The 121,896-nt window shown below is 36.2% G+C and overlaps 12 protein-coding genes across 21 annotated transcripts; 7 read left to right on the top strand and 5 right to left on the bottom strand.

Annotated features, from left to right (window-relative positions):
• The first annotated feature begins 23,370 nt into the window (after positions 1-23,370).
• Positions 23,371-31,746, top strand: LOC122015038 (probable 1-acylglycerol-3-phosphate O-acyltransferase). Its single transcript, XM_042571676.1, has 9 exons — positions 23,371-23,882; positions 24,761-24,997; positions 26,108-26,154; positions 28,490-28,608; positions 28,683-28,843; positions 29,944-30,053; positions 30,147-30,246; positions 31,189-31,315; positions 31,397-31,746. The coding sequence occupies exons 1-9, from the start codon at positions 23,731-23,733 to the stop codon at positions 31,523-31,525; spliced, it is 1,182 nt and encodes a 393-aa protein (XP_042427610.1). The 5' UTR covers positions 23,371-23,730; the 3' UTR covers positions 31,526-31,746.
• A 15,007-nt stretch (positions 31,747-46,753) lies between these two features.
• Positions 46,754-54,198, top strand: LOC122017197 (protein DECREASED SIZE EXCLUSION LIMIT 1-like). 9 transcript variants are annotated; one of them, XM_042574744.1, is made up of 14 exons: positions 46,754-46,982; positions 47,078-47,140; positions 47,224-47,292; positions 47,394-47,450; positions 47,596-47,822; positions 49,860-49,918; positions 50,020-50,113; positions 50,385-50,451; positions 50,732-50,814; positions 50,971-51,062; positions 51,850-51,956; positions 52,550-52,613; positions 53,568-53,766; positions 53,841-54,198. In XM_042574744.1, the coding sequence occupies exons 1-13, from the start codon at positions 46,849-46,851 to the stop codon at positions 53,664-53,666; spliced, it is 1,215 nt and encodes a 404-aa protein (XP_042430678.1). In that variant the 5' UTR covers positions 46,754-46,848; the 3' UTR covers positions 53,667-53,766; positions 53,841-54,198. The 9 variants fall into 9 exon arrangements, with proteins under 9 accessions (XP_042430678.1, XP_042430679.1, XP_042430681.1 ...); XM_042574745.1 differs by having other exon boundaries at positions 53,855-54,198; XM_042574747.1 differs by having other exon boundaries at positions 53,866-54,198.
• A 1,097-nt stretch (positions 54,199-55,295) lies between these two features.
• Positions 55,296-60,560, bottom strand: LOC122015687 (probable sodium/metabolite cotransporter BASS5, chloroplastic). Its single transcript, XM_042572703.1, has 8 exons — positions 60,205-60,560; positions 60,008-60,108; positions 59,598-59,728; positions 57,314-57,507; positions 56,989-57,241; positions 56,420-56,673; positions 56,028-56,110; positions 55,296-55,866 (listed from the first exon to the last, which is right to left on the bottom strand). Exons 1-8 carry the CDS (start codon positions 60,341-60,343, stop codon positions 55,768-55,770), a joined length of 1,254 nt encoding a protein of 417 aa, XP_042428637.1. The 5' UTR covers positions 60,344-60,560; the 3' UTR covers positions 55,296-55,767.
• Positions 60,561-64,372: 3,812 nt separating this feature from the next.
• LOC122017363 (cell division control protein 2 homolog) lies at positions 64,373-70,464 on the bottom strand. Its single transcript, XM_042574956.1, has 9 exons — positions 70,328-70,464; positions 69,936-69,968; positions 69,676-69,860; positions 68,211-68,331; positions 67,210-67,383; positions 66,762-66,925; positions 66,574-66,661; positions 65,069-65,122; positions 64,373-64,644 (listed from the first exon to the last, which is right to left on the bottom strand). Exons 2-9 carry the CDS (start codon positions 69,942-69,944, stop codon positions 64,555-64,557), a joined length of 885 nt encoding a protein of 294 aa, XP_042430890.1. The 5' UTR covers positions 69,945-69,968; positions 70,328-70,464; the 3' UTR covers positions 64,373-64,554.
• Positions 70,465-73,314: 2,850 nt separating this feature from the next.
• Positions 73,315-74,760, top strand: LOC122013496 (beta-glucosidase 32-like). The gene is made up of 6 exons (XM_042569773.1): positions 73,315-73,450; positions 73,528-73,691; positions 73,754-73,890; positions 73,985-74,229; positions 74,337-74,359; positions 74,662-74,760. Exons 1-6 carry the CDS (start codon positions 73,315-73,317, stop codon positions 74,758-74,760), a joined length of 804 nt encoding a protein of 267 aa, XP_042425707.1.
• A 1,266-nt stretch (positions 74,761-76,026) lies between these two features.
• Positions 76,027-76,721, bottom strand: LOC122017367 (heavy metal-associated isoprenylated plant protein 2-like). Its single transcript, XM_042574963.1, has 2 exons — positions 76,589-76,721; positions 76,027-76,490 (listed from the first exon to the last, which is right to left on the bottom strand). The coding sequence occupies exons 1-2, from the start codon at positions 76,598-76,600 to the stop codon at positions 76,146-76,148; spliced, it is 357 nt and encodes a 118-aa protein (XP_042430897.1). The 5' UTR covers positions 76,601-76,721; the 3' UTR covers positions 76,027-76,145.
• A 6,032-nt stretch (positions 76,722-82,753) lies between these two features.
• On the bottom strand, positions 82,754-84,171 carry LOC122016173. The gene is made up of 2 exons (XM_042573399.1): positions 83,479-84,171; positions 82,754-83,315 (listed from the first exon to the last, which is right to left on the bottom strand). Exons 1-2 carry the CDS (start codon positions 84,080-84,082, stop codon positions 83,230-83,232), a joined length of 690 nt encoding a protein of 229 aa, XP_042429333.1. The 5' UTR covers positions 84,083-84,171; the 3' UTR covers positions 82,754-83,229.
• A 15,714-nt stretch (positions 84,172-99,885) lies between these two features.
• LOC122015592 (CBL-interacting protein kinase 1-like) lies at positions 99,886-103,153 on the top strand. Its single transcript, XM_042572566.1, has 13 exons — positions 99,886-100,221; positions 100,321-100,383; positions 100,828-100,899; positions 100,970-101,077; positions 101,163-101,243; positions 101,355-101,408; positions 101,498-101,623; positions 101,698-101,907; positions 102,002-102,106; positions 102,209-102,325; positions 102,407-102,478; positions 102,567-102,641; positions 102,724-103,153. Exons 1-13 carry the CDS (start codon positions 100,042-100,044, stop codon positions 102,847-102,849), a joined length of 1,389 nt encoding a protein of 462 aa, XP_042428500.1. The 5' UTR covers positions 99,886-100,041; the 3' UTR covers positions 102,850-103,153.
• A 1,268-nt stretch (positions 103,154-104,421) lies between these two features.
• Positions 104,422-105,584, top strand: LOC122017341 (transcription factor TIP2-like). The gene is made up of 3 exons (XM_042574927.1): positions 104,422-104,881; positions 104,976-105,389; positions 105,481-105,584. The coding sequence occupies exons 1-3, from the start codon at positions 104,462-104,464 to the stop codon at positions 105,550-105,552; spliced, it is 906 nt and encodes a 301-aa protein (XP_042430861.1). The 5' UTR covers positions 104,422-104,461; the 3' UTR covers positions 105,553-105,584.
• A 919-nt stretch (positions 105,585-106,503) lies between these two features.
• Positions 106,504-107,290, top strand: LOC122017342 (ubiquitin-40S ribosomal protein S27a-like). Its single transcript, XM_042574928.1, has one exon. The coding sequence runs from the start codon at positions 106,614-106,616 to the stop codon at positions 107,085-107,087; it is 474 nt and encodes a 157-aa protein (XP_042430862.1). The 5' UTR covers positions 106,504-106,613; the 3' UTR covers positions 107,088-107,290.
• Positions 107,291-109,140: 1,850 nt separating this feature from the next.
• LOC122017340 (YTH domain-containing protein ECT4-like) lies at positions 109,141-115,544 on the bottom strand. Of its 2 annotated transcripts, none has more exons than XM_042574925.1 (8): positions 115,297-115,544; positions 114,636-114,698; positions 113,827-113,974; positions 113,669-113,742; positions 113,075-113,581; positions 112,200-112,745; positions 111,909-112,121; positions 109,141-110,586 (listed from the first exon to the last, which is right to left on the bottom strand). In XM_042574925.1, the coding sequence occupies exons 2-8, from the start codon at positions 114,675-114,677 to the stop codon at positions 109,504-109,506; spliced, it is 2,613 nt and encodes an 870-aa protein (XP_042430859.1). In that variant the 5' UTR covers positions 114,678-114,698; positions 115,297-115,544; the 3' UTR covers positions 109,141-109,503. The 2 variants fall into 2 exon arrangements, with proteins under 2 accessions (XP_042430859.1, XP_042430860.1); XM_042574926.1 differs by having other exon boundaries at positions 113,669-113,727; positions 115,297-115,543.
• A 4,060-nt stretch (positions 115,545-119,604) lies between these two features.
• LOC122017883 (WAT1-related protein At1g09380-like) lies at positions 119,605-121,465 on the top strand. The gene is made up of 7 exons (XM_042575595.1): positions 119,605-119,783; positions 119,916-119,978; positions 120,234-120,350; positions 120,438-120,693; positions 120,765-120,923; positions 121,018-121,169; positions 121,240-121,465. Exons 1-7 carry the CDS (start codon positions 119,605-119,607, stop codon positions 121,436-121,438), a joined length of 1,125 nt encoding a protein of 374 aa, XP_042431529.1. The 3' UTR covers positions 121,439-121,465.
• Positions 121,466-121,896: the final 431 nt, after the last annotated feature.

Here is a 121,896-nt window from a genome sequence, read left to right on the forward strand (position 1 = left end):
GACAAAGGGGGGGCCTTTCATTTTTTCCCTCCAAAACAGTTTTTGAAAAATACATCGTCATCTCTTCACCATTGTTTAGTATTGACAAAATATTACATTTTCAAACTTTTGAAATAATATTTTTTCAAATATTTTATTAATATTTTAATAATATTTTAATAATATTTTATTAATATTTTATTATTTTTTTCAAAAATAATGAAATATTATTTTTTCCAGCACTACTAATCCAAGACCAAGTCTTGGGATTTTTTGTCTGTTTCTCTGTGTGCAAGAATAATGCCTCTTCAAGAAGGATGGAACCCGAACAAACCACCACCGTACGATCAAGATTTCAACTACTGGAGGCGAAGAATGGAATGTTTCTTAGGAAGTCTAAACTTTGATTATTGGCTGATATTGAGAAAACTCTCTCAGAACTCAGATATAAACACAAATGTAAGTAAAATTATTTGTAATGTTTTACCTAACAATGTTTTATGTAGACTAGAAAAGTACAAAGATGCACATGAGCTTTGGACCCAGTTGATTAAATTTCACGAGGAGCCGATGGAACTCAAGGATCAAGTAAAAATCGAATCCGAACTCGGGTCAGATCCAATCGAAAAGCCTACTGAATTAAGGGATGCGGTTAAGGTGAGTAATATTTACCAAAATACCCCTGCTAATAATAGTTTAACGAATATATAATTTGGATATTTATGAAAATATTTGTGAAAATAGTGTAGCTGGCAATATTTGCAAAATTACCCCTAGGATATTTTCTGATAAAATAAATCTAATTAATTTAGAAAATTTAGAAAATCTGAAAATAATTAATAACCCTAAAAATTCAAATCTAAACCTAAACAAATCTGAAAGTTCAAATAATAACGATGATAAGGTCAATATTAATCTAGACACAATTAATAAATTGTTTAATAATCTAGACAATGTTAATCTAAAAAATCCTATCCAAACCCAAGACAATTTAATTAACAAAAAATTAAATTTTAATGATAAGAATAGTCTAATAAATTTCACTAATTATATCAACTTAGAAGACAAAGAAAATATAAAGATAAAATCAAACACTTTGATAAAATCAAAACTAAATTTAACAAAATTAAAATTAAATGTTAAAAATAACATATTAGACAAAGATAATCTGAAAAACTTAGGGGCGTTTGGTTAAATGATGGGAATGACTATGGATATGGGTTTGATAGTAGGGTGGAATGGGAATAGGAATGGAAATGAAACCCATCAAGTTATATGAGTTTGGTGATTCCCATAAATCTAGTAATCATTCTCAAAATGTCATTCTCAAACCCACAATCCAAACATTATTTTTCACTATCATTCCATTTCCTCATTCCCAAACTCATCAACCGAACAATTAATAAAAGGTTAAAAGATAAACCTTTAAGGAAATATAATTCAAACACTTTAATTAATTCAAATTTAAAAATTAGTTAAAATTTAAACATTAACACTAATCTATTAAATAAAGATAATTCAATTAACTTAATAAAATTAAAAGAAAATTTAAATATTAAATACACTCTATTAAAGAAAGATAATTTGACCAATTTAATTAATTCAAAATTAAAAACTTAAATCTAAATTACAAATTAAACATTAAATTTTAGCCAAAACTTAACTATAATAAACCCAGAACTAAAAATTAAATTAACGGGCAATAATTCAGGGGGAGGCTCCAGAATAGATTGTACCTCCAAAACTAACCTACCCGACAGGGTAACTATGACTAGTTAAAAAGGATTTAAGTTTAACTTGAAAAATGGTACCGATGAAGTTTTGGATGATAGTACGTTAGGGAAGCTTAGTCTATGCATGTCTAGGAAGATATGACTTCGACCTAGTACATTTGGCTAAGTGGAACTGACCGAAGCTACCCTTTATGGATCCTAACCAGTTAGACCAAGGTTTTGTACTAAGTCGAGTTGATAGGACTATTTGGAAAACCTCGAAAGGATGGTTACTTTAATGATGTCCGAGTGACTCACCATAGCCCAGAAATTTATCCAAAGAACGCCTATTTGTTGAACCCAAAGCTAAACCTGAATCTAACACAACTTAAAAACAAATCCTAAAATTGAACATAATTCATCTCACAAACTTATAGGATTCCCTGATTGAAAACATAAATCGGGTGAGATGACAAAAAACCTAAAATGAAATGAAATTAATTAAAATTAAATTAATTAAATTTAAATTAATTAAAATTAAATTAAATTAATTAAAATTAAATAAAATTAAATTAATTAAATTAATTAAATTAATTAAAAACAAATTAAATTTTAATTAAATTAATTAAATTAAATTTAAATTAAATTTAAATTAAATTTATTAAATTTAATTAATTAAAAACAAATTAATTAAAATTAAATTAATTAAAATTAAATTAAATTAAATCAAATTACAATTAAAATTAATTTTTTTAACTTAAAAATTTTATTGAACTTAATTTAAAAAAACAAAAACTTTTTAAAATCATCTTAAAAACTCTTTTTAAAATTATTTAAAAAATTATTTTGAAAATTATTTTGAAAATTATTTTAAAAACTATTTTAAAAATCATTTTAAAAAATCATTTCAAAAATTATTTTGAAAACTATTTTTAAAACTATTTTAAAATCATTTAAAAATTATTTTAAAAACCATTTTATAAAATCATTTAAAAAAAAATTCTTTAAAAACTATTTTAAAAATTCTTGAAAAATTATTTTAAAAACTATTTAAAAAAAATCTTTAAAAACTATTTTAAAATTCTTTAAAAACTATTTTAAAAATTATTTTAAAACTATTTTAAAAATTCTAGAAAAATTATTTAAAAAACTATTTTTAAAAAAAAAAATCTTTAAAAACTATTTTAAAATTTCTTTAAAAACTATTTTAAAAATTCTTTAAAAACTATTTTAAAAATTCTTGAAAAATTATTTTAAAAAGTATTTTAAAAACTATTTTAAAAAATAAATCTTTAAAAACTATTTTAAAATTCTTTAAAAACTATTTTAAAAAATCTATAAAAACTATTTTTTTGTAGGAAACATATTATATATTTGCCTCTGACTAACCTTGTCTTGCAGGAGAAGGAATCTCTGGAGAAAGGTGGTCCTGGTGCCCGGAGGGGATCCGGGCGCCCGGGAGGCAACTTCTATCCTGATCGCGTCGTCGTCACGTGAATCTCGCTGGTTGGACCTGCCACGTCTCACCAGGGCACCCGGAAGGGATCCGGGGCGCCCCGAGCCTCATATAAAAGGAGGGTTAGAGGTGGAGCCTAAGAACAACAACTGACAAGAAGATCTTCTACTGCTTGTTCTGCTGCTCTGCGCTCTTGCGACACTAATGAAGCTCCGACAATGCACTTTTTCCTTTTCGATTTATTCCTTTGTCGGTATTGCTTTTTCTTTCATCAGCATTTCAGCATTTAGTTTGTAATAATTTTGGAACTGCTAGTGATTGCCCACCGAAAGCACTCAACGAGTGCGGGCCTTGGAGTAGGAGTCGACACAGGTTCCGAACCAAGTAAAATTGGTCTGCGTTAGCATTGCTTACTTTTTCCATTGCGCTCAACTCTTTTTGAAAGAATTTTTCGTAATCGATATTCACCCCCTCTATCGAAACATCACGATCAAACAGATATTATATCATCCAGGTCCCCAACCCAATCTGCATCTGAATAACCTTTCAGACTCATATTTGATCCTCAGAAACAGAGACAATAATCTATTGTCGCATTCAGATATCTGAATATCTTTTTTATTGCCTTCTAGTGACTCGGTCCTGGATTTGATTGGAAGCGACTGACTAGCCAACAACATACCTGATATCAAGACATGAACACAACATAGCGTATATTAAACTACTAATAACACTGACATATGATTTTTTTATTCATTTCAACTATTTCCTCTTAGGATACATACTCTTACTCAAAATAGTACCTTTCACAATAGGTGTATACTCTATATTGCAATTAAACATGTCAAATGATGTAATATCTTATTTATATAAGACTATTGTGACAGATCTAAAAGTCTTTTAGGATGATCTCTAATGATCTTCACCCTTAAGATGTACTCAGCTTTTCCTATATTCGTTATATCAAATTGTGATGACAGACACTTCTTAACTTCATTCACATGCCTAATGTCATTACTAGCTATCAGTATATCATCAACATATAATAATAAAATGACATACTTTCTTTTTTCCCTTTTTAGGAAAACACAATGATCCTCATTGATCATCTTAATACTATAAGATAAAATGACTTCGTTAAATCTTATGTTCTATTGTCTTGATACTTGCTTTATCCCATATATTAACTTTTAAGTCTATATACTTTCTTCTCTTAGCCTTCAGTAATGAAACCTTTTGGCTGAACCATATAAATTTTCTCGTCAAGTTTACCATTAAGGAAAGTGGTTTTTACATCCATTTGATGTAATTCTAAGTTATAATGTGCTACAAAGGCCAAAATAACTTATATTGATATCAATTTTACTACGGGAGAAAATGTCTCTTCAAAGTCAATACTCTCCATTTGGATATATCCTTTAATAACTAAACGAGCTTTGTATCTGTTAATCGATCCATCAGTTTTCCTCTTTATCTTGAGAATCCACTTATTTCCAATAGCCTTTCGGCCCGGAGGAAGATCGACTAAGTCCCAAATATAATTTTAAATCATAGACTTCATTTCTTTAACCATTGAAGTTTTCCACTTTTCTCTAACTCTGTATCCCAATGTTTCCTCAATGGATTGAGGTTCGTCATCATCAACTGGAAATATTATCAATGTCTCATTGTCAATATCAAATCTCTTCTTAGGTTTGATTTTACGAACACTTCTTCGTAAGTTAGGTTGTTGAGAAGTCAACTCATGACTTGGCATATCAATCTCACTTGATTGACTAGACTCAGACATCCTTTTTGACACCTCTCTTATTGATAATATCTCATCCTCCTCAAATAGAGGAATATTTTTATCAATATTATTTTTAGTTGGGAACTCTGTTTCTAGAAAAGTCTCATCTCTAGAATTTATTTCGAAATGGTTCCATCTTGTTGTTCACCTATGAAAACATAACCTTCGGAGGCTTCTTGATATCTAATAAAGATACATTTTTTACCCATAGGTCTCAGTTTTCCATACTTGTGAAAACTATCATCAGCATAAGCAGCTAACCCTCAGGATCTCAAATTACTTAAATCTGATTTTTTTCCCCCTATCTAACGTTCATATGTGGTAGTTGGAACTGATTTTGAAGGTACTTTGTTAAGTATATAGATCGTAGTTAATAATGCATCTCCCTAATAGGAAATAGGCAAATTAGCATGTGTCATCATAGATCTAACCATTTAAGAAAAGTTTTATTTCTTCTTTCAGCTACCCTATTTTACTGTGGAGTTCCAGGGATTGCCAGCTGTCTAATAATCTCTATATCATTACATATTGTCTTAAACATATCAGACAAATATTCTCCTCCATGGTCAGTGCTTAAAGTCTTAACTTTACGTTCTATTTGATTCTCAACTTCGTTCATATAACGAATGAAGCAATTCAATGTTTCAGATTTATGAGAAATCAAATATACATGATCGAAATGAGAGAAATCATCAATAAATGTAATGAAATAGGAAGCTCCATGTCTAGCCTTCATATTCATTGGACACAAATATCCTAATGAATTAACTACAATGGTGATTTAGCTCTAATAACCTTACCAAATAGTTTTCTAGTTGCTTTTCCAGAAAGACAATGCTCACATATACAAGTGAATCTTAGCCTGAGTGTCCAATAGACTCTCTCTAGCCAACTGATTCATACGTTCTTGTCATATGTGTCATAATCCAGCATGTCAAACCTCATCAGTTATATTTGCATCACTAGTTAGAGCAATGTTTGAAAAACAACCTTCAATAGTAGAATTGACATATGATTCTAACCATAAAATCATTTGTTAAAAAACTATATTCGATTAACACAGAGTCAATTTTAAGTTCAATACATCGGCTGTAAAAACTAATACAGTACCCTAAATCAAGAAGACACGTAATGGAAACAAGATTTCGTCGAATTTCAGGAGCATACAGGACATCATGTAGAAATAAAACACTACCACCATGAAGGTTGAGTTTGCAAGTGTCGACTCCTTTGACTTCAACTCTTGCATTATTTCCTACATAGATCCATTTGTTGCCAGCTAGTATCCGACGGTACTCTATAAATGTAACTCTCTCCCACGTTACATGATTGGTTGCTCCCGAATCTATAATCCACAAAGGTTAAGAATTAGCTAATAATACCGAACTAGCAACAAAATGCTCAAGAAAAGAAGACACACTTAGATTTACCTTTTTCTACTCAGTGCACTCCCGAGCGAAGTGACTATTCTTGCTGCAGTTAAAATAAGTCAACTTGTTTTTAGGTTTCTTTCCTATCTTCTTGATTAAGCCCTGTCCTACAGTAGCAGCTTCTTTCTTCTTTCCCTTCCCTTTCTTGAACTATTTCTTTTTCATGGATTCAGATGCTCCAACAGAACTGACAGCTACATTGACTAATCCAGAAATCCTTACAGATTCAACTCTCTCCGCCTCTAATTCTATATGGCGTGAGACATCAATGAAAATCTTGATACTCTATGAGTTAAGGTCTGCTTCACGGTCTCCCGAGAATCTAGAAGGGAACGAATAGCTGCTTGAACTGTTGTTCATCGGTCAACTCATGACCATCAGTTTTAAGCTCCTGAATCATGTTCAACATCTCTCTGAAGTGTTGGACCATTGATATATTCGGACACTTCTTGTAAATCTCAAACTTGATCGTCAACTATTGAAGCTTGCTCAAACTTACTCCACTATATTTTTTTTAAGGGCTACCTAGACTACATGAGTCATAATATATGACTCATACTCGAAAGTTAGGTCGTCTACTATTGAACTAATCAATATGTCCTTTGCAGTGGAGTCTTTTTTCTTCCATGTCTTATAGGTATCAAAATCTGGTTTGTTTTGTGCAGTGGGACCATCTATAGGTTATATCATAACCTGATTTACCGCCTCCAGAACTTCTTGTTCCTCAAGTACATACTGTATCTTGAGGTGACATATCTTATAGTAATTCCCATTAAGTTTTTCACCCTTGTTGAGTTCAGCTATAATGTTTTTTGTTGCCATAATCTATCATAAATAAATATATTATTTAGTATTGAATGTAATTCATATGCATACAATTTATGATTGACTCAATATTAATTTGAGTTGGTTTACAAAATCAAGCGATAATCATATTTTCACTCATCATTCATATGACTAATCAAATCAGTATTGATCAATATTATTATACACATCTCAACTAATGAACTAATCATTATTTATTAGACTTATAATGAACAAATCAAAGAGTATCATATATCATGTGAGTAAACAACATAAACAAACATATGAATGAATATATTATTAATATAAATATGTTGCATATTGTTAACATATAAAGACTAACATGAACGAAATGGACTAATATTGTTCATACATAACGACAATAACAGAACTCTAATAAACTAGATAGGCTACCACCACTCCCACTAGGACAAATACTAGTGCAGTGGCCAATATAACCCCCTTCAACCTGAACTCATTTGGGGTAATCACAAGTGGGATAACTTCAGGATTCTCTAACAGATCCACAATTGGATCATCTTCTCGATCGTCCTCGATCATTTCCAGGTCCTTTTCGAACTCTTCAGGATCCTCTTTAGCTATATGGTGAAGTAGGTCATCACACAATTCTAAATATGTGACGCGTGCTTCATGACGCTCCCATATATTGTCTACTATGACCTTAGGATACTTTGACAATGAAAGCATCAAAGCACAGATCCTATGACTGTCCAGGACTAGAAACTCTTCTCGCTCAAGTTTCCAAAATAGGTCATCAAGCCGTCTAACATGTTCATAGACTCCATAAGCAGAATTATTCTCTATCTCCTATATTTCCTTCCTAAGTTGGCTCTGCCGCACTTCGCGACGAGTTAATGTGGTAATCGTTTGTGCCATCTAAAAAATTGAAATTAAGTATGTTAGTACAAAACCGACTAACCAATAGTACAAAACCGGCTTAATTAAATGTATACATGTATAGAACCAACATAATAAATCAAGAAAAATAAATCTTCTCGATTTTCAGGAGTCTAAGTCTATTGACCTATCGGATCGGTCGATCGGGAATCCAGATCCTAAGAATGATCCATTGTCCTCGTTAGAACTAATATAATTGGATAGAGATTTTCTGTACTTATGTTATGTTATTGTTCGATCTAAGTTCATTTCAGTCAATTTCAGACTTATTGATCAAACTCTGATCCGTTTGATCAAATCAATGCCCATTGGATTAAGTCTGATTCATTATAACAAATCTAATCATTTGATCAAATTTGATCTAATTAAACATTCCAAATTGATTCCGATTTGAATCAAACTAGTTCGATTAAATTAACTAATAATTTAAATAAAATCAAGATCTAATGGTCTGTGCATCATTCTGGTTCAAACCCACTTTGCTAGAACCAGATGGGGGTCAAAGGAAATTTTAACTTTTTGTTCAGGATTTTTTTTATGAACACTTAATGCCATGTCATAAAAAACAAAATCCGTTTTTTATATGCATTTAACATGCAAACAAAAAACGTTATTGTGTTTTTTAACAATTCAAATCTTCTGTCCCTAAATTTTTATGTCCTCGTGTCCCCTGTCGATTGGACAGACCAGATTACATCTCAAGACATCATGGTATCTTTAAGATGTATACAGTATCCTCGTGATGTGCAAGGTATCTTTGAGATATAATCTGATCCGTCCGATCGACAACGGGACAGAAAAATTTGGGGACAGAGGATTTGAACTCGTTTTTTAATGGTTTATTAAAATCAAATTTTTTTCTCAGAACTTGACTCTCCTTCGTCCGTTTTCTTCACCGCACACTACCCACTTTACTTCAACTGCGCAACGATAGTCACCGACTCTGCCAGCCTCTTACCGATCTCCTGGAAAGGTTGTTGGTCCTTTTCGGCACCAGACTCCGATTGCTCTTGGCCCGACGAGGTCGCCGGCGCATGCTCACGCAGAAAATGTAAGAGGTTGCCAAAGACTCGTCGCCGACCACAGGTTCATCGTTGGCCAGCCAGGATGCCTCCGGAATGCCATCGTCGGCATATGCCCAAGTCCCGAGCCCGGCTCTAGTGGGAAATTGTGACATTGGCACTTTTTTTCAACCTGGCGCAGTGCGTTGCCGGTGCTAACGTCGACGAGCGATGCTTACCAACGACCCTGTCGTCGGAGAGCGACGCTTAAGAGCGACGACCCTGTTACTGGTCTCCCTGTGGCCCTACAGTCGACATCCTACTACCGTGATGTAGTCGTCGGCGCTTGTCTGCTACAACACATTAGTCGTGCAAACGATGACGAGAAATCACGACTAGGTTCTGATAACAATGAAGGAATTATAATTGAAATTTATTGTAGGAAATAATAAATTATATCTTGTTGCGGCAAAATTCGAAGAAGAGAAAATTACTGGATGGAGGAAGTTGTCTTGCCATCTACGAGAAGGTTGACTAACACTTCTCGACGATTGCACAAATCAAATCCCGCAGTCTTGGATATTCTTCTTCCTCTCTTTCTTCCACACCTCCTTCTTTATGAATTATCCTTAGACGTACCTTTTATATAAGAATTATCTCAAAGGTAAAAGAGATTTTTTTTTCCTGAAGAGTAGTGGATAATATGGGCTTCCTCATATTCCCATTTCCTTTTATTATAGTTTTGTTGATATGATGTTAATATTAATATATTTTTATTGAATGAGATTAAGTTGGATATAAAAATAAAATTATTAGTATAGAATATATCTAATTATTTTTAATCGGCATGAGGATTGATATTCTATTGGATGAATATAAAGATGAAGGATATAAAATCCAGTCCTGACCCATTATTATTTCCAATTCCTACCGAGAAGGGGTCTTGCGGTAATTAAGAAGCTCCTTCGTCTCGACTTTACATTTTCTTGATATTTTTCTCGGCTTCTTGTTGTTTTTGGATTGTGTTATAGCTGGCTTGTTGTTGTTTTCATTTCTGGTTTGGTTTTCGAAATTTGATTCTAAATTTTTGTTGTGAAATGTTATGTTATATACGCAAGCACCTAATATAATTTTTGAAAAAAAAATTAAAAAAAAATTATTTAGCTTAAATACTAAAATTTAAACTCTAAACTCTAAGATTTAAAAAAATTTAAAAAGTAATTATATTAGGTACTCACTATATACACATGTTTTTTTTTAATTTCTTTGTTTATTTTTTAACTTACGGTTAAGTTATTTAGAATTTTGATTTTAGAGTTTAGAAGTTGAATTATAGTATTAATAAAAAATAATTTCAAATTTAGAAAATATTTTAGGTGTGCATGAAGTGTGTAGTATATATATACTGGGCGACTTATCATGAGCGGCATCCAACATGGATGGTCTGGCACGATCAAAACTGATTTCTTTTTTTTATTTAGCTCTCTCATCTACAAGTAATTTTCTCTCTCTCCTGTATGCACATTGATGCTAGTTTCTATAAATCAAATCAACACAAACATGAAAATTAGCACTAACACGTTGGTGTTAATTTGTATAAACAAATAATACAACGTGTTGATTTGTATAAACAAATAATACGTTGGTGTTAGACTTTAAAGATCAACACCAACAGTGGTGCAAATATGTGCAAATCAGCATCACGTTGATACTGATTTACGCAAATCAACATCACATTGGTGCTCGTCTTTAAAGATTAGCCCCCAATAATGGTGCGAATTAACGTAAATCAACACCATGTTGGTGCTAGTTTGTGCAAATCAATACCACGTTAGTGCTGATTTTAAAGATCAGCACCAATAGTGGTGCAAATTAGTGCAAATCAACACCAACATGGTGTTGGTTTGCGCAAATCAGCACCAACAATGGTACAAACCAGCATAATGTTGGTGTTGATCTTTAAAGATTTATACCAACAGTGGTGCATGTTGATGCAATTGACTTCTAAGGTTTTAATGCCCGACAAATATATTTAAATGAGCTTGATCAAGAGAAGTTCTAGTCGCGGCTAGGCAAGGGTGAGAAGTCAACTGAGTGACTAGTCCTAACTACGGTTAGGGAAGGGAAGTCCTAGTTATGACTAGGCAAGGGAAATCTCGGTAGATCGTAGAAGCCAGGTGGATTTGATAGATCTGGAGGATTTGATATCGAATCCCTGTTAGGCCAATCCAATGCTGAGTCATGATGAGTGAAGCCAGGTGGAGAAAACCTTAGGGGGAGGCAACCTTAGGTCCTGGTGAATGAAGCAGGTGGAGAAAATCCTAGAGGGAGATAACTCTAGGTTCTGGTGAGTGAAGCTGGATGGAGAAAATCTTAGGGGGAGGTAATCTTAGGTAACAAAAAGTCTTGGAGGAGTGAACGCTAAGCAAGGTTGATCGGATGGTTTTCGGTCGACCGAACCAGTGGATCTCGATAATTCTAAGTTTAGTTTTACCATATGGTTATGTATTACTATTATTGCTATTGACTAATGTAGTATTGCAGAAAAAGTCTTAGTGGATCAGGGATTAAACACTGAGCAGAGAAAAATCAAACAGGTCTGGAGGACCAATGTTTAGCAGGTAAGTTGAGGTATAAAACTAGAGGAGCGACAGTGAGGTCATGTTTCAGAAAATAATAAACCCTAGGCCGCTGATCTAACTGAAGAAACCGGGAAAGTTTTCAAGTTGAGATTAAGGCAATTCTACTGTCAAATACTACTCATGCATCTTACTATTCATATATTATTGTCTTAATTTTATTTTACAGGGATACATTGCTTAGCTCTGTTTTGCAGGAACCAGCCTGATCGGTCGACCGAACCCAGAGTCAACTGAACAAGATCGACTCATACTAGAATTCAGACCAGAGCAGAATAGAATTCAATCAAAGGCTGATCGATCGACAGAACCAGATGATCGGTCGACGAAACCATGATGGCATGGCAGAGATCATATCAAGTCGAAGAAAAGAAAGAAGCCAGGCTGATCGGTCGACTAAACACAGGGATCGATCGACCGAACGATCACTATATTAATGAAGGATTAATGGCGTATCTTGGCGAACAAGGAAACTACACTATTTGGTTGACCGAACAAGGTGATTGGTCGACTGAACCATTAAAGATCATAAATTCCCGAAGATCGGATTTCAGCGAAGAAGGAAAGCAAAGAGTTCAGTTGACCGATAGGAGGTTCGGTCGACCGAACGGATCAGTCGACCAAAGAGTTTATCAGTCAACCGAACCGTGCTTATAAAAGGAGAGCTCGAGGTCCGAGATAGTAACTAAGTATTCTGTTCATCTCTGTGCAAAGTATCTGTTCGTGCTACTGCTCTGCTTCTCATCTTCAAGCAAACTACTCCATCAAGAAGTGTTGACCGAGCTTCATCTTCTATTCTTGTCGGTATATTTATTTAAGTTTGCATTGTATTTAACTTGAAAGAAGATAGTAGTTTGTTACTATCTTCTACTTGCATTTGTACGCATTGTTTCTTTCCAAAGATTTCGAAAAGAAGAATCATAGTGGATTGCCCAATAGTTGATCAAGGATTGCGAGTCTTAGAGTATGAGTCGATGTAGGCTCCGAACCAAGTAACCAACTTATGTCATCTGTATTATTTTTGTTTTATTCTATGCTGTTTATTCTGATTTGTTTTACAAGTAAAAGAAAAGTTTTTAAATAGCGATATTCACCCCCCCCCCCCTCTATCGCTCCTTTTCGATCCTTCAATTGGTATCAGAGCCTAGTAGCTCTTAAATTATTTAACTGTTTTCAAGTAATTTTAAAAACTTTTTTTTTCTTTAAAAGTGTTTTCTTTAATTAAGTAATATTTTTTATCTCGTACTGCTAATCCCAAGATGAAAGTCTTAGAAATTTATTTTCTATCTTTTTCTTGCAAGAATATCGACATTCTATCAAAAAGGTAGAAGCATCTATGAACCTCCACCATATAATCAAGTCTATTTCAATTCCTAGAGGCGAATGATAGAATATTTCTTAGGAAGCAATAATTTCGATAGCTAGATTACACTGAAACAACCATCTCGAAACTCAGAAGCAAACACAAAGGTAATGAATATATTAATAAATATTTTGCCTAATGAAATTTTGTGTTAATTAGAAAATTACAAGAATGCATTCAAGTTGTGGACCAAAGTGATCGAGCTTCATGAGACTCCATCGAGGCTAGAAGATCAAGGCAAAAGTGAGCTCGAATCCAAGTCCAAATTCGGAGAGTTATTCTCGGAGTCAGACTCAGAAGAGCATGACCAAATCAACTTCATGGCACTAATAGCTGTGGAGGAGGCTGATGGATCCGAACTCGAGTCAGAACAAGTGTCCAAGCCTGAATTCTAGATGACAATGGTCAAGGGAGAGAATACTAATGAGGATTCAAAAGGTAATATTATAAATTCAAAATTTAAGTATCACATAACATGTTTTAAGTGTAGTGAAAAAAGGTATTACAAAAGTAAATATCAAAAGAACCGATCTGCACTACCGGAGGCAAAGGAAGAACCGATGCCCGGAGTCCGGAAAAGGAAGGACCACGTCGATTGCTTCAAATGTAAATGAATGGGTCATTACAAATTTTAATGTCCGGAAAGAAAACTCAAAGATTCAGAGGGAGCAATTAAGGTAAATAAATTTAAATTATATGAAAATTTGTATGCTTTATATTTCTCTTATTTAGACTGTACTATGAATTTAAAAATACATGAAAAATCCTACATTAACATTACTTAATAAAAATAACTTAATTAATAAAAAATTAATTAATTCAAATGTAACTAAACTTGATAAAATTAACCCAACCCTTAATTTATTTGATAAAACATAGATCTAAATATATCCAACTTACATTTAAGTTTGGATAATAAAAATCTAAAAATAACTAAGAATAAATAAAATTTAGTTAATAATTCAGGAAATAAAAATAAAGATTTAATAAAAATTAATTATTTAAACTTTAAAAACAATAATTTAGAAAATAAATTTTCAACTAATAAAAATTAAAATTTTACCTTAAGATTAAATGACAAAGAAAATAATTTTTTTTAATTTAAAAATTCAAAGCTAAGAAAATTAGAAAAACAAAATAATTTCTTGAAAAATAAAACTAATAAACTAGAAAATATTTTAACAATCTTATCAACTCATATAATATAGATCTAGGTTACAAATCAAAGCCAAATCTAAAATAAAACTTCCATAAACATAATTATAATCATGTACGTACCCTTTAATGATAAAACTAATCAATAATAATAATAATAATAATAATAATAAAACAACAACAACAACAATAATAATACTACAACAACAATAATAAATAATATGATTTGTTTGAATTGATTGACTTGTCATGATCATGCATACTTGTCTGTTATATACCATGTCATGCATTCTCTCCTTATGTTGTTAATTTAGAATGGTTAGTTATAAAAGATTTACCAAACCCTAACAACATAGTAACGGAATAGATTAGGATGATAGTATATAAAGGAAGCTTTATCGAAGGCATGTCTAGGCTGAATCTTGAATATTTTACCTGGTGCATTAGATTTAGTGGATCTGACCAAAGCTATTCCAGTCAAACATGGGCTAGTTAGACCAAAACCTAGTATTAAGTTTTTTGGGAGACTATTTTGGAAAGTATTAATAAAGTGGTCCACCGTTGATACACAAGAAGGTCATATGCCTCGTCACTAACTAAAAACTTATCCTTAGGAAGGTTGCTTGATTAAACCAAAGTTAAGTTTGAATCTAGCATGCGTTGAACAACTTTTTCAAATTTTTTAATAATTTAAACCTAATTAACTTAATTTAAACTTAGTTGAAGTAATTAAACAAGTTAAACTTTAAATCAAAATTAATTAAATTAATTAAAATTTAATTAAAACTAAAATAAATTAAAACATAAAACTTAAATTAATTAAACATTAACTTAATTAGAACTTAAATAAAGGCAAACTAAATCAATTTTAAATTCAAACTAATTTAATTATTAACTATTAATTAATCAATTAATCTAATTAAACTTAATCAATTAATAAACTATATTAATCAACTTAATGAATTCAATATCAATAATTAATCTAAAATTAACAATTATTTAATCTCAAGGAAATTTCAACTAAAATAATCACATTGCTTAATTAAATCTAATACTGATTAATTAATCAAAAGTATAAACCTTAATTCAAAACACAATTAAAAGTTAATTCATAATGAATGAATCAATAAATAATATAAAAACTAAATTAAAATTTGAATAAAATTTAATTCAAAATTAATAAATATTTTTTTAATACCTTAAACAAATTAAATCTAATTTAAATTAAAATTAATTACAACTTAAAGTCAAATGAAAACTTAATTAAAAACAAAAAATTTAAATTTAAACTTAAATTAAAGTAATTAAAACTAAATTAAATATAAATTATTAATCAATCGCTAAATAATTTTAACTTAATTAAATTAATAATTAAACTTTAAAATTTAATACATATAATTAACTCTTAATGAATCTCAATTGAAATCTAAACTTTAATTAATAATATTAATAAACATTTTTTTCTAAATTAATAAAATTAATTGGAACAAATTCAAAATACAATCCTAAATCCTTAACTCTAAATACAAGTAATTCATAATAAAACTCAATTTTCGACTTAACTTCATAATTTGAAAACTTAATTAATTAATCATAATCTTTAACTAATTTAACTTAATACACATGATTGACCTTTAATGAATTTCAACTTTTATCAACAAATAAAGTATTTTAACCTTAAGCAAAATTAAATTAATTATTAATCTAAAAATCATCCTATATAAATTTACTATAATAATTAAAATTAATTTACAACTAATTCTTAAACCAATTAATAATCATTAAATTATAAATCAACTTAATTAACTTTAAAGTAATTCTTAATTAATTAACTATCTTTAACAATTAACTTTAAAATTTCTAAACTAAACATAAGTTAATAAATTAATAAACAATAATAATTTGGTTAATTCACAAAATAATAATGTTACCATTAATTTAATATTAATTTAAAATAATCCAAGTTCAATTTAAACTCAATTCAAATTACAACTCGAAATCAATAAAGTTATCTCACACAACTATAGGATTACCATATTTGAAAATTTAGAATGGGTGAGATGTTAAAGTCAATTAACAATATTTTTGAAAAAGTTTTTACAAACTTATAAATCTATTTTCAAAATTTTGATTGATGATTTATTGAGTGTATTATATAAAAATTATTATTGATCATCACCAAAGTCTTTAGATTTTTAAGTTAACCATGACCCTTAGATACGTATAGAAATATCTTCCTTATGAGTTATGAGTAACAAGGATATCCAAAAGAGTATCTGGTTAAGGGGGAGAGACTATATTGAAAGACATATTTTAAAAAGAGTTTCAAAATGAAATATTTTTAAAAATATATTTTCAAAAAGGACTTGAAAAATTTTGAATTCAAGCATTCTCTTTTAAAAATATTTTCTTGAAAATCATACTTTAGAAAATATAAACCTAATTATTCAAAATAATTAATAATTTTAAAAAAATAAATTTATAAAATAATCGAATAGAATTTCTAAATTTAATTGATTCTATAGATTAATTCAATTTAATTTAACTTGAAGTCCATATGTTAAATAGGTTTTTGACTTGTATTCATTTGAATAAACTTAGTGAAAACCCATAAGTTGCCCATAATAAGGTAAATTCAATTAAAAATTTTATTTAATATTTAGTGAGTTAATTGAATTGTAAAAAAAATTGGTAGAAACGTAGATGCGGTGGAAAATCTCCTTAAATTTAATTAAAAATTTTATTTAATATTTAGTGAGTTAATTGAATTGTAAAAACAAAATGGTAGAAACCCAGAACAGTGGAAAATCTACTTCTTATCTATCCTTTGACGAGAAAAAAAAAATCATAATATCAGTTAATTATTTTTCAAGATGATTTGTTCCATGAAAATTTTTTTATCGATAAATTAAAAATTATATACGGTGGTCAGTCCAGAAGTCTATAGTATGGTATCATAATAAGACATTCAGATTATCATCTAAACAACTATAATTTGATCCTCAATTATAATGTATTTATAAAAAAATTTATTTCAAATGATGGGTGCAACTAAAGGATATTGGACTTTTAAACTAACCGTCACATGTACTTTCTAATTTATTTTGATCACCAATAAAAACTTTTTATATGATCAGACTGATTAATTATTCTAGAACAATCAATGATACTAACTCAAATTATAATTTTTTTTCTTGAACAAGAAAATGAATTAAGGTGGCGTTTAGTTCTCTCATAGGAATCAGAATGGGAATGAGTATCATAGTATTGTGGAATGAGAATGAATATGAGTTTGGGTATCATTCTTAAAAATAATGTTTGGTTAGTTGAATATTTTCAATCGGAATGAACCTAAATTTTCTTTTTTATCCTTAGAGGAAAATAAGAGAAAAAAATAGATGGAAGAGAAAGTTGAATGTGAGAGAAACATATGATGAGAGAGAATGATAAGAGAGAAAGTGTGATGAGAGAGAAAGTCTGATGGGAAAAAAAAAGAGAAGGAAAATGTGATAAGAGAAAATGAGGAGAGAGAGTCATAAGAGAGATTGAGAAGAGAAAAAAAATATGATGAGAGAGAAAGAGTAATGGAAAAAATAAAGAGAGAGAAAGTGTGATGAGAGAAAATAAGAGATCGAGGAGAGAAAGTATGATGAGAAAATGTAATGAGAGAAAAAGTGTGATGGAAAAATGAAGAGAGGGAAAGTGTGATGAGAGAAAATGAGGAGAGAGTGTGTGATGGAAGAGAATAAAGAGAGAGAAAGTGTGATGAGAGAAAATATATAGAGAAGGTATGGTAAGAGAGATTGAGGAGAGAGAAAGCATGATGAGAGAGAAAGTATGATGAAAAAATGAGGAAAAAATGAAGAGAGAGAAAATAATGAAAGAGTGTGTGTGTGTGATGAGAGAGAATACAGAGAGGAAATAGTAGAGAATGTGTGATGATAGAGAATGAGGAGAGAAAATATGTTGAAAGAGAAAGTGTGATGATAAAATGAGGAGAGAGAAAGTATGATGAAAGAAAACAAGGAGAGAGAGTAAATAAAAGAAAATTTGAACAAATATATTAAAGAAATTTTCGTCCAAAATTTAATTCTTATTCTCATTCCCTCAAAATCCAAGAGAGAAGATGAATTTCATCAACATCCAAATTTTTAAATTTCATTCTAAAATTTTAATTTTATTCTCATTAATCAAATATAAAAAAATTTAAGAATGAATCTATTTTCTTATTTCTAAACCTCTAAATTAAACGTTACCTAAAACTTATCAGATTAATTAAAAGCAGGCTGTAAGAATGTTCGCTCTTTACAGAAAGATTCGGGAAAAGACTCGATTTAGTCCTAAATGTTGTGCTTAATACCCGGTTCAGTCCCAAACATTTTGAAGGGGCCAAATTAGTCCTAAACGTTACTATTTTTTGACCAAATCAGTTCTTCCGTCATTTTTGGGGTTAAATTAGACGGAAATGTGCACGTGACTTGCACAAGCCACAAGTCTCATAATCTAAAACCCAATTCCATGACTTAATCTCCATTTCTCCAGTTTCACTCGTGGAGCCCTAAATCTCATTTTCTTTTCCCCCAAAATCCAGTTGATGAACTCCAGCCTTCACGTGTTGGAAGGAAGTCCACAATGGTTTTGAACTACTGTGCCACCTTCATATGACGAAGTGCATGCTCTATGTGGATGAACCTTGGTTCGAACAAGCAAAGGTAAATATTTTTAGAGATATAATAGTTTTTCTGTTATCTTTTCTAGACTAGTAATGGTTAGAAGAAATATATCTGATTTTATAACTATTTTAACATGGTTTAATTTAATAAGTTATTTTGTAAAGAAATTTGTTGTCGTTCCTTCTCCCGGAACCTTCTGGGAACTCCTACACTAGTTCCCCGATTTGATCAAGAAATCAATATAAAAAAAATAAAATCAAAATCATTGTGACCAGTAGCTGATGGCTTCTCTGTTTATCAAACTATACAGATATATATTTCAAAGCATCTTCACAAAGCTGCAATTTAGGTAATGTTGATAAACTATAATTTATTACTTAATATTGTTCCAGCCAATATATATTCAACAAAGCTAGAAATATATAATATATAAACTCATAAAAATGCATCTAACTTCCCATAAAAGGGTGATATAGAAATATCAAAAGGTTAATATTATTTTTCATGTTGATTGCCTTTCATGCAATAGAAAGTATCTGGAGACTTCAAGTGAATATTAAATGAGTTTTTCTATTGTAAAGGACTAAAATTAGGAATACAATTTTTTTATTGGGGTGTTTCGTTCGTGTTTAGAGAGGGAATAAAAAAAATTGTGTACGAGTATTTGAAGCATAATTTACTTCAAAATTTTGATTTGATTTTATTTGTTATCAGGGTTGGAAGCAATTGGCTATCTATCTATCTAATGGCTAGAAGAAGTAAATTCTCACTCGAATTCACTCCAAATTATGGTAACTTTTTTGTTTATTTTTTGCACTAACGCACATTTATATTTGATACTTATTATATCATATATTTTTTGTTGAATAATTTTTTTTCATAGGATTAATTGAAGAACCCGATTGTGTTACAATTAAATTGTATTACAATGGAAGTTTGAAATCAAGTGGTACACAGGATGAATACATTGGTGGAAGTGTTGAATACTTTGACTTCGTTGATCTTGAAAAGTTTGGAATGATTGAGTTGTGGGGATTTGCAGAGGATCTTGGGCTTAAAGACAAAGATTCTATTAAGTTTTGGCACAAAGTTGGAGGAAGATTTATAAATGGGAGATGTTTGGAAAGCGATTTAGATGTGTTGAATATTAAAAGTAATATTCCGAGAAACTACGAGGTTGAAATTTATATAGTACACTTGGATGCTTCGAGAAGCGACCTTGGAGGCATCACAAACGTTAGCCATTGTCAGATAGATGGAACAAATGATGAAGATGACAATGTATTTTACGATAGTGAGTATGATTTTTCAGAAGATGATAGGATGTTTGATAAGTTTGTGGACCATGACGTACAATCTCATAAAGGGAAACATGTTTTTGATGAGAGGGAAATTATAGATAACTTGTCACATAGTTTGCAGGAAGATGACATTTGTGCAGATAGTGAGGGTTTGGAGAGTCATAATGATTCTAATGAGGAGGATGAAGTTAAAAATTATCCCCAATTTGATTCGAAGAAGGAATCTGAAGATCCAAAATTAAGCCTTGGTTTGATTTTCAGCTCAAAAAAAGAAGCTAAATTTGCGATCCAAACTTATAATATCAAAAAGGGAAAGGCAATCAAGTTCACAAAGAATGATAATATTCGGTTGTGGGCTAATTGCAAACAAGATGATTGCCCATGGATGATTCACGTTGCCAAGATGAGTAACGATAGTTGTTGGCAAGTGAGAACTTTATCTGGGACGCACAATAATTGCTTTTGGGATTATACCAACAAGTCCATAAACTCAACTTGGTTAGCGAAGCAGTTTGTGAAAAGATTTGCCACAAATCCTAAATTGGGAACCAAGGAGTTTAGGAAGGAGGTTTGTACGATGCTGAAGGCCAACATTTCGAGGAAAGTGGCTTACTTAGCCAAGAGGAAGGCACTACAGTTGGTTCAAGGGACTGCCGAGGAGCAATTTAGTAGAATAAGGAATTATTGTGCTGAGTTGAAAAGATCCGATGAAGGGGCCACAGTCGTTTTGAAGTTGATAGAGAATGACCAAGGTCCAAGGTTCCAAAGATTGTATGTTTGTTTTTCAGCGTGTAAGCAAGGATTTAAGGATGCTTGTCGGCCTATCATTGGTATTGACGGATGCTTCTTAAAAGAAAAACATGGTGGGCAGTTGTTATCGGCTGTAGGGATAGACCCAAACAACAACATATTTCCGATATGCTATGCATTGGTTGAGCGTGAGACGAAGGATAGTTGGACATGGTTTCTACGGCTCTTAGATTCTGACATTGGTTTTGTTAATCAACATGCATGGACTTTTATGTCAGATAAGCAAAAGGGGTTGATCTCTGCAATTGAATTTTTGTTTCCTGATGCAGAACATAGATTGTGTGTTAGACACTTACATAGCAACATGAAACATGATGGATTTAAGAGTCTAGCAGTTAAGATTGCTTTATGGGCTGCGGCAAAGGCAACTAGGATTGAAGATTTTCGACAGCGAATGGAGGAGCTCAAGAATATTGACCACAATGCATATGAATGGCTGGCAAAGAAGCCTGAAGATCAGTGGTCAAAGTCACATTTCAGCACCATTCCAAAATCTGACATCTTGTTGAATAATATGTGTGAAAGCTTCAATAGTTGTATACTGGATGCTAGGGATAAGCCTATCATTGAGATGTTTGAGTCAATACGAAATCTTTTGATGAATAGATTTTTGTTGAATCGAGAGAAGGCTGAGAAATGGAAGAGCCAAATTTGTCCCAAGATTAGAGATCTGTTGGCGAAGATAAGTATGGATGCTGCTGCTTATTCCCCCATGAAATCAGATGAGATGCACTACCAGATAACGAGGTCAGATGATCATCTTGATCAACATTCAGTTGACTTATCGACTAGGACTTGCAGTTGTAGAAAATGGGATTTGACAGGAATTCCTTGCAAGCACGCTGTATGCGCAATTTGGTGCAAAAAAGATAATCCAGAGGCATATGTCCATCACTGTTACTTGACCGACACATATCGAAGGTGTTATGCATTGCCAATAATGCCTGTCAATGGACCAAATTTGTGGCCTGCTTGTGACTTGCCCCCACCTTTACCTCCCTTTTACAAAGAAAAAATTGGAAGGCCGACAAAACTACGAAGAAGGGAACCAGATGAACCTCCTACATCTTCTCAAAAAAATGCAACTTCTCAAAAAAATACAGCAGCTCAAAATAATAAATTGAAAGGCGCAAAAAGATGCAACAAATGCAGGATCTGTGGTGGATCAGGACATAATCAAAGGACTTGCAAGGGAAATAATGATGTCCACCAATGGGGAGCAATGCCGCAAGAAGACAACTCACAACAAAGCAATGCTTTACCAGACGAAGCTCCAACGGATCTCAGAGACAATACATTGGCACCCAGCAAAAAGGAAAAACTACAGGTAATCTCAAATCAAAGCAAATCTATTACTTTTTTTTTATGCTTTCTTATATTTATTTGTATATATTCTTTTGTAATTACACAGGTGAGAAGACCACGTCAAGTTGGGGTGTGTATTCAAGGGAGCTCATACTCAATATCCTCTATAAATGTAAGTTGCTTTAATTCTTTGATACTAGTTTTAATAGTTGTATAAATTATCAAATCAGTTTTTCATGTTTTCTAATTAATTATTCTATCTTAACAATTATAGGTTAACCAGTCAATTAATATTCACAAACCTGCTTTTGTGAAAGACGGAACTAGCTTCACAACAATCTCGAGACTGAGATCTTACACAGATGCTCGATATAGAATGAGACCATCATTGTCTTCACCAGTAAATTCTGTCTTGAAGCCTAGCTCATCTCAAGGATCTATAAGCAAGATATAATTTTATTTTCATGTAATAGTCTTTTGGGTGTTTTATCGTGACTTTCAATGTTACTTATCCATGGTTTGATCATGTAGTGGTGCTATTATATGTATAGATAACCAGTCAATCTCATAATCAATTGGATGTGTATTTGGGATTGATGTGGTTTTTGTATGATGATTCTGATAACATTTTGAACATGCATATTATTTAAAATAATTCCAAGTTCAAATAGTGGATATAATTGAAAGAGATTCCGAATTGTATGGAATAGATTCTAAAAGTTTATTTAAACTGCTATAGATGGTATGGAATAGATTCTAAAAGTTTATTTAAAAATGCTATAGATGGTATGAAATACAATCATGGAATTGGATTTTAGATTAAGAAATTTGTGGCTTGTGCAAGTCACGTGCACATTTTCCGTCTAATTTAACCCCCAAAATAACGGAAGAACTGATTTGGTCAAAAAAACAATAACGTTTAGGACTAATTTAACCCTTTCAAAATGTTTGGGACTGAACCAGGCATTAAACATAACATTTAGGACTAAATCATGTCTTTTCCCGAAAGATTCAACGCCGCGATGTTTGAAGGCATCCGCCTACACACTTCGCGGAAGGCGATCGAGGTGCTCGCTCGAACATTTCTCCAGAACCTGGTAAACCTTTGACCAGAAAAAAAAAGGGAGTACCATGACGCGGGTCCACGTTTTGCTCCCGCCCGCCTACTCCTCGTCGTCTAAATCGCGGGCATCACACTAGTAAACATTGTATTTATAATCGCCGTATCGGTTTTATTTCGCCCATTTGATTTACTTGTAAAAGGGGAATCGGCGATCGCGCAAGAAGTCTTCCATCTATTCCAAAAGTTGAAATTCCTGCCTCGAGGAAGCGGCGTTCCAAGGAAGGAATTAAGGGCGCCATCGGACGAGCCGGGGCTCTGGGGCGGCAGCGAGAATGGACGAGGAGATCGGCAGAGCTGCTGCGGTGGAGTCTTCTTCGTCGACAGCGGCGTCAAAGAGGTGCGCGTGGAAGTCGAAGCTCAGCTGGATCCCGACCTCCACCGATCTCATCGTCGGCGCCGAGAAGCGTCTGTTGTCTCTCGTCAAGTGAGAATTCTACCCGTCTTCCTTTGTTTATTTTGGGGACGGAGGAGATCTTTGTCCCTGTCTCTATCCATTATCCATTCTGTATTTCTGTGGAGGGTGTGATTTTTTCGCTTGGCGTCCCTGTCTTCTTTGGACTAATTTGTTTGATAATTACTCACTTGCAATTTTGGAGGTAAATCAAATTTGAATCCTCACAGCTTCGTCTTCGTAACATAGGATGCAATCGCCTACGGAACTTTCTGCTGTGTTTGCTTTACGGAAGCAGGAGGTGAAAGAAAGCAAAAGAAATAAAATCATTACGTATTTACTTGGAATGAAATATAGAAGAGGAAACAAATTGGTTCCATTCAAGGGGAAATGGAATTTAAGCATCTAATAAACACAAATTAGTAACATAATTTCTTTCCTTTCAATTCTGTTTAAGTAAACGAATTCAAATAAAATAAATAATAAAATTCATTTAATCCACATAAAGCATCGGCATCAAGAATATATTGTCTGAAATTAAAATATTGCAATTGTTCAATCAGCAAGATACTATTCCTCATTTTAATACAGTCAGAGATTTCCATAAACAGAAATTGTTAAAGAGAAGTTCATTCAGATAGCCAAGCCTTGAGATAATAAGATTAAACTATTTAGATGTCTGATAGTAAGAAAGTAACATTACTATGATGTTGAATATGCTAGTAGTGTCCGCTGTAGGTTCAAATAACACTAGCAGACTTTATTTCATATTGGGTTTGACCAGAAGACCGGACATTATTTGCCTTCCTCTTATCAGAGAGAGAAGTTTATAGAGAGCCCCAACATTTGTGTCATGTCTTGTATAGATTGAGTAAACCTTTGTTTATTTCTAAACTCTTTGCCTTTTCCAGGACAAGTTATGTGCATGAGCAGGTCAATATCGGCCCTGGACCACCAGGTTCAAAAGTCAGATGGTTCAGATCTTCTAGTGATCAGCCAAGGTTTATTAATACAATAACATTTGATAGCAAAGAGGATGCTCCCACGCTTGTTATGGTGCATGGATATGCTGCTTCTCAAGGATTTTTCTTTAGAAACTTTGATGCACTTGCTGCTCATTTTCGAGTGATTGCCATCGATCAACTTGGGTAATCGAATTTAACTACATTATCTTTATGTTTCTTTCATTTCCTGCTTCAGCTATAGATATTTTTTAATTTACTCCCATGGACTAAATATATTTAATTTGATCTCATAGTTGTTTAAGCATTTTAAAAATATGTCTAAAATTCACAATATATTTATTAGCATTAGAATGTTTTCCTTATTTTGAGTGCCCATAAACATTCAAATAGCCAAGAGCTTATAGTTCATAACTAGATTCTACTTTTCTCACTTCAAGTGAATAACTCACCCCTTTGATCTTCTTGATGCTGTTAATCCTAACTCAACCACCATGATTACAAGCCCTCTCTGGCCATTTTATTCTTGGAATATGCTTTGGCTTGTGAATTTATGTGTTTGTAATTGACTATTTTTAATCTGTTACAAATTGCTTATAGTGTGCTGAACATTTCGTTTGCACCTATAACAGCATATGATGGCTGTTATTTTCCTCAAGAACTAGGTTAAAGTGAGAGATGAGATCAAATGAGTTTTATTGTGTTTTGGTATTTCCTTTTACTAGGATTTGACTTTAAAAAAAAAAATAACAAGTACACACATTTATACCTTGCTTCTTGATCTTTTGAAAATCTGATTTAAGTTTCAGAGTTACTTTTGTAGAGCTGGTGGCCATTTACTTCAAATATTATTATCTTGCCTTTGATAATTTATTACTTGAAGAAAAGGGCTACACAAGATACTGTTATCCAAGAGCAGAACCTGAATTACTAGCCATACTTCAATAACCTAATTTTCATATTAGTCACAATCATGTTAAAAGTATTTCCTGGAAATAGATCTCAAAGGCATACTTTTTTAGAGTCCTCAAAGTTCACTGTATTGGAGCTCACTATCACGATAAATATTCTTGTTGATAACTTGAATAGGTTCTTGAAGTTTTGTCTCAGGTGTACTGTGCCTTTACATTTTTCGCAATAGTAGTGTGTACCCTTAGAAATTTGCTGAATATCTATTTCCATGTTGCTAATTTTGTTCCATTATACTTTCTGTTTCTTAGATATTATAATGATCTGGAATTGATTGTTGTTTTTTATTTGTGTTTTTTTACTCATCTTTCTGTTCTTTCTTTCCAGTTGGGGTGCATCAAGTCGACCGGACTTTGATTGTAAAAGCACAGAAGGTTGGTGAAGGCCCCTTCCCTGTCAAAACTCAGTCTGTTTCGGATAAAAAAAACTGTTGTTGGGTTCTTCTTGGAGGAATAAATCATTGGAAGTTTATTTAAAGCTAACTTATGTCAGGATTTTTTTTCTTCTAGAAAAGAGATAATTACGGTAGAAGAAACTCCTACCATTGTCTAATATATATAGTTAATAGCGAGTTCACAACATGTACCTGGTAATGATGCCAGCATACAACTACCATGAAACTATCTAATACTGGACAAAAACAGCATAGGCTAACTAGAATAACTAGTGACAGTAACTAGGTACTTGACCTGGTTACTACTCAATCTAGCATCTAAGAAGTAACCATAAGAAGTACAGGTAGAGATGCAATATAAGCCATGACTACTGTAGACAGCTTTGCCTGAAAGAAACACACAAAACATTGAGTTCTATCCGGTCCTGCTTCAGTAAATATAAAGTAGCCTTCGTCTGGTGGTCATCTTTTTTTTCCTGTTAGTGTGTTTTTCGAGGTTGTGTGTATTGATCCATCCATAGACAGATGGGAATTCTCGACCATGCAATCTGAAAATTATATTGTTTCAATGTGTCCAAGTTGACCACATCCGTTCTTATGCCAAGGTAGTAGTAAACGTTTTTGCTGCCTTGCTCTCCTCTCCTTCAAACACTTAATCAACCTTTTTCATTGGGATATTGGGCTTCTACAAGACAGAATCAACCAGCCTTAGTAAATTAGATTTAGTATGAATCCTGTCCCTGTTCACTAGCCAACTGAAAATTTTGGCTTTCTTTTGAACAAAATTCCATGAATTTGTTAAAGCTGGTTAGGTTATGGGGCCGTAGATAAGAAAGTTAGTCATTGTTTTAACAGAAAAGATACGTTTTGTGCTGCATCGCCATAAAGCTGAACCTTGGACATCTTTTTGTATTTGATGCCTGTTGATATGAATATATAATCTGCTGAACTCTGCACTGTATCTATTGAACTGCCATATCTGTTGTATTAATATAGGTTAGTCACCTTGCAGTATCGTATTTCCTAACCATCTGTCCAGCCATAGGTTAGTTGACATCCCCAACTATTTCTTGATACCCAACAGAATCGGGTCCAATACTGTCCCACTAGCAATCTGAGACATTATATTAACTGCAGCAATTTAATGGCTTGAACATGTTTGCCTTCTATAACTTCACCTCAAAATTCGAAGTAAAAGCACTGATGGGATTGTTTACTCTAAATGGGTAACCTAGGCACATTCAAAAGAGTCATTTTATGGATCAAGATTATGAATCATCAGCTAAGAATATGTTTTCTTCAATCATCAGTAACTTCATTATTTTCCTCAGTTTGTCAGGAAATTCTTATAAACATGTTTCCATGTCGAATGCTGGTGAATAAACTTGACATAGGGACTGAAGAATGGTGTCTTTCTACTTAATTTTTTCTTTCACATGGAAAGATCTAATAGCACAATCATCCTGCAATTAAAGTAAACCAGTGATTAAAAAAATATTACCTAGTTACATGTTTATTAAATTTACTGGGGCCAAGCAATTGGAATTAAGAACTTTTGTTGTTTTTGATGATGCTGTACATGTTTTTCAAATTTCTTGCTTAGTGCTAAGGACTTGTAAAATGAGACCTCATTGTTCTTCTGCATCTCTAAAACTGCAGATAAACACTACAATCTTGTATTTTATTTTATTCCATTGGAATCCATTGCCATCACTCTAAATTTTCATCCAAGTTATAATTTCTCTTCTTATTTGTTATATGGTTTTACCCTCTTAATATAACATTGGGCCTGCCATTTTCTCTTGGAAGCGGGAAAGCTATGTACAGGTTTAGATTTGGTATTGAAAATCACATGAATCATTTCATGTCTTGGTTGTGATTTTTAATCATGTGAATCATTTGATTCTTGGTGTTGTTTTTTTTTTCCTCATGCTGTCTACATCATTGTTTTGCTTATGAATTGTGACACAGTCGGCTGGGTTGTCTCTTTTGCAAAATGCTTTATTGGTTTAACTTTCTGCTAAAAACTCTTTCAACATTCTTATGCCATATGAGCATGAAAGAAAAGATCATTCCAAATATTCTAACAGATGATATTTCATATATGTTCTGCATCTAATAACTAGTGTCAATATTGTCCCAACCTTGTTCATCTTTTCCTTCTTGGTCGTCTGTTTGCATTTGGTGCTGTACAAACTTGCATTTGGTAATATATTCAATATTTTTTTCTAGATAAATAAGTTTTAGTTGATTATAATATGATTTTCAAGATATTTTTATTTAAATAAGCCATCATCACTTCTTCAATTTTACAGAGACTGAAGCATGGTTCATTGATTCTTTTGAGGCATGGCGTAAAGCCAAAAATCTTGACAAGTTCATTTTGCTTGGACATTCTTTTGGAGGCTATGTTGCAGCAAAGTATGCTCTGAAGGTAATGCTTTACAGATTAACTACCTCCTATGTACTTTTGTAAAATGATTATTCATGCATATTTTTTTTTTCCAGCATCCTGAACATGTTCAACATCTGATTTTGGTTGGCCCTGCTGGCTTTTCATCAGAGTCGGAACATATGCCAGAGGAGCTGGCCAAATTTAGAGCTTCTTGGAAAGGGGCCTTTGTAAATCATCTTTGGGAATCCAATGTGACTCCTCAAAAGTTCATTAGGTAGAACTATTTTATTGGAAAATTTTATGTTCTTTTGCAAAAATATCCTTTGTTTGTCTTTCCATAAATATACCTCTTGCATGCTCGTTCCTTGTATTTTGTCTGCCTCTCTCTCTGTATATATGTTCTAGAAGCATTCTTTTTAGGTCAATGATTATTTATTATTTTTCCTCAGCGTTCCTTTAGATGTTATCCATGGATAAAATCACAAGTGTACTGACACATATTTGTGTTTCAAGTCTACTCACAACATAATGAGAGAATTTTTCAAGGGCAACTAAGGTCTGTATGTCCTTGTCAAACAGAGCAACAATATATATAAAATGCACAATATTAAATGAAAATCTATGGCCTTAGAAATCCAAAACAATCATGATAACATGGTTATCGAGCTCAACATGAGCTACAGGGCAATTCTACACTCCCTTCTAATGTTAATGGATCTTAACATTACTTACCTCCTTTTGATACATTAGACTGAACTGTCTATTGATAATATGTGCTTGATGGCTACTGTTGGTCAAATCTTCTACTTGTTCACTTGTTCATTAGAGCATCATATCATTTTAATTTTTCAATGTTCAATCATGCAGCAAACACACTTTTATATAGTACTTTATTCTTGTAATGTTCGGCCCAGGTTTGTTGTTACATGGTTCATCATTTTTTTATTCTTGTAATGTTTCCTTTGAATTACATCTTAGTATCAACCAATTTTATATGGCATCCTATTGTTCATGATACCAACTATTGTTGATCGTATTCACTTTTTTATGCATGAACTTGGATTGCTATCTGAATACTATAAAAGAGGTTGTTTTACCTTGATTACTATTTTAATTACTACCGCTAGAAATATGACTCATCTCATCCTAAGCAAATCCATCTTTCTTATTGATCTTCCTGATTAGTCACCATTGGGTTTCCTAAAATAACAACATTACATGTTATCCATCTAGATTTTAACACTACTATCACTTGTAGTTATGATTGCGGATTTTTTAACACTGTTGAGTTATTCAAAGTTATGTCCTGTAGTTAGTTAAATTATTACTGATGGTATGTATTTTAAGGGTCTTACATATCTACAATGTGTACAGAGGATTAGGTCCGTGGGGCCCAAATCTGGTCCAAAGATATACAAGTGCTAGATTTGGCTCATATTCGGCTGGCGAGGAATTAACCAAGGAGGAATCCAAATTGTTGACTGGTATGTAGACAGTTATTCAATCAAAAAGGTTTTACAAATTGATCCTTTGCTTGCATTATTCTCGGTTGGAATTATTTTTGTTTGCTTTTGAAGATTATGTGTACCATACTTTAGCTGCTAAGGCAAGTGGAGAATTGTGTTTAAAGTATATATTTTCCTTTGGAGCATTTGCTAGGAAGCCTCTTCTTGAAAGGTCAGTATTGAATTATTTACTCCTTTTTCCAATTTTGATAAACTTGTAAGTCAACCATTCTCTAACTTCTCAACCGCCCGAAGCTTTTGAGTATGGTTTTAAAATTAATCCAATAGCTGCCAGAACAGCAATAGTGGGGTTGATAATGTTATTGTTAAAGTTATACCTTCATTCTATTTGAGATGGGTAAAATTTGACTCCTTTTGTATTTATTTTGTTTTGTTTTGTTTTGTTTTTTCATTTTAATCATTCTTTGGTGCTCGTGCTTCCATCTAAAAGTATTGACCAAGATAATTCTATTCTGCCGAAGTTGCAGGCCTTTTCTGCATCAGTTACTATAACATAATTGTAGTTATTTACATGAAAACATGCCAAGATGTTCCAAAAATACCCACCATGAATAACGATATTGCATCCATCTACATCTTTCAAATGCACAATACTGCAGAGCAAAACAAACTAAGATGTTGATTTGAAAAAAATTGAAGCAAATAGTGTTTGCATGTTGGCCTATCTCCTCCATTCCTGGTGAATTCAAATTATGTGGATCCGCTGAAAAATAAAGAATTTTTTGGTCACAAAATGCAAATCAGGTTCTTCTGCTCTGTAGACTTCAGTCATCTTTCCATTTGGTATGGTTGTTTTACCTATCAGAGTAGAATATTTCACTAATAACCCTTTTTATTTTTTATTTTCTGTCATATGTTGATGTATTTTCATAAATAGGTGCCTCACAAACTGAGATAAACTAAATTAGCTTTGGTAAAGGACCTAATTGAATGAGAAGCTAATGGGTGGTAGAAGGGTAGAAGTGAATGTGTTTTTCACCCAGGTTTTCGAATCAACATGTACCTTCATAACTTTGATTCTCCTTATAAACAAGTGTTGAAATAAAAGATAAGACTGTTGCATGTTTGAGGAATGCGTCATTGTTGAATGCAGTGCCTCCGATTGGAAAGTTCCTACCACCACCTTCATTTATGGCTATCAAGATTGGATGGACTATCAAGGTGCACAACAAGTTCGAGAAGGCATGAAAGTGCCTTGTGAAATCATAAGGGCTCCTCAGGTATTTATCTCTCATTCTTCCACACACAGGCACTTTTCATCTTGCAACTTTTTTTTTAAAATGGTGGTTAATGTAATGCAGGCGGGACATTTCGTATTCATCGACAATCCTTCTGGATTTCATTCGGCAGTTGTCTATGCTTGTCGGAAAATTCTTTCCCCGGGTCATGGAGATGCCATGCGTTTTCCTTATGACTTGTCGTCTGCATAGCTTGAAATGCACGTCTTACAGTGTGCAAGACATGCACAAGGAATTGCGCAGTCAGAAAAAGGTGAATCGCATTCTTGGTGGCATATTTAAAGTGTTGTAAACTAGTAATACCTCATCTTCTGTATCTATTCATCCGACTATTAGAAATGGTTAATGTAGCAAACCAAGAGGCCGTTAAGTTGGATTATTTGTCTAATAAATTGCTTTGGTGTGGGTAGAAATTAAGAAGAGGAAAAAATTAGTCATATTATTGATTCAAAAACATAAGGTTAGAAATATAGAGTATAAAGCCTCACGTTAAGAAACTCTAAATAGAAAAAGGAAAAAGATTAAATTAACCTAAAATGTATAAACAAATAAATATATATAATCTAATATCCTCTTCAAACTCATGATGTTTCAGTTAGAATCATTAAGATTTTGTCGGACAAAAAATGAAGACATGAAGTGGAATACGTTTTGATAAATATATCAGTAATATGTAGTTTTAAAGGAATGAAAGGTAATGTGATGGTATTAATCTGAAGATGATGACGAGTAATGTGACAATCAATTTTAATATGTTTCCTCCGCTAATAAAAACTTAAATTGTGGAGTTGGTTAATGAAGAGAGATGCCTATATCCGCAAGCAACCAATGCAACTAAACTATCTCACAAGTAGTTGAGGTCATAGTACGGTATTCAGCTTCTGTGGAAGATTTTCTTACTCTTCTAAGAAATGAGAGAATCACCAAGAAAAATGCAGAAGTCAGTGGTAGATTTGCGATCCGTATGATTACCAGTCCAATCAGCATCAGAGTTTGCATGCAAGTCCAGAGATGAAGTAGAAGGAAATAAAAGACTTTGAAATTAAGTATCTGAAGATACCTGAGAATATGAAGAATAATAACCCAATGAATTATAGTTGATGCAACGATAAATTGACTAACCACATGAATAACATACGCAATATGTAGACAAGTTACGGTTGTAGGACCGTTGGGCCGGCTAGAAGGGTTGGTAAAATAACCTGTCAATTAAAAACAGACAACCCTTTCTCGAACGATTAAGCTAACACTTGTAAAATGAATTAAGCAGATAAATAAAAGCATAAAAGAAAAGACGAGGCACCAGATGTTTACTTGGTTACAACCGATGTGGTTGTTAATCCAAGGAAGATTAAGCTCAAAAACTCCTTCAGGCGAAGAAGTCTCTTACAGCGTTTAGGCACAGAAAACAGAAGCTTAACTACAACTAAAGCATACAAGTGTTTGGAAATAGAATGATCGTGATTGTTGAAAAGCTTCTGGACCAAGACTATATTTATAGCCTTGGTCGGGGTGCCTAGAAGGGTTCCGGGCGCCCTGGGGGGATAAAATTTATCCCCCAACGGTTGGATCGAGTTAAAGCTCGATCCTATGAAAAAGTCACTTCCGGGCGCCAGGAAGGGTTCCGGGCGCCCCGGACAGTTCCGGGCGCCCCGGAGCCAAAAGTCAACCCAATTGACTTTTGGTCCGTGCTCTCTTCTCCGGTTCAGCTCGTCTCTGGTCCGGGTCTTTCTGCTCCGGCTCCGCTTGCTTGGGTGATCTCTGACATCCGGAATAGGGCTCACCCGAACCCATCTTCCGGTCTTCTCGAGCGTGCTTCCCTCCGGCTTCTCGTCCCTCGGAATTGCCGCGTGTCCCTTCTCGTCCACCAGCGTACTCATCCGCAGACTTCGTCCCTCGGTCGCACCCCGTGCCGACCTTCGCGCTAGCTGCGTCTCTTGCTCCCCGAGCAATCTTCCGCTCCGGCTTTCGTACCTCGGAACCACCGCGCGCACTTCCTTCTCGTCCGCCGGTGTACTCTTCCGCAGCACCTCGTCCCTCGGACGCACAGCGTGCCGTCCTTCTCGCTAGCTGCGTCTTCCGCTCGAGTACCTGTGTTCCTAAGCTCCTGCACACTTAGACACAAGGTTAAATACACACAGGACCTAACTTAACTTGTTGATCACACCAAAACAACCTTGGGGTTCCAACAATCTCCCCCTTTTTGGTGTGATCAACCCAAGTTAAGCTAGGGAAAAAATAGACATAAAACATAAACTAACTTATATTGCAATTAAGTGCAATAAGATAGAAAAAATTAAATTTCAACAGAAAATTTTAATTTTCAATTTTCTCTACCTCCCCCTAGACTTATACTTCTTCTTCTCCCCCTTTGATCACAATAAAATGGGGTTTAAAATTCTAAGGGTTTAAAGACTTAGAAAATTTTGAAAAGTTATCTGTTAAAATATTTCTAAGTCAACAATAGCTTTTTGAAAAGTTTCTAAGTTAAAAAAAACTTTCTAAGCCCAAAAGACTTTTATGCAAGAAAATTTAAACATTTTTAAAAAAATTCTATGCATTTATTTATTTATTTATTTAGTTCTTAATTCTATTTATCAGAAAGTTTTAAATTTTCATTTTAACTTATCATAATTTCTTAAATCAATCTTTTTTAGATTTAATGCCACAAAGATTATACATGCAGAAATTTGTATCATGTTAATTTCTATTATTTTTTGAATTTCAATTTCACAGAAATATTCAAATGGCATAGATTTTAACTTGATAAAATTTTTTGACAATATAAAAAATTCTTTCGACAATGTGCAAAATTCGTTTGAAGGAATATTTTATAACTTGCAAGAATTTTTTAACAATAAGAGTTTGCAGGAATCTATTAATAATAGATTTCTTAATCTGAAAATTTTGTTTGATGAATCAATTTCTAATTCACAAAACATTTTCAGTAAAGTAATTTGTAATTCAAAATTTTTAGATCCGGAAAAAGTTTTCGATAATATTTCTAAGTTGCATAATTCTTTCGTAAAAATATTTTGTAATTTGCAACAATTATTCGACCGAAGATTTTCTAATCCGAAAAGTTCTTTCGATAATTCAAATTTTGGTTCGCAAAAATCTTCAGGTAATTTGATTAATTAAATCAGTTGTTCAGAGGGTAGAGGTCATACCTTACTTACCTCGTCGGTCGTTGGTTCTCCCCCTTTATCGATCTCGGGATGTACTTCGGCTGTTGGGGTTGTCTTGGTAATTTCTTCCATCTCGGATTCTTCTGATGACGGCTCGATGTCTATTGAGGAGACAACTTCAACCGGTTCTTCGTAGAGCATTAAGAACTTTTCCCAAAGTTCTTTCGCGCTTTTGTACTCTCCGACTCTGTCGAAATCTTTAGTTGGTATTGCGCTTAGAATGTGAAACTCTGCCCGAGCATTCGCCATGGACTCTTCACGTTGCTTCTCGTTCCAGAGGCGTATGCCGATTTTCTCTCCGTTCGTGTCTTTCGGTGCTTCATAACCTGTTTTCATTATTAGAGAAATACCAATATCAGAGTTAAGAAATACCTTCATTTGTTGCTTCCATGAAGAAAGCTCCCCCTCGAATGCTGGTGGGTAATCGCTAGCTCTGGTCATTGTTGCTTCAGATGGCGGTTAGTCCTTCTAAGGCGTCTCGGCTCTGATACCATTTGTAGGACCGTTGGGCCGACTAGAAGGGTTGGTAAAATAACCTGTCAATTAAAAACAGACAACCCTTCCTCGAACGATTAAGCTAACACTTGTAAAATGAATTAAGCAGATAAATAAAAGCATAAAAGAAAAGACGAGGCACCAGATGTTTACTTGGTTACAACCGATGTGGTTGTTAATCCAAGGAAGATTAAGCTCAAAAACTCCTTCATGCGGAGAAGCCTCTTACAACGTTTAGGCACAGAAAACAGAAGCTTAACTACAACTAAAGCATACAAGTGTTTGGAAATAGAATGATCGTGATTGTTGAAAAGCTTCTGGACCAAGGCTATATTTATAGTCTTGGTCGGGGCGCCTGGAAGGGTTCTGGGCGCCCTAGGGGGGATAAAATTTATCCCCCAACGGTTGGATCGAGTCAAAGCTCGATCCTGTGAAAAAGTCACTTCCGGGTTGGATCGAGTCAAAGCTCGATCCTGTGAAAAAGTCACTTCTGGGCGCCCGGAGCCAAAAGTCAACCCAATTGACTTTTGGTCCGTGCTCTCTTCTCCGGTTCAGCTCGCCTCTGGTCCGGGTCTTTCTGCTCCGGCTCCGCTTGCTTGGGTGATCTCTGACATCGGAATAGGGCTCACCCGAACCCATCTTCCGGTCTTCTCGAGCGTGCTTCCCTCCGGCTTCTCGTCCCTCGGAATTGTCGCGTGTCCCTTCTCGTCCACCAGCGTACTCATCCGCAGACTTCGTCCCTCGGTCGCACGCACCCTGTGCCGACCTTCGCGCTAGCTGCATCTCTTGCTCCCCGAGCAATCTTCCGCTCCAGCTTTCATACCTCGGAACCACCGCGCGCACTTCCTTCTAGTCCGCCGGTGTACTCTTCCGCAGCACCTCATCCCTTGGACGCACAGCGTGCCGTCCTTCTCGCTAGCTGCGTCTTCCGCTCGAGTACCTGTGTTTCTAAGCTCCTGCACACTTAGACACAAGGTTAAATACACACAGGACCTAACTTAACTTGTTGATCACACCAAAACAACCTTGGGGTTCCAACAACGGTGAGATAAACCAAGCTTTTAACAATAGTTCGGTACAAACTAGGATCTGCAAAGGTGAAACATTAGACGAAGAATATCAAGCATTAGTCTCAATAGGAGTATCAATTATTCTATTATGAATAAGACGAGCACACTCAAACAGATCAGATATATACTTTGATTGGGATAAAAGATAACCTTTTGGGAGAATAGGCGACCTCAATGCTCAGAAAGTAGCGTAGTACACCCAAGTCTTTCATAGTAAAATAATGAGTCAACTCAGAGTTTAAGGAAGCAATTTCATCCGAATCATCACTGGTAATAATTATGTCATTAACTTATAATAATAAAAGAATATGACCTGCATTCATACATCTGACAAACAATGTTGAATTATGATTACTAAGATGAAAACCAAGCGAATTAATCATTGTAGAAAACTTCTCATACCAAGCATCAGGTGCTTGTTTAAGACTATAAAGTGCTTTACGAAGCTTGCAAACTTCATTGGGTTGGTGTGAAATACTAGAAGGAGGTGTCATATAAATTGCTTCATGAAGATTACATTTAGAACTGCATTCTTGACATCCATATTAGATATTCTCTATCGACAAATAGAAGCAAGAACAATAAGAGTACAAACAGTCGTCATTTTTACAACATGAGCAAATATTTCCTCATAATTCATGTCATACTCCTAAGAATAACCTTTAGCAACAAAACGTGCTTCAGATTTAATTTTGATCTTATATACCCAATGAGAACCAATAGTGTATTTTTCTGGTAGCAATGATACCAAATCCTATGTATGAGTTTGATGTAGAGCAATTAGTATTGGGGGATCTTGTGTGGCCGATTAGAAGGGAGGTTGGATAGACGACACCCCCAACTTGATTGCTTCCTATGTATTCGTTAGTTGCGCAGCGGAATAATATAAGAACAAATACAAATACAAATATAAACAAGAAAGCTAATCTAAAGACAATAAGGAAATGCAATCCACTAACACGTTTGTTTACGTGATTCAGAGATAACTTACTCCTACTCCATGGTTGTCCGTAAGGTGGATGATCCTGTGATCCTTCGGTAGATCAAGCCCCGAAACTCCAACTAGCACGAACTCCTTCTTGGTGGAGTAAACCTCGCACAACCTTAATCAATACAACGCACACCAATCACAACTTCAAGGTAGACTACTAATAGTGGTTAACGACCTCTATTTCGTCAACCTTAATCAAACTTCCAAGCCTTGGTTATATAGGCCACAGGTTGGAAAACTCCGCCTACTCGTCGACTGGTGAAAGTGTCAGTCGACTGCCCTCTGTGGAGATTCGACCATTACAACCCAACGGCTCGATACCAGTCGATTGGTGAAATTACTGCTCCACACTGGCCGAGAGAACAGAGGTATTCTGTCGACTGCCCAGTCGATTGTACTAGTCAACTGCCCAGTCGATTGTACTAGTCGACTGCCCAGTCGATTGTACTAGTCGATTGCTATTTCCATCAGTCGACTGGTACCCCGTCTCTTAGCACTTGGACCCTCACCCTTACGACTCACTTGACGCTTCTTTGCAGTCTTGACCTCTTGCCTTTAAGCCTACTTCCTTTGGTTCTCGTCCCTCGGATGCACCCAAGCTCATGACTCGTCCCAATACCATCCTTCGCGTATGCCTTGAAGTTGCTTCCCTTGGTCCTTGTCCTTGCTGCATTGTCCACGATCCCTTATATGCTCCATCCTTCACCGGACCCGAAACCATCAACCTGAGTCATATGTATATCCTACAAAACTGCACAACTCAAATATACATATCAAATGCACGGGTGAACTTAACTTAAATCCATTGTCCAAATACCAAAACACATAGTCGCATGGACCATTAAGATTGCTCCAACAATCCCCCTCTTTTTGATGTTTGACAATATGTTTAAGTTAGGAAAAACATAATAGCAAAACAATATACTAAAAACAATGGACTTACGTTGCCAAGGGTACACACTTGGACTTATACCGCCGAATGGACTTACGTTGCTAAAGTTACACACTTAGACTTACCGCCGAATGGACTTATGTTGCCAAGGATACACACTTGGAATTACATCACCGAATGAACTTACGTTGCTAAGGCTACACACTTGGACTTATACCGCCGAATGGACTTACGTTGCCAAGGCTACACACTTGAACTTACACTACTGAAACAAAAATGCAAACATGCATGAAACCTATCCCAAGGCTCCCCCTACACCTATGCTCCCCATTGAGTTAGGAATTTCGTGCAAAGACATTTAAGGTTTTCCCAACTAAACCTTACTTCTCCCTCTTTACCTAATATCAAAAAACTCCAACAATATCTCAATTGTCGGAAATTTGATCACCAAACTGACTCTAAACTCATATATTTATCCCCCATGGATCCCATACATCTAAACGAGTTGACCCAGTCAAAATCTAGTGCTGAAAATAATTTCAGACTAGTATTAGTCGACTGCCAAAATCATCAGTCGATTGCTCTTATTGAAACAAACCTACAAAACCATTCTGTGCTCGATAAACACTGTCATCAGTCGACTGGTAACTGTACCAGTCGATTGACACACTTTTCCAGCCCATTTCAACATTTCTAACCCAATTTCATAAATGCACCAGAAGTTCCATAGACATCCAAAAATCTCCAAATTTTATGGAGATGTCTGTTTTACTTATGTCTACTTGGGAAAAAAATACATTCAAAAATTTATCTATCACCAATCTCAAGATTGACACAAAATCCAAAACTAACTAAATGGTTCAATTGAACCTTGACCTAAAGTACTAGTTTTGGCTTCCTCTTGATGTATTTGCCCATACTAAACCACAATGCATCCCTATCATTGGTTTATATGACATCTATATATCCAAAACCAATTATCATGTAATATGACCCCGAATGTCATATTTCTTGCATGAAACACATCTCCAATTGTACAAATTTCCTAAGGTTGAGACTCAAATCCGTCTCCAAACCTCTTTGCACATTCCATGACCCAATCTAGACTCCCAAGTAAAATCCACTTGAGATCTATTGGCCATGAGTCCCAATTTGACTCTTTGAGCTCCCCCTAAAGCTCTTAGCCTTAGCCACCTCCTTAGGTGACTCATCCACAATTGCTAGGCCACATCGGTGCACCTCCAGTGACACTTAGCCTACAAACCTAACCTTTTTAACCTTGGACACCTTGCCCTTAGTTAATTTCTTTTTACCATTAAATGACTTTCCCTTGCCATTTATTGACTTCTCTTTGCTATAATCATATGCAACCCTAGCATAAGATTTTCTCTTAGCCTTGGAGACACTAGATCGGTATCCCAAACCCGATCTATCATTGTTGGGTCTTTGGCTACCCAACACCATACTTAACCCTCTAGATCCACTGTGAATCTAAGATCCACTGTGAATCTAGTTAGAGTTTTCTCCAAACTATCAAGCTTTGCCTTCAAAGCTTGATTTTCCCTTTCTACGTTCCTAAACCTAGAGTCAACATGTCCACCATGGACATTCCTAGACCTACCCTTCCTAGGCATGGGCCTCCCTTTCTTGGGATTTTTGCCTAAGTTCACTTTAGGTCTACCATTTCTAAAGTTATCATGAATGAGTCTCCTAGGGTTATGATCTACATTGACCCTATTTCTATCATGATATCTAAAGCCAAAATTTTGCATGGGTAAATAATGAAAATTGAAAATTATTCCTAGCATATATGGGAGTATAAGAATTTAAATTTGAATTACACTTTAAATTGGGGTATACCTCTCTTACCCTTGAAACTCCCCCTCGACTCGAGCTCCTCTTCTTCTTTTCCCATTTCTTCAAATGCTCCAACTTCTTGAGCTCTCCCTTATTGGGGCACTTGGTGTGGTAGTGACCCTTCTCTCTACACGTGAAATACACAATGCGCATTTTCCTTCTTTGAGCTTCTTCATTCCTACAACCCTTATTAGTATTCAAATTAACTTGAATGAGTTTAGGAGTTACTTTCTTGAGCAAGGGACATCTACTCTGGTAATGTCTCTTCTCATTGCAACCGAAGCACACAATGTGATCCTTTGACTTGTCTTCGGTAGAGATGCTCACTAGGTTAACTACTTCCAAGACCTTTTCTTCATCCGTCTTGGCTTCTTCTTCAACCTTTGAGGATGTTTCCTCATCCACACTTGCGGATGACATTTCTTCATCCTTCTCCTCCTCAGAAGTTGAACACATGTCATCTTCCGGTTGCTCCTCTTTTTGAGCAACTTCATTCCTTTCTTCGGATTTCTCCTCTTCGTGTGTAGGTATAAGTTCTTCACCTAAAACCATCTTTACCTTGCTCCACAACTCGTGGGCGTTCTTGTATTCACCTACACGACTTATCACGTTAGAAGATAAAATATCTACCAAAATTGATATTACCTTTGAGTTTGCCTCCGATCGTGAGGTTTGTTCTTCCGTCCAATGTCATGGTCGGAGTCTCTTCCCTTTCTTGTCTCTTGGAACTTCGAATGACTCCTTGATTACCATCATTGTGTCCCAAATTCGTGTCGAAGAAGACTTCCATCTTTATTATCCAAAATGTGATGTCCCCTAGGCTTCCTCCTTCAAACTTTGGAAGTGCTATCAAGTTGGCCATCTTTTGCTTCCTTGGCAGTTAGTCCAATGGAGAGAAACCTTGCTCTGATACTACTTCTTGGGGGATCTTGTGTGGTCGTCTAGAAGGGGGGTTGGATAGACGGCACCCCCAACTCGATTGTTTCCTACGTATTCGTTAGTTACGCAGCGGAATAATACAAGAACAAATACAAATACGAATACAAATATAAACAAGAAAGCTAATCTAAAAATAATAAGGAAATGTAAACCGCTAACACATTTGTTTACGTGGTTTGGAGATAACTTGCTCCTGCTGCTCCACGACTATTTTTAAAGTGGATGATCTGTGTGATCCTTCGATGGATCAAGTCCCGGAACTCCGGCTAGCACAAACTCCTTCTCGGTGGAGTAAACCTCGCAAAACCTTGATCAATACACTGCACACCAATCACAGCTTCAAGGTAAACTACTAATAGGGGTTTGTTGGTGCAATCGACCTATGCTTGATCGGTATGTTCATGGTTTTGATGTGTGTATCAAAGAGTTTAAGTTAGGCTTTCATATGTGTTTGATATGTGTGTTTGGGTCTTGCAGGACTTAGTGAAACACACATGAGAAGCTTGGTGTAGCAAGCTTGGGAAGCTCATCCTAAGGCTCAGATCCTTGAGTCGGTGAAGGATGGTGTGGAAGACATCCGAGGGACCGTCGGACGAGGAGCAACGGAGTGGAGCCGAGGAAAGCGGACTTCAAGGCAACGTGAAGGATGTCACGGAGAGGAGCCGCGGGCTCGGGTGCATCTGAGGGACGAAGGTCGAGGAAGAGGACTTCAAGGGCGACTCCGGAAAGGATGAGTGTGAGCGTGTAACAAGGTGCAGTCCAGTCGGTTGCAACTTTTAGCAGTCAACTGCACCAGTCGACTGGCAGCGAACAGAAGCATTCTGTTCGCTCAGTCGGCAGCGACCAGTCGACTGCTAAACTAGCAATCGACTAGTAAATAACCGTTGGCCAACCGTTGGTGCTACGAAGTAGTCGTTGGCTACCTCCAACGGTAGCACCAGTCGACTGATGGTTTTGCCAGTCGACTGGTGTCGAGATGAGTTGATATGATGATCAACTCTCTCCTCTTATTTATAGGAAGCTTTGGGGCTTGAAGGATGTTACTCATGCTTGCTGAATAACTCCTTAGCAATTGTCCAAAGCTTCCAAGTCTACTCTCTTCCTCCCAAAACCTAAACTTCATCATTGTAAAGAGGAAGAGATCCTTTGTGAGAGGTTTGCTCCACCGAGAAGGAGAAAGCTCTAGCCGGAGATTGTCGGGGATTGATCCACCGAAGGATCAAGGGTTCGTCCACCTCAAGGACATGTCGTGGAGTAGGAGCAAGCAATCTCCGAACCATGTTACATAGAGCTTGTTAGTGATTTGGTATTCTTTCTTTATTGTTTTCATTAGTTACTAGTTAGTTGTATTTCCACTTGCGCACTAACTTGTAGGAGAAAAAACGCGATTTGGGGGTGACCTAGCTTTCCAACCCCCTTCTAGCCGATCACCGATCCCCCATAAGTGGTATCAGAGCCAGGTTGCTTTTCAACGGACTAATCACCAAGAAGAGCAATTCATCAAAATGGCTTGTTCAAGCATTCATCCACCCAAATTCGAAGAAAATTTCTCTTGGTGGAAAAAATTGATGGAGGTATTCTTCGATACCGACTTCGACATTATGCTAATCATGAGAAGTGATTTTGAAGTGCCCAAGGATGATCGCAATAAGACAATCGACATAACAAGATGAACCAAGAGGCAAAAGGAAGAGCATTTAGCAAACTCCAAAGCAATGCATCAACTACTAAATGTTCTTCCCCAACAAGAAGTGACTAGGATTGGAAACTACACAAGCGCCAAGGACTTGTGGGAAAAACTAGTGGAGCTTCATGAAGGGGCTTCGGAAGCAAAATTGGCGAAGAGAAACCTTCTCCGATCTCAACCCAATAACATCAAGTTTGAGAAAGGAGAAAAGGTATCAATGTTACACTCTAGAATTAAGGAAATTATTAATGGACTAACAAGTGTAGGTGAAACACTCTCAAATCAAGACATGATGATGAAAGCCTTCAATGCTTTCCCAAGAACTATAACTTAGAGCTCAATTGTAGATTCGTTCTACATCTCGAGGGGTTTAGAAAAATCTTCTCTAGATGAATTCTTCTCAACAATGGAGCTTCACGAAACTAGAATTGAAGGGTTAGATGAAGAAAGATCAAGAGGAGTAGCCCTTGTGGCAAACAAGGAAAAGGTGAAGAAGAAGAAAGCTACATCTCCATCATCTTCCGACTCCGAAGAATCAAGCGCCTCAATGGGACGATACCAGTCGACTGGTGAAAGTGTCAGTCGACTGTCCTCTGTGGAGATTTGACCGTTACAATCCAACGGCTCGATACCAGTCGACTGGTGAAAGTACCAGTCGATTGCTCCACATTGTCCACGATCCCTCGGATGCTCCATCCTTCACCAGACCCGAAGCCATCAACCTGAGTTATATATATATCCTACAAATCTGTACAACTCAAATGCACATATCAAATATAAGGGTGAACATAACTTAAATCTTTTGCCCAAACACCAAAACACATGGTCGCACGGACCATTGGGATTGCTCCAATAGTTAGTTCCTCAGTCATAACATTCTACCAAAGTGGAGTACGAACAACTTCTTTATAAGATACAAGCTTACAAAGACAATGAACATATACAATAAATGAAGCAAAAAAAATGAGAATAATAACAGTAAGTAAAATCTAGTAGTTTAGTAGACTTATGAACACGAGTAGACTGATGACGGTAGAGAGAATGATCATTCACAACCTCAAGAGATGATTAGGTAGTGGCAGAAGGAGAAACATGTAGAGCGAATATCTCGGGAACCAAAGTACTAGATTCAGTTGAGCTACCGGCAGGAGCTGTAGGTGAAACTTCCTTAGTGTCGATATTGAAAGGATCAATGCAAAACAAATTTGACTTTGTCATATTATGCGAACTAGTAGGAATAAAAAGAATCGAATATATTCAATAAATACAACAGAGATATATAATTTTTGACTAACGGGATCAAAACAATGATGTCCTTTTTGGTTAACACCATAATCCAAAAAGACGCAAAGAGTGAACTAAGGGGCTAACTTATTACACTCGACATGTAGATGAAGGACAAAATAAGTACAACAAAAAACACACAAAGAGGAATAGACAAAAGCATCCTCATACAATTTTTTAAAAGGTGACAAGCTTGAATTGTGTGAGATTAGAATTCTATTAATCACGTGAGCGACGGTAAGAATTGCTTTCCCCTAAAAGATACTAGGAACACTGGCAGACAATAAAAATAAACGGGTTGTTTCAACAAGATGTTTACGTTCAGTCACACTATTCTGTTCAGAAGTATCTGTACACGAGGTTTGATGAATAGTACTATCAGAAGCAAGTAAATATAAAAAATGATTCAAAGTGTATTCACCCCCAATCACAATAAAAATACTTTATGACATTAGAATGTTGAGTTTTCAAAAGAGTTCTAAAGTTGTTGAAAATGGTAATATAATTAGATAAGTGTTTCATAAGATAAACCTAAGAGTAGCGAGTGCAATTATCAATAAATAAAATATAATATATTGACCCCTTTTTGTAGGAATAGGAGAGAGTTTCCACACATCAGAATAGATAAGATCTGAAAGACTTTTAGAAAATGTTAAGATAGTAAATTTGGCCAGTTTACAATCACTACAATAAAAAATATCAGAACTTTTTAAAGGTTTTAATACTCCTGTAGAAGCTAAAAACTACAAATGAAGCGCTAAAACATAACCTAAACGAGTGTCACAAATAAACAGAAGATGAACGACTTAGACGAAAATATGATAAATCTACACTCAAAGCTACAACTTCTTGTACTTTGAGTTGATCCAAAACATAAAGTCCTTATTGCCTACGACCTATCCCAATCAGCCTCTAAGATCGCAGGTCTTGAATATAACAATTGAATGAAGAAAAAAGAGACTAGGTGTCTAGACTCACATAATTAACTAACAGAAACAAGATTTAAAGTAAGATTCGGAATATAATAAACGTCAGTAAGAGATAAACAAGATATAACAATTGAACCAATACCTATTAATGACATAGGAGTACCATCAACAGTCACAATATATATAGATGAACTGGGAGAAAAAGAAACAAAAGATGATAAATTAGATGTCATATGATGGGAGGTACCAGAGTCTAAAATCTACAAAGATGAAGATATAGTTGAAATACCAAACGATGATAAATCTATATGAGAGGAAGCTGACATGGCAGAGGAATATGAAGCAAGAAACTGTTGAAATTGTTCTAACATATACATATCATATTTTCATAAAGTATTTGTACGACCAGGCTTGGTGGCATAACTAATAATACTCAGAATAATTAAACTGTATGAATACCTTGACATGAATAATGACCAGGCATGATGACAATCTGTGAAAATTGGTATCAGGATGACCTATGGCCATACAAAAAAACCAAGGCAAAAAAGGACATCGGCATAGAAATCGACAGCACAAGGTGTCCGTGCTGAAATCAGCAGAAAAATATCTCGGTGTCGAAATTGACAACACAGTGCGTCGATGGCAAAATTGGCAGAAAAGGATGTCAATATTAAAATCAACAGAAAAAGATATTGATGTCAAAATCGACAACAACAATAAAAGAAAGTAATAACTAGGGCGATAGAAAAATTAAGTCAAAAGAAAGAAAATCTTATTATGATACTGTATAAAAGTTTTATTAAATTTAAAAAAATATTAGAAATACAAACTATAAATATATATAATATAATATAATCTAATTCGCTCTTGCTCAGAACATGTATCGGCATTAATTTATTTTAAGATCCACAAGGGATTGTTCAGAATATGATCCTAAACAGCTTGTATATAAAAATTAAGTTCCGTAGTTTAATATTGAATTGAGATGAGATAGATCCATCGACAAAATAGTTAATGTATCCATTATGACCTTTTATAATGCCCACACACATGTCCATGTGACTTACTAGGTGTTCTTTATCACTATCATTTGGAGTACAATATGTCTAGTAAATAGAATGAAATGGAGTTGAATTAATTTTTTTCGAACAAATTGAATTGATCGATTTTTTTTAAAAAATGATAAAATATCGATTAATTTGATTAAAAAACATATTAATTAATTTTTTTTAAAAAAATATTCTTTTAAAATAAAATTTGGGTTCGGTTTTAAAAATAGGATCTAAAATTTCAATTTAATTAAAAATTTTGATTAATTCAGTCTAATTGAATAAAATATTTTAAAATCAAACCAAATTAATTATTTTTAAAAAAAAAACTAAATTTTTGAATAAACCAAATTAAATTTTAAAATTCGTTCGATTTATTTTATTTAATTGAATTTTTACTCACCTCTTTTCTCTGCTATCACCTTAAATTAGGTAAAGTTAACTTCATCCTAAAATAAATTTGAGTGTCGAACCAATTTTATATTACATCTATTAGGAACAATCTCTATGTAATATATAGATCTTATTTTGATATTTTAGGTGTTTAAATTTTATCCAATTAATTCAAAGTATATTCTAATTTAAAATATTATATAAAATGTTTTTTTAATAGTTTAGATGTCTTGATTTTACCTGATTAAAGGTAGATCATATTGTCTCTTAATTTATTTAACAGATAAATTTAAAATATAATTTATGTATATTGAGATTGTCTTTATTTAAATTTGAATTTGAATTTTCTTATTTGTTTCTAAATGTTTATAAGCGTGTGAATGATTCGACGCTATTTTTTTCCGTTTTTCTTTTACTTTTCCTATTTTTCTTATGAAAATGCCCTTTACTATATTTGATCCTCTTATCTTGTATAATTATCCCTCCAAGTATAGTAATCTTTACTATATATTTTCTTTGCCTTGTGATTTTTAAATTTTTTTTTTTTTTTTTTTTTTGACGTTTCATCCGACTAAAATGATAAAAATTAATTAAAAAAACATAGCCTAGAAAGGTCACCTCAATTAAAGTCCTTTTTGATTCGGTCGGACCTCACCATTTCAAACTTCCCACGACTGCGATCGGTGGTTTATAGTCGGTTCTAGTCACTTCTTCCGTGTCCTTCGCCGGCAGCGCACCATGAGTCTCGTCAGCGCAAGAGGGGACGGCGGCAGACCGCGACCTCCGCCCGATCCGGTTGTGGTTCTGCGAGGTCACGGCGCTCAAGTCATGGATGCCTGTTTCCACTCTTCGCGGTCGCTTCTCTTCACCGGGTAGTCTACCGTCTTTTCTTTGCTCCGTTTTTAAATCCTCATCTCTTCTCCGAAGGACGACGACCTATTCAACCCTAAGGTTCGTTCATTTTCAGTGCCGCCGATGGGGAGCTGCGAATTTGGGATACCGTGCAGCATCGGACGCTCTCCTCTACCTGGTAAAGCGTCTCTCTCTCGCGTTGATGTCATATGACCATCTTTTATGAAATTTCGCCATCTTGGTTCACTTTGAGGGTTCTAGGGCTCACGGCGGAGCGGCAGGCGTCTACAGTGTTGCTACTAGCCCTTGTATCGAGGATAAAGTTGTGAGGTACCTCTCATTATTTTGGTCTTATGACTCTTTCGTTCTCTAGTAATCTATCTGCACCGATTGGTGAAAGGGACTTATGAACCGTTCTCTATCCTACGTAGTCAGGGAAGAGATGGGATGTGCAAATGCTGGCAGGTTGAGGAATCTGGTCTCTCCAGGTCATTGTTACTATCGCTTAATTCCTTGTTCTTATTTTCCTTGGACTATTCAGTTTGTCCTCATGTTCAAAGCTTAATCCTCGTGCAACGTTTTGGAGCTGGTTGGATACAGGATTTCATACTGATAGAGGCATTATGTTCGCAGGGACCCTTTGGTTGCCTTTAGGACCAATACATATCACTTCTGCAAACTTTCTTTGGTGAAATCCTCTGCACCCGTGAAATTAGTGGGGCAAACTGATCAAACAGATTGCAAATCTGCTTGTTCCACTATAGGATACGAAGATCAGAATGGCAATCATGACTTGGAGAAGAGATATAGAGTGTCCCCAGAACACCATCCTGCTGAGACATCTTCAACCCCAATTGAAGGTTTGCTGCCTTTTAGTTGATGTCCTATTCTTCAGAGATTTAATTCCCATGTCTCCTAGCACATTGTTTTATTTAAGGCCAAAAGGAAGAGGAACCAGATACAGAAAAAAAAAAAATGTAGAAATCAAATTGAAAAGTTTATATATATTCAAGGTTCTAAAATTCGCTAAGCGCTAGTCGTGCACCATATCAATGCCTAGTGCCTAGGCTACTTAGGCGGAAACTAGGCACCGTTAGGCGAATTTCACGGTATCAATATAAATTACATAATAACATAATAACACCAAATTTAAAATGAGTTCAAAATTACACAACTAATAAATATCACAAATTTATTCTACATCTTCTCCATAATTTTCAACAACTTGTTCTTCATCGGACACAAACTCAATATTATTATTGTGATCCTCTTCTTCTTTGGATGCAAAATCAGTTCCGTGAAGTTCTCTCACTCTAGAGCTTCTTTGGAGTTGTCTTATAAAATGACGTTTCTAAAGAATGAGGCTTTGGCCAACCTTCAATTTAATCGCTTCCAAGTCACTTAGTTGAGGAAAGATCATATAATAAATTTTTCTTCAAATCAATTTCTCTAGCATTTTAACTCTCTGATTTCTCATAAATGTGGGCTTCTTCATTTGCTCTGATTTCTCCAGCGCTGGTTACCCAGTGTGATGAAGATGAAGTTTGGTGCTCACCACTAGGGCAAGCCAATAAATTAACTTTCTTGTTGGACCAAAGTTTAGGGCTTATAAAACTTAAGCCTAATACAAAAAAAAAGTTACATTTATATTTTTTTTTAATTGATGAAATTTAAGTGAAAGGTTTTAGGCTTAATAAAGTAATGATGGAATATATGAAATTTAAGTTTAGCAATATTAAACATAATGAGATAATTGTTAAGATAGGAGATGACGATTTGTCTGAAACTGAGAGCTTTAAGTATTTAAGATCATTTTTGCAAAACGATGGAGAATTGAGAGAGATTTCTTACATATAATTCAAGCAGGATAATTGAAATGGAAGAGGACATCAAGTGTTTTATGTGGTCGTAAAGTATCTTGAGAAGTTGTACAAAATGGCGGTTAGACTTGTCATGTTATATGGTGTTGAATGTTGGATTATGACTTGAGCACATGAGTAGAAGATGAGAGTTGTAGGAATGAGGATGTTAAGGTGGATTTATGGACATGCATGGATGGACAAGATAAAAAATGAGAGTATTAGAGAGAAAGTCAGAGTTACATTTAGTCAGGAAAAACTAAGATAGTTTGGAAGACAACCAATAAATGTTCCAGGTGATGTGAAACTATGGCAAATATACACATGTGAAACTATGACAAATATACACATCAAACAAGGAAGAGGAATACCAAAAAAGACTTGGTTAGCAACAATAAACTCAAAATAGACTTGGTTAGCAACAATAAACTCAAAATGAAGAATTTACTTTTCTTATCTTTGTTATAAAAGAGGATATTTTATGCATATCGACTGAAATCTAGGCCTATGTGCATGTTGATTAATTGTTAACTTTTGGAGTAAGATTGTCAGTTTTGCATATTCAAATTGTGCCTCAAAGGGTATTATTCTCCTCGAATTCCATTTTTTGTTGGATACTCAGGCTGTTTTCCTTGTAGTTCATTCCATATTTGTTGTTCTATTTTGTGTTATCTCATGCATAGAGTTCAGTAGAAGGGTACAGTTCATATAATTGATTTCAATTAGTGGGGCTAACATGATAACGATCATAATATTTTGTGGTTTCATGTGCCTTTATTCCAGCACTTGACTATGGCGATCTATTAAAATTAAATGTGCCCCTAGTTAGAATGTATACACAAGTCAAAATTGGATTAAAGTTTTACTAGTAAATATTTTTTGACACAAATCTATGTTTCAATTAGAGGTCAATGCTGCATTACCAGTGGAGTGCAATAGTCTGTTACATTTGCATGAATAGTACTATGATTTTCTCTATTCCCCACCCTTCACCCCTACTCCACGAGAATGTGTTACTTATGCCATCTATATGTTTAGGTTCTAACACAACTAGAGGACCAATGTTGATGGCTATAGCTGGTGAAGAATCTTATCAGGTAATTTTCCAGGCTATTTCAAGTTTCATACTTAGCATCTTATTATTGTAATTTATTTTTGGCTTGTCTACATCTTTCCAAATATGTATCTGTATATATAGGTTGAGATCTGGGACCTTCATAATGCAGAGCGGTTGATGTGCTTGCCCCAGACATTTGATGACATTTCCACAGGGCATCCAATAAAACAAAGAGGTATGCAATGATTCTGGAAGTTTCTGCAAGAAGAAGCTTTCATATGCCTTTTGAGTTTCTTTTTGCCCTTTAAATGATTGATTGCAGTATCAAATTTTCAAATCATTTGCCAGGTCTATAGCTTTAAATTTTATTTTCATTTGATACCACAATGTTGTCATGCTAGAAGGCTATTTATTTCATGCAATATCTTTTCTAATCTTTTTTTTTCTTGCAAAATTTTCAGTCATATTATTTAACTGAGATTTGTTGATTTATTGGATCACCTTAGGAATGTGTATGGCTGTCCAAGCTTTCTCATCACTGGAGTCGCAAGGGCACTTAAATATTTTGTCTGGGTGAGTGTTTGTATCTTCTTCTTCTTTTCTTTTATTTTTGTTGCCAGGAATGAACAGGCTGTTGTATTATCCTGACAGACCTCAGCTGTGTGGAAACATTTTATTTCACTATGCATAAATATGTCTAAATGCTTTCCAATTGATCCATCCTGCACATTCAGCCTACTCATTAAATACAAACCACACACAGAATAATTTTGTCAAACATCAAAAGGTCCTGAGGAAGTATCACTGATGCTTCTAATAAAAAAAAATTAATGATTTTTTTCCCTTGTCACAGTTATGAGGATGGAAGCATGCTTTGGTGGGATATACGGAAGCCTAGGTCTCCGTTATCTTCTGTAAAATTTCATTCAGATGCAGGTTAGTAATCACCTTTCGCTTGAATGAATCTTGCAATCCATTAGTATTTTTTTATTGTCGAGAGACAAAAACTGCAACCTGCATTCTATTTTGAGTAGCATTTCTATATATTAAAATTTTTGGAAGACCATTCTGACTCTTTTTTATTTTTTTTAGTTCTATCTCTTGCAACTGATGGCTCATGCAATGGTGGCATATCTGGAGGTGCTGATAACCAAGTGATCTTATTCAGCCTTGATCATCAAAAGGTGTATGTTGCATTTGATACTGTTACTTGTTTCTCCGTATTTGTATCCCTCCTTGTTATGATATTGGAAACTTGGTGATCAACCAACTGTATTGATTTGGATTACCTTGGAGGTTTGTTTCATACTGCATTATCGAGCATGAGTTTAAATCAAATGGTATTTGCCTTCTAAGTCATCTTTACTCATTGTAATATTAGAATGACATATGGATAAGCTTAGAAAATAATATATGGCTGACCTGTTATGTTCTAACCATATCTGTGTAGGTGGTATAGATGGAGCATTTACCTCATATTCTCTTTATCCGTCCATCTAAACTTATCTATTGTATCAAAATTTGAAAACTTATTCACTATTTTCCCTTATATTCAGACGTGTGTGTTCATCTTCTGGGACCATCCTGCTATATTTCCTACGTTTCTCCTTAATCAATAACCAGGTTATGGCATTACAGTTTACTAGGTCAGGTCAAGGCACAAAAATTGATTCATATTTCAGGCTTCTGAACTTCATTTAACTTTCTTTAATTTATCAGTATTAATTTGTAATGAAGTGCACTACTGTTGTGGCATCCATTTAAATTTTATGCTGCAGCAGAGCTAATCTTCCTGCCATTTCATGGTGCAATAGAGACATGTTACTATGTCACTCTCAACTTTCTCTAGCTCTTCTATGATACACTGGTTTGAGATTGAGCGACCTCTTTACAATCTGAACTTTTCTACTACCTTTAAACTAATGGTGGATTTAATTGTTCCTCAACAAGTTGTTTTTCTTTTCTATCCAGAGTACCTGTACTATTAAGAAAGAATTAACTGTTGATCGTCCAGGAACAGCAGACACTGCAATACGAGCAGACAGTAAAATTGCAGCAACAGCCGGGTGGGATCACAGGTTAGCTGGTATCCTTGTTCTCCAAAATTATTCCTATGTTTTTTTTCAAAAAAAATATTGATACTCTCGTGAAGGTCTTGTTGAGCAGTTAGAAAACAATATATACAAAGAATTAGTATAGCAAAAATGCTGATTTTACAAATGAAATCACCTACTATTGTTGAAGAGCAATTAGGCATAGCTTCAACAAATGACAAAATGCAAGAAAATAGGTTAAGATGGTGCAAAATCTTACAAATGGAATCGATCAAAAGTTCAGTGGTGGAATAAAATGTAGCTTATTCCAAATAGACAGGATTTAGCTTTTGTTGCATGTTCATGAAGCATCATAAATTATGATAATTTACCTTCCTTAGTACTAGTGTGCAAAGGAGAAAATGAATTCTTAAATAATCAGCATAATTGAAATCACATGAAGCTGTACATGTCCCTTCAGAATGACTGTCAAGGTTGCCAAACTACCTGTAAATAGTTAAAATATGTCAATTCTGCTGTATTCTTAATTTTCATCACACTATATTTGCAATTCCCTTAATTTTTTCAGATTTTTTTGCACACTATGGTGCTTTATTATATGTTTTTTCATAATGCAGAGTGCGCGTGTATAATTACCGCAAAGGGAACACTTTAGCAATACTCAAGTATCACACTGGTTTGGTATGGCGAAACATTATTCCGTTATCTCGTACTTTATCTACTGTTAAGGTCATCTATTTCTTTTCATAATTTTTGCACTTTTTAACTTTGCTTGTGAATGGCTGACTCATCAAGTATTATTAGTTTCTCTCCCAATTATATGCCATTTTGTTTATTATTAAAGCTAAGAGCATACTGACTGATCATATAAACATTTATACTGGTATTCAAAAGGAGACAAAATAATACCAGTATATAGATCATATCAATCTTTGTATGCATGATATAAAACATAGTAGTATTGCTATGCTTAAGTTATTATATGAAAGGAATCAATTTGATCGTCTGTAGGATTTTGGGCTCCTGTTTTGTGCTTTTGATCTTTTTCCAACTACAATCTTGGAGGAAAAAAAAAACAAAGACTGTTTGCAAAAAAAAAAAAAAAAGGTTCCTGACATAGTTTCCATTGTTCCCGAAGTGTAATGCAGTTACATTTTCATCTGACTGCAAGCTGATGGCATCCTGCTCAGAAGACTCCACCGTTGCACTATGGAATATTTATCCTCCTCAACCTTAATGGGAAATGTCTCTGTCCCATCCAGTCCACTCTCCATTCCTCAACCTTGAGGATTGACCAAGTTGAAAAATCATGGGCCTTAGGGCATACTGACTGATCATATAAACATTTATGCTGGTATTCAAAAGGAGACAAAATAATACCAGTACATAGATCATATCAATCTTTGTATGCATGATATAAAACATAGTAGTATTGCTATGCTTAAGTTATTATATGAAAGGAATCAATTTGATCGTCTGAAGGATTTTGGGCTCCTGTTTTGTGCTTTTGATCTTTTTCCAACTACAAACGTAAATTCATCATTTCTTTTTGCAACACAATCTTTGAGGAAAAAAAAACACAATACTGTTTGCAAACAAAAAAAGTTCCTGATATAGTTTCCATTGTTCCCGAAGTGTAATGCAGTTACATTTTCACCTGACTGCAAGCTGATGGCATCCTGCTCAGAAGACTCCACCGCTGCACTATGGAATATTTATCCTCCTCGACCTTAATGGGAAATGTCTCTGTCCATCCAGTCCACTCTCCATTCCTCAACCTTGAGGATTGAGAAGTTGAAAAATCATGGGCCTTAGGGCAGTCCCATCTAAGTAGGTAATTCCGTGCCCACTATTCCAAGGACATTTTAATAATTGTAACCATCTGATTTACAAATTTGTTATGCTTAGGTTTTCTTCGCAAGTTGCTGCTCAGAAGTGTAGATATGCATTGCATGCTACCTGATGGAAGCCGTGAATGCATATTATCTGATGCCAACTCGAACTCTTGTGATTCATGCTTTGCTTAATCTCAAGTTTTAAAATTGCATGCGAACTGGGGTGGTCTTCGTAGAGCATGATCTTTGGATTGTAAGAGGTTGTAAATGGCCTAATCAAATCATTAGCGGTCGTTGATTGAGACTTTCATTTTGCTAACGAATGCCTTTGTAATTTTTGTAGTACTTTTTCTTTAGTGTTTTGAAACTGATATTCCTTATTGTTGAATGCCAATGCAATTACTTCGAATGAAAGGATAGTACAATAATTAGTTGTAGAGATTGACATGGAATAAACTAAGAATACATTTTTTTTTTTATGCTTTGGTTGATGAAATAAATAGATATTTCATTTGCTTAAATAGATTATTCCATTCTTCTTAATAAATTCACTTTTTGACTTGCAAGTCCCATTCGACTTTGTCCACCCAGATAGTTTATTTCTTTTGTCTAATTTATTTTGTTATTGAACAAGAATGGATACTTTTGAAATAATAAAATAGATAAAGAACATTTTAAATATAACAAATAATTATTCTTTAATATGTGAATTAATAATTTAATTTTATTATTTCAAATGAAATATAAATACTTAATATAAAGAAATTAATAAGCTGAAAATAGTTGATTATATGAAGTAAACTCATCATTAGGATACCACAAAAACCAAAATAATCATAATTACATGGAAACCGTTGATTTGGTAGCCTAGAAACACTGCACTAAATTAATCTCACAAGGTGGGCTTAGAATTTTAGGTATTCATATTCAAATTTATATCTATTGTGTTCACGATAGTGAAACATCATCAATTTTCGAGATTATGGCATCATGATAAAATATTTAAATTATCATCCAAACATCTGTGGTTCGATTCTCAACTATGATATATTTATAAAAAAAAATCCTCCAAATGAAAGACGTAACTAAAATGTTAGACTTCTGGATTGAAGTTTCAGTTGGAGAGATTTATTTAAGTTGACAAAAGGTGACTGTGCTGACCTCCAACACCTCCGTCAATTCATTCCAAGGTTAACACGGAGAAGGTAAATTGTAGTTGACTATCCTAAAATTTGAATCCCAGACTTCAAGTTAGTAGCACCTTATATACTAACCATTAGAGCTAAATTTATTCAAAAATAGAGACTTTGTTGTCATTAATACTAAAGTTGAAGTTCGAAATAGCTAAGACATTTTATCTTGGCAGGACAGGTGGTACACTAACTCTTCGTTGCAGCTAGACTAGGCATTAATGTTGCTTTCCACTAGGATATTGCCATTTTTTGGAAGTTAAAGATATCTTTATTAAGTTTATTTTTTTGTCATGAAAGATTAGTTAGTTAAGTAGATTTTGGATGAAATCTACTGCTGTACGACGTAACTAACTTATTTCTATTAATATGATTAGTATCATACAAGAGTCACTAGCTCTCTTATTAGACAGCCTTATTTCTAAAAGAAGAAAAGGTAATGTAACAGTTGCACAACACCCATGGTTGCAACACTAACACAGATTTCCTTGCTATCGCTAAAATACCTCTCTCAATTTCATCGACAGCTGGAACAAATTCAACAATTGTACACTAGTGTCTATCTACACTTGTTTGGGTCTTGCTGCAATGCTCACTCCAGTAGCTTAAGATGGAACATGTCGAAAATTTAGAAACAGTAGGTGGCGAAGAACACAAGCTTGAGGTGAATGAGTAAACCAATTTCAATCCAAGTGTATAAAATGATTACGAGCCCAGAGATTGATTGCATCCAAACCTCTGGGTTGCTTTTTTCCAGTTTCATAATCTTAGAGACAGCCTCCAACAAGATATGCACAGGGTCTTCATGTTTTATTCTACATCAAGTGCACTATCAGGATTCGAATGTTGCTGCTTTCTCTTGGACCATATCATTACAAGCGCAAAACCCATCAACGACATCAAGACAACCTGCATCGAAACATAAACAGAATCACCAAATTTGCTTGGAATTTTCATCTATGATTTGCTTATTGTATATTTGTTCTGTTATTTTCAAATTTGAATACGTGTAATTTATGATCTCAGTGTCACAGTACTGTGATTTGAAGATAGGATAAGAAACTACTCACAGAGATGGCTGGAGGCACGCCCACAAGAGGGTCTTTGAAGAACTTGTTCGCGAGTGCAAGGGCAAGAAGACTACTTTGCATCCCTAGATTAAAAAGGTAGATTAATGCTTAATTACACTTGGACCTCTTGCCATTTTAGTTACAATTTTTTACCTAATCAAATCACTACTTTGATTTTACAGGATAACATTAGGGTAAATTCAATTATAACTCTGACCATGCTGCAGCAAGATGATTGAATCAAAAGTTAGCAGAAAATACATATTACAATATTGTCTCTAAACTAGAGATATTATTTCCACAGTTCAGAGGTACTACGCAATTTTACAACCTAGACAAGGACCAAGTGAGATTTACCAAGAAACACATAATTCAAAGAAATGTTGGTTTACCTGTCTCAAAAGATATGGTTCTTTGAAGTGATTTTACATCTTCTGACCTATGGAATAACATACCAGCTAAACCATAACCAGCAATAAATGCTGATGCATGGAATGCAAACAAGAGCAGCACCAAAGATACTCCAAAAGGGGAAATAATAGCCTTCATGTTTATTGCCAACGGTGAGCCAACACAGAGAGCAGTCACCAACACCGACAATGGAGGAAGAAATGGCTGTATTGCAGCACAGATCCTCGGAAGAAACCTTAATAGAGTCATGGGACAAATGTAGAAACAAGATTAACTCTCAACTTATGAATAAAAATGAAAAAAAGCTAGTCAAAGAAGGAATCCAAATTCATGAATCATCTTCAACTAACAAACTTTTCACCATTTCTTATTTCATCATATGAATGCAATTTGCATGGATTGCTCTATGACATGATTTCTTTCCACCATTATTTACAGTCATGAATAACCCCTATACTACCAAAACCAGAAGAAGAAAAATTATCCAACGTTACAACAAGACTTTATAGTCGAGATGAATACGAAAAGCTGATTTAGAAGGCAGGGAAACCTGTTTAAAAGAAGACCAGCAGCAATAGGCGCAACTACAATCTGCATGATGCTGGACATCATTCCTTTAACATCCACAGGCAACTTCTGGCCAATAAGCAATAAAGATAAAGTTGGTGTAACAAGGACTGCTGTGGCTGTTGATAATGATGTCATGACAATGCTTAATGGGGCCATTGGTGGATCTGTCAGGAAAGTTGCGTAGTTTGAAAGTTGTGCACCACTAACACATGACACCAACATAATTCCGGCACCTGATTGAGAAGCAAAGTGGATAAGTGTTTTTAAGAATTTACGAGTAAACACTGAATATATACATTTGCCACCTAAAGGATTAGGGAGATTGAAAATAGAAACTGCAATGATGCCAAATAAGTATCCAAGAAGAGGCTTAATGATGAATTGCCCGACATATCCAGCTGCTATTGCATCTGGTTTCTTAAATGCTTCCACAAAATCTTTGGGACTGGAATTCACCCCAACTGCAAACATCAGAAAACCAAGTGCAGGTGCATAGTACCTGGACAACAATGAAAACAACCTCAGCGTAATTATAAAAAGTTCATGGTTAATGATATTGGTATATGACCAAGCTGAGTACAAGAAGTAACAAATTTTGTAACAACCAAAATTAAAGTTGTCATGCATAATAAGATTCCTGCAAATGTTAAGTGATCTAGGTAATTCATTCTTCTGTGCAATCTAGAGTTTTGTTATGAAACCCAAATTTGAATAATAAAAATGATGGGAGTCGAACATAATAAAAAGTAGTGGTCTGCAATATTATTAAAAATAGTTTTGTGGATAAGGATTATAAATTGATAAATATGGTGGTCACTGGTCTAGTCTACTGGATATATTTAGTCTTGAACATCATTTTCTCTCATCATGTCCCTATTGATTGATCTGTGATTTTACTTTGCTTTGTCGGTCTGCCACCTTGTGGGACTACAAATTTATTGTATTGGAAGCTCTCTGCCTTCGGTACGTTTTGAGTCTAGGCTGCCTACAATGTCCTTAACATACCATTGTGTGTTCTGACCTGGGCTTTGACTATTTGGAATGTAAAATTCCTTTGAATTTCTGCATTTTCTATTGGTTTTTATGTCACATCAGGCATCCATCCAATACATTCTTGTAGGCACATTATGGCTTTGCAATCTCTGTAGGTTGCTCTCTTTTTGACTCTTAAATGATAAAGTAGAGCACCATTTTGGGGTTTGCACTCTTTCTTTCCAGATCTATGTACAGTTTCCACTTAGCCTCTGACATTTTAAAGGCCTAGATTTATAATCATTGCAGCTTAAGAGCATCATCCTTGCATTTTGCTTTGAATGGAGTTTGATCATCTTCCATGGCCCATCTATATTCTCTTCAGATTTGTCGGCTTGCTCCAATGGCTTCTCTCATCAGCTGCTGCAAGCTTCAAGTGAGTTTTTTTCCCATCTATCTTTAGTGATTTTTCTTTGTTCTTAATCTTTGGGCTTTTTCTTATTTCATTTTATCTTTGTACCCGTTTTCGAAATGGAATTTATTTTGGTTTCAGCCATTATCACCCACCCCCCTGAAAACTTAAATAATTTTTTAACTTTCGCCATAGCCACTCATATTCTAAATTGTTAATGCAAGGTGACAAGCAAAAACATATGTTAATATTGGTATATAAAATCAAGAGTCCTTGTGTGATCATGTAATTCTATTAACTAAGATTTCATGTAGTAATCCTATTGGTGGTTTCATTAATCATAGTCCCTTGGAGATTATCATGAAATATCAAGCTTAAAACTTTCTGGAAATTTCTATTCCACAACAAGCTAGAACTAATGAAGAAATTGAATCCTAAGTAAATTCCTCTGCAACTTGTGATACATGGTTTGCAGAAACATCAATTTAAGCATCATCCAGTTAAATAATATTATGACAGGTATCAACAAGAACCCTAAATGAATTCTTACCTTAAAATTTGATCTTGAATCAGATATTGGCAGGTAATAATTCCATCAACACGAGGATCTGACACCATATATGGCCACGAGCTAGACATTCACTAAACTTTTTATACAGAAGCTTATTAAAACTTCATTCATCTTCACAACTTATAAGACAGATCAATCATTTTGTTGGCATCAACCTAGTCCTAAAGATATTAAGATGAGTTGAACCTACAAACTAGGTTGATCTGGTATCACTAGATGTTTTACTGAAAGTAGGAAAATTTCTCATCATTGGGATATAAGCCATCACAAGTTCATGTAGCACACTCTTATTCAACTTCAAAATGATCACTTAAGATAATAATCTGACAAACTTCTATCTTGTATTTTATTTGTAATCTTCATATGTTTTACCCAGCAATTGGTGGTTCTTTAAAATTTGAAATTGTGTAACAAATACTGATCCATGTTCAACAAAAAGAAACAATAAAATTATTCTATAACATTGGTCTAAATTTACATGAAGATGAAAGACATGCAGCACAAGTTAGTCACTCTTTAACCATCTAAACATCTCACTGAATCAAAGATTAGATTTTTAAACGACTATTCCTTACAGAAGAGAGCCGGCAATGTGGTAATATGCATACAGTTCTTATGTGCGAATATACATGACCTGTTTGTAAACCATGTGAAAGATGGTGGATAAATAAGCGCCAACACTGTACTTCCGAGTACGATGTGAGGGATAATGGAATTTGCTCCCTTGAGGATCTCCAATATGCTAGTTTCATTTCTTTGAACTGCCTGAGAGAAAAAAAGCAGCAAGGTAATCTACCAAAGAATAGTTTATTGCAAGAAAATGTAAAAGAGGAAAACAATCAGCATGAAGATCTTCTCTCGAGTTGATTGGGTAGATTTAGCTGATTATTAGAAAAGTATGAATATTCCGCTAATCAATTCAAAATTGCATCTTTTTAAAATCTCATATTGACAAGAGGCGATGGACACAACAAACTACTTGTGCATCAAGTCCGAAACCTGCATCGTTGTAAATTCATAGTAAACTGGAATCTAACTATAAACCTGTGACAGCACGAATCTATCTTCAGTTATTGGTTCGGACTCAAAAGAATCAGCCGCCTTAACCAAAATGCGTCTTTCCAATAAAGTTCGATCGGCTTTCGCTGTCAAATCCATAAGAGTGGGGTATTCAAATCAACATCAAGAACAAGGAAAAGAAAAAAAAATATGAAAGGAACAATAAAAGATGAAGAACGTACCGCTATTAAAATTAAAAGGCCACGAACGGCATGAGACAGAACCAAATCCTATAATCGACGGATGAAGCAGAGGTCGGTGGCGAGCATAAACAGCTTGGAGACGCACAGGGGTCTTCAAGCCGAGCGCTGCGGGATTCATCTCAATACGGTTTATGCAACAACGACTTGGGGGAAAGGAAAGTGGTCCTTGATCTTGACTTCAATTAACCGGATCTGGAAGCCGAGGCCATGGCAGCGAGCGGCTAGGAGATCGATAACCGCCGTTGGAAGAATGCCGATGAGTCGATGGATGAGTTGAAATCTACAGTTGGGGAAAGCATTCGATACGTTCCGACTGAGAAGACTGGTGAACTCGGTCTACGGTTACTCTCTTTTGTTTTTTATAGCATTTTTGTCAATTTTTTTAATAGGCAATTTATCGAATCGAAATATTCAAAAAAAAAAAAAAGTGTATGTAAATATCAAATTTAATAATAGATGCATTTTTTTGACCTAAAATATTTATCCATTATTCTTGCTTCTCTCAAACATTACTGATAAATCATGGAAAATGAATAGTATATGACAAATTTAATTATTGATTTGGTTTGGAGTTATAGAGGAATATTTTAGAGAACAAGTGAGTCTTTTCATACATATCAAAATTAAATATGCATGGTGAGTATTTAAATTTGATAAATTGATCCTTTTATAAATTTTTAATCATATAGTTAATATTTTTATAAAATTAATACACTAAGTTGTGTTTGGTTATCGGGAATGTAATCTAAGTTTGTAATGTATTAAACTTTCTAATGTAATGTAATATAATTAAGATTATATTATTATATTTGGTAAAAGACTTGTATGTAATCTTTTGATTACATGTTTTTTTATTTGGTGTACATTATTTTTTATAAGGAATATAATTTGTATTATTATAAAATGATAAAAATATTTTATGACTTCTGTCGATGGCAACAGTTGGAGTTGATGGCGGACGACAACGGCAAGCAACGGTGGTAGTGGACGGTGGTAGTGGTATTGACAATTGGTTGGTACAGGAAATGGACTAGAGTTATATTTGACATTTAAATTTTAATTAAATATTAAGTTTGGAATGTAATCTGGATTACGTGTTATTGACCTTATAGTTCATATTACAAAAAATTATTATCTTTTGTAATACAAATTACATTACATTATAATTTTAAAATTGTACCAAATAAAATAATTAATATTATAATGTAATCTTCATTACATTACAATACTGATTACTCACCAAACTTAGTCTAAAGACTTACCAAATATAAAAAAATAATACCTGATTTTTAAAATTTGTTCTCAACTTAAAAAATAAAATAGTTTCTTCTTTTTCAAAGAAAGACTATGGAGTGGAGTAAGTTGCCAGCGGATTTTATTAGCGAGGACGATTGACTAAATAGATTTAAAAGGATTTGGTAAAGAAGAGGTAGGGGATACTTTATTACAACTTGAAATAGATTATTTCAAAATTTTCAACATCAAAACTTCACCAATTTCTTAATTGTTTTCATAATTCAGGTGTTCGAGATAGTACATCAAGACTAATATTTGTAGGTAGATGATCTTTATTTGTATGATCATAATTTCATATTGTTATGATAAAACTCCCATCATCCAATTAATCTCATGGAAACTAGATAAGTCGCAGTGTATGCATTCCAAAGCTAAAGCTGTTTGGAATTCCTAAAAGTAAGCTCACAAAGAATATTACCACAGCATATGCCACCCCGAGGCCAAGCCTCACTGTCAGTGCCCATTCTTGCACCTTCTTTAGAAAGGAAAAGAGAGAGAGAGAGAGAGAGAGAGAGAGAGATATGATCGAGAAAGCATATATCATAATGCCTCCTTCAGGTAGCTTTCTGCTAGTTCTTAATTCATTACTTAACCAAAGTAGAAGATGTACATTAGCACAGTTCTGATGCACTGCTTTTGATCATGCAATTAAGCAAGAGAATCTGAAGAAAATCAAATGGGCATCAGGAGGAAAGGAAGAAAAAAAGGAGTGCATGTTGTAGGTTGAGGAATCTATACTTGTACTGTATTTGAATATCTCCATGGTATAATCTTTCTGGTGCTTGGCATATGCCATATATTTCTTCTTTGCTAGTTAGTTCTTTCAACCATTCAAGAACTTGCCTTATAAAAGGACCCTGCAAGTGAGGAGAGTGGCAAAGCAAGGCAGAGACAGCTGAGTGAGGCAGTCTTAGGGCCTCCTCTCCCTTGGCAGGCTACGAGGGACTCAAGTTAAATGCATGCATATTGCATGGTTTAATAATTACTAGTGAAATTTAGTGGCCTGCCAAAGGAGAGTTGCCCTGTGACTGCCTGCAGCTTATTTTTAATTACAGCAAAAGCAATGGATCCTGCAAAATGCAAATATTACATCATGAATAAATACAGGTTAGGCTTTAATTACTTCCAGTGAACTATGTACTAATTCTTAAACTGATTAAAGTTTGTTGTCTCCAATATGGAGCCTTTTAGTTTTTTTTTATTTAGATCTTGAAAAGAAAGATACAATTGGATATATAGTTTTTGTTGGTTGAGTAAAAGGCATGGGCTTGTGGGTGATCATAGTCTTTCCCTTATTATTTCTGATTCCTGCGATGTGCTTGTCAGTGTTCTGAGAATGATTATTATGTATAGTGATTGTTTGTGGTCGACCATGTTCAAGTTAAAGAATAAGGTTAATTAGATCTTCCTTTTTTTCTATGATGTTTTTGGTCTGTGGAAAGGTTGGACAGTATTTATTGTTGGAAGTAAATGCAAGTTTGAGAAGATTTTTTTCCTCCCATATGTTTGGTTTGAACAATGAAATAAAGGACCAAATTAGAAATGACAATGTATAGCCATCCTTTAGTTTTGATCATGAAAGGAATATATATTTAATTTGAACTTTCTTATTTAATTTATTAAAAATATTATAAGTAATATATAAAAAATAACTTTTTACACTGATATAATATCCCTATCTAGATAATATGATAGAATAATTAATTCACTACTAGTATTTTTTTATCCATGGTTCAACTCTTACGCTCATGCATCATTTGATAGTTTAAGTTCAATTATTACTTCATCACACAATAAAATTGATGAGTTTGAAAAAAAGGAGAGATGTTTAAAATATATAGTTTGCAAATTGACATTACATTTGTATTTTTCGTTATGTTCCTAATTTATGATTGTTAAAATATTTTTTAATTAATATTTGTTTGCAAAATTATTCTTTTTTATAAAAGAGAAAGGGAGAACAAACAAATATTCACCCTTCTATAGAGATAGCACTTCTAAAAAAAGTCTATAAATAGGAGGCTGTAAATGTGAAAGATAAAGGTAAAAAAAAAACGTGCAACGTAGTATAGACATACGAGACAGATGACTAGCTAATTAGTGTTAGCAAAGAGTAAATTTTCTGTGGTTTCCTTTAAGCTTCCAATGAAATGCTAAACATTGATGAGTGGTGCTTCAATAGACGATCAGAAGCTCAAGCCAAGAGTAATGTGCCACTACGTTTATCAACCATGGTGTAGTTAAAAATGAGCTCATTCGAAGCCTCCAAATAAAATGCAACCATGCTTGGAATGCAAGTGTTAAACACAATAGGAACAAATCATCTACTTCAACTAGTGTCAAGTGATGCCAAAATATGACAACCCTGGTTGAAACAAGCAAAGGAAATCTCCTTATCGAGCCATAGCCGAGTCAGAATCAAAAAGTTAATATAAGTCTTGCTCCTTATCGTGAGTGTATTACAAGCCATGTGAAGAGATGGACTTTCTTTGAGGAAAAAAATAATTTCAGATAACAATCTAGCGCTCAGGGATTGGTCAATACGTATCTCTCACAAGACACACACAGCAATCTCTTTTTCTAATAACCACGACCTTTTTACAAAATCCTAATCAGCAAGTTTTCCAAGGAAATTGGTCTGAGATCTTTTAAAGGCAATCACTGCTTACCATGAGAAATTCAACATAGAAATCGTTGGGACTACACTTTTCAATTTTCCCATCAAGAGCATAAATCTTTCTTGAAGAAGGAACAATAAGCAAGATTGAAGCAGCTATTATAGGGATCAAGCAAATAATGACTAATCTAACTTGATGCATGGGATGAAGAGTGGAACATAGTAGAGCAGAAATAATTTGTAAATGCCTCTATCATTGCGTCCATTCAAAACATAAAAGTAAGAATCTTTTAATGACAGAGTTGAGACACAAAACAAATCTAAAAAGGAAATAATTTCACTCGTGAAGAAAATCCAAGAGTTGGACCTCATAATATGCACCAATACAGATCATATACAATAGAATGAAAACTTGTTTATAACTCTTCATCAAGATCTTTAAAGTATTCATGTTCGAGAGCTTTACGAGCACTGATTCTTTGGCTGGGATCCAAGCAGAGCATTTTCTGCACATAGCAGAGTGCGGAGTTAGATGCATAATGATTAAACATGCAACCATATATGCAGAAGGACAGGTTGTGAAAGAGGTATATATGAGTTAGATAAAGAACTGAAGAGTGGTCTTATTTGTTCTGATGATGTTGATGATTGTGAAGCAAATAAAAATGTCTAATAATAAGCCTCATGTTGTTGCTCTTGTTGCCCACCATCCTTTCCTCTCCTGGTTATCCATCAAGCAAACTCAGCCATAGAGTCAACTTTGGAAGCAAAGCTCCTACATTGGTTATCTTAGTTTTCATTTCCTCTCTTATTCCAATTACATTTTTTTCGTGAGTTTCAACTTATTTAATCAGCAAGTAATTATATATAGACTGATTTTTGTTATGTCATAGGAAAATATTGCAGTAATGAATGCATTGAAAATCTCACCAAGAGAAGATCAACTCCAGCTGCTTCAAGAGTGGGCACAACTTTTGCCAAATCCTACATTATGAATGTAGCATTATGACTTGTTAGAAATCTTTTCTCTGAAATTTTGTGAAATCATTAAATTGCTTAAATGGACAGGTGCAATGCAAATAAGCTGATAAACAAAGCAAATGCATTTTTACTTGTTCGAAATGATTTTAAATTTTGTGAAATTATTAAATTGCCTTGTATGGACAAGTGCAATGCAAATAAACCGATAAATAAAGCAAATGCATTATGACTTGTTGGAAATCTTTTTACTGAAATTTTGTGAAACTATTAATTTGCCTTATACAAACAGGTGCAGTGCAAATAAATTGATAAAGAAACAAAATGCAATGCAAGTTGAAATTTGTACTAATTGAAACTGATGGTTAATCAAATTTCATGATAATTTAGAGCTGCAAGTTGATGTATCATGTAACAATCAGTTTGGATGATTTAGTATCAATACAATATATATATTATTATTAGTTTTTGAAAAAAAATGTGATTTACAATTAGTTGAACATTCTATTTATTCCTTCATATTTGTGTCATCTTATGTAACTTTCAGTTGTCTCCAAATTTTTCATTTGATAAATGGGTAGAATCATGGCATGTCTACACATGTGTATCACAGTATCCTTTGAGATTTGCTCTGTAATTCATGTGGTATGTAATGTTTCCAATGATATCATGTTGTAAACCAATTTGGGATCAATTTCAAGTTAAATGTTATTATCTAAAATTGAAATTTGATTTCAAATTTTGAATTTAGAGCCTAAATCCTAAAATATTTTTATTTTTAGTTAATTTTAAATTTCAAATGAATTATATAAATAATGATATTTCATTTAATGCAGTTTACTGCTGAGAGAACTATATATTTTTCCCACGACATCTATGAATAGAGTACTCATTCTCCCAAGGAACCATTATTGATCACAACAAAAAGAGGATTAAGAGTTCATTTCAAACTTCTGGTAGGTTTTTCTCCATCTACCCTAAGCAGTGCACATTTTGTTAGAGTCTTTATATCTATGTTTTCTCATTTTCTATATGGTATTCATGAAACCTTGGCCTTTCACGGATTGCTTGTTGGCATGAAATGATCTTCTAGGTATACCTTATTGATATGAAACAACATTATTGAGGGTTTTAAGGCTTTAGATTACTTATATTGAAATGGTGTTAGCATGAGATGTGAGAGGTTGAATTTAAATATTTACTCTTATGATGGATTTCGTAAGAAATTTTATACACAGTATCATTCTTATTGTTAGTTTGTGTGTAGCATATTATCCAATAAATTGTCAGCCCTAGAAAAATTCATACGTAGAGAAGTAGACCATGCAATGGAGATAAATAAATATTTCTTGAACTCACCAAAATGCAAACACAACGTTGCATCTGCATTATTCATATGATTGTTTACTAGTATAAATGATCAAATAAGAAATTTAATTTGAATATAGTCTTCAGACCTTAGGACGCCACTTGGGGAAGGATGATAAGAAATCGGGTAATGAAGTAACTCCTGGCCAATTTCCCTCATCCGGAGTGCCCACAACCCTTCAAAGATGACATGGTACGTGAAATTGTATGAGGATACTGGATTGGTAAAAGGCACGAGACAAAATCATTAAAACACTAGTGATAAGTATTTATGAACCTGAAAATCTTCATCAATTGATCAATCTCTGAATCTCCAGGAAACAGTGCTTTATGATTCACCATTTCTGCAAAGATACAACCTACTGACCAAACATCAACTGGAGTAGAGTAGCAGTGAGCACCAAGGAGGATTTCTGGAGCTCTATACCACAAGGTCACAACCTGAAACAGAAACATGTAATCACACATCAAATTCAAATGTGAGTATTCTCTTTCACAGAGAAATGTTATGTTTTTATGTGCTAAACAAAGTGCCTTAACAATGAAAAGAAATAATTATTCAGCATTATTGCATTTGTATAATGTTTGAACTTTCTCATAAACTTCCAATTTGAAATATTTCCTACACAATATTTTTAACCATTCTCTGAGCTAACAATTACAAACTTCAATTATTTGTTAATGAAACTGAATCTGCAAAAAGCAAATAGCCTCAAATAAGCTACCTCATGGGTTAATGTCCGAACAGGAATTCCAAATGCCCTTGCCAACCCAAAATCTGCAAGCTTTAGGACATTTGTATGTCGATCAACCAACAAATTTTGGGGTTTTAAATCTCGGTGAAGAACCCTATGAGAATGGCAGTATGCTGTAGCACATAAAATTTGGTAGAGGAACAGCTACAAAATAAGGACAAAGAATTGCTTATCAGTAAGGAATATTAGTATACGACAATAGCCATTGAGGAGATTTTGTAAGTACACAATCAAATAACCAACAGGAGTCGTATCCTTCAAACATCCCTCTTTGTAATTTGATTGATCTTGTGAAAATACAAGGGATGCAAGCACAATATAATGCCTGTGACACAAAATGGATCTCTTGATACTTAGGCTGGGCTTACTTGGTTGGAAAGATAAAAGAGAGGGAAAGATTCACAAAATTACAAATGGAGCTCTGTCATTTAGGCATGCTTTGAGTCACTTTTCCTCATGCTCCTTACCCTCCTATCTTTCTATCCAAGTTAACTCACCCTTAAGATTACCTGAGAAGGCTTCATTTAACAATCTGAGATTAAAGGAAGGAGGTGACCTAACAATGTAGGACTTAGGTTATGCCCCCTCAACCCTAAATAGCTAATGCCTGAGGTGTGACTCCGATTCTCAAGAGGGGTTCGCTTGATAATGTTGAACTAAAGGGAGGAGAAATATCAAAGGACTATTGCAACTAGAGTTGAAAGCAGATTAACAAACCATATCCAGAAGTGATTGATAGTAAAATTAATTAATTTTTCGCTATCACAAGTATCTCACTGAAAAGCATGAAATGTGAAAGAGACAAGTGACTCTAATACAATACACAACTTAACTAGCAAAAAAGATGAATGCATTAAATTGAACCATGAAGCAATGGTTGGGTTATCACTTCTATTGAGTACTAGTGAAAGATTCTCATTCACAAAATGAATAAATAATGGTGAGAAATACAAAGGGAGTAAGGATGTCACTTTTATTATACGTGTATCTTTAGAAAGTCCTGGACAAGAATCCATGTGCTTCTTCAAGTCCAAGTCCAAATGCTCAAAAACAAGGTACAATTTATTCCCATTGTGAATGACATCATGTAACCTGGTACCGGAAATGAGATGAGTTCCCAAATGGCCTTGCACAGTCGCATAATAAAGGGGGGAAATACTAGCTTTTTATAGAACAGTGTAAAAACAACATATATATATAGATTTCATGTTATTTTGACTATAAATCCATTCCAGAACCAAAGCAAAAAAAAGAAAATACAGAGTATTATCACTATGCTTGATCCATTTAACTTTCATGAGTCATGCATTGTTTCACATAACAAACTTGATGCAAGAAGCAGCTACATTTTGCCCCTTTTGGCTTAATCGCAATTATAGATTACATAACCTAATAATGCATGTACATCTTTCATGAGTAAAGATGTTGAAGTTGCGGCAAAACTTTATTTATACAGATATGAGATGTACTTAAAAGTTGTCTTTCCTTGAGATACTAGATTTCAGTTAGCTTTCTCTTCATTTGAATTGGCTAAACTTTCAATAGTTAAACTCGAGTCAAATTTCAACTATCAAATTTATTTCAAATTCCAGTCCTGTTTGCATACTTTTGTTGTAGGAAGCAATTGAAAGAAAACAAATTGAATTGGAGTTTACTATTTCCATATAACCAAATAACTAAAATCTCCTTATGCTCCTTAGGATACTATATTTCATTGAGCTTCTTTTCATCTAAATTTGAAGGTTTAAAAAATTCTGAAACACTTAATTAGTGATTGGTGGGTCAATGCTTCCCCAACCTAACTTGATTGTTATTCTAATGTCAATCCTACCATACATTTTGATGACGTGTGTCATATGTGATTTGCCTATTGACCTAATCACATGCTGACTTGATCTCAGCTATGCAAGTGACTTGGTATTTACTCATTTGGTAATGAGATGTAGAAATGCTGACAACATGATCTCTCTGTCTACATAATCTTGTAATAGTATATTTCACATATAAGTAGGGGTGTAACATAGTCAAGCAAAGCCAAGCATGACTTTTGTTAAGCTTGATTATTTACTTATCAAGCTGATTCAAACTTGTTTATAAAAAATCATATCAAGCCAAGCTCGAACTTTTTACAAGCTCAACTAGAGATATTGTTGTTCATATAATTTAATTAAAATATTAATTTAATAAATCAAATGTAAATTATTTTTTATTAATATATTATAGAAATTTAAAATTATACAATGATAGAGTATTATACTTGTTTCATATATTTGAATAATAAATAAATAAGATTTTAGACAAATTAATACTTATATTCTCCCATCAACGATTGAATAGTGCTTTATGATGTAAAATATTTAAAGAGATTGGCCAATGGTGTATGTCCTATTCGAATCAAGTTTGCGTTTAGAGTCAGAATTATAAGTCGGAAACAACCTGACAATGTTGCTATGCTCCATCTCCTTTAACAATGAGATCTCTCTAATGGCAGTGCTAGGAACCCCTTCATCTTCCTGCTCCAGACGAATCTTCTTAAGGGCAATCACCTTATTAGTTAGACGGTCCCGAGCCTTGTAAACAACTCCGTAAGTACCTTCACCAATCTTCTCGACCTTTTCATACTGAGATGAAAATTTCCACCGCATCACCGACGAAATAATTACAAATTGAGAAAACGACAAGAAGTGATTTCTTACCTGGTCCATGACAAGCGGAAATCACGGAGTGATCTGAGCATAAAAAAGTAAAAAACCAGTTAATCAAGAAATCAAACAAATCTGTACAATAATCCAAAAAATAATAATCCTTCAAGGATAAACAAAATAGAAGTAACCCTCATTCTGTCTGAATAAAAACTCAGAGGGAGGACGCCATCAACAAAACCAAATGCGGCGACCATAAGCAAGTATTCTAATCGGCGAAGAGCGATAACTTGATAAGCAGCACGTATTAAAAAAAACACGGAACATCGAGTGAAACACGATCTATTGCGGAGGATCGCTCCCAAAGTAGTAGCACAAATCGGAAATGTTGATGGGAACGAGAAGAGATGAATAGATCAGACATGAAAGGAGAATGAACTACTAACCGTATGGCAATGGAGAGAGCAGGACGAGGTGGTGGTCCGGCGAAGGCGACAGCAGAGAGCGACTAAGCGCGCGTGTGAGAGAGAAGGATTTTTAGTCTCCTCGCTGTCAAAAGGAATAAGGGAGCTTCACTCTGGTAATAAATCCTACCAAACTTTTTGCCTTCTGATGAAACGGTGGGGCCATTGCAATTAATTCAATGATAAAAAGGTAGAAATTCTGGGTGCCGTTAAACTTACCGTGAGATCATTTTTTATAACAATTACTAAGGATTAGTTGGCTTTCAAGGTTTGAAGGCGCCGGTCAAATTTTGGTCCCAAGGAGTAGGAATTACAGGTCCAGAAGCCGTGTACCCACACTGCACCGACTTAGTAGTGGTCGCCAATGCCCGCCAAGATGCAGATGTTTGTGTGAGCCCAGCCGAGGAAGTTTTTTTTATTTTGTTAGGTGATGTGGTAACTGGTTGGGTAGTTTGTCATGCAGTGTGTAACTATTTTTGCTTGTTTAGCTAGCAGCAGCAACTCGAATAAACGTTGTCTTAGGAACCCAAGTTGCTACCGTCTCTCTGATTGAAGTGATAACGAAACTGAAATGGGTCCACATGCTGTGTGAACCAAAAATGACTGTTTTCAGTAGGACTATAAATAAATCCAATCGAATTGAATTTTGAGATCTTCAAATTTATTTAATAAGATAACTAAATTCAGTCGAATTAAATTTAAAATAAATTAAATTTTTAAAATGAATATTTAAAATTGACTTAATTTTTTTTTTTTTTTTTTTTTTTATGAATTTGAGCTTGTTTAAAATTTGACTTGAGTTTGGTTCATTTAGATGTTATCAAGCTCTCAATTCAAGCTTAGCTTGAGTTTGGTTCGAACTTGGTTCGTTTAGATATTATCAAGCTCTCAATTCAAGTTTGTGTGATTGTTTGAAATTTTTAATATTTGATTGATTATTTAACTTGATAATTTAAATTTATTTATTTTTTTATTTTATTTTATTATTTATTTTACAGTGAAAAGAATTTTATTAATGAATATGGTTTGTGAATATTGTTCATGAACGTTGTTCACGAACATTGTTCACGAACGTTGTTCGCGAACGTTAACGAGTTGAACACATATGTGTTCAAGCTTGTTTGTTTAGCTTAACGAGTTGTTCAAACTTATTTGTTTAATTAATCTTATGTATATTGAACAAACATAAACAAACTCTTATCAAGTCGAACACTAAATTTGTTCAAGAATGTTTGATTTATTTACAGCCTAATTTCATACCATAAACTCAAAAAATCACTCTGTAATCAGATGAGATAAAATTTTATCTTGGCAAAATTAGAAATTAGAATTTTCGATTCCTTAAAACAGACATTTTCCTTTCGCTATCTTTTCTTCTGTTGTTGGTTGGACTTCCCCACGTCATTAATGGCGCCACCGCACAAGTGGCATCAGTAAAACACGTCCATAAAGAGGTCGCCATCGTAGAACACAGCGAAAGATATGGAGAGGCACTACAACAGGTAGTGGTATGTGGTGGTGCCTTGGGCACTACTGAAACTGGTAGTCATAGCAGCGACGACAGAGATTATTTCCCCGCCGACTTTAGATTTGGTGTCGGTAGCTCCGCTTATCAGGTGACCATTTTGCTCTCGCCAAATCTCTGTTTATTCCTCGACTCTCTTAAATTGATCTTTGTTTCGCCTCTGTTACTTTTGCTGACAAAATAGTTGAAGCTTACATGAAACTAACATGTGCCATGTTTGCAGATGGCAGAGGGTCTGTTAATTCAGAAGGGGTGCAGTACTATAACAATTTGAACGATGAGCTCAAGAAATATTGCACAATTAGAATGATAAATCACGCCTCAAACATTTTGCACTCACTATTTTCTCAAACTATGCTTGGCCTGCAGGAATTGAGTCTCATGTCACTCTTCTTCACTTTGACCTTTCCCAAGTTATGGAAGATGAATATTCAGGGGTCTTGAGCCCAAACATTGTGTAAATTTCTACAATTTCATTTTCATTTGCATCTCTTTGAATAGTGCCTGAGATGGTGCTGATACGGTGTGTAAATAAAGGGCCGATAAGATCAGAAAGTCAATAGTTAAGAGAACATGGTAGTCAGTACTTAAGAGGACGTGAGGGTGAACAGTCGAGGGAAGATGAGAGTTAGGCCTCTTCGCGTCACCAGCTGTATAATTTCCGGTCAGTCACAAGCAGACGAGTCTACGAGTCTAAGCCCTAACACAAGGGTTAGATTAGTTCCTGGCCTACCCCCTACTAATCGGATCTCCCCAGCTCAGGCTTTACATATGGCCCTGACACCTTTATTGGACAACCTCCGACCGACAGTCAAGTCATGAAGGCGGGGTCCTTGGGCACAGTCTCAGATGAGCCCCGGCCAATTCAGCATAGCTCATCCTCTTCATCAAGGCTTAGTCTTTGCGGCACATTTGAGCAATCATCCCGAGCTATCTACAGTTTAACCCGAGCAGGGCGGATAACACTAAGCGACAATAGTGTCAGAGAATAGTAATTTCCTATCAGATAATAACTGCGATAAGTCAGGAAATATTCCAATGTTCTGTCACACACTGAGAGTGAAACCTTCCTCCTACCAATGGGAGGTTGTCGGACGTTCTCCCTCACCCGACATGCCCTAACATCCGACATTCTCTGGCAACGATCAGACTCAAAAGGCAGGCAAAGTTGTATAAAAAGGAGATCCTCTTCATTGGCTAGATACGTGCACATCCGCACGCATCTTCGATAGTTTTTTTTCCTTCCTTCATCACTGTTTTTCCGAGAAAAAATGATCTAACTTAAGCATCGAATGACCTGCGCCGAAGATCTTTTTCCTAGTTTTTTGTCTCAAACACTCCGGGTGCTTATCTGAGTGTGTGTAGGGCCTAAATACCACCGATTTTGTTACTACAAACCCTTGGTTCCACATGAAGGCTCGCTTTTTTGACGTACATACACACGATGCGTCAAAGTCACCTCTCTGTCAATACTGACAGCATCTTCGTCGGCCTTCGTCTAACTCAAATTTCAAGCAGGATCAGTGCTCATTCTTATGCAGAGAGGACTTCACTGCTTATGCTGATGTATGCTTCAAAGAGTATGGGGACAGAGTGAAATACTGGACAACTATCAATGAACCAAACGTTTACTCCATCTTTGGCTATGATCTTGCAGTATTTCCACCAAACCATTGCTCTGCTTCCTTGTCCTCCTTCTATGAACTCAACTGCAGCAAAGGGAATTCATCTGTTAAGCCATATGTGGCTGCTCAGAACCTTTTGCTTTGTCATGCATCAGCTCAGCCTCCCTGTACAGAAAGAAATACAAAGAAATGCCAGGTCTCAACATTAGCTCTCTTTTTCGTTGAATGCTCTTAATATTAGAATGTTATCTGAACTAGGGTTCAATTCTTGTGCCAAAGCCAAAACAAAGAGGTTGTATTGGAATTACCTTATTTGCTTTCTGGTATGAGCCATTCACAGCACTATCAGAAGATAAAGCAGCAGCTAAGAGAGCATTGGATTTCCTAATAGGCTGGTGAGTAACAAAACAATAAACTGAAGGTATATATCTTTTCTGCGCTCAATCTAGGCATACAGAGATTGTGGAACCTGCATTGGTTTCTCCTCAGCTCGGTGGCAGGTTCGTTGATTGTATGGTCCATGGAAGGTTCCCCGTCGGTGAAGCGGAAGCTTGTCGTTCCGCTTGTCGGATCTCGATTACCATCCTTCAAATCAGAAGAGTCAGTTATGTTGAGAGGATCTTTTGATTTCATTGGACTTGATCACTATCAAATGATTTTTGTGCAAGCAACAACTAGTATCCCTGATGACAATTTGCGAGAGTGGTACACTGGCATGTCGGTCAGTTTATCATGTAAGTTAATTTCAAAGTTCTGATTAAGCTTCTTGTTTTGCAAACTGGTCTTGGTATTAGGCAGTGGTTCTGTCTTAATTTTTTTTTTCTTTATTATCCTTCTGCAGTTCAACAAACAAAAGTTACAAAGGTTCACAAAGCTGTACTAATTCTCTCAAGTGATCTATCTCCCTGGAATTGGTTGAAAACTATGTAGTCTAACAGTAGATGTGCTAAGGGTTACTTTGCTTGGTCCTTTTTGGATAGAGACCGACAGGCTTAGTGAGTAATACGAAACAGGTCGGCCAATGTCGTACCCGCACACGAGTCAAACATGAAAAAGAGCATTTCCATATAAATTTATCCACATCCTCAATGCATGTGAATCAATATAAATTAACCAACATATCTTGAATCTGTTAATGTGGGACTAAAATCTCATTCACAATAAAGCTTCTATCATCTTCCACCTACACACGAATGCCGGAGAAACTGTTTGCTCATGCCATGCAATTCCAGAAAACTATCTTCAATGATTCATTTGAGCAGTAGTTACCAGAACATTTTGTTGGTGTCGACAAATAAAAAGTTAAGCAAGTTGATTAATCATGGAAATTAATTGAGCTGGTCCTCAATAATTTACGTACGTAGTATAAATTATTTACTCCTATAACATTGCACCATGAATCTGCGACCTTGTCAATTGTTTCCTAATCTTCTCCTTCCCTCTTCTTCTCCCATCCTTCTATCCTTGTTACTCGACTTTCCGGGGGCTTGTGGAGAGGGTGTGCCTCTGTCCCTCTACCAGAAAACAGATGCCCTTTTGCGACTCGAGAGGGAAACATATGCCATTTGCAAGCTTGATGAGATTGAGGACAGTGACTGTTTAACAATAAGTTAATTATTATATGCACAAGGACAAAGATAATAATAGGTTAAGTGCCATTTTGTCCTATATGTTTGCAGACATCGATCCTTAATTGAATCTATATCACACCTCATGACCGAGCTACAATATTCATATAAGATAGGCTTGTAATAAAATACAAAACATATTATTGTTACTTTGCAATTTGTTGAAAACAAAAAAATAAAGTAGGTAATCATGCTTTGTTTTTCTAAGCACCTTTAACTTCAAGCCAGTACAAAGAAAGCTGCTAACCTAACATGGAATTTTAGTTGGCTTATCAGTGTAGTTTATGACTTTATGCCTTGCCCCTAACACCGACGTAAGCGAGTAGGTAACTAGATAGTCTCTCTCACCCCACTGTTTATAGTTGTTATTAACGTCCATAATTTTGTCAATTAAGGCCAATTAATTATTAATTAAGTCTACCTGTTCCTCTTATCCACCCGGAGTATGATATATGACGGCGGAGTCTTATGATTGACCGTAATTTAATATTTGGAGCGATCATTATATTTCTTTTGGTCTTTTTCTTTGCCGAAATGGTTAGGAGATTTATATGAACTCGATCTCTTTCTAGCTACTTGTTTAATTAAAGTGTTGAGTTAATACGCAAATCTTTATCATAATCTTGAATTTTTTTTTTAACGAATTAACACATTTTTTAAAAAAAAATCTAGTACTACATTTGAAAATTATGGTAAAGCTAAAATTTGGTTTATTAAAAAATTAACTTACTGTCTACATGATCATTGGATATTTCTTTTAATTCTACGTTAGTGCCATATTGATGTTTAATTGGTACTAAGTTCTTGATTTTTTTTTAAATATGAACTTAATTGTATGTTAACCCTGAAATTTGTTGTGTTTATTTCAAAATTAGAAGCAATTGATTTAATGTGTTAATTAATTAAACCTGTATCAACGTTGGCCGGTTATTTAAATACATAAATAGATCGCAAATATTCACACCACAATTGAAAGTAATAGGTGCACATATGCCGCTAGATCGATCGATCTCAGCAATCAATTATAAAATGATGCACAGAGGCTGATAATCATCATACACCACGTAATAAGTGCAGGCCTTGCAGCACGGCGGCAGATTTTTGCATGGATCCTTGTCGTCCGGCTTCTTTTCTTCCGGCTTCTTCTCTGGCGGCTTGTCGGGCTCCCCCACCGTCACGATCTCCGCGGGCTTCTTGGCCTTGCGGAGGGCCTTCACGATGAGCACGGCGTCGACGGCGCCGACGATGGTGACCGTGCTCTTCTCCAGGTCCAACGTCATCGACGTGATGCCGTCGAACTTGGCGATGATGCTCATCACGCACACCTTGCACTTCTTGCACATGATGCTCACCTTCAGCACTATTTTCTGCAGAAATAATTAAATAATTAACGCACCAAATGTGTCCACGTACTCGCGTGAGGGGTTAAACTGGGGATGCACGCAGGCTTTTGACGAAGTTTTACCTTGGCAGACATCGATCGAATCAATTATTTATCGGCCAGCCAAATTGATTGCTAGCTAGCTGCTGCTTCCTAATCGACGCCTCCCGCTCGATCAATGCCTCCTCCGATCCTGGTTAATTCCGGTGTGGTTTTTATAAGCGCGATCCACATAACGTGCGAAGAAGGGGCGGCGTTCTGGCGTGGTTGGTGGACCAAGAGCTGACGACCAAGTGACAGCGATCCAAACTGCAACTACATGTGGGACGACGGCGACCCATCGAAGAAGACTTCAATATAAAACCATTTTAGTCAGTGAATATCCACAGCATTTATTGTTATTGGCTTGATCGTTTGTTGTCAATATTAAAATGATTTTCTGCCGGCTCAATCTCTAGCTAGATCGACTCAACCCCAACTCATGGTTACTTTTTGGTGCGGGTCGTCACAATCTTTGGCTTGATGCCCAACTTTATGGCAATTAAAGTAAAACAATGAGTTCTTGCAATATTCTCATAATCTATATATATATATATCTTTGGCTGTACGCCCAACTTCGTGACAAGTGAATTAAACCAGATGAACACTTTCATATTCGATCTTGTAGGACCTCCTCTGATCCCATTGTAGAATTTTGCGGCCAGGCTCTTGTACTGATTCAGCTCATCACCGAGGCACATAAATTCCCTCCTCGACAGATCAATGATGAATATATTGATCAATTCTTAATTATTGGCTTGCCTATAAGGAAAAAAGTGATAGCCGGCTTTACTCTTGTTAGTGTTGCTTGGCTCTCCTCCTCAATTTTTTATTCAGTGAATTAATACTTTTGAAATGATATATAGTTAATTACTGGATTTAAAGTCCACCGTACGTAGAGATAATGTATATGAAAACATAGTCGACATTGGATCGGATCAATGTCGATAGTTATGTCATTCTCGAAGTCAGTGAATTCGATTCTTGGATTGTTTACTGCCTAGACGTTGACTCGATCGCTTTCTTGAACTGAGATTCTACTGGTTGTCAGTCGGGAGGAAATGGTCTATATGGCTTTGATGTGGCTGGGTGTACACGCATGAGCAGGAGATTGATGTCAAGTTGCTGCCTTCGGTGATCATCGCTGACTCTGCCTCTCTGGGAAGGCGATCTATTGGAATGTCGGACGTCATGCAAATTAAAGAGACAGTTTGTGATAATATAAATATATTTGAAAAAAAAAACATTTTTTAGAAAAGATAAATTATTTTTATTTACTGATAAGTTTTTTTTATCTATTAATAAATCTCCTTGATGTTTTTCCTCCATGCAGCCTCCACTTCTGTTCAAGCAAGTCGATAAATTCAAGCCAGTAAATTAAATCTAAACGGACTCAATGGAATGGGCTAAGCAAGCTAATCGCATTAGAAAGTTAGTTAATCCGAGGTTCAATTGAGGTGACGTGGTGAAGACAATTCGCGATAATATGAATGTTTTTAAAATAGGAAATCACTTTCGCCCTCCCATGATATTTTTCAAAATAAAAACGTAAAATTTGTGATTTTGTAAATTTTGATGGTTGTTGAGAGAAAAGGGCATGAGGGGATAACCAGCGAAGGTCACATGACATGACTAGAGAGGTCAATGGTCTTATCGAGAGGCAATCAAAAGTTAAAATGTACTCCCGACTTCTTGACTCCCTGACTCTCAAATCTCAACTTGAGTGCCCTTTGGCTAAACTAAAACTGTATTAGTTATCAATAATTAAAATAACGAGACGTTATTCAGACATGGATAACTCAACCTTATTCATTGAGGACATAAAAAGACTAATTACTGAATTACATAAGTCGGTCATGAAAAGGAAAAAAAGTTCAAGTGAAATCTATTGAAAGAAATAATATGTTGTCGGATATGAGATATTAGTTGAATTTAAATTATACTAAATTAAATTTAATTTATAGTCGAAATGATTTGAATGGATAATCTCATGCTACCAGCAGGGACTGGTTTCTACTACGTGCCGAAGAGCGCCAGATCGGACTGCGTAGTCGAGCAGGTATACTGGTTGAGCAATGGGTTTGTGTTGTCGAATGGGCAGAAGATCTCGAGCCGACTTCAAGGCAGGGCGGGCAAGCAGTAGATTGTCCGACCGGGTAGTAAGGTCCAGCAAGCTTAGGCGAGGAGACAAGCCGGCCAAACTGGCCAAGCGAGAGGCAGACCGGATGGGCAGACAGGCCGAGCAGGCTAACAAACCAGGCAAGGAGACAAGCCGACCAAGCAGTCAAAGAGACCGATCGGGCGAGTGGAGAGGTCAACCGGCTGAGCTGACCGAGGCCTACGATTGGCGCAGTTTCCTTGAAACAGATTCACCCCACCTCCGGCAGTGTTTCGAGGTTTACTAGGATCATCTGTTCCCCAGGATACAATGGTTAATCGTGATTCCACCAAGCACTAGTGGTCGCGGCGAACTGAGTGACACCCGAATGCTATCGCGGGCGCTCTGCCGAGCAGGAGTTACAAAGGAGTGAATGAAGTGGAGAGCTTCTGCTCATTATACAAGAGCTTAGATTAACGACAAACGTTAATGGTTGATTAATGATTGTCAGTGAAACGCCCGTCGTTTCACTCAGTATCACTCGACCGTTTTGATTATGCATTAATCTCGACTTTAATGCATTCGTTACACAACAGCAAAAAAGTTGGTTATTCTACTTGAGCAGATTTTGTCCCGACCGGTCCGACATTCGGTGCACGTAGGTCGTGCCCGCACACAAGTCAAGATGATTCAGTGCAATCCAAACCCTGGATTTACACCACCTCCTACGCACCCATGCGTGAGAGAGAGTTTCTTCCCATGCATTTGTTCACATCCTCAATACATGTGAATCAATATAAACCAACCAACATGCCATGAAACTCCCAATATGGGACTAAAGTCTCATTCATAATGGAGCTTCTATCATCTTCTACCTCTTCTTCATTCACACATATTCAACAAAATCTACCACATCTTCTTTGAGGATGCTATCGGAGATTTTTGATATAGCCGGACTTCAACAATTGTTTTATAGCGTCGTCCACATCATACAGTACAAGTGTCAACCATACCATAAAATTCCTCGGATTTGATGAATTCCTTCTTTTTGATGGACTAGCGTGCGTTTTCTTTTCTCCGACATGATACTCTTGGATAATCACCAGCTAATTAAAGATCATAAGCTTCAACATATGATCGGCCCCAAATCCCATTGGCTCCTCTACTACAGCTCTGAGAGAAAAACCTTCTGCGGCTGCCTCGCCTTCCACCTCACCACCATCGGGCCAAGGAGAGTGAGATCTAACTGAAACTCTCCTGGGACTAGGAGATCAAGCTAGAGGGCCGATCTTGAGGGGCATGGTAGTCGTCCCAACTTCAGGGGCTAGGAGATCGAGCTCTAACAGAGGACGTGAAGAGCTGACCTCTAGGTCTCTTAGTAAGAGGAAAGTAGGGGTTGTGGCCTCAAGAGGAGTCAAAGCCAGCGAATGCAAAGAATTGGCATCTACTGGATCCCCTGCTATCTCTACAGGCATAATCAGGGCTAGGCAAGCAAAGGCAAAGGACCGCCAGCGAGTAGAATCCTGGCACGAGAATTCTATGAGTCAGGAGGAGAAACCGAACCTTGAGCCTGTGGCGGAGAGGGGGCTTGGTCAATTAATCGGTGCCTTTTACAGGTTATCCATGAGGGAGCCACAGAGTCCTCCATGTTTGTGGGCTCTGCGTTTACTAGTGCAAGAGGGGCAATTTCCATCAAAACTAGTGTTGGGTTGGGTAAAACTTCCCTATTAATTTCTGTCTCTCTGGTCGAATTGGCAATTTCATTGTCGTGGATCTCTAACTCGGCATTCGACAACCCCATCGCATGGCTCAAAAAGGTTTTCAACATTGCAGTAGCTACAGAAACAAAGATAAACTTTCAGTTAGAAATCAAAGCTCATGGAAGAGGAAAAAGAGCTTACCAAAAGGGAGTTAAATGAGAACAGGGATAGGGCTTAACCATTCCTCCAGCAAGGAAGTACTATCGAATTTCAAATCTTGCGGCTTCTTGGAGGTATGGAAATAGTCTCGCTCCAAGTGATAATTTTTTAAAACAAGAGGTGGGGGTAATTCACGCTGCTAATGAGTTGGCCAGGACACCGGGTTCGAGGGGATGATGGAAGACCCCTTAAGTAGGCCATGACCAACTCGAGATGAAAATAAGAATACTCCATCCTCCATTTTCTTGAGATAAAAGGAGTGGAAGAGTCGAGCAGATAGAGGGATTCGATACAAGCGAAATAAGATGACTATTTCGGTTAAAATACGGAATGAGTTTGGCCCCAATTGGAACATAGGAATGCAAAAATATTGAGATACCTTGATGAAGAAAGCAGGAATAAGAAAGCGTAGACCACTAATCAAGTAACTGCGGAAGAAGGTCACACATTCCAGAGAAGGACGATCAGCACAGTCATTATCGTTGGGGAGTATTAGGCCATAGTCGGCTGAAGTCCCATAGGTCACCCTTATTCGAACTAATGAAACATTATTAAAATTAGACTCTACAAACCTATACAAAGGAGTAGATGAAGACCCTGCAACCATCACAAGACAAATACCGGGGCACATGTGCTAGCAAAGGGAGGGTTAAGGATAGGTTGGTGAATAACAAACAATGATGAGACTAGGGACTTACTCAAGGATGGAATGTAGAAAGCTTGAAGCAAAGACGATAAAGATCAGTGCACACACAAACAAGAGTTGCACAAAGTGACAACAGCCCTCGCAACCTAATTTATATATTGCGAGCGTTTGATTAGGATCCTTGGATCCGAACCATCTTGAAAGCAGGGGTCCATCGACCGCTTAATCAAACACAGATTGTAACAATTCATAATAATCATTACATTGAAATAAACGTTCAGTCTTCTTTAACCAGGAGTTACCTCACATTAATGCGATATAACTTTGGAGACAATGTCATCTTTGAGGCTCGGAAGTCAAAGCTGATAAAACATGCACAACATTTAAGAGGCATGGTAGTAATTAAGAAGGATATCTTATTAAAGGTTACGTCTGAGATTTGCTCTTTGTCATGTGTTTGGATAATCAAGATGAGAAAGGATGTTCTATCACATCATACCAATCCGGTCAATCAGACTTTCACTTCCTTCGACTAAATTTAAGGAGGAGGGTAGTGATACAGGGGTAACCAGCAGAGGCCACGTGACTAGAGAGGTCAATAATCTTGCAAGGACAATCAAAAGTCAAAGATGTGCTCCAGACTCCTCGATCCTGACTCCTCATCCCCCGACTCCCCGACTCCTAACTAAAGTTCCGATTGCCCTCTACCTAAACTAAAATGACCTTAATTAGTTATCAATAATTAAAGTAATGAACCGGTATTCATTGAGGACGTGGATAACACAACTCTTATCATGAGAAAGACATAAAATGCAACTATTTACTCCGAAATAAATGGGTTGCAATGGTCATTTATTTCGTAGAATGTGACAACAGTCACGAAGAACAAGGGGTACAGGGAGAACTTATCGGATAGTCACGATCCTATAAAAGGTAGCTAGTCCTCGTTAGAAAATGTATCCTCACATCATTTCCAAAAACCCTAATATTGTTCATCTTCTTCATCACTCCACCGAAACCTTAATTTGAACTTCGAAGTGACAATGTCGGATAACTCTCTGGTTGTCCCTATGACCTCTTATACTTTGTCTTCTCTCCTACACAAGCATTGGCGGATCTCCTTGTGGCTTTTTTATAGCCTAGCAACTTACGGTCAAGTCAACACCAATGTCAACTCATCGGTGACTCATTCATTAGCATTCCCGGATAGGATCAAAACACAGAGAGGAAGAAGCAGCTTTGAAGAAATAAGTTAATAATTACATGAAGAACTTGATTACATTATTGGCTATTAGTCTGCAGCTTGGGCATAATAATCTAACAACTAAGTTAATATCTTGAGGAACTGCAACAGAAATGGAGTTTGACCTGAGGTGGTAGCATACTCTGACAGATTGTTTTGCGGCAATTCATTTTCAGTTTTAAAGAGTAATAGAAAAAACTTATCTGGAGCAAACTCTAATCGATGATGATAATGAAGGATAATTGAATGATAATAGCATCGCCTAAACAAACAATCAACGATCAAGCGAGCTGAACTATCAATGTACGACAGTTCTGTTCTTTTATTCATTCAGATAATATTACAATTCATGCACAACCAAACCAGTCCTTCATTTAGCTGAATAAACTAGATATCCTCTTGATCTATAGTTTGGTATTTCCTTTCACTCCTATAGTTTTATGAATGCTGTGCCACAAATGCAAGATTTTCCTGGATTTTGGTGCTCTAAATTTCCCTTATTTACCGAGAACAATGGCTGCTAAAAATGTTTCTTCACAACCCAATTAATGCAATATGTACAGGGAACAGAAGGGGCTCCTCCCTCAGACCCAACAAACAACACGGTATAAAATTGAGATCAATGGAGCCCTCCACCGAGGGATACATGAAATCTATGGAAGATGAAGAATCCTATCAAACAGCCAGAAAAAGGAATAATGCATATATCAAACAAACGTGAAAAGGATGCGATATGATGAATGACTCAGTGAGCGTTCATGGCAGTTCAGTTCAGGTTGTTCAGCTATTGAAACGAGACGTAGAAGTGAGCGCCACTGCTTGAGCCCAAGCCCTGATCCTTGCCTTCACGTCCTTGGGGTTATCGCCTGCAACAAAAAACCATGGCAGCATCGTCACAACCAGGACTCACATATTATAAAATCCATCAAAAAAAATCTTTTCTTCTTCTGATTCATCTAATCATTGAATCGCCTTGCCAACGAATTAGAATAAACAACTAATGTTCGTATGAATTGGTGGTGTTTGTACCTGGACTGGAGATCCAGTTGACGGGGGAGTTGCCGCCGCTGCTGGTGTCAGCAGTGAGATCGGAGAAGGTTTCGGGGATCTCCACCGTCCAATCGTTGGACAGGCCGATTCCCAGGTCGCGGCAGGCTCGGACCTCCTCCATGTCCATGGACATCCGGCCGGAGCCGCAGAGCGGCCGGACCAAGACCCGACACTCCGCTCCCGCCGAGGAACCGTAATCCTCCTCCGCAGCGTGGCTCTTCCTCCTCTGCCATACCTGCTCCAGCCACCGATCCCTGCGGATGCGTCCGTGAAGGTGCGGCCTCCTCCGCGCTCCCCTGCCTCGCGCCGCCTCTGTCTCGCTCGCGTACTCCTTGGTCCATTCCTGGGCGGCGAGGACGCGGTCGGGCGTCCCGGGCATGGACGAGATCCCTCCGCCGCCAGAAAAGGAGTCGTCGTCCAATATCACGCGGCCGCCGCCACCCCGCGCTCCTCCCTTGGAGCCCTCGTCCTCGGAAGAGGGCTCCACGTCGGCGTCGTCGCCCTCGGACTCGATGCGGAGGCGTGACATCTTGTAGCTGTTCGCCTCGTCGTAGATGCTGGAAGCAATCTCCTCCGACGCCATTAGCTGCCTTTTCTGTGCGATATCGCAGGCAGAGGAAGAGCAGGGAGACGAACCCGAGAGACTCGATCCCAACCCGTTGATATATATATCTTCGAGCAGAAAACAATGGCAAAGTTGCGGTGGCACGAAGATCTACGGCGGATATTCGCTGGCGAAGAGGAAATTTGAGGTATATTCCCAAGCAATATGTTTATTTCACACGCATGTTTTGCCTGCCAACAGTTGAATAAATTTATGCTCTTTCTTTTTCACTATTATTAGTTTATTACAAGGAATTATACATAGAATTCGCTGAAGTATCGTTAAACGATTTAAGCTGTTAATCCCGACCATGCTGGAATTCGTAGTCAGTTCTGGCCGGAACTCGTGGATTGCGTTCGGCAGTTATTGACGAAACCGGATTTAGAAACCGGTAAGTATAATCTTGGCCGTCCAAATATAGCTGCCCTGGACCCCCGCAGCGTCCGGCTCCGCCTCCGGTTCGTCAATCGTCGCCGGGACCACGACGCGGACACCAAGGGCAAGTCCATCCTCCCGCCACCCTGCCAACACCGTGGAAGTCACTCTGTAGCTTCGTCCGCGAGAAAACGAAGGACACGTGTCTCGGACGACGTCATCTGCTGGAGGAGGGGTCCGCGCACGATGAAGCCATCGTCATAGGGGCCCACTCGAGAAACTAATAAAAATGGCAGTTGCCCCGGTGGCGAGTTCGGTACCAATTTCTTCGGCGGACACAGCAAGGGACCACTGACGGGGCAGCACGTCCAGGTGGGTCCCATCACTGTTTGCCAATGCCAAAGCTCAACGAACTTTGAAACAATTAATGAATGGAACCGCCCGTAGTGTGAACGACGCTATCAATCGTCGGTGGGGAAAAAAATATTAAAAAAATTATCATCTTTTATCCTCGAATATACAAATAAAATCTCAATAATTCTTTTTTTTTTCAATTTTTTTGTTAGAATTCGATTTTTCTAATTTTTGTTAGATTTTTATTTTTATATTACATAAATGTTAATTCCATTTGGTATTATCTTTAATAAAATTATGAAAATGTACTCATTTGTTACACCGACCGTCTAGGTCAAGAATTAATCACAGTCAATGGGCCATTAGTGGCGCTTTAACTTGAAATTAAAAAAAAAACAAATTACGACTTGAAGCAGTCAATTGCTTAACGGCCAAGATAAAATTAACGATCGCCGGTTGGCCATGGACATTAATTGAGCCAACTTGGTGGCATATTAATGGTCTATCAATTTAGGGAAAGAATCAAAATTGTGGATTATTTTTAAGATCCGTTTGATTGGGAAAATTTCAGTGCACCCTTTTAAGTTTGCCAAAATTTATTATCTATTTATTTTGAATTCAAAAGGAAGAATGCAATTGCAGACAGTGTCTAAAAACATTGCCAAAATTCATACAAGTTGGACAGTGTTGTTCCTGCACACAAAAATGGGCTCAACCCTTCTTCTCCCTCTCCCATACTTGCTCAATTTGGTCCTAGACCATGAAGCCTATTAAGACGCCCATATACAAGCAGCCCACTTCTTGACCGTTTGCATGACAATAAATAAATTGATAATTTATTGAACCGTTTCTAAATACTCAAATTTAGAAAAATAAAATGATAATGTTTTTTTAGCTTTATTTACATATTGAAAAGGCTATTTTTTAAATTTAATTTAATTTAAGACCAATTCAGACATGCCCATCCCTGGTTACGCGAAATTCGGTGAATAAGCTCCAAATCATGGAACATGGGGTGCCCCACAAAATTGAAGGCCCTTGTCAATTGGTCCCAAGATACGAGACAGTCGTCTCTCCACGTTAAGCATGAGATAGAGATAGCGAGTGTGCAACTGCAACAAGCATTGTGCATTACGATGACCCATAAATAAATAGATAAGATGAGGTTGATTAATTCAGAAATGGTTGAGGGGCAATATATTAAAAATAAATAAATAAACCATTTAATAATAATAATAATAATAATAATAATAATAATAATAATAACTTGATAGGGACAAAAATAAATAAAGGATTCTGTTAGATTGGAATACAAGACAAGTTATAAATCACTAATAATTGTGTGGAACAAAACCTAAAGCGAATTAATGAATGAAGTGTTTCAAAAGTCACACGAGACACCTCTGATTTTTTTTTTTTTTTTATGTTTTATATTTGTATTTAAATCTTCAGATAGCCACGAGGCATTTATAGAATTTAATTTAATTATAATGTCTTTGTATAGATATGAACTCTTGACTTTTAAATTTCTTAATTTTAAAAATCAAACTGTTTTAATAATTATGATAATTAGACAATAAAGAGCTTCGGTTTGTCTCGTTGTCCTCAATAATAATGTGTCTCTTGATACTTTTTGAGGTGGTTTTAAACTTTGGAGGCATTTAGAGTGCCATCGTGGCTTTTAGATGTCTCACAAGGTTGGTTGCCAACCATCAACCACGTCCACTCATCTAATTTCTCGCTTAATGTTTGAAAGAGATGGGGGCAGACCAAGTTCATTGTTGCCTCTTGGAACAATCCAAATTAGCAAAATATATGGAACTTTTTTTTATTTTAATATGAAATCTTTTAGTATTGCCGTTGATTTAATCTCAACCATTTACTGAAAAACTTTAATTATGATTACCATTTCTTCCTTTCTTATAATATAATTTTACAAAAAAAAAAAACTTTATTTCACATTCTTATTTTCATTGTGTCATATGGTTGTTTCTTATTGGGATTCCCTTTATTGGCATTATCTCTTTTGACATTATTCTCCAACACTTGCTCTTGTTGCGGGTACCTTATTTCTTATATAGAAATAAGATTAGATAAGTGTGAATAAATATAATATCACACAGCCGTGCCATTTTCATCACAATAAATTACAATGCACGAGGAATTAAAAAAAAGGATGTTTATAATTTAAGAAGGTCAATAGTTTTTTATAATTAAACATTTTTTTCAATGCGGCTACTTTGTCAATTTTAAAATACTTTCTTACATTTACTTTGATAAATTATCAAGATTTAGTCTCATTATTTTTATAAAAAAAAAAAACAGCTGTCGAAGAACATCTCAATTTTCAAATCCACTTACAAATATTATTAAATAAAATTTAATTTTATCTCCTTTGTCATAAATCCATGTGATACAGACACGAAATTAAAAATAATAAGAATATAGGTACTTATTCCAACTCGGTGACTCAATGAATTTATACATTGCTTATCTGCGCAACAAATCGATAATACTGGGAAATTAACCAGATTTTCCGATTATTAAAATAATATATATATATATATATATTGCCTTGTCTCGCTGAGTTATATTTTTATTAGATTATTAATAATATCTGTGGTGATTACCGTCAAAAGTTTAAAATTTTATGGTAAAAAACGATGAGTTAAAAATAATAATAATAAAGATACCGGAATAAAACTTTTTAGGTAGAATTTTAAAATAAAATAATGAGAGTTTAGAAAAAAAAAATAATATTATATTATTATAGAGATATATTGATTATTTTAGATATGATAAATGATATTAAAATCATAGTCTATACCAGATGTCATATGAGGTGACCTTGAACGAATTTGAAGAGAGACTTGAAGCAAGTCAAGAGTGAATAGATGCTTATGGGGAGACTCAGAGCAGGTCAAGAGTGACCGAATGCTTACAGGGAAGTCTGGAGCAAGTCAAGAATAACCGGATGGATGTGGGGAAGCCTAAAGCAGGTCAAGAGTGACCGAATACTTGTGGGAAGACGCGTAGCAAGTCAAGAGTGACTAGATACGTGTAGAGAGCCGGTCCAGAGCTAGTCAAAAATGACCAAATGTCTATGAGGAGACCCAAACTACAAGAGTGATGATGATTGTTCATTTAAGGGTAGGATTGTTAGAAATACAATCAAAGTCTCATATTGGAAATATATAGAAAAGATCATGGGTTTAAAATGACAAAAATATCTCTATTAGTATAAGGTCTTTTCGATAGAGCTAAAAAATAAAACCATAAGAACTTTGTCCTAAAGTGAATAATATATCATATTTATATAGATATGTAAATTTTTTGAACACATCAATTTATAGAGAAAATTATATAATTTTGTATATGGTTTAACAATCTCCATATGTTTCAAAGAAAATAAAATTAGGCACCCTGAGTTGGTGCACACAAAGGATACATACGAGAGATCATAATTTGATCCTCTACTAGATATGAGATGATGACAAATTTGGTTGAAAACTTGTGTTATATGACCTTGGCCTAAGGTACGAATGTGTGGAAAAATACTAAGAGTTTACCTTCATAAGAGGGCGAAGACTACGAATTCGATGTGTTACGATGAACATTTCTAGACATACTCAATGGGCAAACTAAGGGGAGAGGAGTCTATCTCCATGATTAGTAAGGCTAAACTTGGACACATGGGTTATAAAAAAAACTATTCCAAGTTTAATTTTATTACTCTTAGTTCTTTTAATCTAATTATGCATTTATTTCTACCAATTAATTTTGGAGATGATCAATCCAGTCTCATTAAAATTTTCTATTGACTACTTAAATAAATCAAGAGGTATTTACAAAGACTCATCCAAGCGATCAACTATTTTTTAAATTTATTATCCTACTGAAAAAATCTGAATTGCAGTTAAAATTCAAACCTAAAATAATTAATTAACCGTTTAAAACATCTAAACGCTGCACCGTAGTCCTGTAGCTTTATCCCTCATTTAAAATGAGAAGAAGTCTTAATTGTGGTCAATCACAAAATAATTGAATTGACTAACTCATAAAAAACCAAACTTGCCCAGCACCATAAAGACATTAAAATCAAATTGATTATTCCATTCGTGAATGATGCAGAAGTTAGAATTATTCATCTTCTTAAGCTGCTTCCAAAACTTTAAGATTATTTATAGGGTTAGCGTATCAAGGTAATTAAGATATCTAAATTATCGTTTAGATATTCATGATTTGACCCCAACTATAACATATTTATAAAAAGAAAATTCTTCAAATAAATACTAGTAATTAGGCTAACTAAATTTATAATTTAAAAATAAAATAATGAGAGTTTAGAAAAAAAATAAATTATATCATACTATTATAGAGATATATTAATTTTTTTAGACATAATAAATGATATTAAAATCATAATCTATACAAGATGTTATATAAGATGACCTTGAACGAATTTGAGGGAAGGTTTAATTTGAAGCAGGTCAAGAGTGATCGGATGCTTGCGGAGAGGCTCGGAGCATGTCAAGAATGACCGGATGCTTACAGGGAAGTTCGGAGCAAGTCAAGAGTGACTAAATGCATGCGGTGTTAGAAATGGGGATAGTGGGGAACGTGGCCCATGTTCCCCACTACATATAATGGAAATGTCCATTATGCCCCTAGGGTATTTCCCTATATAAAGGGGGTCCGTCCAAGGCTCAGGGTGAGAAATCGCGATCGTGCGACGAGAGTAAGAGGTGAACATCCAAAGCGGCGGGATTTGGTTTGTGGAATTGCGAAGGGCTTTCCGATCCTGTGATCGCTCTTCCGATAGCGAGCTTCGTCATTGTCGATTGCAGATCTGCGGGAGATCGCTGTAAGTTTTTACCGCATTTAATTAATTCATCTATCATACATTTAGAACATATATTCAACATTGGTATCAGAGCGCGTAATTTGTTCTAAATGTATGTGCGATCTCCTGTTTAAAATTGCTGCCGTGAACGGAGTCCGTCTTCCGTCTAGTTTTGCCGTAGCCAAGCATATTGCGTTCATGTTGCAATCTGCTACAGTCGTCGGCATCAAAAGCAGCCGTAATCAACGTCTGTTGAAAGGTCTCGGATGAACACTCATAGAGTTTGTCTCTGTGTGTTGGCCAACGGCGTACTCGAGGCTGCCTTTGAAATTTCTGTACAGCGTTCGTCGCTGTGAGTGGCGTGCGTGGCTTGAGCGGCCTGTGCAACGTGGGCAGTTGCGGAAAAATCGGCAGAATAACGAAGCACAGTGCTTCGTGTGAGATAAAGTTTGATTTTGAAAAATCAAATAATAAAAAAAAAAACCGTGAACGAAAATACTGCATGCATATGAAATTAAGAAACATAATATGCTTATGTTTTTTTAATTAAAGTATAATTTTTTTTTGTTTGCCAAATGATGCATCGTTGAAATATGCTAATGCATGCTTATTGTTTCATGCTAATGTATGCCTATTGTAGCATTTTTTTTATTTGGATGCATGCCTACCGTAGGATTAATTTCAATTTGGATGCATACAGTAATTAATTGAAAATAAGTTCAATTAATTTCATCATTAATGATAAATGATCAAAATCATTGGTATAAATTTTGATCATTTTTTTTGGATTCGGTTCAGGTTTAAATCATTAGTTGGTTTAATCGAATCAATTTGATCCAAACCCAAAATCAATTTGGGTTAATTAATTAGACTTGGACCAAATATGATCAAATGACCAGATTTGTTCTGATGGGTCAGATTTGATCAAAACAATTAGATTTGTTCTAATTGGTCAGACTTAAACCAATGGGCATTGGTTTGATCAAACGGACCTGAGTTTGATCAATAAGTCTGAAATTGGTTGAAATGGACTTAGAGAAAAATTAACAGAACATAGGTACAAAAATCCCTGTCCAATTAGATTAGTTCTAATTAAGGACAATAGACCAAGCTTAGGATCTGGATCCCAAATCAACTGATCCGATGGGTTTGACCAATTAGATTAGTTCTAATTGTCGACTTAACTCCTGAAAATCGAGAAGATTTGTTTTTCTTGATTGATTATGTTGTTGGTACTATGCCTGTATAAATTGAAATAAGCCGGTTTTGTACTGGTTAGTCGGTTTTGTACTGACTTATTTTATTTTCAATTTTTCAGATGGCTAGTCGTGATTTACGACAACATGAGCTTTGGGAGGAGATTAAGGAGCTTGATTTCGACCCTGTTCAAGGACTCGGATGGCTTATTGGTCGGCTCGATCGGTTGTTCTGGAAACTCGAGCGAGAAGAATTTCCAGTCGAAGACACACACAGAAGATTCGCTCTAGTCTATTCACTGCCAGAAAACCTTAGGCAGATAGCATTCCAACTTTGGGATGATTATGATGGACACATCTGGTACTCAGAGATGTGCAGACAGTTGCTTCATCTCTATTGGGGTCCTGAAGACCCAGAGGAGGATCCAGATGAATCTGAAGAGGATTCAGAAGATCCTGAAGATCCTCCAGAGGAGGATCCAGAAGAATCTAAAGAGCATTCAGAAGAGCCTGAAGATCTAGATGAATCTGAAGAGGATCTGGGAGAGTGTGTGTGGGATCCAATTGAAAATCTTGAAGCTATCTTGCCTGGGATTACCCCAAATGAGTCCAGGCTGAGAGAGATTATATTAGCCACTGCACTAGTGTCTGTCCTAGTGGGAGTGGTAGTTGCATATCTAGTTTATTAGAGTTCTGTTATTTTTATTGTCATTTTGTATGAACAATAGTTAGTCTATTTCATTCATGTCAGTTGGTTATATGTTAACAATTTGCAGCATAATTTTATATTAATGATATGTTCATTTATTTATGCTGTTTGCTTGACATGATGCATGATTAGTTCATGATATATTAAATGATTAGTTCATTTAATTTAAAAAAAAACATGATATATTAAATGATTAGTTCATTTAATTAATGAATTCATGATATTATAAATGATTAGTTCATTGGTTGGGATGTATGTAATAGAATTGATTAATATTAATTTGATTGGTCATACGGATGATGAGTGAAAACATAGTTGTCACTTGATTTTGTAAACCAACTCAAAGTAATATTAAGTCAATCATAAATTGCATACATATGATATACACTGAATACTAAATAATTTGTTTATTTATGATAGATTATGGCAACCAAAAATATAATAGCTGAACTCAACAAAGGTGAGAAACTTAATGGGGATAACTACAAGATCTGACACCTCAAGATACAATATGTACTTGAGGAACAAGAAGTTTTAGAGGTTGTAAATCAGGTTATGGAAGTACCTGAAGATGGTCCCACTGCACAACACAGACGAGATCTTGATGCCTATAATGCATAGAAGAAAAAGGACTCCACTGCAAAGGGTATATTGATTAGTTCAATGGTAGACGACCTAGCTTTTGAATATGAGTCATATCTTACGGCTCATGAAGTCTGGGTTGCCCTTAAAGAAAAATACAGTGGAGTAAGTCTGAGCAAGCTTCGACAGCTGACAATTAAATTTGACAACTACAAAAAGCGTCCGAACGTATCAATGGTTCAACACCTCAGGGAGATGCCGAACATGATTCGGGAGCTTAAAACTGCTGGTCATGAGTTGACTGATGAACAACAGGTTCAAGCAGTTATACGTTCACTTCCAGATTCTTGGGAAACCATGAAGCAGACCTTAACTCACAGTGAGAGTATCAAGACTTTCACTGATGTCTCACGCCATGTAGAATTGGAGGCGGAGAGAGTTGAATCCGCAAGGATTTCTGGACAAGCCTATGTGGCTGTAGGTTCTGCAGGATCATATGGATCCAAGAAAAACAAATGGTTCAAGAAAGGGAAGGGAAAGAAGAAGGAAGCTGCTGTTGTGGGACAAGGCCCAATCAAGAAGATAGTCAAGAAGACTGGAAAGAAACCTAAAAACAAGTTGACTTGTTTTAACTGTGGCAAAAAGGGCCACTTTGCTCGGGAGTGCACTGAGCAGAAAAAGGTAAATCCAAGTGTGTCTTCTTTTCAAGAGTATTTTGTTGCTAGTTCAGTGTTGTTAGCTGATTCTTATCCTTTGTGGATTATAGATTCGGGAGCAACCAACCATGTAGCTCGGGAACGAGTTACATTTGTTGAGTACCGTCGGGTACCAGCTGGCAACAAGTGGATCTATGTGGGAAATAATGCAAGAGTTGAAGTCAAAGGAGTCGACACTTGCAAACTCAACCTACGTGGTGGTAGAGTTTTATTTCTACATGATGTCCTGTATGCTCCTGAAATTCGACGGAATCTTGTTTCAGTTACGTGTCTTCTTGATTTAGGGTATTGTATTAATTTTTACAGTCGGTCTGTTGAACTTAAGATTGACTCAGTGTCAATCGGATATGGTTTTTTAACAAATGGTTTTATGGTTCTTGATGTAGAACCAGATGTCAATTATGCTATTGATAGTTGTTTTTCAAGCATTGCTTTAACTAGTGATGCAGATATAACTGATGAGGTTTGGCATGCTAGATTAGGACACATAGGACAAGAACGAATGAATCGGTTAGCTAGAGAGGGTCTATTGGGCACTCGAGCTAAAATTCAATTGTCTATATGTGAGCATTGTCTTGCTGGAAAAGTAACTAGGAAACCATTTGGTAAGGCTATTAGATCTGAATCAACATTGCAGTTAATTCATTCGGACATTTGTGGTCCAATGAATGTGAAGGCTAGACATGGAGCTTCCTATTTCATTACATTTATTGATGATTTCTCTAGGTTCAGTCATGTGTATTTGATTTCTCACAAATCCGAAGCATTAGATTGCTTCATTCGTTATATGAACGAAGTTGAGAATCAAACAGAACGTAAAGTTAAGGCTTTACGCACTGACCGTGGAGGGGAGTATTTGTCTGATATGTTCAAAATAATATGTAATGATAGAGGGATTATTAGACAGTTAACAATCCCTGGAACTCCACAGCAAAATGGGGTAGCTGAAAGAAGAAATAGGACTCTTCTTGAAATAGTTAGGTCTATGATGGCGCAAGCTAATTTGCCAATCTCCTATTGGGGAGATGCACTATTAACTGCAACCTATATACTTAACAAAGTGCCTTCAAAGTCAATTCCATCTACCCCATATGAACGTTGGACAGGCAGAAAACCAGATTTGAGTAATCTGAGACCTTGGGGGTCAACTGCTTATGTTCATGATAGTTCTCACAAGTATGGAAAACTAGGGCCTAGAGGTAAGAAATGTATCTTTATAAGATATCATGAAACCTCCAAAGGTTATGTTTTCATAGGTGAGCAACTAGATGGAACCATCTCCGAAATAGACTCGAGAGATGCGACTTTTCTCGAAACAAAGTTCCCAATCAGAGGTGATGTTGATAAAAATGTTCTTCTATTTGAGGAGGATGAGATATTATCAACAAGAGAGGTGTCAAAAGGGATACCTGAGTCTAGTCAACCGAGTGGGAGTGATATGTCGAGTCATGAGTTGACTTCTCAACAGCCCAACTTACGGAGAAGTGTTCGTAAGATCAAACCTAAGAAGAGGTTTGATATTGAGAATGAGGCATTGGTTACACTTCCAATTGACGACGACGAGCCTCAATCCATTGAGGAAGCATTGGGATGTAGAGTTAGAGAAAAATGGAAAGCTGCAATGGTTGAAGAGATGGAGTCCATGATTCAAAATCATGTTTGGGACTTAGTTGATCTTCCTCCGGGCCGAAGGGCTATTGGGAATAAATGGATTCTCAAAATAAAGAGGAAAGCAGATGGATCGATTAACAGATACAAAGCTCGTTTAGTTGCAAAAGGATATACCCAAATGGAGGGTATTGACTTTGAAGAGACATTTTCTCCCGTAGTGAAATTTGTATCAATAAGAGTTATTTTGGCCTTTGTGGCACATTATGACTTAGAATTACATCAAATGGATGTAAAAACCGCTTTCCTTAACGGTGATCTTGACGAAGAAATCTATATGGTTCAACCAGAAGGTTTCATTGCTGAAGGCCAAGAGCAAAAAGTATGTAGACTTAGAAAGTCTATATATGGGCTAAAGCAAGCGTCAAGACAATGGAACATAAGATTTAACGAAGTCGTTTTATCTTATGGTTTCGAGATGATCAATGAGGATCATTGTGTTTTCCTGAAAAGGGAAAAAGGAAAATATGTCATTTTATCATTATATGTTGATAGCTGGAAATAACTTAGGATATGTGAATGAAGTCAAGAAGTGGCTGTCATCACAATTTGATACAACAGATATGGGAGAAGCTGAATACATCTTAGGGGTGAAGATCATAAGAGATCGTTCTAAAAGACTTTTGGGTCTGTCACAAGAGTCTTATATAAATAAGATGTTACATCATTTCAGCATGTCTAATTGCAACATAGAACATACACCTATTGTGAAAGGTACTGTGTTGAGCAAGAGTATGTGTCCTAAAACTCCGGAGGAAATAGTGAGATGAATAAAAACCATATGCAGTGCTATTGGTAGTTTGATGTACACTATGTTGTGTGCAGGCTGGCATAGTTAGTCATTTTCGATAAAACCCAGGACCGAGACACTGGAAAGCGGTGAAAAGGATATTCAGATATCTCAAAAGGACAGAAGATTATTGTCTTTGTTTCCAAGGATCAGATATGAGTCTGAAAGGTTATATAGACGCAGATTAGGTGGGAGACCTGGATGATAAGAAATCCACATAAAGCTATGCATTCTTGCTGAATGGTGGCGCCATCTCATGGAACAGCAAGAAACAAGCTTGTGTAGCTTTGTCGATCATGGAAGCTGAATATGTGTCTTGCGTAGCGGCTATGTAAGAAGCGATCTGGTTGAGAAGGTTTCAAAAGCATCGAAAGAATATTGAGGATAGTTGAAGACAGTGGGAGTCATGATACAGTGCAATAACTTTTTCCAAGGATCCCAAATATCATAGCAAAGGCAAGCATATAGAAATTAAATATAATTTTGTAAGGGATATTGTGGCTAAAAGAAAAGTCATTCTTGAGTATGTCCCTACACGTGTTATGCTTGCAGATCCTTTTACTAAGCCAATGACTAAAGAATCATTTAAAGAACATGTAAAGTCTTTGGGACTTCGTAGAATGTAACAATATTAAAATAACAATCAGACTTTGTGTTATGATTGTGTCATTTGCCATAATTTATTCAGTGTATATGTTGTATTTGTTACATTCATGTAAGATCTCGGTGAGCATGTTGGCAGGTGGAGATTGGTCCACTCACATGGACAATCATCTCTGTTTGTTAAGTACAAATAGGGGTAAGACCGTTACTTATGAAACAGCTTACGTAGCTGAAATTATGAAATTAGAGACAGATTCATAAGTTGAGGTCGTCTTGATAATTGTGTCAAGATGAGATCATTTATGTGTAAATAATGATCGAAGTAAATGAACCCACCATTTACTGAACCTGTTGAAAGCCAGATTAGAATTCATATGTTGAATTCAGGATTAGACGTTAGGTATGTCTAGATCGAAATCTGTACGATGTTAAATTTGAAGACAACATGTGCTATTGCGACAATAAAGGTAGTAGGAGAATGAATCCCTGTTTCTCTACTATGTGAGACTTTTGAGATTATATGTTAATCTCAATTTTTGCCTTAGTGACTATTTAGCTGTCTACTTGAAGTTTTAATCAGTGTCTGCTACTTTAGCGTGTATCCTATGGCTATGGATGATTCGGTCTATGGAGCATAACTAGGAAAGCGACTGATTAAAATGAATTGATTCTAGCTAAAAAGGAAGATTAAATAGATTTATATCTTTTGTTGTTATTCACTGGTCGACTCATTTCTGTTATGTACGGAAATGAATGTGAATATTGGATATGGAACATGCTCATGACATAATGGTCATTATTAGGGATTAGAGATGTTCATATCGATGTAAATGAAAATTATTTAATCTGGGTAAATAGCAAGACATGGATATCTTCAAGATAATGGCTGTGTGTCACTTGAAGATTGGATGGATCCTGGATAAAGGCTATGTGCCACCAGGAAAGAGGCTATGTGCCATGAAGAGTGTGTCTCTAATTTATTTGAGCAGCTAAGCAAAGTGTAACAACTTTATTAGCATTGATTGCTCAACGAGCGGCTAAGTCAAGGTGTAACAATCTTCTTAGCAACTATCGCTCAGTGTGCTTGCTGTCGCACGAACCATTTTCTCTAAGTATGGATTGGATGTTCTCATATGGTCTATGTGACCAAACTCTCTAATAGTCTATGTGACTTATTAAGTCTTTGTGACTTACCTGAATGAACTAGTCTTAGTGCTTATCTTGGACGAGTGGGAGATGTTAGAAATGGGGATAGTGGGGAACGTGGCTCATGTTCCCCACTACACATAATGGAAATGTCCATTATGCCCCTAGGGTATTTCCCTATATAAAGGGGGTCCGTCCAAGGCTCAGGGTGAGAAATCGCGATCGTGCGACGAGAGTAAGAGGTGAACATCCAAAGCGGCGGGATTTGGTTTGTGGAATTGCGGAGGGCTTTCCGATCCTGTGATCGCTCTTCCGATAGCGAGCTTCGTCATTGTCGATTGCAGATCTGCGGGAGATCGCTGTAAGTTTTTACCGCATTTAATTAATTCATCTATCATACATTTAGAACATATATTCAACATGCGGGAAAGCCTAAAACAGGTCAAAAGTGACCGAATACTTGCGAGAAGACCGGTAGCAAATCAAGACTGACTGGATACTTGTGGAGAGGTCCGGAGCTAGTCAAAAGTGATGAAATGCGTACGGAGAGACCCAAACTACGAGAGTAATGATAATTCTTCCTTTAAGGATAAGCTTGTTAGAAATACAATCAAAGTCTCATATTGTAAAAATATGAAAAAAATCATGAGTTTAAAAAGATAAAAATATCTCTATTTTTAATAGAGGTCTTTTCGATAGAGTTTAAAAATAAAACTATGAGAACTTTGTCCTAATTAAAGTGGATAATATATCATACAATTATATACCTATGTAAATTTTTTGAGCACAACAATTAAAGAGAAAATTATATAATTTTTTATATTGTTTAACAATCTCCATATGTTTCAAAGAAAATAAAATTAGGCACCCTGAGTTGGTGCACACAAAGAATACATACGAGAGCAGGGGCGTAGCTATATAAGGCTTAGGGGGTGCGGTCGCACCTCCTGGAATTCAAGGAAAATATTAATACGGTGGGAAAAAAAATTAAAAAAAAGGTATAGTCATAAATTTTGAAATTTTCTCGTCTTTTTAGCAAAAAAAATCCAATTAAAACCCTTTCAGCCGAACCCATTTTCCTCTTTTCCCAAGTCATTTTTTTTCTCTGCCCGTTTTTCTTCTTCCTCCTCTAATTGCGAACTTTTATTTTCCTCTTTTCATTTTTTTCTTCCTCTAATTTATTTCATATTCTTTTTGCTAACTCTAATTTTACCCACAAAATCTTCCGCGACATGTCGCTGCCGTTATAACCCAAGTCACTATCGCCACACACCGGTTGCTACCATCATCACTGTCTTTGTTGCATGGTCATCATCTTCACTTGGCTAACGTCGTCGCTTCGACGATGCTCCATAAAAAAATACCTTTTAATTGAGGTGAAATTTTCTTGATTGTTTTCTTTCACTCAACCAACACCGTTGTTTGTTGCTAGCATCACTGTCATCGTTTGCCGACTCCGCCGCTTTGCCCCTCCTGAGTAAAACACCTTTTAATTAAGGTGAAATTTTCTTGATTGTTTTCTTTCGCTCAACCGACGTCGTTGTTTGTTGCAAGCATCACCGTCATCGTTCGCCGACTTCGCCGCTTTGCCCCTCCTGAGTAAAAATCCTAGCTACGCCACTGTACGAGAGATCACACTTCGATTCTCTATTGGATATGAACTGATAACGAATTTGGTTGAAAACTTGTGTTAGATGATCTTGGTCTAAAGTACGAATGTGCAGAAAAATACTAAGAGTTTACCTTCATGAGAGACGGTGAAGACTACGAAGATCAGCTGTCGATGTATTAGGGTGAGCATTTCTAGATATACTCGATTGTGGTCAATCACAAAATAATTGAATTGACTAACTCATAAAAAACCAAACTTGGCCAGCACAATCAAAGACATTAAAAATCAAATTGATTATTCCATTCGTGAATGATGCAGAAATTAGAATTATTCATCTTCTTAAGTTGCTTCCAAAATTTTAAGATTATTTCTGGGATTATTATATAGCCGTAAGACATCTAGATTATGGTTCAGATATTTATAATTTGACCTCAATTATAATATATTTATAAGATTTTTTTTCAAATAAATATTAGTAATTAGGCTAACTAAATTTATAATTCTTTTTATTATCGGAACATTTTGATAATTATAAAAGTATTTTAAAAAGCTAAGATAAACTTTTGCAAAGAAATAAAATTTTGTTAATACGAGAGAGTCCTATTTCATTTTTTAATTGGAAAACAGTATTATTCTAATATTCTTATAATAATTTCAGTCTTCAAAAGAACACTTTTTTTTAGAAAAGGATAAAAATAAAATTTTCTTTAGTTTTAAAAGATTACTTTTTCAGAAAAAGATAAAAAAAATACGGGTATTATGCTAAATGATGCTTTCCCCGAAACTCGACATTGCCTCTTACGTTACGACTCGTAGATCCACCGAACGCGAAAAGAGTAGACCCGAGGGAATCACGCGCGTCACATGTCTTGACTCTTGACTGGATAATATCATCATGTGACCCTCTGCGCGGCTAAATAATGCAGCAGCTGTCCCGCGAGTGTAGTGGCAGACGTTTTTTCAAATGTTTTAAATATTTAAGGATTAAATTTTAACTTCGATCAATTTATAATGAATACATATTTTTTAATTAACTGTTGGCTTAAAAATATTGATGATTAATAAAAAAACTTCTATGGACCGAGAATCAATAATATCCAGAATTAATCAAGGTAAAATGAAAATATTCCAACTAAATAAATAATGCAGCAGCTGAAACTATGAAACCGACCACCTTGCTTCTCCCCTTCTTCCCTCTCTCCCGTCACAATCTGATGAGTTGGGTAAGAAGTCTTATCTCGCCATAGGATGACCTCCACGTCCACCATTAATCCCACGTTCCCCATCTCCAACTCAACGATTATGTTATAATAAGAACAACAACAAGAAGTAGTAGTAGTGGATATGGTGAAGGGAGGAGGAGGAGAAGGAATGAGAGTGCTGGGGAAGTACGAGTTGGGGAAGACGCTCGGCGAGGGAAACTTCGGCAAGGTCAAGTACGCTCTCCACGTCGACTCCGGCCATCCCTTCGCCATCAAGATACTCGACCGCCGTCGAATCCAATCCCTCAAAATTACCGACCAAGTATGCGAGCGCGCGCACACACATACATATATGAGTTTCTGTACATGTATTTATGTTTATGTTTATGCTCAATTAAAGCGATGTGTATCTGCATGGCAGATTAAGAGGGAGATCGCCACCTTGAAGCTCTTGAAGCATCCCCACGTCGTCAGGTTATATGAGGTCTGGTATATAATTTCCCCTGTTTTTCGATTCAGTGGAACCTTAAATAAAGTCGATTTTTAACTAGTTTTTTGCTTTCGATTGAGAAGTTCGACTTTGCAATCCTATAAAATGATGATCATGGTCTTCAATCCTCCTCCTCTTCTTCTTCTTCTTCATCAGACAAACAAAATTAGTATTCGTCACATGGCTATGGGTCCTACTTGCCCACCTATCACTGCAGCCCATGAGCTGAATGATTGGTGGGTGCCCTGTGGCTGCCAGATCATGCTGGGCCGTTGCGACCTTGTTTGCTGTCTCGCAAGGAACCGTGCATCACATGCTTACTAGTGGTCAATAGCTAAAACTGTAGAAAATTATGACCCTTTTTGGAACTTCATGATACCTTGGAATTGTGTCTGCCATTACTGCACTAGTTAAGCTCTGTATTTCTGCAACTTGCAGGTCTCAGCGAGCAAAACTAAGATTTACATGGTCCTTGAATATGTTAATGGGGGCGAGTTGTTTGACAAAATTGTAAGAACTGTCAGCTTTCAATTTAGTTTGGTTTTTCACGGGGAGCTGATTGTGATGATTGGTGATGCAGGCGTTGAAGGGAAGGCTCCCAGAACGTGAAGGGAGGAAGCTCTTCCAGCAGCTGATTGATGCTGTAAGTTACTGCCACGATAAGGGTGTCTACCACAGAGACCTGAAGGTGATAACCGAACACAAGTTTAATTTATCAACTAAAACCTTGGTTTCTTTGTTCCTAGCTAGTTAAGTTCCCTTTCTTATTGCAGCCAGAAAACGTTCTTGTCGATGCGAAAGGGAACGTCAAAGTATCTGATTTCGGCCTCAGTGCTTTACCACAACATTTGGCTGTATGCATTTTATTTTATTTTTATTATTTTTAAATGCCCCATGAGTCTTACTGTAATTTCTTTTCCCTAAAGTGCAATACTCTAAACTTGCTTCTTCTCTCTTCTTTTCAGAATGATGGCTTGCTGCACACAACCTGTGGAAGCCCCAACTACATTGCTCCTGAGGTAAAAAGATTTAAAAGTTTTTCTCACGAACGTTTACAGTAATTGTCATAAAAAAAGATATATAATCTTTTTGAGAATTTTCCCTTTAGATCCTTTCAAATAGAGGCTATGATGGTGCAAGATCAGATATATGGTCTTGTGGTGTCATCCTATATGTTATTCTGACAGGATCTCTTCCGTTTGATGACAGAAACCTTGCTGTACTGTATCAGAAGGTGTGTCAAGCTTGACAATGGAATTAAATGATGTTTGTTTCAGCTTCTCATTGTGGCTTTTTTGGTTGTTTCAGATTGTTAGGGGCGACACAAAGTTTCCTAAATGCCTCTCGCCTGGTGCTCAAGACATCCTAAGAAGAATCCTTGATCCATGCCCTATCACAAGGATAAATGTTGCTGGGATCAAAGAACATGTTTGGTTCAAGCAAGATTACACTCCTACTGTCCCCATTGATGATGAAGAGGATTCGTGTCTTGATAATGCATCTTGTCCAGTCAAAGAGGTGGCCCTCAAACTATCTGGTGTATTTAGTTCGGGACCTTTACTATTCTGTGATGGTTGATACTGGATTAGCCTTTGCTGCTTGTTTGTGTAAGCATGATGAGCCAGAAGACAGTGGAAATACACCTACCCACATCAATGCATTTCAACTGATTGGAATGTCTTCCTCTCTTGATCTTTCTGGTTTTTTTGAGAAAGAGGTAATTTACTTTCTGATGATTGGATTAGTACATTGTTTTACCTTATTACTTTAATTCTCAGTCAACACAAAGCTTTATTATTCTGCTGAACGGGTTTTGCAGGATGTCTCGGAGAGGAAGATCAGGTTCACATCAAATCATTCACCGAAAGAATTATATGAAAAGATTGAGGATATTGTTACTGAAATGGGGTTCCAAGTCCAAAAAGGACATGGCAAAGTAATTCGACTGCAACTTCATTTATGATTTTAGCTAATTCGATGCAATAATTTACACAATGCACTTGTATAAACTTTGCAGTTGAAAGTAATTCAAAAGTGCAAGGCCTCCAAAAGCCCCACTAGGCCTGAATCGCTTTCAGTGTCTGCTCAGGTAAAACTTCTCCTTTTTTATTGTGACTCTGTCAGCAGTTTTTGTATGGAGCTTGTTTCGTTAAACACAAATTGTGATGGTGTATCAGGTGTTTGAGCTCAGTCCATCTTTGTATGTTGTGGAATTAAGAAGATCACATGGAGATTCTATGCTGTACCGACAGGTATTGAAATATGAATTTAGTGAAAGAATAAGGTGCAGATCATCATCACAAAAGCTGTAAATCATTTTTGTTATGATTGCAGTTGTGCACAAAGCTATCAAATGATTTGGGAGGCTGCAAAAGCCACCTTATATGTAAAGCAGAGTCCATGCCAGACCTCAACAATTTTGAAGGAGATGTTCCTGTTTCTACCCTTTGTTTGAACTAGATGAGTGGGAATTTTACTCCACCCCTTTTATGTGCAAAACAAGCTTAACAGAACTTGTGTAAAAGGGCCCTTCGTGGAAGTTTGTTGTGAAGGATCCTATCCAAGTCGCCCTTCAAAGAAGTTCTGAATTCAAGAAGGTTGCTATTCTTTTAGTAACTCTGCGAGTTAGCAAATCATTTCTGGCAATTGAACAACAAAGCGAGAAAGTATATATGAATCTTTTTCAAAGTTTGTTAGTAATTCAAGGAGTGAGTGAGACCATAACATTGAGCACAGTTTCAGTGATAATTGACCTGTTGTTGATTGTCGTTTGTGTGAAAAGATCATATTGCAAAAACTAAAATAAATAATTTGCAAATAGGAAAAAAAACAAAGAAAATGAGGTTAAAAGGGGAAAATTCAAGGGATCACAAAGACAAACCTAACAAACTTGAGGAGCACCACGACTTTATTTCTTGGCTCGTTTAAGTAAACATCAAGAAGTTTAAAGGGTACCAACTTCTCCAAGATTACATCAAATACAAAACTATAGGTAAAAATCACGAGATTCTTTCAATCATTCGCAGAGATGAACAATATTAGTGTCTCTTATCCTACAAAGGAAACTCATTTTTGTAATTAAGTGCTTAATTGCCATGCAATGGAAGTATGGAACATATATTGATTGTTCTACATCTTGTCCATTTGAGCATGTAAAGTAAAGCAGCAGCTCATGGCATTCCGAACTGTGAGCCATTGTTTCCTGTAAAAAACATTTTCATCTTTACTACTCTATTGCTAACCTTCACACACTGCATTCATGCCTTCTCTGGACCACCATGATGCATTGTAACTTTCACTGTCCTCTCATCATCACTAACTGAAACCAACCATAAATATTCTCATTTCTCCTAATTAACCAGAGTAATCACCCCAGAAATGGATCATTTGATTATTATCTGTCTTCTGTTCCAGTTCTACATGAGCAGGCATTGCAGGGAAACTGCTGCGCAGAGAAGAGTGCAGTGGTTTCTCTTTCTGGGGTCCTTTTCGTTCTCCCCTCATCCAGTCTGTCCATGGCAGTGGTCCAGTGTTTGACCGAGACATTAGGAAACTCTTCCTTGTTCTAACCATCAAATTAGTCCTAATTAACCAAGCCCATCATATCACATAATTCGATTAATTAAGTGTCTCTGCACTGTGAGTTCTGGAAGCAGAGGAGAGGCTGTGTCAGTGCTACGGAAGATTGTGCTGCACAGAAGGCTGGCCCGCAGAGGACAGGTGGTGGTCCACACCAGGAGCCATGGAATCTCAAAGTAACAAACAACCCCAGTTTCTCTAATTTGGATGGCTCAGCCTTGAAAGACACCAACATCTCTTTCTCTCCTCACTTCCTTTCGAGCACAACCCAACGCCTCTCTTCCACTCCAAATCATATCACTCTTGCCTCTTCTATATAATACCACAATATCTCTCTCCTCTCCTCTCCTCTACACTGATCGATTTCACCCTGGTCACTTTAATTGCCTGATTGGCTCGATGTAATCACCTGTATAGGCTTTGATTAACCACTGTAATTGATTAAAGACTGTTTATATGTTTAGCGTTACTTCATTGATGCAGAGACTGGAAGATGTACCACAGCTTTGGTTCCATGTCCACTCACTCAGATTACTTGCCACTCATGGGGGATAACAGCAGTGACATGACCGTCAATGGCTCTTCCGTCGGTATCCAGCACAAGCTGCTGCAACCGCCGTGCTTCGACCTCCCCAGTAACTGCACGGCAGCTGCGGCCGACGTGTTCTTCGCGGAGTTGCCGCCGGTGATGGACACGTTCTGTCACCATCACCCGGTTCATTATGATGCGCTGATTAACCAGGCGCCGTATGTGTTGGGGGACCTGCATGGAGAGCAGCAGCTGCTGGAGAACAGGGCGAGGCATCAGGTGTGGGGGATGAAGCAGGGCGGGCAGAAGAATGAGAAGCAAAGGAGAGAGAGACTCGGGAAGAAGTTTGAGGACCTCAAATCTCTCATTCCAACCTCCACCAAGGTTTAATTCATCATTCTACGAACTGAATTTGATTTCTGTGATTTTCTTATTATTTTGTTCTTGTCCTTTGTCGGTACGGTGTTGCTTCCGGCAGCCTTACAGGGCGTCGATTGTGGCGGACACGATCGAGTACATCAACGAGCTGCTGAGGACGGTGGAGGAGCTGAAGATGCTGGCGGAGAAGAAGCGGAAGAGGAGGGAGAAAATGGCGGCGGCGGCGGCGGTCGGTGACGTGGAGGGCTGCTCCTCGCTGGTGGTGGCGCCACCGCTGCTCGACGGGCGACCGAGCAACGGGATACTCCGGTGCTCGTGGATACAGAGGAGGTCCAAGGAGACGCTCGTGGACGTGCGCATCGTGGACGACGAGGTCAACATCAAGGTGACTCGCCGGAGGAGGGCGAATTGCTTGCTCGCCGTCGCCAAGGCACTCGATGAGCTCCGCCTCGAGTTGATGCATTTGTCCGGCAGAAATGTCGGAGGATCTCACGTCTTCGTTCTCAACGCCAAGGTAATTAATCTTGATTCTTAATTATAAAAATTTGGATCAATTAATTGCCAGAATAAGGATCACTTTGGATGAATTTATGTAATATTTCCAGATTCATGAAGGCTCTTCGATCTACGCGAGTGCGATCGTGGAGAAGCTTATTGAAGTTACGGACGCTGTTTAACAAGTGGAGAGATTAATTAGAGTATATTGAAGGTAATTAAAGAATAATGATCTATTGATGTCACAGTAGTTAGGATAGTTCTTGTAGCAGGGTTGGACTTGATTATATTGTAATCTTACTAATTATGAGAATCATAAAGCTGAGTATTAATGCTTTTAACTGTATTATTATTATTATTATTATTATTATTATTATTATTTTGGTTTGAAGGCTTCTTTCTTATATTTATCATATTTTTCAAAAAATAAATTATGACATTAGAGGCTCAATGTTCTATTTGCACTACGGGGAATATAACATATTTTATATTTAAAAATTTATACATTAATTTCAAATTGTTCATTAGGATTTTTTTTAATAATGAAATGATATTATTGGAGTAAAGATGATAACGTTCAACCATAAGTATTATCTATCCTCTTTATTAGGATTCTGATGTCAGGATAGAATATTCATATTCTCATTTAGGTATTTACGATTAAAACTAATTAGGATATACTATTTTAACGTAATAAATAAGCTTTTGAAAAAGAATAAGTTAATAATCAGGCAATAAGATAAGCTGGACCTAAATTTTAACTTTAGTGGCTAAAATAATTATATAAGTTTCTTTTATTTTATTTTATTTTATTTTTGTTGAAATTGAGTTTTGCTTGAACTTATAGTTATTTAAACGTAGTTTAGATTGGAGTTTGTTTAATTGTCTATTTTTTATATATATTTTTAAATTTATTATTATTATAAGTTTATTGATTCTTTTTAAAAGTTTATTTTATTTATTTATAAGTCTAAACTTATGTTTTATAATGGAGTATGTTTTATTAAGTTCAATATCTCTATTTATAAATATTGACGAATTAAATGTATTCAGATTTATTAATTTGGTTGAATGAGTTATTAACTTTGAATAAATATAAATAAGCATTAAGCTTTGTCAATCCATTTACTATCCTAACCATATATATTGCTTTTCCTTCCCCTCAATCGAAACCCTAATCGTTATTGCGCCGAGGCTCCGAGGCTAAGCGGCGGCGGCACCGGAACCACCCTCGTCCGTTAAGATGCAGATCTTCGTGAAGACACTGACGGGGAAGACGATCACCCTCGAGGTGGAGTCTTCGGACACCATCGACAACGTCAAGGCAAAGATCCAGGACAAGGAAGGGATTCCGCCTGATCAGCAACGCCTTATCTTCGCCGGAAAACAGCTCGAGGACGGTCGCACCCTCGCCGATTACAATATCCAGAAGGAGTCGACTCTCCACCTCGTCCTCCGCCTTCGCGGCGGCGCCAAGAAGCGCAAGAAGAAGACGTACACCAAACCGAAGAAGATTAAGCACAAGAAGAAGAAGGTCAAGCTCGCCGTGCTCCAGTTCTACAAGGTCGATGAAGCCACCGGCAAGGTCACCAGGCTCCGGAAGGAGTGCCCCAACGCTGAGTGCGGCGCAGGCACCTTTATGGCCAACCATTTCGACCGCCACTACTGCGGCAAGTGCGGGCTCACCTACGTCTACCAGAAGGCGCAAGGTGAGTGAGCGCTACTGCGCTGCTTCTACATGAAGGTCTCACTATATCAACCTGAAAAAACTCGGGTTTTTTTTTTCTAGAAAAATATTAGCATCAGTTTTTTATATTTTGTTAATGTTTTGAGGACTAATATTCATGGTGAAACCTTGTTTTGAGATACGATTTCTTTTGTGAGTTGATGGCGGATAATTAATTGGTGATTCTGCTACTATATGACTGCTTCTATTTGCTTCTTGGTTGGAGCATAGTATAAGATAGTACATGTTCTTGATGTTCTGGGCTTGACCTCTCGATCATTGTTGATATTTCTTAAAAAGTCGACACCTTTTTCTAACTTACTCATGTTTAGTTCGTCGATGCAATGTATTAGTGAAGGTCACGTTGAATTAGGTTTTTGTTTTTAATGCAATGGTTTCAAGCTACTAATTGTTTTGTTTAGAGTACTTGAGCTCAATATTCATTCAGAATGACTGGATTTCATAGTTGCTTAGTCTTTTCTAGTTTTGTATTTGCCTAAGATGTGTTTTAGGAATTTATTCGTTGCAAGCTTGTAATTGTAAATCTTTTTGTTTGGTTCTTCAAATAATCTGCTGCACTCTTCTTGAGAATTCTGTTCTGAGTCAAACCATGCTTCTTCCCAACATTACGGAACAACTTATCCTACAAAAATCACCAATGAGTTTTTCTTTCTAATGAGCACCTCAACTGAAGGAGGAACCCCTTGGAAAAATAAATACACATCATAAGAGGAGGGTAATGCATGAGGGTTCAGGGAAAGTTCTTCCTGGATGGTTGATTGAGTGTACCCAAAATTTGAGGAATTTTATGCTTCTTGTAGTACTCATAGCGAATGGCAGTTCATGGCAGGATTCTTGATGCTCTCAGCTATGTAAGAATGGATCTATGAGTTGTGTTTATCATTTTAAAGGTGGCTGTTTTGGTGGTGGTTGTTATGGTTTAGTATTGGTTGTTTACATGGCTAGGAAATATGTGTTTGAAGATATATTTCAAACACCCATCGTTCTTAATTTGTATGTCTAAAACTCAAATGACAACTAATTAAATCTCTTTTACATCCTTCTCAGTTTCTTTATCTTTCGTAGATACTTGCCCCTTCATTTGGTTATGTTTAGAAGGAAATAGGTCTAATGGTTTCCTTGTATGTCCAAATCGAAATTTAATAAACTATGGTATCGAGTAACTCCCAGTTTACAATATATCTGTCACTAAGTAGGCTCAATTTTACTTTAAAACTATAAAAAGTGCATCAGCATGTTAGTAAACATGTGCAAATCTATTTGACAAACTTTTTTACATGCTCGATATTTTTCATCAAGGATTAAATTATTCATGAGGATGTCTTTGTGATTTTTCATAGAGGAATTTTTATATTATTTTATAAAAAAATAAATGGATTGAATAATTAATCAAATTTAAACTAAATTCGAATGTTGAACAGGTTGACTTGTGATTGAATCGAATTAGCATCAAATCCTCTAATTTATTTTAAATAATAAATAGAATTGAAATGTCATAATATATATTATAACATTAAGATCCTTTATTCTGGTATTTTTCTGGGATGATCTTTGTCTCACTCTTTATCTACTTTAAAGAGCAAATCTGTAAGTTTGAAAATAAAAAAACTTGTAACTTATGTTGAACATTCTGAATGAAAAGCTATTTTGGATATGAACAAAGCTAACAAACTATTCTGGATTGCAGATCTCTAGCATTCTTTTAAAGATGACCAAGAAATGCATACATTGTTGACGACATTAACTACACTAATGTTTTTATAAATCATTATCAAATTGATATTAGCCAACTGCAACAAATTTAAAAAAAAAAGCATGGATGGAGCATAAAGATGACATCAATTCGATAGTTGGCTTATACACCAAATGGTCGGGCGTGCATGTATCTGAACGGTAACTTGATTAATTTTGCTAATTTAATTGATCCAAATTACCCAGCTATGCATACACATTTTAATAAGTAACATCCAATTAACAGTATGACAATTGCAAGTTAAAAGGAGAGATCAAGCCAGGAAAGAGCTGTATAATTCACCACTATACTGTATCAGACTTTTGATGTCACAAAAGTAACAAAAAGAGTGACATGTTGTAACATCTCAAAATAAGATTTCATCAACAATTGGAGAAAAAAAGAATTATCCAACACCTTAAACCTATGTCTTCCCAAAACACAACCGCGGGTAACAAAACCAGCATCCAAAAGCAAACTGAAATTCCACCAGGAGTCAATCCCTAGCCATCGCCAATTGAACTAAAGAAGAAAAACCCTAAAGTAGAATCACCTTTAGATAATTAAGAATGGCACAGTCCAACAGCAAACCTCATTGAACTGCTAAAAAGGCCCATACAGAGAAGCAAAAAACAATTAGAGCAACCAGACCATTTAACGTCTCTTCAGTTGCAGACTGTCAGCTGAAGTACCCTTCTTGCCCAACTTCATTCCCTTAGATTCATCATTCCGCATGGATCCACCAAGCGTGACACTAGAAAATGACTGACCGAGATCCTTTACATGTATTTGCATTGAACCAACCGTCACAAAATCAGTGGGAATGACTTCTAATTCCACGTTGCCCAAGTCTCTGGATGCAACTTGCTTTGGACCAACAGATGGCACACCATCTTTATCTTTGCCATTTGAATCTAATTTCGGCTGTGCTACTTTGACAGAAGAACTTTCAGAGACATGAGTGTTTTTCTTAAGTTGTTCCTCTCCAGAGACAGACTTGCCCACACTATTGACATCCTTCAATCTGTTAGTATTCTCATTGGATGATAGAGGGCGACTAATTCTCCATTTTGAGTGTGTTCCATCTACTTTTCCGTGAACATCAGAACTTGGTGGTTTTGTTTCTGCTTTCAGCTGATTTGCCACAGTTGGCTGCTTTTCATCAGATTTTGGAAGATGATTGGCTGTAGGTTTCATTTTAGCTTCCGCGTTTTGATTGTGACTAGCAACATTTGGTTGTTCACCATTTTCTACGGGTATTTGGTCCTTTACATCTATTGTAGCATGTTCCTCATTTGCCTTGTTAGGCAAGGAAACAGCAGGGGCGATCAATTTATCATCTGTGTTCTGAAACTGATTAGCTGAAACACCCTCATCTTTTCCAGCAACTTTCAAAGGCCTAGATACCGAATCATCTTGAGCTGTTTCTGTATGTTTCAAAGGTTGTTCTGAACTACTGGCTGGCTGATGGCCAACTGCAATGGTGACCTGTCCCCTATCACTTGATTGATTACCATCTGCCCTCAAAGACACTTCTGCATTGCCATCTTGTCTATTGAAGATAACAAATGCAGGCATATAATGAGATGCATCAAAGGTCCTCCCGAGATTCCTTAATTTATCTTCAAGCATCTTCTTCTGCCGCTCTTCGTAGAACATAAAATCATCAAGTATTGACGTCCTCATCAGGTTACTCTTATAAATCTTTAGCATATTTATGCCTGCGCCATATGGTATCTGGATAAGGCCCATGACCAATGTCGTAATGTTAGTATATGTTACCAAATAAAACTAAAATAAAACATTGGTTTCATGAATGGATGAAATATATCACTGAACATATGCTATACAGAAACACAGATAACTAAGATGAGAATCAGGATAAATTACTTAAAGAGGAATTGTACAGCATATATATATATATATATATATGTTTTTCTTTAGCTTTAATAATATAACCCAAACTCTAAAGACTAAATCCTAAACTCTAAAAAAAATATATTTGGTGCCCACATAAGGTAAGTATGGTAGCATTCTTGTATATAAGTCTTGATACCCTACTTACCTTATGCCGCTCACCTGGTGAGCACCATGTGTAATTTTTTTTATTAAAATTTATTTAGCTTTAATACTATAACTAAACCCTAACCCTTAAATTCTAAGCCCTAAGTTCTAAAAAAAAATATACTTGGTGCCCACAAGGTAAGCAAGCACCAAAAGGTAAGTAGGTTAACATTCTTGTGTGTGTGAAGATTACTCCAAGTTATCAGACTTTGAATAATCATTGAACTCCCAAATATTAATCCTGACTCCTGTACACAATGGTTGCCGGGATGTCATCACTTTGTATCTTATGTGGGATGCTAAATGTAAACATAAAACATCAAAAATATGAAACAGATTGCTCGAGAAGCTCTCTATCACAAATAAGTTCTGCTATCCAAAACATGAGTACTACCTGCAAAATACTAGCAACAAGAGTCAAAGATGGTATTCAACATCTTGTCATTTCACGATTCAATTGACAAAAGGACCTCAAGCAGTCTTAAAATCCCAACTAAATCCATATCTTATACATCATATTTTTCTATCCTCAAGCAGTCTTAAACTCCCCAAATAAGGTAAAATTTGGTGAAGGACCTTATACTACTTAACTTTCACTTCTATTTTCATAAATGGAAGGGATTTTTTTAGCAGCAACAAGAACAAAGCTGAGAATGCTTCTAAATAAAATAAATGGTGCTGGAAGACCTGCATTCATCTATATTGTCATTTCATATTTTCTATTTATGGATAAATCATGTAGGAAAATCCTCAAATCAAATGGTAATCCAATACAAAGATAATATTGAGATAACTATACATCCACTAACTCACACAAAGCATCCCTGCATTTGATTGCATCCAAGCACTTTTATTTGTATATCCAACTATTGCCAATTAAAACAGCATCAAGCATTCAGACTCATAATGATATAAGCCGACTATAGATATTAGGCATATTTCAATATTGATGATTATTTCTGAGATGATATAAAACAACTTAATTATTTACCTACCTCTTGCGTGTCTCTGCTATTAGTTACAGGTTTGTTCTCATTGTTCTCTAGCGCAATGTGACGAAGACTTGCATTTGACACATCCTTGATCATGTGCCACTTTACTGGAAAGCTTCCAGACCACTTATCTTGCTGCCAAAAATTCATATCTTTTTCAAAGTCAACAGGACCAACCATTTCAGCAAGACCACAAAACTGGCCACTTGCATTGACCTGGAACAAGATTCTTTCAAGATGAAAAAAGGGAAATACAATAAAATAAAATAAAAACCTTTGAAAGGGAACACTCACAGAAAAGAAAAGAAAGACAGGGCAGTTGCTTGGTTTTCCTATAGATCTTCTTTGTGCATCTGCATAGGCACTATCAAGCTTTCTGTTCCCATTGTGAGTGCTTGACCACACATTATACTTGATACTTTTATGCACATCATCCTCACTGTATGATTTGATAACAAAAAATTTTGCATCAGGATATTCAATAGGAAAGTCATCCTTATTGTAATTGTCAGGCCTGATAATTATACGTCCTTCTTGAACAACATTATCACTTCTTTGAACAAGTTCAGCTGAGTCAAGGCTATTCAAAGTAGACTGATCTTTTGCCCTGTTTTTTCTCGGTCCCTTGTTCTGTTCACCGAAAATATCTGAATTTCTGAGAGCAACAGTAAACTGGGGTCCCTGTCTTTGCTTATCTAGCCTGGCCCAACCAGGAACATTGGATCCAGGATCACTTAAACCATTGCTAGAAGTGCCGGCAAAGTCTGCATAACTCTGAGCATATGGAGTCCTCCCATTTGAAAACTGAAAGGCTGCTTGCATCTCATTGGAATTTGCACCCTGATGGATTAAACATTGATAAAATTCTTTCTTTCTTTTTTTTTTGCAAAAATTGCATTCAGTAATCAATGAGCAGAACAACCAAGAGGAAAAAAAACTCTCAAAAGCATAAAAGAACAAATAACTATATAAAGAGAAATGTGGTATCATTTGCACCAAAAATAGAATTACTATGAAATTAGCAAGTTAACAAGAAATTGCAGTCTCTCTCAAAAAAAAAAACTGCAAGAGCATAATGATATAGAAATCCTATCTGATAAAATTACAAGATTCCCAAATTGTAAAATAGAATTACAAGAGTCCCAAATTGTGAAATAGAATTATCCTACCTGATGGGGATGGACACTGATATTCTGCATCGTAGTTTGCTGTGACATGGACAGATTACTTGATCGAATGTTGACTTGTAACCCTTCTGAAGGTCTATGTGCAGCTTGATTGTTTTGTGATGGCTGAGAGGCATCAGACAGGACTAACATAGGTGCTGAAGTTGTTAGCTGTGCAGAGGAAGCTGCATTGACAGATGCATGTATTGGTGTAATTTTTGAACCAGCATTAGCAGATCTAGTGATGACTTGTGTGCCGCTGCCAACAAAAGCTGATTCAATTGAGGTTGTTGGTACAAAATCTGAACTAGGTTGGACAACAACTGGTACATAGGAAGGCGAAGAGATTTGGTAGGAGGGGATGTTCAAGTACGGTTGAACTCCTACGAATTGACCATCAAGACCAGCAACAGGACCAGGAACATAAGAAGTATATTGATTATAAGGAATCTGAGAATACCCGTAGCCAGGGTTATAATACATGTATGGCATACTTTCAGCCTGCATACCCTGACAATAAATAAAATAATACTGAGTTGCAAGGTAATTGGCACTACCCAAAACATTTTGTACACAAAATGTCCTTTAGAATGTTACCATGTAATGGAGATCTTGACTATCTAAACCATATGTACTATGAGGGTCACCCCATTCACCTGCAGATTCATATCCTAGAATGTCAATGGTAAAGGCATAAAAACCACCATAATTTTACGGTCTTCACTTAAGAGGGTTTTAGCAAAAAGGGAACTCACCAGTATAAATATAACCATAATTGCCAGTAGAAAGATAATTCTGACCTTGATCAAAAACATATTCTGATGGTATTTCATTACCCCTAAGTTCAAATCCAGCTGGCGGAGGAAAGATGGTCATATTTGGAACAGATCCAACCCCAGATATCTGAAATTAAAATGATAAGATGTGAACACAACTGAAAATACAGAAAACTAATTCAAATGGACTTATGGACAACCACGAAAATCTTCTTCATAATTATGTAGTCACAAGTAAAAGCACCTCGTCTTCATCTTCCAAAATATACGCTTGAGATAATAAGGACCATGGCGCATGATTATGCATCTTCAATGCTTTATTTATAAGAATACACTTCACGAAGATGACTATATTGTTTTTGTTAAATTTAATGGTAATATAATGAATCAACAAGATAATAAAAAACACAACTGATATGATTATTATTCATTGGGTTTAGAATTATAAAGATGTCATATATATATTGTACTTGACATTATCTAATTACAAAAACACCAAGGGTTAAGGAAACCATTTTAACGATTGACTAATCCTAATTGGTCAGATTAACATTATCAATGACCTTGATAATAGAAAGTATTTATCACAATTTTACCAAATCCTCAGCAGCTTACTCACACCAAAGTAGCTTTCCTTGTTGTCTTTTGATAGCTACACAAGGTACGCTCAACTAAACCAGAGGCACAACTCCAGCAAGATCAACAAGACGCGAAGTTGCAATAAATTGTTTTCATGCAATGATAATAAAGTAACTTTCTACATTGAAGCTAGAAACCAACAAGTGTACCATGTATGTCTCTGTACTTCCAGGTTGAGAACCAGCAGGCATTTCTTTCTACAACAGCCAACCCTGAATAGGTTAAAAGATTATGAAAATGAATAATTTATGCCTTGCCATTACACAAGAAATGACAGAAGCTATTGAATTGAAAAAAAAAAACAACCAAAGGTGGACTCTATACTGTTTAGAAAACATAAGTCGGTAATACACTCTCATCCAAATCTAAAACATCTACATGCAGTGTGGAAGGCCAAATCAACATGATAAATAAACTTCGTAAAATTTCCACCACCAATAGCACAACTTATCGAGTGCTGGAGAAAAGTTCAATCAATTAAGATGAATGAAGCGTAACAAATATGACAAAAGAATCACAGAAAAAGTTATCAAGTGTACTCATGATTGGCACGCGGATATTTATTTTGTAAAAAATGCCCTAAGAAAAAAAAAACACAAACCCAACTTCTAAAACAAACAAACAAAAAACATGTACGACAATTGTGTCTAAATATCTGTTGCCGAGTAAAAGAGAATAAAGTTCCAAAAAAATCAACGAAAAGAAGCATCCAACGGAGATTAAAAGAAAAAGAAAACAAGAGCAAGCATTCAAGGCATGGAGACGGCTATCGGTATAGGCTGGAAACATGAGGTTCAGAAAGGGGTTTACCAGAGATGAATAGAAGTCCAATCTCAATCCATCGAGGACCTGGCGAGTACCGAGAGCTGGCTGAGAGGGAAACGAAGGGAAGGACGAGATTCTAGGATCGAGGCAGCGATCTCCGGCAACATAATTTGGCCGAATTATGACGCCGGAAAGTAAACTCACAGGAACCCTAACCCTAGAGCGAGGGCAGCGACGCGGACCAGAAGAAAGAAAAAAAATAAAAGAAGCGCGTTGTGCGTGGAGAGAGGGAGGAGCGATTCGCAAATGAGGAAGAGGCTGCCAATGGATTTACCAAAATTTCCTTAATGCCCTTGGAATTATACCATCCGTAGCCAACTTTCATTGTTGTCGGACGGTAGATGGATTATTATAGTAGGGGTATTAACGGACTAATATACTAATATTAAGTTCGCGGTCCATCCGTTTGAACAAATCTTACAGCACGGTTTGGTCGGACCGCCGAACTTTTGAGAAGATGTAACGTCAGACAATAATATATTAATTCCCCCTCAAAAGTTTATCAAATTGTACAATCTTTTATTTCTTAGAATAAAGTTTCAAAATTTAAAACGTAAATAATATAATTTTTTTGATACATACAAATTTAATAGAGATGAATAGTGTGTTTTTAAAATTGATAAACTAAATATAAATAAATAAAATGGTCTCTTTGTCTAAGTCAATTATAATGAGATCTCGTGATCTCTAAAATCAAAAAAACTAGATGAGGGAATGGATTGTTATTGTGATTTAATCGTAATTTATTATAATCTCTCTTTAAATTTATCAGTTCTTCTAAATTATAGTTAGAATCGAAATGGATGATTTAAATTGAAATGGATGATTTGAAGTCATTCAGAGACCACTAGTAGTGGGCAAGTAGTCAGACAATCTAATATCGAGGTCAAGAGGACCTTCGAGTGGCCTCCGACCACCCGCCCCCAATCTAAAACATAATCTAAAGAGGGCAATAAACCTAAAAGGGATCATAACTAATTATAATTAGATCATAGTCGTAAAAGGTGAATACGCTCGTCCCCAGCGCCCCCACCAACTCGTCTCAGGACTAACACGGAGGAAGTAAATCACGGATGACTATTAACTTTTGAAATAATGACTAACACATAAGAAAAATATTTACCTTGATTTTACTGAGATTCAAACCCTATATCTCATGATGACAATATCATATGCACTAATAACTAAATCTAACCGAGGTGACAATTATAATTAGATCATGATGACAATAGAGAAGGTCAATGAGCAACGCTAACCGCTTTCTTTAATTGGACACAATTAAAAATAAAAATGATGGCCAAACTTAAAAAAAATCTAACTCTATATATAATTAACTAAGAAACTTTGTTCAATTGGTGGGCCAGCTTCGATTAACTAAAAATTGATTAACATTGTTTGGACAACCCCATTTTAATTCCTCTCATAAGTCCACAAATATGCAAAAGACTTGTTGATATCATGCTTAGAATTAATTATAAACACAATTTAGTAAGCTTAATTAAGTCCTCTTTATCCTAGCCCCTGATCAGTATAATATATTGAAGCACAAACTGTCGTATAATTAGCATTATTATAAGGAACCCAAATCTGTTGATCCATAATTTATTGATTAGGAGATGGACGAACTTGTAATTATGATTGAATTGATCTATCAATAATTAGTTGTGAACCCACCTTGAATTTAGTATTCTCATATTATAATTTGGATTAGAATGGGTGCAGGGTCAACCTTAACATTTAGGAGCCCTTGGCAAAATGAGAAAAAAGGCTTGGAATTTTTCTTTTACAAATACAATTTGAATAGAGTTTAATAGAAAATTTTCAAAATATATATACTACATTTATAATATGATAAACTCCAACTAAAATATATTTTTCAAAATTTTTTCAAAAAAATATAAAACTATACAAAATATATTTCTTGAGTTTCTTCAAAAACATACAATACCAACAAATACAAAATATATTTCTCGAGACCTCTCCGCCGCCATCCTGGTGCTAGGGCCAAGACCACTACCTCTCCTTTACGCAGCCGACGCCGTCGCCAGTGTAACGACCCGGCCCTCTTGGCCCATTTGGCGGCTCATTTGGCGACCCTCGGGTCGTCGACCGTCGGCCCTTATGTCGTTGGCCCATTTTGCGACCTCTCATGTCGTCGACCGACTACCCTTGACCGTGCCGTTACTCACTAGGACTTTCCACCTGATCTCACTTGGTTACCAGGATTCATAAACTCCAATACTTAAGCCTGGAGGTTTAGAGTTCGAATCCTGGGGGAGGCAAATATCCACTGTCAGGGGTGGAAAGTCCTAGTGAGTAACGGCACGACCAAGGGTCGTCGGTCGACGATATGAGAGGTCGCCAAATGGGCCGACGGTCGACGCGACCCAACCCTCTTGGCCCATTTGGCGATCCTCGGGTCGTCGGCCGTCGGCCCATTTGTAACGGCATACATTCGTGGGACTCGCCTTGAGCATCGGGGTACCAGAGATCGGGGCAACCCGGTCATTGGCTGCAGGTGGCGTTGACCGGAGGTCCTCCGATGACTTGGTCAACATAGAAGACAATTCACCATCCGGGTCATGAAGATGCGGTCAACATTCCAAACACGTCACACCGACAGGTTCATCTTCTCAGCTTCCCGACAAGAACATATATGTATATATATTAAATCTGGAGCTAGGGTTGTAAATGAGCCAAGTGTTCGTGAACAAACTTGGTGTTCGGTTTGGTAAAAGTTTGTTTATGTTCGTTCAATATACATAAAATTAATTAAACAAACAAACTTGAACGACTCGTTAAGCTAAACAAACAAGCTTGAACACATATATGTTCAGCTCGTTAACGTTCGTGAACAATGTTATGAACAATATTCACGAACCATATTCATTAATAAAACTCTTTTCAATATGCTAAATAAATAATAAAATAAATAAATAAATTTAAATTATCACGCTCAATAACCGATCAAACAATCAAATAAGTTTGAATTGAGAGTTTGATAACATCTAAACAAACTAAGCTCGAACCAAGCTCAAGCCAAGCTCGAGCCAAGCTTGAATTGAGAGCTTGATAACATCTAAATGAACCAAGCTCAAGCCAAGCTTCAAACAAGCTAAAGCTCATAAAAAATAAACCAAATCAAGCTTAAACACGCATTTCAAAAGTTTGATTCATTTTAAGTTCGGCTCGGCTTGGCTTTATTACCTTATTAAACAAGCTTGAACACCCCAAAGTTCGGCTCGGCTCGATTTGTTTACAGCCCTATCTGGGGCTTCCAAAATCAGGGGCCCTAGGTTGTCTCCTTTGGTGACATGCTTCAAGGCCGGTCTTTGATGGGCGGCCAGAGGCCACCCCCGCTAGGTGCCAAGCTACTTGGTCATTTACTCACTACCTTTCCGCAATGGTGGAACCAGCCGGGGTGATCTACCCGGGTTGATTCCAGGTTGTGAGTAATGACCGTCGATTTCGACATCGTCGTCCCGGGCTAATTCCTTTTTTTCTTGTATTTTTCATTTGTTTTCCATTGTAAATTCGAGATTTGTCGCTGTCAACCTCCGAGCTACAGCCCGAGTAAGCCATAACTTGGCTCCGCTTGCCTTTTCGATTATCCATTTCGATCTAAACTCTAATTTAGGAGGGATAGTGAACCTAAGACAAGATCATAATTAATTACAATGAGATGGTGACGATGATTCAATTACAATTACAAGTACTCTATCCCTCCATCAACTTAGTTATGGAGATACCCTCCGTTATAAGTTGCGGCAAGGGCTCGCCCGTCGTCGACAAAGCATGCACGCTTGTTTTTGTAAATGCATGCACTGGGTATATATATATATATATAATCCCACACCCCGACCTCCGTTTCTATCCCTTTGTCCTCTTCTGTAACTCCCGATGGACTTGTTGCAGACAACCTGCCATAAGCCGTTTTCACTGCCACAATTAACCCGAAAGCAAAAGCGTTAAAAGCCAAACTCCAATTCAAACGAAACAAACAACTAATACCTGCAACCTCCCTCGGCATGTAAATGTAATCTCTCTGTATATCCACTGCCATGTACTTCCTTATATCACAAGCACAAGGCAATAAGGCATGCAGCAACAGCAGGGCACAAGATAACAAAAGCTGTATTCCATATTGTCCCCCTGCGCTTTCTGTTTCAGCTTTTCTCGTCTCGGTGCGCCACTTGCCCTTCCCCTTCTCAACCTCCATCAGCCTCTTTATATATCCATCGATCTCTAATTGCCTGCTAAATTAACATTACTCCGATCTCTGTCTTCTCGAAGATGGGTGGTGAGAGCTGCATCCCAACCTTGGCCATGGTCACTGTGCAGGTGGGGTACGCAGGCATGAACGTGCTATCCAAGTTGGCCTTGGACGACGGCATGAGCCCTTTTGTCATCACTGCTTACCGGCAGGTCGTCGCCACTCTGATCCTCTTCCCTATTGCTTTCTTTCTCGAGAGGTACATTATCTAATTCATTAAGCAGGCTGATTACGTTGAAAGTTCTGTTCGTGTCAGAATTAATGGCCTCCTTGGGCGAGTCCCGAGCTTAGTTAGGTTTCGAATTGAACTAGTTTAATTTGGTATCTGCAGAGAAGCTTTCAGGTTGATCACAGGCAAAGTCATCGTCCAGATTCTCTTCAGCTCCATCTTTGGGTGAGTCTTCAGCAGAGTGATGATTTTAAGAGCATGGAAACCAGAGAGTAGGTGGCAACTTGCTAACTAAGTTAGATGCCCTATAAGGAGGAAGTCAGAGCTTGCATGTGCATGCTGTGCAAAAATGATCACCATCAAAAACATTATGTTTAAATGCAAAAAAAAATAAACTCACTGTTTTAATTTATTTGACTAGATTTTTTTACATGGAAACATAGAAGAAAATAGATGGTGATAGGCTTATGATGGAAACAGGGCAACGTTGAACCAGGTTCTGTACTTTCTCGGGCTTAAATTATCAACCCCAACGATCGCGTGTGCCCTCACCAACATCCTCCCTGCCATCACGTTCATCATCGCAATCCCTTTCAGGTATCGTTAAAGTAACAAGAGCTTTTTAATATATATTATTAAGGATCTACGTTACCAGTTGGTTAAATTTTGCTCTGGTGCGTGCAGAATGGAGACGGTGGGTTTTAGAACACTAGCAGGCCAGGCCAAAGTCGTAGGAACAGTTCTATGCGTAGGCGGCTCCATGCTGATGACTTTCTACAGAGGAGGCCTCATCAGGATGTGGTCATCTCCTATTCACTGGAGGTACGCCGAGGAGATGAGCAGGAACGCCGGCGCCGACGCCGGCAGCCAGAACATGGCCCTCGGTGCCGCCTTGGTCATCGTCAGCTGCTTAGCTTGGGCAATATGGTTCATCATCCAAGTACGAGAAACAATAATTACGATCGTATTGCACAAAGAAATATTGTTAACACGCAGCTAGCGCATGCGCAGGCAAAGATGAGCAAGAGCTTCTCTTCTCCTTACACCAGCTCGGCCATGTTGTGCTTCATGGCAGGCGTCCAGTGCCTGGTTTTAGCTGCCTGTACCGACAGAAAAGCGTCAGCGTGGGCGATGGGTTGGGACATCAGGCTCGCCGCCTCCGTCTATGCTGTACCCGCATACACAAATCCATAAGCATTCGCAAACTGGTTAACTAAATGAATCACGCCAAATTCGCTCAACTGAATCGATTTATTTTTTTCAGGGCTTGATTGGCTCCGGATTGGCCGTTTCACTCATGTCATGGTGCATTGCGAAAAGAGGTCCTCTGTTCGTCTCAATGTTCAGCCCGCTGCTCCTGATTACTGTGGCAGTCTTCGGCTGGGCGATCCTCGATGAGAAGCTCTACGTGGGAAGGTTAATATTGCAGTATAACTTGTTCAGTATCGAAGCGTATATGAATCTGAGACGGGCTCTCTGTTTGCAGTGCAATAGGATCAGTGTTGATAGTTGGAGGGCTGTACATGGTTCTTTGGGGAAAAGGAAGGGAGATTAAGCAGCTGGGTCAGATTCAGGTAGTAGACAAAGAGGAAGATGACGAGGAAGGAGGGTCTTTGTCTGCAATTAGTCTGGCAGTGCTCTCTAGTACTCCCAAGTCACCAAGACATCAGGTCGAAGCAGAGTAGTTTAAGCTCGACGCAAAGGAGTGCTAGCTTCCATTCATGGGTGTGATTCAATGATCTGCGCAGTATGGCTCTATGCTTATGGATCATTTTCAATGCATGGTCTAACGATGCTGAAGATAATCAATCACTATGCACTCGCTTAGTGGTGAATGATGTCGTTGTACTTAAGTTTGGTCGCGAAGTAACAGTAGTTGTTTAGTTTAATGATAAATTAGTTTAATTCAAGCTAACAAAAGCTTGTTGACAAAATTATAATCACATTCAATTAATTATAACTTGGAACAAGTCTAATTGTGACCAAATACCACAGGCCCAACATGCAACCCAAGAAGATTACGAAATGAACCCATCTCAATCATATTAATTCCAACACCAAACACTGAGGGTCGAAACATCATGCGGAAATATACTTTAAAAGAAGCTGCAATTAAAATCAACTTCAAAAACCATTTACGCCA

This window comes from Zingiber officinale, chromosome 8B, assembly GCF_018446385.1.
Source record: "Zingiber officinale cultivar Zhangliang chromosome 8B, Zo_v1.1, whole genome shotgun sequence".
NCBI classification, from domain to species: Eukaryota; Viridiplantae; Streptophyta; class Magnoliopsida; order Zingiberales; family Zingiberaceae; genus Zingiber; species Zingiber officinale.

What these genes read in the sequence shown, in the direction of transcription:
- LOC122017340 (XM_042574925.1), bottom strand. Translation starts at nt 114,677, where the DNA reads ATGCCTGCTGGTTCTCAACCTGGAAGTACAGAGACATACATG. An exon ending in TCAGTGTCCATCCCCATCAG is followed by an intron (nt 112,746 to 113,074) that starts GTAGGATAATTC and finishes TTAATCCATCAG; the next exon opens with GGTGCAAATTCCAATGAGAT. An exon ending in ATAGCAGAGACACGCAAGAG is followed by an intron (nt 110,587 to 111,908) that starts GTAGGTAAATAA and finishes GGCCTTATCCAG; the next exon opens with ATACCATATGGCGCAGGCAT.
- LOC122015592 (XM_042572566.1), top strand. Translation starts at nt 100,042, where the DNA reads ATGGTGAAGGGAGGAGGAGGAGAAGGAATGAGAGTGCTGGGGAAGTAC. An exon ending in CGCTTTCAGTGTCTGCTCAG is followed by an intron (nt 102,479 to 102,566) that starts GTAAAACTTCTC and finishes ATGGTGTATCAG; the next exon opens with GTGTTTGAGCTCAGTCCATC. An exon ending in ATTCTATGCTGTACCGACAG is followed by an intron (nt 102,642 to 102,723) that starts GTATTGAAATAT and finishes TTATGATTGCAG; the next exon opens with TTGTGCACAAAGCTATCAAA.
- LOC122017341 (XM_042574927.1), top strand. Translation starts at nt 104,462, where the DNA reads ATGTACCACAGCTTTGGTTCCATGTCCACTCACTCAGATTACTTGCCA. An exon ending in TCATTCCAACCTCCACCAAG is followed by an intron (nt 104,882 to 104,975) that starts GTTTAATTCATC and finishes TGCTTCCGGCAG; the next exon opens with CCTTACAGGGCGTCGATTGT. An exon ending in TCTTCGTTCTCAACGCCAAG is followed by an intron (nt 105,390 to 105,480) that starts GTAATTAATCTT and finishes TAATATTTCCAG; the next exon opens with ATTCATGAAGGCTCTTCGAT.
- LOC122017883 (XM_042575595.1), top strand. Translation starts at nt 119,605, where the DNA reads ATGGGTGGTGAGAGCTGCATCCCAACCTTGGCCATGGTCACTGTGCAG. An exon ending in CAATATGGTTCATCATCCAA is followed by an intron (nt 120,694 to 120,764) that starts GTACGAGAAACA and finishes GCGCATGCGCAG; the next exon opens with GCAAAGATGAGCAAGAGCTT. An exon ending in TCGCCGCCTCCGTCTATGCT is followed by an intron (nt 120,924 to 121,017) that starts GTACCCGCATAC and finishes TATTTTTTTCAG; the next exon opens with GGCTTGATTGGCTCCGGATT.
- LOC122017197 (XM_042574744.1), top strand. Translation starts at nt 46,849, where the DNA reads ATGAGTCTCGTCAGCGCAAGAGGGGACGGCGGCAGACCGCGACCTCCG. An exon ending in GAGGAATCTGGTCTCTCCAG is followed by an intron (nt 47,451 to 47,595) that starts GTCATTGTTACT and finishes TTATGTTCGCAG; the next exon opens with GGACCCTTTGGTTGCCTTTA. An exon ending in TCAGCCTTGATCATCAAAAG is followed by an intron (nt 51,063 to 51,849) that starts GTGTATGTTGCA and finishes TTTTCTATCCAG; the next exon opens with AGTACCTGTACTATTAAGAA.
- LOC122015687 (XM_042572703.1), bottom strand. Translation starts at nt 60,343, where the DNA reads ATGAATCCCGCAGCGCTCGGCTTGAAGACCCCTGTGCGTCTCCAAGCT. An exon ending in GCCTTTTAATTTTAATAGCG is followed by an intron (nt 60,109 to 60,204) that starts GTACGTTCTTCA and finishes TGGATTTGACAG; the next exon opens with CGAAAGCCGATCGAACTTTA. An exon ending in CAATCTCCCTAATCCTTTAG is followed by an intron (nt 57,242 to 57,313) that starts GTGGCAAATGTA and finishes CTTCTCAATCAG; the next exon opens with GTGCCGGAATTATGTTGGTG.
- LOC122015038 (XM_042571676.1), top strand. Translation starts at nt 23,731, where the DNA reads ATGGACGAGGAGATCGGCAGAGCTGCTGCGGTGGAGTCTTCTTCGTCG. An exon ending in CGTCTGTTGTCTCTCGTCAA is followed by an intron (nt 23,883 to 24,760) that starts GTGAGAATTCTA and finishes TGCCTTTTCCAG; the next exon opens with GACAAGTTATGTGCATGAGC. An exon ending in AAATCATAAGGGCTCCTCAG is followed by an intron (nt 31,316 to 31,396) that starts GTATTTATCTCT and finishes AATGTAATGCAG; the next exon opens with GCGGGACATTTCGTATTCAT.
- LOC122017342 (XM_042574928.1), top strand. Translation starts at nt 106,614, where the DNA reads ATGCAGATCTTCGTGAAGACACTGACGGGGAAGACGATCACCCTCGAG.
- LOC122013496 (XM_042569773.1), top strand. Translation starts at nt 73,315, where the DNA reads ATGCGTCAAAGTCACCTCTCTGTCAATACTGACAGCATCTTCGTCGGC. An exon ending in GAAATACAAAGAAATGCCAG is followed by an intron (nt 73,692 to 73,753) that starts GTCTCAACATTA and finishes TATCTGAACTAG; the next exon opens with GGTTCAATTCTTGTGCCAAA. An exon ending in CATGTCGGTCAGTTTATCAT is followed by an intron (nt 74,230 to 74,336) that starts GTAAGTTAATTT and finishes ATCCTTCTGCAG; the next exon opens with TTCAACAAACAAAAGTTACA.
- LOC122017363 (XM_042574956.1), bottom strand. An exon ending in CAATTGATGAAGATTTTCAG is followed by an intron (nt 66,662 to 66,761) that starts GTTCATAAATAC and finishes TCATCTTTGAAG; the next exon opens with GGTTGTGGGCACTCCGGATG. An exon ending in TCCCCAAGTGGCGTCCTAAG is followed by an intron (nt 65,123 to 66,573) that starts GTCTGAAGACTA and finishes TTCATAATGTAG; the next exon opens with GATTTGGCAAAAGTTGTGCC.
- LOC122016173 (XM_042573399.1), bottom strand. Translation starts at nt 84,082, where the DNA reads ATGGCGTCGGAGGAGATTGCTTCCAGCATCTACGACGAGGCGAACAGC. An exon ending in CAACTGGATCTCCAGTCCAG is followed by an intron (nt 83,316 to 83,478) that starts GTACAAACACCA and finishes TTTTTGTTGCAG; the next exon opens with GCGATAACCCCAAGGACGTG.